The sequence below is a fragment of the Polypterus senegalus genome, chromosome 8, assembly GCF_016835505.1.
Source record: "Polypterus senegalus isolate Bchr_013 chromosome 8, ASM1683550v1, whole genome shotgun sequence".
Lineage (NCBI taxonomy): Eukaryota > Metazoa > Chordata > Cladistia > Polypteriformes > Polypteridae > Polypterus > Polypterus senegalus.
In genome coordinates this window covers 171,835,153-171,979,331 of record NC_053161.1, presented here as the reverse complement: position 1 = coordinate 171,979,331, position 144,179 = coordinate 171,835,153, and the positions used below count along the sequence as shown (strand labels likewise).

The window sequence follows — 144,179 nt, the reverse complement described above, 5'->3', positions numbered from 1 at the left end:
ACTGACATTGTTTCACTACATGTGATGGAGACAGTAATTGACAAATCTGTATAACTGCCTGTGCTCCTGTTATTTTAAGTACTTTAAATGCTGAAATAAGCTTACTTTAAATGTTGTTTTTCACACAACTTGGAATACAAAGTACACAACCAGTATGAATCTGACATGGGAAAAAGAAAATGTAATATGGCGCAAGTTATGAGTGATGAGCACAGCGCTAGAAGGTGGTTCACTCACGGCATTTGCACGGACAAGGCAGACTTGACAATGTATACAAAGGCAAGAAGAAACCGCCCGCTTACTTTGTTTGTGCTGCATGAAGATACTGACACACATCTAAGATTGTACTGTGCCGAATGTGGAAGGACTGCTACAATGTATTCATTAGTGAAGAATGGGTCTCTGTTTAAGGGGATAAAACGATATGACACGACTGCAGCTAAAATGTAATGCTGGTGCATGTACAGAATCGAATATGGTATGAAATTTGAAGGGAGATTTTTAGACTGTTTTTCTAAATGTTGCCCTCATAGGATACTGACAGGTTTGCTGCTGTATCAGACACTTTGTGCATACTGAGCTGTAGGCCAGGACAGAACACAACTGTTCAGCTTAATTTTAGCAGGGGAAATACTGAGTTGATGAGGAAAAATTTAGAAGGGAAAAACTAGGATGAGATTTTAAATATGAAGACAGTCGAACAGCAGTGGATCGTATCTGAAAGTGTTTTAAATCTCCTGTGATATTTATAAGGAGTAAGAAATTTAAAGATAAATCCACAATAGCTAAATAAAGAGATTAAAACAAAGCTGGAAAGAAGAAGAAAAACAAAAGACGAATAAGGTGTATAAGACAGATAACTCCATTACTAACCGTAAAATATTTTAGAGCATGAATGCAAGCATTAAAAAGAATATTCGCGAAACAAGAAGGCAGATCAAGGGAAATAATTGTAAAGTGCAAATGCATCTTTCTGCATTTTAGTAATAAAAAAATGAAACAAATAGCCAGGATCAGGTAACATTTATCCTCAAGTGTCTTAGGAATTTAGTGAGTGCATCTATAAACCCTTTATACATATTGCATTGGGGAAATTCCTAAAGAATGGAAGATAATGTTCTGTTATAAAAAACTAGCGACTGGGAGCCCGATCGAATCAGGCTACAAATTCTACATTTGTGAAATCCATACTTTCTCTGCAAAGAATTTTTTTTTTTTTAAGTCCTTGAAATGTTTTGTTATCATGGCACTGATTTGTGCTTTAAATAGACCTTTTCAGCCAATGTAATTAAGAGCTGCCTGTTTAAACGGGGCTGCAAGACGTGAACTCAGCTCTTCGGCGCACCTCATTTGATTTTTTCCGGCAAACAAATTTTCAAAACAAACCGTATTTTACGACTCTAATCAGATTCAGAGCAATAATTATGTTGCCGTGGTCATTTTAGATCGGAGATTGGCTAAAATTTAAACAATGACCATTGTCAATACTCGGCCGTCATTACTCAGTTTGCCAATAGATGTCAGAAGGACGGATGCCAAAACCGAACTGCCCAAAGATAGATTTCGATGTACCAAGCAAATGGTGATACGTTCTAAATTACTTACAGTTCCAGAGCTGTCGAAGGGTTTAAGTCGGTCGATGATGTTAGTCCTGGAAAGTACGCCCCACCAAACCAAAGTTTCAAAAACCAACCGAACTTACTGTTATCTGCTCGAACCAATACCGACTTACTATACTCGGCCCTCCAGCTGCGTCACTGAAGCATTCGAACATTCTTAGCCAATCATGCATTACTGCGTCCGTGTTTGCCAAGTTATGTTCTAACTACAGAGGCAGAGTCCCATTGCATGGTTCTAACTTGTATTGAGTCGAGGTATTGACACGAACACCATACATACGGATAGTATCAAATTATATATAAGGATGGGTGTTCAGAATGATTCAGGTCACTGTAGTCCAGTAAGTTTAACAAAACTGCTAGAAGAATGTCGCCTGGTATCCCAGGTCACCCAATTTAATACCCACTACTAGGTGGCAGTATTAGTGTGGTGTTGATTTTCTGGGTTGATGTGCTCATTAGTTCTGCAAGACGAAATTGTTCCAATATGAAGCTTTATTCTAATTTATTGAAAACAGTGCTGAAATTTTGTTTGAGATTTTAAAGAGTAGTCTGCAGACGTTCACTACGACTCAAATCCTTTAACTGATGTCCTCCCATCATTAAGCACATTTTTTTCTGTTTTATTTTTAAACCTTCTGTTTACAAGACCATCCATTTGTTTTAAAACAGTGATGAACATAAACACAAGCCATTCATTTTAATAATAATAATTGGATCGAGTAGGAGAGTATTACGTTAATAAATTCAAAGTCTACAGTGGCAAATGCCTTACTGTGTATGTTATTACACGTTCACTAAGCGGGATGCTGGATATTTTAGTTCTTAGATTTATGGAGGACTGTATTCATGAAGTCTATTTTTTTGTGTTATTAAATCATTTCACCTGTAAAAAGCTGCAGTTGGATGTTCAGTGAATCAGGATGCAAATCATTTGTGTCGAACATCTCAATAGAAAGCATTCAGGAGTAGAGCCCGGTGCTCATTTACTAATTCGCATGTCCCATTATTTGTATCTAATTATCTCAGGCTCCATAACCACAACACAATGCGGTGGCAGCAAACCCTCATGTAGCCGGCGAGCAGCCCTGCAAGTTACGTATCAACTTACCGGAGTACAATTATCAATACTGCACACTAATTGTTTTCAAAGTAAACTCATTTTATTGCATGCTTTATACATCTTTATGGTAGAATGCCTGTTTTTGTTGAATTATTTTGATTTGCTGCAACTGCACACATTGCACTCTTTTCCCCGAAAAGTGCCTTATTATGGTGCCTGCTCTCAGTGTTGCAATCTAAAATAAGATGTGCTGGATAGTCTCATTAAAAATCTGCTTGATTTTGTTTTACAGTGTAAATTTGCCTTAATATATCCCTTTATTCTACTAAGTTGTTGATTCATTATCACTTCTTACGTTAAAATAATTGGTGAAGCAAATCCACTGGCCTGCCATGTAGCACTTTTAAAGACGATACATGTAGGCCAAGTATTGAATACCGGAGGGCCTCCTCAAGCCTGTTGTCCTTTCACTCCACACTTGATATGAAGAGTGAGGATTTGCTGTAATGTGATTTCCTTGAACTGCCTGACTTGACATAAATTTTAACTGAGTTAGTGCTATAGTAAGAAATTGAAATGTCGCTTGACTTGAACTGGTGCAGTTATGAGGGAATTCAATTGTGTTCTTTTAACAGCAAGGAAGATGCAGTTGACATTAACTGTAACACCAAGATGGATGTGAAAGAGGAGACGTGTGAGGCTGACATAAAGACAATGGAGTTAATGGCTGTAAATATTAAGAAGGAGGACTGTGAATGGGAGCCTGTCCACCCTAACAAGGAGAGTCCCAGCATTAAGGAGAAGGATTATGAACTGGTAACTGTTGATATTAAAGAAGAGGCCAAGGAGACGTCTGTCAGCATTGAGCCGCACGGACAAAAAAGTATGGCGAGTACGGAGCTCAAGGTGACATCTGACAGAAAGGGGACTAAAGGAGAATCATCTGTTAGAACTCGGGGAGACCAGCCATCATCAGTACAGCAGTCTGGAAAAAGTAAGTGTGTGTGTGTGTGTGTGTGTGTGTGTGTGAAAGAGAAGTCTTGTGTGGTTTATGTGAAACTTTGCAGTGAGGTCTGATACTTTATGGTGAAAAGTGAGGAGACTGTTTCAAACACGTTTAAGAATGTGAGAATTTGAGTCTCCTATTAGACTGTCCAGCTTGTGATATTATTGTCTGGGTTTTAGGCGGGTGCATTGCTTTGTTTGTTAATGCTGGCCGTGGACTGGCCAGAATTATGTTCCCCTCCCCCCCTTCATTGTTCGCTGTTTTTTTTTTTTAATTTATTTATGCCTCTCTTTACTTTTCAACAGGTTGTATCTCTATTACCAGTAGTAAATGTGTGTAAGCACTAGGGATGGTCTGATCAGAATTTTTTTTTTTTTGATCTGATGCTGATCATTACTTTCATGTTACTAGAATTGACCAGTTCAGATTGGTTTTCCATTTATTTATTTCTTTACTGCTAAGCTCCTGCATAACCAGGCATGTAGAAACCTTATGTTATCTATTGAAGTGTTAATCTTGGTATTTTCACATGTGAACTGCAGACCAAATTATTACCTGGTAATTGTTTTATTAAGAAAATGACATTCTGCAGGCTTATCATTCAGTGATCATAACATATTAAAATAAATACAATTCCCATAAAATACATACTTTAACTAATAAAACATATGCACAACAAATTTACCCTTTATATATGCATATATAAAGTGCTTTTCAGAGGATGCGTCCTGTAGCTCCGTGTCCCCCATCTTGTATTTATTATTAATGTTCCTGTTTCCCACATGTAATTAAACTCCATTTTTCAAATGTCCATCCAGTTCAGAAGCTTGTCCAAAACTTTCTGAATTATTTTTGCTGCTACCTCGGTGTTTGTCTTTCTTCCAGTTTTATTTTTATCTGTGAATTTCACATACATACATACATACATACAGTTTAACTGTTCAAGTTCGGTCACATCGGATGGGGAGTGTTGGTGGTCTGCTATCTTCAAATCTTACCACAGATTTTCAGTGTGGTTAAGGTCTGGGCTCTGACTGGCCACACCTAGACAGTCACTTTTTTGTACTTCATGCACTATGTGATCAATTTTGCTGTGTGCTTCGGGTCATTGTCGTGTTGAAAGGTGAACATTCTGCCCATCTTCAACTTTCTGGCAGAGGGTAGCAGGTTTTCCTCAAGAATTTGATGGTGTTTTGCCCCATCCTTTTTTCCTTCTACCCTAACAAGAGCCCCAGGCCCCCCATAACAGGATGCTGCCCCTCCATGCTTTACTGTAGGTATGGTGTGTGAAAAGGATAAAGAGGAATATAGGCCAGTCAGTTAGTAAGACTGAGACAGGGTGAGAATAGCGAGTAAAGTAAAAGAGCAGGCAGGAGGCAGTCAGGTCGATGGTGGACTTCTTTTATTATATTGGAGGTGTCCAGTGGTCAGCGGCAGGGTACTGTTTATGTTGCGACATTCAGACAAAAAGCCAGTTGGCACTAGGAGACTCTAGATGGTTAGAGTTTCAAGTCCGCATCCATACAACAACCGGTGATATATTTTCTTCTTTATAGATGCTGCTATATGAAGATGGCTTCAATGCTTCCAATTAAATCTCATTGTTTGAGGCATTATGTGTGAAACCAGCACCAGGGTATGATGGAGACTAATTGTGGCACAAAGCATATCGCCTGACATGAGGCTCGTTAAAGCATTGTAATAACATTCAAATCATTTTTTTTTTTAATTTTTGATTTTTAAAATCAAAAGTTATTTTCCATTTGCTTTAATGACATGGTCTTAATGTTAAACAATTGATAGGGATTTCGGGTAAATGGGACAGAATCAGATGCAAAATTATATTTTTAGATCACCATAGAAGCTTTTAGAAAAACTACTCTAAGTACTCTTGTGGATCAAAGTGCAGAGTTGCACGGCAGAAAAAAAAAACTATGTTCTGAAAGGGTCTGGGTGTAATTTTTCATAAGCATATTCAAATAGTGACATTCACTCTGGCAACCCTATGATATACCGGGTTAAAACTGTAGCTATGCTAACATTCTTGGACTACAATGGGAATGGAGTTTATACAAAATTAGGGCACAGCACAAACGACTGACAGGTCACATAATCACCCCCACTGACTTATAACCTGGGCAGATGAGTGAAGAGTGTGCAGTGTCTTGGACAGGGGAAAAAAAGAGCTGCTGTTATATTTGGTGTGGAAAGTGAGGTGTCATATGAAAGGAGAAAGGTCGGTACAGCTCAAGAAATGCATACTTAGCAAGAGTGCAGTGGCTATGAGCTTAGGTGTTGCTTTGCTAGAAGGAAATAAGGAAGCGAAGAAGTAGTAGAAAAAGTGGTGTCCTCGGATCCAATACAGCTAGTAGCATGACTGAGTCCATCCCAAACACCTCCATAAACAATTGAAAATTGCACTGCAAACAATATGCTTTATCTTGGGTTTCTATATCTCTCCGTATCCATTACATAAACTCTAGCTCTTTAGTCCAAGCTTTTTGAAAACAGCAGACCAGCAATGCTGAATTTTCTGTGGTTGATTGTCTTTCTTTTACATCTCACTGTGCTGTCATAAATCGATTTCTTATATTGTAAGCAGTAAGCACACACATTTGCATCATGGCCGTTGGTGGGTTGTAAGACTACCAATAAGAAGCTGCAAGGTCAATTATCAAATAAATATATTTAATTAAACCAACCTGTAATGTTCTGTGTGAAATTCTGGGTTTTTAATGTATTGTATTGTGTTATGCCTCTCAGGCTCTCTGCTTTTAACTTTGCCCTTAATTAAATTTAATGTATTGGTCTAATGGGCACACCAGGATCGATTTACAAGCTGTGCCCTTTAAATAGGGGAAGGATCCATGTTTCTAGATTGCAGATGCTTCCCCTGAGATGTGTTTGAGAAGTTGCATTCTTTGGTAGATGACTCTTTTAATACCCTTTTCAGAGCCTGTAATTATATAGTGTTTTAAGATGTAAATTGTATGTATTTATTTTATGTATATTATCCCGAAACATGTCAGGCTGATGGACAACAAAATTAATTCAGTATTAGAAGTTTTAATTCTGGACACTATGGTTACTTCATCCCTTTGGATTGTTTCATTTATAAATATGGGGGTTCATGCCTGATCTGGTATATGTTTTTATGACATGTTTAAATTGTTGGAAGCCTTTGTGCTCAACTTGTAATTTTATATAAAATATCTTTGAATGTTGTAAACTTTAATATGTAATACAGGCTGGGTTAATTAAATATATTTATTTGATAATTGACCTTGCCACTTCTGATTGGTAGTCTGACAGAACGTATGTAGCTGGATTTATATATTTTGGTGGTTTTGTATTATCATGTGTGGATTCTTTCCAAATTTAATTTACAGGCACATACAAGAGGAATAACCAGCTCTATCCATGCATTACATGGCAATTGATTTATAGTGTTGCTGTCTTTAATGGATTTTTTTTTTTTTTTGGCCAGTCAGATGTATTTACGGAATTAGAACGAAGCTTCACTTTTACATATTGTCTGAAAATGTATGGATTGTTTGCAACACTACCCTCCATTATTTCTTCTTCTTCTTCTTCTCCTCCTCCTCCTCCTCCTCCTCCCATTAGGGGTTGCCACGGTGGATCATCTTCTTCCATATCTTCCTGTCCTCTTCATCTTGTTCTGTTACACCCATCACCTTCATGTCCTCTCTCACCAAATCCATAAACCTTCTCTTAGGCCTTCCTCTTTTCTTTTTCCTGGCAGCTCTATCCTTAGCATCCTTCTCCCAATATACTCACCATCTCTCCTCTGCACATGTCCAAACCAACGTAATCTCGCCTCTCTGACTTTGTCTCTGAACCGTCCAACCTGAGCTAACCCTCTAATGTCCTCACTTCTAATCCTGCCCATCCTCGTCACATCCAATGCAAATCTTATCATCTTTAACTCTGCCACCTCCAGATTTGTCTCCTGCTTTCTGGTCAGTGCCACTGTCTAGAACCCATATAACATAGCTGGTCTCACTACCGTCCTGTAGACCTTCCCTTTCACTCTTGCTGATACCCGTCTATCACAAATAATAATTATAATTCTTTGCATTTATATATAGCGCTTTTCTCACTATCACTCCTGACTCTCTTATCCACCCACTCCACCCTGCCTGCACTCTCTTTTTCACTGCTCTTCCACAATCCCCATTACTCTGTACTGTCTTCCAAAATTATTTACATATGCATTCACGTCTGCAGACTTTAAACTGGGACCACACACAACTGATGAAAAACACAAAAGCAAACACTTAAATAAATGTCATAAACACAAAAACTGTACACATTAATAATGATCTTTCTAATATATAAAACTTAAAATCTGTGTGTGCGCATGTGTGCGTGCGTATATATGTTGTGGAAACCAGGGTGCACGCCACTCCCCAAACCCCGACACAGTTTTGCCACACAACACCTTTATTCACGGCAGGGGTGGCGCTCATCACCCAACTCCAACCCCCCAATACACAGCACAGTTCCCAAGCACCAAAGCATACAAGTCCCTTTCTTCTTTCTTTCTTTCTTTCTTCTTCTCCATCCACCTTCACTTCTCCTGGCAAGCTTTGTCCTCTTCTACCCGACTCTGGCTCCTTGAATGGAGTGAGGCGGCTCCTTTTAAGCAGGTCCTGGGAGTGCTTCAGGTGGTTCATCAGCATTACCTGGAATCACTCCCAGGTGTGGAGGAAGTCCACTGTAGAGCTCTGCAGCTCCCCCTGGCGGCCCCCACGGATCCCAACAGGGCTGTGCCAAACTCCATCTCCCAGTGTGCCCTGTGGGAATCCAAGTGCCGACGGTTAGCCAGGAGGGCTGCCCTTTAGCGTCCTGAGTATGGTAATGCCCTGCCAATACTCTCTCTGCCCGTCACAATGTTCAATCTCATCAGTAATTATGGCACTTAAAACCTTTCTTCTTTTAATTTTCTACTAATAATTCTATTATTATTTCTATAATAATTCTATTAGTATTTTTCTCACTACTCAAGGTGCTGTAGTGAGTGTGGAGCCACTTTAACCACCACTAATATGTAGCATCCACCTGAATAATGCGACGGAAGACATTTATTTCACCAGTATGCTCACCACACATGAGCTATTAGGTGGTGAAGTGGTTACACCCTGTTCTTTATGAATGATGTTCAGGGATCTTTCATGACCACAGAGAATCAGAATCAACATTTTATGTCTCATCTGAAGGACGGTGCTATGTTTGCAGCACAGTGTCCTCATCACTGCACTGGGGCATTGGGGTCCACAATCTGACTTCAGGGTAAGAACTGCACAGTTGCACAGCTATTCGGCAGCTGTAGTCAGGGTATGCTGGACTAAAGTAGTGAGTCTTCAACCTCAGACTGAAGGGGGCACTTCTAATATTAGCAGGCAGATCATTCCAGAACTTTGGAGCACTGGAATTAAAAGCTCAACCTCCACTGTTATTTTATTAATCCTTGGAATCTTAAGTAGGTCCACATCTTGAGATCTTAATGTGCGCTCAGGTTTGTAAGTCATAAGTACAGGTAAGCTAGACCTTGGTCATTTGTGGCTTTATATGTTAAAAGTAGGATTATGAAATCAACCCTAAACTTAAGTAGAAGCCAGTGAAAGGACTTTTGAACTGGTGCTATGTGTTCATAATTTCCAGTTTATGCAATAATTGTGACATCAGCATTTTGAAAACAGTGCAAGCTGCATAAGAAGCGATTTCAACAGCCAATGAACACTGCATTGTAGTAGTCAGCTGTACCAGAAATAAATGCATAAATAAATCTCCTCCATGCGTTTGAGACCTTCTTACAGTGGCACGTATGGATGTGCCATCCTGGAGGAGGTGGACTACCTGTGCAACCTAAATCATCTGTAGGTACTGCGTCATGCTACTTGTAGTGACAAGGACATTAGCAAAATGCAAAACTAAAGAAGATGCAGCCAGGTAGGATAAGGAGAGAGCAATTGTGTGTGTCCATCATTCCCTTTTTGGGGGTTTTCTTGCTGTTGCCTCCCCTGTGCACTTGTTCTCACTTTCATTTGCACCAAAGCGGTGAAGTTGATCCACAATCGCTTATGCTTCCTAACTTGACAGACTGATATCCCGGAAGATTCATTGTCTGGGATGATTAAGTGTTCCCTTCACCTTTTTGAGCAGTAAATCTGTTTTGCAGTCAAGTGGTTTTAATCTAAATTTAGAGTAATATCAGGACACATTCTGATTATTAAAGCTGCATTTCGCATGCTTGACATGGCACTCTCTTTTCAATATTGTGATAACTAAAAATGATCACTTTTTTATCTCTATTAATCAAATAAAATAAGAACAAAATTTTCAATAGTATTAACTCTTTCGAGGCATATGTCGACTTATAATGACGATCAGCTGATGCTGGTGCTTTTGTTTTTGATCTCCAAATGCCTCACATCAAAATCTCAGTGCGATACGTCCAAGTCCAATTTAGCAATAATATGCAACACTTTATCTATGGAGTATTTTACTTTGCACATTTGCTTCGTGCTCTTGTCAGACCCGCCTTTAGCTCCACCAGCTGGCACCTGCACGAACACAGATGAAAAAATATTCAGCCCTCAAAGAGTTAATCGAACTATGATGATGCAGTTCTGTAATTTAGTTTTAGGATACGTTTAGTATTTTTCAAGTTAAAGTTATTACTTCACATTCATGGTATAGTGTATAATTAGCTTGCCACACGAATTGCATTGTTAAGTGAAGCATTTTTTATACATTTTAAAACATAACTGTCCTAATTTTGAATTTTTTGATACAGATGAAGAGTACTGGTGTCCCAATGTGAAAGCAAGTTTTTAAAAGACTAGGCTTATCCTTTACCAAAATGTGACCAATAATCTTGTCTCTCTTTTTTAGCATGTGATCTATTTAGTTTACTGTTTCACTTTCTCCATTTCAGTGATTATCCCCATGTGGTGAGTGGCTGTACAGAAGGTGAAGTTAACAAGCTATAACCGAAGTATTCTGATGTCTTATGGTTTTAAAAGGTTGTCCAGAATTGCAACCACCATTTACAGACTTTAATGTTGTGACTCAATATCAGTAATAAGACAGTGGATTGAAAAACAACACTCTTCTGCTTTTATTTTTAACTACAGGAAACAAACTTCACTGCTGTTCTGAATGTGGCAAACAATTCTCGCTTATGAGCAATCTCCAGAACCACAAAAACATTCACAGAGTAGAAAAGTCACTTTGTTGTTCTGTATGTGGTGAACAATTCTCTCAAAGGAGTGGTCTACAGAGACACATCAGAATTCACACTGGAGAGAAGCCACATTCCTGTTCTGAATGTGGCAAACAGTTCTCACAAATTAGCAATCTCCAGACCCATAAAAGGATTCACACAGGTGAAAAGCCATATTGCTGTTCTGAATGTGGCAAACAATTCTCTCACAGGAGCCATCTTCAGAGCCACACAAGAATTCACACAGGAGAGAAGTTGTATTTTTGTAATCACTGTGGGAAAGAATTCTATCACAGGAGTAATCTTCAGCGACACATCAGAATTCACACTGGAGAGAAGCCATATTACTGTAATGAATGTGGCAAACTATTCTGTCACAAAAGTACTCTTCAGAAACACAGCAGGATTCACACTGGAGAGAAGAAGTGACTTACTACAGGGACAACTTTCCTGCTCCCAAAATCTTTTACAATGAAGTCTACCATGTGAAAGTACTTATCAACACTTGAGTAGTAATTAGGGTGATTTTTTTTTTTTTACTTCTTTCTCCCTCCTTTCTGCTTCTTCACCTTTCAAATTTACTCCTTCAGTGCTCTAATGCTGAGAGAAGTAGTGGCTTACTACAGGGACAACGTTCCTCCTCCCAAAGCCCAAACAAACACATTTTCCAAAGAAATTGTGGTCCAATAGCTTGCCTCTCCACCATCTACAAACTATGCACAGCAATAGACGCAGAGTGAAATTAATGAAGTATACCATCTTGATGCCAAAAAAAAACAAAAAGGAAACAAAAGAAAGTTGTATGGAACTCAAGACCAGCTACTATTAGACAAAGTGATCAAGAAATGCTGTAAAAGCCAGAAACCATACAATGGCATGGGCTGATTACTAAAATGCAATGACCGTGTGACTCACTCTTACATCCTGAAATGTCCACAGCTATACAAAATCCACCCCTTTCTAGTAAGTTTTATCATAACCACCATGCCTCACTGGCAAATAGCCCTGCAACTTTACCATGACAAAGGACAGATCACTATGCCACACATAAAAATAACGAGTGTCTTTTTAAGCATTAAACTTTGTCACCCCTACTGTTCTGCCCAGTATTAAACCAATTAAGCACTGTCCTAAATAACCTCGGCCTTGGATTTATTATCAGCTGTTGCAATGAACCAGAACCTCACACAGTCACTCACCTCTAATTTATTGATAATTTGAAATTGTTCAGCTCCTGCAGCTACACTTAGCAAAAATGTTTTCAGATGACATCAGAATGGCATTTCAGCTTGACAAATCTGCCAAAGCAGTCCTCATTAATGGAACACTAATCTCCACTAAAAATGTCAACCTCAGTCATTAGTGTGCTATTAAAAATGTAAACCCAGACAAAACATACAAATACCTGGGCATTTATGAAATGGCAGACCTAAACTATAAGACACTAAGGCAGCTTGTGATCAAGGAATAGATCAGCAGAACAAAATGAACCCCTAGGAACTTCCTCACAACACGTAACAAATGACAAACTGCAAATCATTCTGCAATCTTGGTACTGTTCTGCAGTTTTGGTATAATCAACTGGCCACCAAATGAACTTCATAAACTGGACGTCAAAACATGAAAACTGATGCATGCATACCAACTTATATGCAAAATGCAGTGAAGCACAAGAGTCTATATCCCATGATTAGAAGGAGGTATGGGCCTAACTGAAGTGGACTGCACTTCTAGATCAGCAATAATTGTACTACAGACTTGCCTGATGAACGTAAAGGATCCAAAATGTACAAAAAGTATTTAATCATGAAGCTCAAAACAACATTCACAATCAGTTTGCTCAGCTGTTCCATACAAATGAGGAAATGACAGAAACCCCCCTGCCTTGTGCAGCGATGGACAGTACAATATGCTAGGAAGCAGAAGAGAAAATTATAAATATTAAAATTGTGAATACCACAAGTATAGTGGTAAGCTTGCTGCTCTCCACCAACGTCCTGTGTGTATCCTGAACCTACTCCTGCATGGTTCATAAGGAGTAAACTACAACCAAAAGATGAATGCCTAATCATGGCTGCAAAAGACAGAGGCTTGCACAGGAAGTGGTTCAGGACATCAATAGAGGAAAAAATCTGCATTACCATTAAGTGTCACTTCTCCCAAACACGACAAGAAACTGCCACCCATTTTCTTGCTAGTTATGAAGCACTGATGGCTGAAGGATTACTGTATATACAAAGTGGCCAGGCTCATTCACTGGAGAATCTGTAAGAAGTGCAACTCACTAGCACCAGAAGGATGCTGGGACCAATATACAGACCACATAATGGAAAATGAGGAGGTATTACTCCCTTGGGACACACCATGCCAGAAAACCAGATATAGTCATTGAAGAAAAACAGCGTAAGAAAGCCCGGATAACAGAGGTATCAGTTCCAAGTGATTACTCAATTCTGAGAATGAAAATAACAAAAATAACAAAATATCTTCAAATGTGGAACAAAAAAAAAAAAAATCAGAAATCATGCCCTTGTTCTGGGATCAACAGGACTAATACAGTGAAGCTTTCAGGCCCATCTTCACCATTACTCCATCTGAATTTCAAACAGCAGTGTTATTGGCATTAATGCAGGTGCTACACCAAACTCTTGCTGTGAACTTAAGGGGATAAAGAAATAAAGCAGAACAACCAACCGCACCATCTTGACTAAAGAGTGAGGTTCAGTCATGTTTTAATAGTGATCACACCAAGAAAACTTTGAGAAGTTAACCCACAGAAGTATTGTTGTAATGAATATTGTACGCTGTCAAGAAGCTGGACACCAAAACAGGAAAACTGCTTCCATCACATCAAGTATTATAGTAGAAATTGTGTATTCCAAGACTTTACATCCTTTAAGGTAGGTACATTGGCAACTCCAGATTGTCCCGGTGTGAGTCTGGATGGGCACGTGAGGGGTCAATGTGATAAACTTCCACCTGGTAACCCACAATCAAGGTTGGAAGATTTTTCACCCTAAATGATTCAATCACTGATTAGTAAATTAGCAGATTTCAAAAAATGATTGTTTTTAAGAATCTGCTTTTCTACGCTTTCAGTAATTTAGTTGCAGTCTAAAGTATTGCTGTATTTGAGGAATCACTGTTAAGCTAAAGTTTAAACGTTGTTGTTTAATATGTTTGAAGAAAAAAAGACAATTGATCTTGTGGATGTTTATTTAAATAAAGATTGAGCGTGAAGAGGATCAGAGACTGCTTCCGGAGATCAGTGGTCAGCGGACTGCTGCATGGAAGAGATGTTCAGTTGTTAAAAAAAGGCAATTGTGAACAAGAAAAAAGCATCATGGTGGAATTGGGAAACATAATGTGTTAGCTGATTTTGGAGACGTCACTGGTATGTTAAAAAAAAATCCCCCTTTTTAATGTGTTTCTGACTAGTGATGGCTGTTATTTATGTAAAAGATTAAGTTAATGTGCAATATCGTGCAAACGTGTTTATTTTTAGTAACTAGTGCATGTTTGAAATAATAAAGGAGTGTATGTGTATACAAAATTGTTATAATATGAATGAAAATATGAGTTTTCTTGCATTTTCTTTGTTTATTTAAGGTTATCAACCTACTCCTAACCCTACTCCTGTTCCTGTTGTTACTATCGCTCCTGCAACCAGTTTATTATTAAACAGCATCAAGGAACAAAAAGGAAGAGATGTTCCATGTGTCCTCTTTAATCAACTAAAGGCCTTTTTCAAGTTTGGGTAGACATTGATGTAGTAAACCTAAATAACTTGACAGTCATTTTGCCGACAAGCATCCTGTAAACAGACAGCTGACAGTCATACTTTAGGAGAGAGTGAAGATAGGACTATTGGCTTTTAGATTAAAGAAAGTGGAGAAAGAAACTGAGAAATGGGAATCTAAGGAGTGAACCAGTGCCTGGTGAGGAGTGGCAGAAGCAGACGTATATGATGTCCAGCTGATTTTGGTGTGGAAGAAAAGAGAAGCATATCTTTGACAGAAATTAAGAGAGAAGCTGCTTTAATGAGTTCAGACCTTTTCATTTAAAGAGACCCTTTGTCAGAGTGTGGATTGTGCCCAAGCTTGTGTTTAGTGTAACGGATCATATTTTAAAGGATTAAAAAGAAGTAGATAAGGAAGAATTTGCTCTTGCTGTTTAGTAAATAATAGGCTTTAACCTAAGAGGCAATTTTTGTTTTGCTTGTAAACATGTTAAGAATATTTATCTTGTATATTTTTGAAAAACATGTAAAGGATGTTTCTTTAAAGTTTCAAGCAAACTAAAACACCAAACCAAATCAGTTACATTCTCTGAAACCCTTTTAGCACCAGGGAAAAATCACACAAGAATAGAACTTCATACTCAGTCATCATGCAGTGATGAAGGCCTTGTGAAAGGTGGTCTTATTTTTCTCAGCCATTGGAATGTCTTCTGCTCTAAAAAAATATCCTTTCCAAACAAGATGGACTACATCTACAAGAGAAAGGAACCAATGTTGTAGGAGATGGAATATTCAGGGAAGTCTACAAGTATATACATAGATTCTGTAGGGTGTAGAGAAACTAAGGTTGACACACACACACACACACACAAACACACGAAAAGCCATCCCTACCTAAAACAAAAACATGAATACTTTGGAAAGTGATAGAAAATGAATGAACAAGAAACTACAGTATTGACCTGGAACTCTGATGTTGTTGGAATTACAGGGATGTGGCTACTTGAGAGTGATGGAGAGGAATACGATATTAGTTGCTACACAAGCTTCAGGGGAGACCAAGAAGAATGTAAAATTTTACATGATTAACCCTTAAACCGCCACAACCGGCTATAGTCTGTTCCCAATGCAATTTGCCTGCATGCCGCAGCCAAGTATCTTCAGCGGCATACATTCGTTGAACGCCACAACCAGCTATAGTCGGTTCCCAGTGCAATGTGCCAGCACACTGGAGCTGATCAGCGAGTGCCATACAAAAAGTATTTGGTGTCCGGGGGTGCATTAACCACCCAAGTATGTGGCAATTTAAGGGTTGATAATCAATAAGACACCCACCCCAGGATGACAAATTAATGCAGATAATGGGGTGTAGGGCCTCTGTTTCACGTTCTGGTCAGTACAGCAGAAATATGAAGAGATCTGTAAAATTTATGAAGAATACTCAAAAATTGGTGGAAGTCTACGTTAACACTTTCTCTGTTGTGGTTTGAAAAGTGTCTGAGACCTTGCTTTCGCAAATAACCCAGACACACTTGTTGAAATAAACAAAATAAATACAATTTATTTATAAGGATAGTAGAAGACGGATATATGGTGTCACACATTTCACATAGAGCCAAAGCAAGGTTTGGGGCAGCCACCCGTATATTATTTTCCTGGCTGCAAATTGCAAATAAAGGAGAGCACTGATGTGCACAAACTGGAGTCCAAAACAGAACTAAGGGACTATGGAAAAGGTGGGGGTTTTTAATGGTCAGGGTAGGAAGTAACTTCAAAGGGGCCGGGATCGGAAAGGTCTTCAGCCATAGGCTCGTGAGAACAAGGGGGCCGGAGCCGGCAAGGCCTTCCTCTATACAGTGTGGTCCAGATCTAATTATGCAGATCCAGATTGTCTGGATGACTTTGATTTATGCGGGGATGATTCCAGTTCAGCGCAAAGAAGATTCTTCATGTCGTCAGTTCACACACTTCTCGATGGTCCGGGACTTTTCGGGTGATTTTCTATGTAATAAACTTAATAAGTTGTAGTGTAATGAAAATTGCATAATTAGATCTGGACCACCCTATAGGTCAGGATCCGGAAGTGATGTCAACTGGGCCAGGTGGAACTTCCTGTGAATGGTCTGCAGGAAAGCAAGAAAAAGAGTTGGTGCACTCTGCCACATCCCGGTCAGATTCAGAATTGCCTTACTCAAGCCTTTTAGCTGCCTCCCATGTGCACGTGTCTGACAATGGAAATATGCAAATCAGTATATACTAAATGTATATAGATATTTACAGTTGAAGTCAGACGTTTCCATTCACTTAGGATGAATTCTTCAAAACTCACTTTATAACCCCTCCACGGATTTTATACTAACAAACAGTAAATTTGGCATAGTGTTTAAGACATCGACTTTGTGCCGGGCAAAAGTAATTTTTTTCAACAATGTTCACAAAGCTCTGAAGATTTCACTTTTTGTTGACTATATCACTATTCCAGTGGGTCACAAGTTTACATACGCTGTTAATATTTGGTAGCATTGCCTTTAAATTGTTTAACTTGAGCCAAATGTTTTGCGTCACCTTCCACAAGCTTCTTGCAATCAGTTCCTCAATTTAAGGCCCATTCCTTCAGACTGAACTTTTGTAACTAGGACAGAGATGTAGGCCTCCTTGCTCACACACGCTTTCTCAGTTCTGCCCACAAATTTTCAATTGGATTGAGGTCAGGGCTTTATGATGGCCACTCCAGTCCCTTGACCTTGTTGTCCTTAAAGCCATTTTACCACAACTTTGTAGGTCTGCTTGGGGTTATTGTCTATTTGGAAGACCTCTTTGTAACTGAGCTAAAACTACCTTGCTGAGCTCTTGAAATGCTGCTGCCATATATCTACATTATTTTCCTTCTTCATGATGCCCTCTATTTTGTGAAGTGCACCGGTCTATCCTGCAGCAAAGCACCCTGACAACATGATGCTCCCACCCCATGCTTAATGGTTGGGATGGTGTTCTATGACTTTCAAGCCTTACCTTTTATCCTCAGCAATGATCATTATTGCCAAACAGTTTGATCTTGGATTCATCAGACCAGAGGACATTTCTCCAAAAAGTAAGATCTTTGTCCCCATGCACCATTACACGCTGCAGTCTGGCATTTTTTAGCAGCTTTGAAGCAGTGACTACTTCCTTGCTGAGGTGCCTTTCAGGTGATGTCCATTAACTACTTGTTTTAAGGTGGATGTCGATACTTGTCTACCTGTTTCCACCAGCACATTCACAAGGTCCTTTACTGTTGTTCTGGAATTGATTTGCACTTTTTGTGCCAAAGTACGTTCTCCTCTAGAAGACAGAATGTGTCTCCTTCCCAAGCGGTATGATGGCTGGGTGGTCCCATGGTGTTTATACTTACATATTATTGCTTGTGAAGATGAAAGTGGAATCCACATGTTTTTTCTCTGAGGTCTTGGCTGATTTCTTTTGATTTTCCCATTATGTCAAACAAAAAGGGAGTAGGTTTAATGGTAGGCCTTGACATACATCCACATATTGACTCCAGTAAGGCTAATTGGCTATCAAAAGCTAATTTTATAATTGCCTAAAGGCTTGGCAGCATTTTTTGGGAATTTACCAAACCGTTTAAAGGCACAGTTAACAAAGTGAATGTAAACTTGTGACACAATGGAATTGTGATATGGTCAATAAAAAGTGAAATAATCTGTCTGTGAAAATTGTCCTACACAAATTAGATGTCTTACACAAGTCAAGTCAAGTTGGGGAGCATGCACTGGTACAGCACGTTGCCGCACCCACTACATGACGAAACAACTGGTTGGCAACCCCTCAGGCAGACACGCGGTCCAGTCCCACCCTCTGGAAATGACCCTCTATCTGCCACAGCCAGGTGTGTTACGTGGGCAACCCCTTGGCCTGGTCCAGCCACTTGGGTCCCCAACAATGAGGATCTTATGAGCTGGATCACCCTTGAGGAAACACGCCACATGGCCATAGTGCTGTAACTCACGCTCCCTCAATATTCAGGACATGTGCCTCATTTAAGACCCCATGAGCAACACAAAGTCAAACCAAAGGTACCCAAGGATTATTCGAAGAGACACAGTACCAAAGGAGTCCAGTCTTCGTCTCAGGTCACTGGATAGCATCCATGTCTCGCAACCATATAGCTAGACATGAAGCTCCAGGACTCTAAAGACTTGGACCTTAGTCCTTTTGCATAGATATCAGGAGCACCATGCATCCCTTTCCGTGACCTCAAGAAATGCTCTCCCACCCATGCTCTCCCAATCCGTCTACTGACTTCATAGGAAGAGTCACCAGAGACATGAATGTCACTGCTAAGGTAAGTAAACCTCTCAACAAGGTCAACACTCTCTCTGCAGACAGACACACTGCTGATAGTCATGCCTAAGAGGTCATTATAAGCCTGGATGTTGGTTTTTATCCAGGACAGTATGCCGAATATATACTTTATCATATAAAATCTGTGGAGGGATTATAAAGTGAGTTTTAACACATTTGGTACATTTTGAATGAATAATAAACACATTGCACACATGGAAACAATGACCACAGATGTAAAAAAAGCACAATAAGTAGGTAATGTAGATGTGTACCATATAAAGTTTACTTAAAGAAAATAATCACAGATTTAACAGAATATGAAGTCGGCAAATCATTTATTAAATATTAAAAAAATTGGTACTTGTGTACTAAACGGACGGACGGAGCCCAACACTAGAATGGGTAGGGGGAAAATTTCTATATATTTTTTTTTCATCCCAATAAATATGTTATTAATTCGTGAAAACAATTGTATATATGTATTTCTATGATATTCCAATTTCTTTTTATCCCAATAAATATGTTATGAATTTGTCATGCCATCCGTCTGTTTAGTACACAAGTACCAAAAAATCACACAGCCTCTGATATTCAGTTCTTTGAATTGGTTACTCCAAAGCACTGCCCATAGTGCCCTAAAGAACACTTTGTTCTTCTTGCAGTTTCCTCCCTACAGTATGTTGTTCAGATAGGTGGTTTAAATCGAGCACTTTGTTAGTGGAAAGGTGGTAATGTAAGTCTGTGTTGTTTTCAGCAAGAAAACAAAGAAGTTCCAAATAATTGCCTCTATTTCTGGATCCTGTGTTTTTGTCGTGTCCCCGAAATAAGAGTTCCCATTTACCCAAAAATATGACACATCCTATCAGTCTTATCAATATCTCCCTATTTTTCTTCGCATATTCATTGTGGAGGTCCGTTTCCCTGAACACTTGTTTGTTGATCTGTAGATCCACTTGGGTTTCCCCAAATGTTTGCAAAAGCACCCTTTCTTGTAAATATCCGTCTGTGCTCTGATGTCTCGCTACTGCCTTGGCTAGACAACTCAAGTTTGCAAGTTCAGTATGGCTCCAGTCACCAAGTCGATCTGTTGCAAATAGCTGCCATTCCCAGCAATATAATTTTCAGTGCTCCTCGGGAGCTGCAAGCCCCTTACCGCTCGTCACTATCCGATCTGCGGACAACCTGAGCCACGCGCCCATGTACATGCATGCACAGAGCTTTACTATTACAACCATAGACATAGAATTACTAGACGCCGCATGACCAGCAGCATCGTATGTCAACGTTGCTGCCATATTGCGAGTGGCACTGCTGTGGAGTGAAGTAATGAATAAAGATGCCTCACGCATGTGCTGCTTGGGATTCTACAAACCGCTGTACACTCCAAACCAGATCCCGGGGGATTACATTTCATAGGTAAGGCTGTTATATTTGGCCATCAGAAAATCCCGTTTTACAATTATCCCTCGCTATATCACGCTTCGACTTTCGTGGCTTCACTCCATCGTGGATTTTAAATGTAAGCATATCTAAATATATATCACAGATTTTTTGCTGGTTTGCGGATTTCTGCGGACAATGGGTCTTTTAATTTATGGTACATGCTTCCTCAGTTTGTATGCCTAGTTGATTTCATACATGGGACACTATTGGCGGATGGCTGAGAAGCTACCCAATCAGAGCACGTATTAGGTATTAAATAAAACTCCTCAATGATATATGATATGCTTCCTGCGTGGTGCTTCGCACATTTAAAAGCTCTAACAGCCCGTATTGATTTTTGATTGTTTACTTTTCTCTCTCTCTCTAAAATTCCACGCACTCCTTTGAAGATAAGATATGTTTGCATTCTTTTAATTGTGAGAAAGAACTGTCATCTCTGTCTTGTCATGGAGCACAGTTTAAACTTTTGACTAAGGGGTGTTACTTCATGTCTAGAGGGCTCTAATAATGTTATAAAACGTATTTAGAAGGTCGTAAACAGGTATTCAATGCTCTAACTGCGAAAATATTAGATTTATAAATAAAGAATCCTACTTCGTGGGAATTCATTTATCTGTCTGGAGCGGATTAACCATAATAAACTAGGGTTTACTGTATAACTATGCGGAGAATATTCATAAAACAGTGTGGGAGAGTTTCTAAGGGCTGTAAAAGGCGCTATATAGCGCCCGACCCGGCACAGACTTACGCAGAGGCACGTGTAAAACAAACAGGCTTTTATTAAAGAGTTTGACAAATTACATCATTAAACCAAGTTTCATAAGAAGCAGTGGTGGAGCCACATTATCTTGATCCACCAAGCGAGGTCTGGTGATGCTTTTTTGTCACTAGCTGGCCGTTCCTTCTGAACCCAATGTCAGTTCTTAGCTCTACTGTCCCACTCACACGTGGGAATTTTGCCTGCCTGGACACAAAGAACTTCCAGGTCCCTATGTATGAACCACCGTAGCTCTATATGCAGCTGTAGTTCATTTTCTTATAAAGATTTTCAAATTTCTCGTTGGTTTCTTTCAAATACACAGAATGAGCAACAAGTAATGGTGTCCTATTTCTTACTTTCAGAATGCACACTATTTTACAGCACTTGTAGCACATACAGGTGTGGCTGAGTCAGTTTTATTTATGTGAACATTCTCAAAACTATGGACTTTTTAATACTGAAATGCTACTGTTTAATATATTGTGAATTTTGTTTAATATGAATGCAATCAGTGTATCTTTTGTATAATAGTTCCTGTTCGCCTGTTGTAGCAGTGGGGGCTTTAATTAATGAAACACCCATAGGGAGCACATGTAGTGTAAAAGCAGACTCCCGGCAAAAGCTGGATGACGATGTTACAGGTAAGATGCTTCTCAATGCTCTCTGTCTCTCGTGTAAGCTAGCAAGTTTTAAAATGGTGTTATCCTGTCTCAATCTGCATGGAAACATCACGTCACATAGCTGTTGATGTATCACAAGGTTCTGCCATCACTTTTGGTTGGCAGAAATGAACTTTAGAAGTGTTTAATTTTAGCACATTGTTTGGCTTGCTACTGGAGACTGAGAGAGCGCCTGTCACTGTGTGTGTCGACTGTGCCTCTTACTGCTTGTCTTATAGGTATGTTACAACGTTAATTATACTTTGTTCTCCATTGTTATGGTTAATATGCATTTGTTAAATTTGTATGGTTTTGAGAAGGTTAATTTGGATAACAAAAAGTATTTATTTTCATGGAAACATGCACTTTGGTTAGAGGGAGATATTTTGCACTTGTTTTGATCAGGATTTGATTTTTGTTGAAATGTATTTGTTTCATTTGGTGTGAATGTCATTATTCATTTTGTGTAATTTTGTTTTCATTGTATTTATATATACATATATATATATATATATATATATATATATATATATATATATATAAAAGCTGGACGATGCTGTTGCAGGAGACTGAGAGAGAGCCTGTCGCTGCGTGTGTTGACTGTGCCCCTTATTGCTTGTTATAGATGGAAGATGTTGTTGCAGAACAAATGACAGAATCTGGATATTGGTGTGTCCGTCTTCCTTCAAAGCATCAGCAACCATTTTAAAGCCGCTACACAGGCATAGCGAGGCAGTTACAGAGAACTTCTTTTTTCTTGACATTATTTTACACCCTTTAATGACTGTTTCTTGCTTTACATCATATAGTGCAGGGGTCGCCAACTCCTGTCCTGGAGGACTACCATGGTTGCAGGTTTTCATTCTAACCCTTTTTTTTTTTAATGAGTGCCCTGTTTGTGAATTCATTTTAATTGAATTGCTTCTTTAAGATTCATTCCTCTGAATTGCTTCATTTCTTTCCTTAAATGGCACCCAAACAGAAATCAAATGTAAGTGAGTGAGCCGAGAGAAGACAAACTCAGTCAGGGTCTCAAAATCCAATCAATTTCAACACGGAGTGTTCAGAACTTTGATAAATCATCGTTATAAGTGTTTAATTACGCCGTCCATTCAGGGTTGCGCCTATCCCAGCAAGCATCGTGCGTGAGGCAGGAGCAAATACTGAATGGGGTGACAGGTCATCACAGGATGAACACGAGCAACACATACACTAGCAGGGGCAATTTAGCATAACAAAAGCGCACATCCTACATGACTCTGAAAGGGGGTGTGAACACAGCAGAGCTGGCCAAGAAGGCTCAGCAGAGACTTTATTTATTGAGAGTCCTCAGGAGAAATAACATCACCCACAAACTCCTTCTATCACTGCTCTATTGAGAGTATCCAGTGCTACTGCCTCTGCGTGAGGTTTTCCAGCTGCACAACAGCGCAGAGAAGAACACTTCAGCGCATCGTAAAGACTGCCCAGGAGATCATCGGCTGCACTTTACCCTTTCTTGATGAACTGCACAGATCTCACTGCCTCAGGAAAGCAGAAAACATCTTAGATGACTCCTCACACCCCGCTCATGACATGTTCCAACTGTTGCATCACAACAAAGACTAATAGACTGAATAACAGTTTCTACCCTGTTGCTATTAGGGCAGTGAATGCCACCTAATCACCTCCAATGCAGCAGTGCAATAGATACCATCTTGTGCAACAGTGTTTCATGTGCAATAAGGTCTTATGTGGAATGTTTGTGTTCTACCTCTTGTCTTCTTATCCTTTCCAATCCTTTTGTAATTATATTTATTTATATTGTGACACCGCAGGGACTGCTCCTAATTTAATTGAATTTGTTACAGTGACAATAAAGAGATTCTGATTAATTAGACTCTTGATTTAGTGGGCCTCTCTTGAAGTGATGTTACCAGCCCAGCACATCACAGCGTAGAAAATTATGCTGGCCATCAAAGAGTTCTAGAAGAAGTGAATGCACTACTCACATTAAATGAGCACAGTTTCCTAATGACAAAGAGCTTGCTCTGCCCTTTCTTCTATTGTGCCAATGTGTTCATTGACCAGTCCAACCTGTCATTGATGTGGACCCCCAAGCTCCAGTAGGAGTGCCCCACCTCTACATCCACTCCTTTAATAGTGACTGGACATACAAGTTCTTTGGTGCAGTTAAAGTCAATAAGCAGTTCCTTGGTTTTGCTGATGTTAAGTGATGTCTAATAATGTATAGTATGAAAGACACCATGTTAAAAAAAGAAAGAAACAGCAGTCACTAATGGTGTATAGCAGTGGCTCCCAAACTGTGGGGCGGGCCCCCCTAGGGAGGCATGAAGTAACAAAAAGGGGGGCACAAAGATATGAAAAAAAGAAAACAAGAATCGAAAATATGAAAAATTCATCTGTTGAAACCAAAACAAATTAACTTAAACTACATTCTGGTAATAGAAAAATAAATCAAGAGTTAGATAAATGTCGATAAAAGTTAAGTAGGTATAATAAAATATGCATTTATGATATATCATTAATCATAAAAGAACAAATTGGTATTAGTGGGCTCCTTTCAAAAAAACCTTATGTGGGTGCGATTAAAACTGTTATGAAAACTCGGGTCGCAAATATTTAAGGTTTGAGAAATGCTGATGTATAGTAATGTCCAGTATAAAAGGACATATAAGAACAAAATAAAGGAAGAAATTATAGTCATTGAGTGTTGAGGTGTTAATACTGAAGAAAAGAAACAATAATCATTAAGTGGTATAATAATGAACATTATTAAATGCTCTATATAATATAAAGCCAGAACAGTCATTGAGGGGTGTAAAATAATGTCAAGAAATAAAGAAAAAAGAACAGATGATAAGCAGACGTGAAAATTGACTTTGGTGCCCTTTTGTGGTGTTAATTTAAATGTGCAACTTTATTTAGAGCAGGGGTCACCAAGTTCCGTCCTGGAGGACCACCATGACTGCAGGTTTTCATTCTAACCTTTTTTTTTTAATTGAGTGCCCTGTTTGTGCGAGTAGCATCCACTTGCAGAGCCACAGCACCATACGTCACCGCAGTTACAGACCCGGAAGTGACGTCTCTGTCGTTTCGGGACTGACTTTGTAAAATCACTTTTGGAAGGTTTCGGCAGGTCTCGGCAAAGCCCGGTAGAGGGGCGGCTCTAGGCTCGTGGTGGCCCCTTCGCCCATCAATGTCAATATGGTATCTTATGCACGGCGGATGGTCACGTGCATTGCGAACAGATATTCAATATGACTATTGCGCGAACATTAGTACTTTATTAAAACTAGGTGAAACATTAACTTGTAAGACGACTCTCCCACTTGCAATAGCTTCGCTTCTATATGCGCATGTCCGTAACTTGAAAACCAAGTGGCAGCCCATTATATTCTCATTACGGCAGAACGTTATAATACCACATATAGCTTACTACCCCAACTCTAGCGACATTAGTAAATACAGCGTACTAATTAACAAGAAACATAATGTTTTTCGCCCACATTGCCATCACCTGTGTCATTATTTTCTCTTTCTGTTTTATATTCAATATATATTGGCGTGGCGGCCTCTGGGATTTGGCGGCCCTGTGCAGGTACGCAGTTTGCACAAGTCTAAGGCCTCCCCTGCCCAGAAAAATAACGTCGGGTGAAGGACCCGTTCAGAAATTAAGTGATGCAAATGAAAAGGAAAAAAAGTACTTCTAACCAAATAATACGCATCATTGTGAAGTTCAGAGGGTTTCTGCCATCACGTCGTGTGACACATCAAACTAAACAATACGGATCGTGTCTATGACATACATCATTAACATTTACATTGTGTTTGAGTCTGTGGGAACAATTTAACATGTCGACAAAATTAAAATCATCAAGATCTGTGTTAATTGAAAATGGTTTCTTGTTTACATTCATAAAACGAAATTTACAATACAATTACAATGTTTGCACCATGTTAGAGTTTAGTAAAACGTTGATAGCGAAAGTGATTACGTTTTTTTTAAAACGTAATATGCACGTGTGCAATATTTTTCTAAACCAATTTAGAATAAACATTTAATCCAATTTAATATTTTTAAATATGCATGTGAAGAAAGCGGCAATAGATATTCTACACTGAATTATGCTATATATTAATTGCCTTATATAGAACTGCTCTAGTTTTTGTCACTTATTAATATAAACAATGGGCCATCAAAAGGAAAAAAAAAAAATAAAAATACTAATAAGAAAACAATTTATTTAAATAGCACCCTTCCTATGCCAAAAATTCAGAAAGAACAACAGGACCTATATAACACTCACTAAATAAAGATAAATACAAGATATACAAAACATTCAAATAGAATAAAAGACAATAATTCAGACTAAAATACAACATATAATACTACAACAAATTCTTGAACAAATAGCATAAATTGTGATAAAAAATGCAAACCCTGAGTACCTGAACAGACAGAGGGGGTAAACTGAATGAAGGGGCAGAATGTCAGGTCTGTTTAATGTCTTCCTAAACAAATGAGTTAAAAATAAATGCAGAAAATGTCAGAGAGAGAGCGCGAGAGAAAAGCAAACAATCAAAAAATCAATACGTGCTTTTAAGTATGCAGAAGCACTGCAATAAAGCGGCATTTTGTAGAGGAGCGTCCGTATCTTCTAGGCAAACAGCCTTTGTGCAAACAGCCCCTCTGCTCACACCCCCTCCGTCAGACAGAGAGAGTGAGAAAGATAATTGAAAATAGTTTGTTTACATTCATGAAACAAAAATTACAATATAATTAAAATGTTTGAACCACATTAGAGTTTAGTAAAACATTAATAACGAAAGTGATTACATTTTTAAAATGTACTATGCATGTGTGCAATATTGTTCTAAACCAATTTAGAATAAACATTTAAGCCAATCTAATATTTTTAAATATGAATGTGAACAAAAATGGCAATACATATTCTACACTGAATTATGCTATAAATTAATTGCCTTATATAGAACTGCTCTATTTTTTGTCACTTATTATTATAAACGATGAGCCATCAAAAGAAAAAAAAAAGAAAATACTAATAAGAACACAATTTATTTATATAACACCCTTCCCTATGCCCAAAATTCATAAAGAACAACAGGACCTACAGTATATAACGTTGGCTACAAATAATATCTTCACTAAATATAGATAAATACAGGATATACAAAACATTCAAATAGAAAAAAATACAATAATTCAGACTAAAATACAACATATAATACTACAAAAAAATCTTGAACAAATAACATAATTTGTGATAAAAATGCAAACCCTGAGTACCTGAACAGACAGAGGGGGTAAACTGAATGAAGGGGCAGAACGTCAGGTCTGTTTAATGTCTTCCTAAACAAAAGAGTTAAAACAATGAAGTGAGTCAGCTGATGTCATTCATTTCAGGAGGTCAGTCCACAGTCAGGGCGCTATATACAGCTGAAGGCCCTGCTGTCACCCACAGAGTGCAGGTTAGTGAGGGGCACAGAATCAGAGGACCTTAGTGGGCAGGTCAAGAACAGAATTTGATATTCAGTCCCTGCGGTGGGCTGGCGCTCTGCCCAGGGTTTGTTTCCTGCCTTGCGTCCTTTGTTGGCTGGGATTGGCTCCAGAAGACCCCCGTGACCCTGTTGATGGGATATAGTGCGTTGGATAATGGATAGATCGATATTCAGACCTGTAAGACACAGGGAGCAGTGAAGGTGTAGCAGGATGGCTGGGATGTGCTCGCTGTTGCCAGTCTGTGTCAGGACTGTTACAGTTGAGTTTTGAATCAGCTGGAGCTGTGATATAAGATTATCTATATATTGTATATAAAATTCTTTTCGCGCTTGAAACGGAAATTACGTTTGACCACAGAACATATTATAATACAGGAACTAAACACTTCGTTTTGTGGACGCCATTTTTATATCGTCTTTATAAATTGTTATTATTTGTGTGAGTTATTTTACTGATATTAAAAAGAAGTAAACACAAACACGCCGATCTATCCCACAGAAGTGCACTCCGCGTCGCCCTCTCCCAGTCCTTCTCTCTGGACTCCAGCGCTGAGCTGGAGGCGCGGAATGTCGGGCTGCTCTGCCGGGTCGAGAGCTTTGCAGTTTCGGGTAGCGTCCTCTCTTCTCGCGCTGTTTGTGTCACCTCGAGTGCCCCGTCGGCTCCTAGGGGAGTGGAAATCATAGGGAATGAGCGTGATCGGCGCCATCGAAGCAAAACTCTCTTTGTAAATTGCGCTTCACGACTACTTACTGCCCTTAAGGTGAGTTCAGGTCACTAAAACCCCGAAACATTCAAGGTAACTTTTGTGATGAATTATTTTAAGAAGATGGAGGGTTTACATCTGAGAAAATGTACCGACCTCTTCATGTTAAGTTTTGGACTTGGGAATTGTTTGGACCTTCTGCCCGTTAAGCACGGAAGGGCAGCGTCCATATTTCTCAGAATAATTTTTCTTTTAAATCACAGGCACGTAGTGCAAGATTGTCAGGCAGAAATTTGCAGGATCGCATAGAAAATGTAATTTCTATACCACAGCGGTCATGTAGCGCCTTTCACAAGGGATCTGCTACTGAGACATGATCCAAATACGTTTAAGCTGCTGTTAGTGCTGCTTACTTGTTGTGTTACTGCGCCTTTAAAATGTACTTTACCCGAAAGCACTCCAGTATTGCTCAGTGTATCTTTACTTCTTACATGTCAATGTTTTACTGTTTAATAATTTATATACTACATTTAATTTTTTCCCTTGCACTCAGCGAGCGAAGCCACTGAATAATCAGCTAGTATTATAAAATTAAGATAACCTAATTATTATATTATAAATTAAGGCATGAGGGTTGCCCTGGACATGACATAAGCTACATAGTGTCTGACGAAGTGTCCAAGGATTTCATCCCGATACCTAATGACAATCAAGGTGCCCACTGTTGTCTAGCTTGTAGAGGTCTTGTGTCCCTCCATGGATATGCCTCCCCAGTCTGACCACCACTGACCCACCACCAAACTGGTCATGCTGAACGATGTTACAGGCAGCATAACGTTCTCCGCGGCTTCTCCAGACCCTTTCACATCTGTCAGATGTGCTCACGGTGAATCTGCTCTCATCTGTGAAAAGCACAGGGCACCAGTGGTGGACCTGCCAATTCTGGTATTCTATGGCAAATGCCAATCAAGCTCCATGGGACCCACTGCAGAACATCAGTCAATGGGTCTTTTAATTTATGGTACATGCTTCCTCAGTTTGTTTGCCCAGTTGATTTCATACAAGGGACGCTATTGGCGGATGGCTTAGAAGCTACCCAATCAGAGCATGTATTACATATTAACAAAAACTCCTCAATGATATAAGATATGCTTCCCGCACGGTGCTTGATTGTTTGCTTCTCTCCATCTCTCTCACTCTCTCTGCGACTGACGGAGGGGGTGTGAGCAGAGGGGCTGTTTGCACAAAGGCTGTTTGCCTAGAAGATATGGACGCTCCTCTACAAAATGCCACTTTATCGCGGTGCTTCTGCATACTTAAAAGCACGTATTGATTTTTTGATTGTTTGCTTTTCTCTCTCTCTCTGACATTCTCTGCTCCTGACGGAGGAGATGTGAGCAGAGGGGCTGTTTGCACAGAGGCTGTTTGTTTAGAAGATACGAAGGCTACTCTAAAAATGCTGAAAGACTACCTTCACATTGCTCCCTTCTTTGCGGCTGCTTTTTCGCGGTGCTCATACTTAAAAGCCCAACAGCACATATTGATTTTTTGATTGTTTGTTTTTCTGTCACGCTCTCTCTCCCTCTCTGACATTCTCTGCTCCTGACAGCGCTCGTTTGAAGAGAAGATATGTTTGCATTCTTGTAATTGTGAGAAAGAACTGCCATCTCAGTTTTGTCATGGAGCACAGTTTAAACGTTTGACTAAAGGGTGTTATTTCATGTCTAGAGGGCTCTAATAATGTTAACAGTGTGGGAGAGTTTATAAGGGCTTAAAATATATAAAAATGACCATACAAACATTTGGTTTCTACTTCGCGGATTTTCACCTATCTGGAACGCAACCCCCGCGATCGAGGAGGGATTACTGTAGTGTATTTCATAGACATGATCCATATTGTTTGATGTGTGACACAACGTGATTCCAGAACCCCTCTAAACTTCACAATGATGCGTATTATTTGGTTTGATGAACTTTTTTTCCGTCTTATTTTTATCACTTAATTTCTGAAAGGGTCCTTCACCCGACGTTACTTTGCAGGCTTTGCCGAGACCTGTTGAAACCTTCCAAAAGTAATTATACAAAGTCAGTCCTGAAACGACAGAGACATCACTTCTGGGTCTGTAACTGCGGTGACGTATGGTGCTGTGGCTCTGCAAGTGGATAGTATTGGTTTGTGCTGCTAATTAACTTCTTTTGAATTCATTTTAATTGAATTGCTTTTTTAAGATTCGTTCTCCTGAATTCCTTCATAGTTCTTCTGCATTGTTTCACTTCTTTCCTTAAATGGCACCAAAATAAAAATGAAATGTGAAGTGAGGGAGCCAACAGAAGACCAACTAAGTGAGGATCTCAAACTCCAACCAATTTCACTCCAACCAGTTGCTTAATGAGGCGCAGAGTCTTGTTGTTAATTAAATTCATTCTTTAATTGCATGGCTTGTTTCTGCTCTTGTAATGCATTAACAGACATTTCTGAAACTGTTGATTTTCTCTTTTCTGAAAGCTCAGTTAAAATGTTTTGGGGACCTGAGCAGATCGTCATTCCTGAGACCTTCATCGTTCTTTATTTTAAGATATTGTATGATTTCCACCAGTTTTTTTGGATCATTTTGTATCTCATTATTGTTTGGCTGCTAATTAAGGAAAAAGAAACAATTAAGGGGTCTGAGTCTTCAAGAGCAAGTGAATTAAAATGAATTCAAAAGAAGTTAATTTGTAGCAAAAACAGGTCACTCATTAAGAAAAGACAGAATGAAAACCTGCAGCCATGGTGGTCTTCCAGGACCGGAATTGGCAACCCCTGGATTTGAAAATGCACCCTGGTCAAAAAAATAAAGAAAGTAACAAAATGGCAACAGCCTCGCCTTTCCTGCATGTGCTACAAGTAAGAAATAGGACAAAATTAGTTGCTAATTCTGTGCATTTGAACTAAACCGATGAGAACTTTCAAAATCTTCATGAAAAAATTAACTTCAACTACAGTGGTTCATATTTGGGGTCCTAAAAGTCCTGTTTATCTTCCTGGGTCAGCAGTCAAGGCAGGCCAAATCCCCATGTGTGAGTGGGACAGCAGCGTTCAGAAGGAATGGCCAGCTAGAAAAAAACTGGGTGGCAAAAACGCATCAGCAGGCCTGTCTTGATGGATCCAGAGAAGGCGCCGCTACCCCTGCCTCATATGAAATTTGGTTTAATGATGTCATTTGTCAGAGTCCTATCACAAGATGGAGCCTGTCTGATGGATCTGCGCCGAAAGACTCCGTTTTTCTATGAGGCTAAACTGAAAGAAGATCATTTTTGCTGAGCCTGATATTGGAAATCTGATTTCTAATGCGATTTTATTAGTGGAATGAATGACATGAAACAAAAGGCTTTTCTATCATTCAGAGACGTTATTTCTATGATTGTAGGTATATAAAGAAAAAAATTATGAAGACTTTATAAACAACTCACTTGTTAAGCTTAATGGAATTAAGTTGCAACGTGAGTCTCAAAGTCTGCATTTGGACTTTTCCCCATGAAAGTTTTGGAGTGGTCATTGAAGAGCAGGGTGAAAGATTCCATCAGGACATCAAGGACATGGAAAGAAGGGGACAGGGACTTTGGGGTGTCAGTATGATGGTGGACTACTGCTGGATGATGAAAATGTGGAGCCAGCAAACATAAATCTAAGAAGTGACAACAACTCGAAGTTATTTGTACACCAGTGATGTATAACGTTTAACTAATTTAGAACAATATGGTATGCATTAATTAATAGCATTATGATGGAAACAATAATTTTTATTGTGTTCATGAATGCAAATAAAAACAACTGTTTACAATTAAAATAGTTTGTTATGAGTTTTAATTTTTCAGACCTTTGGATTAAGTAGCCGGAAAATCTAGAAATGCAGAATGAATCTCAGGGTGCTGCTGCTGTTGTATTTCCTAAAAACACTCAGTTATCCCTATTTTAACACATATAAACACTTGGTAATAATAAAAACATATTAGACTTAGTTATATAATTTCTACATTGAACAAAACAAAAACTGGGAAGTTACAGATTGATGAATTAGGCTTGGGGTCCAATTAAAATAAGACCTTTTGTGGAATAAAAACTTGCAGCCACACGACATGCCCCGAGTCTGAGTAAAAAAAAAGTTATTTGCATTTATATAGCGCTTTATCTCACTACTCAAAGCGCTCAGCAATTGCAGGTTACAGGCCTTGCTCAAGGGCACAACAGAGCAGAGTCCCTATGGGCATTTATTGGATTCAAAGCACTGATCTGCTACATTTGACAGTGTCGCCCTCCTCCGTCCTCCTAATGGGTGACCTTTCACGTAAGCCTACAATCCGTCATTGCATGCCAGTCCTCACGCTGGGTCTGGTAAACCAAACAGAGCGAACTCGCGTGCACGCGAGTGCCTGGTGTGACGTCATCAAGTAGCGACGACTAATTGAGGTGCACGAGCGTCTCGAATCTTGTGATCAGTTACCTGGAGAACTATCGGGATGGGAGCCTGTTGCCGCAGAGTGAGCCGACTTTAAAACGTATCACACTGAGGCAGAAAGTAAGTGGGATTTTCTTTTTCGCTTCTGGCAGTGCTGCGGTACCCGTTTTGAAGGACAGGTCGATCTTTACAAAGGACTCTCCTCGTGTGCCGCCTGGCTTGGCTTCCGTCTTTGGCTCACTTTTTTATTTCACCTTCTCCTTTTACATTTATGTTTATATCCATTGTTAATCTTTATTCTTTATCATTTATTGATACAGTCGGTGCCCTAGCAATCGATCTCAGGGTGTGTGTTTTTTTTTTTTTTTAATTTACGAGTTTAAACTCCCGGCAGTGACTCGCAGTCTGGTCAATGATACACTCGCGAAAGCAGTACGGCGGCAGAGGCTTTGTGTACCAAATATCCGTCAAATAAAACAGAAAGCACACAACCTCCTCCTTCTACGAAGATCTGAGCGCAAAATGAAGAAAAAATAGATCGGCGCGTTTACTTTTGTCCGTTAAAACAGCAGCACGAGTCCAGCGAACACCCGGCAAGCTGTTTTACGATGACTTCAATTCACTTTTGCCGCAGAAAGAATTCCGTTATTTCAGTTTAAGACAGGACGTCATTTTCCCATCGAGTTATGATAGGTGGAAGCCAGCCCTGGATATAGAGAGACACTGAAACATCTACAAAAAGCACACGTATATTCATATCAAGGCCATACAGCACCCGGTGCCCCTGCACCACACACCCTGTCTCGTCTCCCGACTGGACTGCAACTGAAGACTGGAGGGAGGCGGCCAATTTTATCTCCACCCGGACGTGCTCCAGGTGCTTCCGAAGCACTTCCTGGTGTGGCGGAAATGACAATGCCGCACTCCCGGTGTCCTCGGTATTCCGAAGCGCTAACGTCCGAAGCTCCACAATCATCTGGGCTCCCCCTGGCGGTGGCCACGGCCCCTCACAGGGTTGTGCTTCCATGCTCAAACCCCGTGGCCCCCAAACCAGGCACAGCCTCCAGCCGACCACCACAGCGGATTATTCCAGTGGAATGAGAGGCTTATTTGTGCGATCACAAAGTTGAAAATTAAAAAAGTTGAAAGGCCTTAACAAAGGAATAGAAATAGATTCATATTACTCCTTCCATCCGTTATCCAACCTGCTATATCCTAACTAAAGGGTCACGGGGGTCTGGTGGAGCCAATCCCAGCCAACACAGGGCGCAAGGCAGGAAACAAACCCCGGACGCGCAGACCCGCACCAAACACACAGTAGGGACAATTTAGGATCGCCAATGCACCTAATCTGCATGTCTTTGGACTGTGGGAGGAAACCCACGCAGACATGGGGAGAACATGCAAAATCCGTGCAGGGATGACCATGGAAGTGAACCCAGGTCTCCTAACTGTGAGACAGCAGCACTACCACTGCGCCACCCTAATTCATAATATTATTATTATTATTTATTTTTTTACTGACTTTTTAGAGTATTTGAGTAATTTCATTAATTGAGTAAATCATTGCATACAGACAATATAAATGATTGTATGCTTCTGGAAAGCCTCATCTTCAGTGCATAAACATGTATTATAATTTATTTTATAGTGCTTATCTGAGCTAAAGGAGGGGTTATCAAAATGGAACAGTATGCAGCACATTTAAAGAGAGATCTACCTACCAGTTTCTTTATCCACTTTTATAACAAACATCTCTCCAAAATGAGGTGAGAAATTTACAATGAAGAAAATGATCAGTCAGCAGATTCTGTAGCCCCTTTGCAGACACACAAGCATCACTTACATCAGTGGACCCACTGGCATGGTGTTTTATTAATCGAGTATTAACTATTGTTAAACACCAGTATGAAGGTCCAGGTTGAGTTCACCAATGAAATGTCACAGAAGGATCAGTTTTCTGAATTAATATTCACCTTATATACTTCTTATTATATTCATTGTCCAATATGTTAACTCCACTTATACAGCAGATATTAAACTATCTAATGAAAAAGTGTCTACAGGGGTGTGATTGCTTAGACATCGGGGGTAAGGTCAAATACAATTTCATGTTCCCTTACTGAAGAAAACGTTCCTATTTTTATCAATCAGAACAGTCAGTCACATGGTGATTCTAATCAATTCAAAGGTGAACAAATAAAACGTTTGCTTACATATTAATAGCATTTTCTCGTCATTATTGGTAAAATTTGCATTGTTATAGAGAGTGAGATAAAGCTGTGGGGAGAATAATTCTGTTTATACAGTAAACGCCAATTCATCAAAACTTGTTCATGAAAGGCAACCAAATTTTAACTTCTCTTTGAAGGGCACAACAGAAGAAACTGACCCCCTAAATTTGCTAAAGTGAAATTGTGTTTGTAATTCAAATCACTAGAAGAATTTTTAACTAATCTAACACGGCTAATTATAACTGTGGTTTAGTGTGGAGAAGTCAAGGACATTAAGTCTTCCATATCATATTGTTTTTTTTAACACATCCTTTTTTTAAAATTTGACTCCTGTTGTTTCATATGCAATAAAAAAGAATCTTCTCTAACCTCACAGAAAAACAATTATTAGCTTCTAATGGCAAACAGACCTCTGCTGTTCTTCATAACCCCACCGCTACACTGGGTGGGACTCTGACTTGAATAGACGGACCTCTGGTTAGCCAAGTAGTACGTCTCTTCAGGACTTTAGTGGTCCTTCACTTGTAGCTTGAAATAATATTATTTTTCATGTTGTTATGAATTTTCTTGCCAAGATAAGACACAATGTCAGGTTCAGTATGTTCAACTAACATGAGCTTTTCTTAAGGTAAAGAGCTCACATTTTATGATATAACTTAATATCATTTAACTGTAGTTCTGAGAAGTCTGAAAAAGATCAGATCAGTGTCAATTAGTTTAAGAGATTCCGAAACTTTGAAGATATTTTTAAAAAATAAAGTTATATCAATAAGCTAATTGTACAGTTTAGATTTCACTAACCTTTTTAAAGAAGCTTTTGTTCAATCAAAATTTTAAGACTTTGAACACATAAGAGGAGAGCAACAGAGATGTCGGGTTTCCACGACGGACGCCTCCTTTAACATTCAATCTGTGCGACATCCAATTGGCAAAGTGAACTGAACTATTGGTACTTCTAGAGAAAGTGTTTTAATGATCTTGAGACAAAAGTACTTAAATAGATAAGGTAAGAATAAATGAAAAATGAAAGTATGAGTAAATAGTGTCAAATGCTTTGTAAAAATGAAGACACACATTTAGTGGGTCATCATCTTAACAATTATGATCAAAGATAAAGTCCATTGTGAGACTAATACAGTAATTTACTCTTTTTTTATAAAGTTATTATATTATTTTAGAGTTATTTATTCTCTATTAATGTCGTCTAAGGCTGCTTAATGCCATCTAGCCAAGACTGAAGCAGTAATTTTAAAATAAGGTTTAAGCAGGGTGACTGGGCACCAGTTAGCAGTTATCTGAGTTTCTTTGCCAGACATCTCATTTTGTGCTTTGATATCTCGTCAGGTTTCTTTTCACAGCTAAATTCTAGTATTTGTTTATCAATAAATTCAATAAAAATGTGCATGTTCTTTACCATTTCAATAATCTGTTCTTCGGTTTCCACTATCTTCTACGTGTTATTTTTTTAAATTTTACTTTTATTTAAACATATATTCAGAAATTTACTATTGGCTTAGAGGAAAGCCCGAGTGGAGTCACTGAGAACACCGTCACAGTAGGACTGATCTGAAAATCTCAAACGCTCATTTCCATCATATGTACAATCCGTCTACCCAAAACTACCAATGCTCTTCTCACAATGTTCCCCATCACCTCTTCATAAACTAATAACTGAATACTCAGTAGGATGTCTTTATTATTAATCCTGTACATTAAAAGCAAGTTTAATCAAACAACACTTTAAAGACAGTTGTTCCATTTCAACAGGTACAGCTGAAATACGTGAAAATTTAATATCCTAACAGCATCATTTTAAAGCCTGTTGTTAAGTAACATCTAATTTTATGAGTCTAGCGATTGAAGCTGATCTATAAATTACAGTCATACATCTATTTCGGCTCCATTTGGGACCAGCCATTTTGTTACATGTCAGATTGGCCGTATGTCCGTCACAAAGTGTACAGGTCATTGGAACTGAGGGTCTTTGGGTCTGGTGTGGGTCTCTTTTACACAAACGTTAACTGCCAGTATGTAGCTGCACAATCAAGTCTTTGCATCTCGGTGTGCACTTGTCAGTTTTGTTTACCAGTCACAACAAACCTTTGTGGACGGATGAAAGAACAGAGGAAGATTCTATGAAGTGTTGGGGTGCCAGCCAGGTTGCCGTTTTTAATTGTAGTGGCCTTGAGCACTGATTTTGGTTTCTAACAAATAGCTAATGATAGGCTGCTCCTTACTGACGTGTCCATACTAGGGATGTGCAGTGAACATACAAACTAGTTATGTTGTACTTGTCTTGGTCTCTGAGTGCACATACTGGTTCTCTGACGTTACAGAATGAATTATTTCATGGCCTGCAAAATGTGTGCTAAGTTTTATATTGCAGTCCGGAGCGGTCATCTTAACTTCACTTAAATGGCTGCAGTCTTCTGAAAATAGCCTATCAGTAAACTGTTTCAGCAAAATAGTCATGACGACAACTAGCCAATGACTGACTTGGCAGATGACATCAAGCACCTCCCATTGGTCGGTTCTCTCTGACTGAGTGACTATGACTGTCACAGTACAGTGAATGATTGAATGAACCAGTGTGGCCCCTACTAATACAGAGCACCAGTACAAGTTCATTCATGAAATGCAGACAAGAGACTCGCAGTACAGAACACTGAATTAGTTCATTGAAAGGTTCAGGTTATGAACTGAACTTCAGACAGGAGACTCTGCGTACATTGAATCGCAGTTCATTTCACGGATGCTATATACGTATGGCAGATTGCATCAGAATGGACAGGATATAAAAAAAGGAAGCTGCGGGAGATTTTATTTAGTCATATTTCAATGTTCTCACAGTTTTATCGTGATGTGTGCACTATTCTAAGTTTCTAGTTGTATGTTTGTTCTTTTATTCTATTGTTGGAAATTTATTGTCAGAATTCAATAAGGATGATTATTATTATTACTAGGGGACTTTGCCCCCTGCTCGCTTCGCTTGCCAACCACCGTATAGGCTCTATGGCATTAGTCATTTCCCAGATCTGCCGCTTGCGATGAATCGTGCTGTGCTTTTGGATAAACATGAATATCAAATCTGTCTTTGATATCTCTGTCTTTCAAAACTATTACTACTGACAATTCGTAACCTGTTGGTTTATTATATATGTGAGCGTGATCTTTTGGATTCATATAGAAATCCAAGAAAACTTCTTTGTCTGTGTTTTTCAGATAAATTTCATGTAACGTGCGATACTTTTGGACATATGGTTTTGTATCCATTATTGGCTGTAGAATTTCTAATACGTCCGATCGTTTAACTCTTTCAATTCTTGGTTGCATTGCTTCTTCATGATCATAAATATAAACCTGACCGAATTGTAGTTTCTTTGAAATTAAACTTGTCATAGCTTTAATTGGTACGGGACCACAGATTCTCATAGTGTATGGTCCTGAATCGTGTAAATCTAAGTTTTGAGCATTGAATGATGCAAACGCAAACAGATTATTATAGATTTGGATATTTTGCCTGTAGTGTTTGTGGATTTCACTTTCACCAAATAACAAATCTTTTATTGCTCAAGCATACACCTCTTCATTGGGAACAAACACTACTTTTCCCTGATGGCAACATGAATTAGACGGTCTACAAGTCTCTGACTTAAAGTTTAAACCCAAACAATTTCTACTTACTTCTGTCATATCACCTATGTCCATATATTCGCTCTCTTTTCGCTGTTCTGTTGTTTCACCGAGTAATAATTTCCGTTTGTTAGCGCTAAGGTGATCTTTACTATCAGTCTTTTGAGATTTTCAGATTTTAGTACTTTCATAATCTCTAACCTGCTCTGCATGTGTAATGTGCCAACTGTTTTGAACCTCTTAACGACATTCTACTTTGTCTTCCACTCTTTGTCTTTTATCAAATATTAAATTAATCGGTTTGAAATTGTTCTTACTTTGATTGATAATGGGAGGGTACACAATAAATGTGTTGGTGACTGAGATTGTGCTTCTGTAACTGGAAGATTCGTTAGGAATGATAGGGACAGGAGAACTATTAATTTAATTTAATTAAGGAAATGTTTTATTCTTATACTGTGCTGTGATTTAGACAACTTACTGATCCATGTGTTCACGAGGGAGGGATGTTGCTAGTAAAGTCAGATGCTTTTTTTGAAAGCAGGTCCAGATGTGTTTTCCTGCTGCTCCATTTTGCCACAGCACTCTAGTGGATCTTTAATGCCAAGTTCCGTAAAAATTGCTGGGTTCTCTTTTCACCACAAAGATGTCTACAGTGATGTTCATGGCTCTGTTTCTGGATGAATGACAGCTGTAATTAGTTGTGCAGCACATATTTTATTCATTAGAACAATCTAGACGAGAACAGGACATTCAGCCCAACAAAGCTTGCCAGTCCTATCCACTTATTTCTTCCAAAAAACCATCAAGTCAAATTTTGAAAGTCCCTAACGTCTTACCGTCTACCACACTACTTGGTCACTTATTCCAAGTGTCTGTCGTTCTTTGTAAAGTAAAACTTCCTAATGTTTGTGCGAAAATTTACTCTTAAGTTTCTAACTGTGTCCACGTGTTCTTGATGAACTCATTTTAAAATAACAGTTTTGATCCACTGTACCGATTCCTTTCATAATTTTAAACACTTCAATCATGTCACCTCTAACTGTTCCTTTGCTTAAACTGTAAAGGCTCAGCTCTTTTAATCTTTCCTCATAACTCATCCCCTGTAGCCCTGAATCAGCCTAGTTGCTCTTCTCTGGACCTTTTCATGTGCTTCTATATCCTTTTTGTAGCCTGGAGACTAAAACTGCACACAAGACTCCAGATGAGACCTCACCAGTGTGTTATAAAGGTTGAGCAGCACCTCCTGTGACTTGTACTCCACACAGCAAGGCGCTATATAACCTGGCATTCTGTTAGCCTTCTTAATGGCTTCTGAACACTGCCGGGAAGTATAGCTTAGAGTCCACTATGACTCCTAAATCCTTCTCATAAGGTCTCATATTACACTTTACATATACAGTACAGTAGACTTCAACTGCAGAGTGGCCATCACTTAATACTTACAATGCTCATCTTGGAGTGTCCTGTGTGTTTCTGTGTGCCAGTGTGTTGATGATTGATGTGCACTGTGTCTCCCAGCCTCTCTGATGTGCTCCAGGTTCATGCCTTTGAATTTAGGAACAGCAGAGCGAATTCAGCCTGATCTACTACAGTAATTCAGGCAATATATTGGTTAAAGAATATGGATTTTTATGTTAGTTTTTTTTATGAGGGGTCAAAGGAAACAAGATAGTTGATGATTTGGAAAAACATTGCCACTAAACATCCTTTTATTGAATTAGAACTAATAATGCCAATATCAATTTAATGTTAATGTCAATTTATTTATATAGCACATTTAAAACAACATAGGAATGCTGTGGCCAAAGTGCTTTACAATAATGGAATAAAAGAAAACAAACAAATAACATAAATAACAAATAGAAATAAAATATATGAAAATAAAATACATAATAAATAGAAGTAACGTTATATAATCACAAAGAGGAAACCATCAGTATTACTGAAAGTCATGGAATGCAAGTGAATAGAAATGTCTTTAATCTCATTTTGAACAGTTCAGTTGTAGACGACTCCTTTATATGACGAGGTAAAGAGTTCCACAGGCGAGGGGCAGCAGCTGCAAAAGCTCTGTCCCCCTTAGTTTTACAATTAGTACGAGGGACAACAAAAGACAACTGACCAGAAGATCTAAGCACTCCTGATGGCTGGTGTAAAACACACAATTCATGTAAATAGGCAGGAGCAAACCCATGTAAAGATTTAAAAACTAGCAACAAGATTTTTAAATCAATTCGAAAACTGACAGGCAGCCAGTATAAAGAACCTAAAGTAGGAGAAACAGAGTCATAGTTTCTTGCCCCAACCAGAAAGTGAGTGGCAGCATTCTGGACCAACTGTAACCTGTGTATCAGGGATTTGTTAATCCCAGAATACAGCGAGTTGCAGTAATCGAGGCGAGAAAAAATAAAAGCATGAGTAGCTTTCTCAAGATCCCTAGAAGATAAAAAAGGCTTAACCTTCCCTAATAGACAAAGCTGGAAAAAGCAACTATAGGCTACAGAATTTACTTGTTTCTCAAAAGAGAGGTTACTGTCAAAGATAACACCAAGATTGTGGACTTGAGGTTTGCAAAAGACAGAGAGAGAGCTGAGCAGTCCAAGGCCAATTTGGGCTTTAGCTGATGGACCCACTATAAGCACCTCCGTTTTATTTTGATTCAGATCAAGAAAATTATTAGCAATCCAGGATCTTAGTTCAGAAAGACAGTTGTGTAGTTAATTTATTACAGAGTTGAAGACGGGAATATAAACCTGAGTATCATCAGCATAGCAGTGAAAAGAAATGTTAAATTTCCTAAAAATAGCTCCAATAGGGTGAAGGTATATAGAGAATAAAATAGGACCCAAAATGGATCCCTGAGGAACACCATATTTAAGAGGAGCAGTAGACAAAAAAGAGGAATTTAAGTCACTGAAAAGTGTCTACCAGTTAAATATGACCTGAACCAGTTAAGAGTAGCCCCTTTAAGCCCAGCAAGATGTTCAAGTCACATCAGCAATATCTCATGGTCAATAGTGTCAAAGGCAGCGGACAGGTCAAGGAGGAGAAGGACTGCTGCGTCACCTGAGTCAGTAATAACAGAGATGTCATTGATTACTTTAAGGACGGCTGTCTCAACACCATGATAACGCCTAAAGCCAGATTGGTAGATCTCAAATAAATTATTGGAGTTAAGGTGATCAACCAATTGATTATAAATAATTCTTTCTAGAATTTTAGCCAGAAGTGGCAATTGGGAAATTGGGCGAAAATTGGCTAAAACTCCAGAATCTAATTCTGCCTTTTTTAGATGGGGACGGGCTGCAGCATGTTTAAAAAATGAGGGCACAACTCCTTCACTAATAGAACCATTGATAATGGCTAGTAAAGATGGGCCCAAAGCATCAAAGGCTTCCACTAGGAGGCGTGGTGGTACAGTATCAAGAGGACTGAGAGCTGGTTTAAGGGTGTCAATGGTACTTTTTAACTGTAAAAGTGAGACAAGATCAAAAGATTCCAAGACAATCCCATGATTAACAGTAGGAAGTTCATAGCTAGTTGGAACAATACCACAGCGGATTGTATCAATTTTACTGACAAAGAATGAAAGAAATTGCTCACATGAAATAACAGTACTATTTAATCCCATCACTAAATGTGAGTGAATGGCCACATTAATTGAATTGAATTAAGACCCTAGAATTCTTAGAATGACAGGATACTAAATCAGCGAAGAAATCATGTTTAGCTTTCTTAATTTCAGCCTGGAAATAGAAAAGAGAAGTCCTAAAAATCTGTTTAGAGACAATCAGTCCATCTTTTTTCCAGCGCCGTTCAGCAGTTGGACAGGCGCGGCGCAGCGATCAGCGTAGTTTCATTTAGCCAGGGAGCAGGTCTTCCCTTATTACAGCATATCTTGGGCGGAGCAATTGAGTCTAAAACCGTTTTACAGGAAGAATTACATTTTAAGACAGAATCATCAATAACATTATTTTGGACATGCACATCAAGACTAGAGAAAATGGTTTTAAAATCTGATAGAAGAATTTAAAAAACGCAAGCACCGTGGGGGACAGCTATTATTCGGGACATCAACAGTAATATTCAAATCCATCATTATAGAAAAGTGATCAGTGAAAGAAACATCGCATAAATCAATATTATTAACTGAAATATCACGAGTAAGAACGAAATCAAGGGTGTGAAGAGTGAGTTGGCACATTAATATGCTGGATAAAATCAAATGAGTCCAATAGTAATTGTTTTGATTTGGGAAAATGGTTCAAGGGGTTCTTTAGAATAAGTGGGCAAAAATCAGAGAGAAGAGGTCCGATACTTCAATAAAATTTACTTATTCAATTATAACATATAAATACATATGAATAGTATAATGCAGTAACAATAGGTTATAGAAATAAATATATATGCTTAAAGAGACAAACTTATACTTACAGTAACATACATACAGTAACATACATCAAAAGACCCAGAGCCATCATCCTAGGCACACCCCGTGTGCCTTTTATCAGATACCGGGCGGTGTGCGCCTTTCCCCACGGTTGAGCATCCAAAGAAACTGAGGGCGGAACCTTCCCTTATATACTAATTAGGTGTCCTTGCCCAAAAGCGGCCTACGTGGAAGCAGTGTATGCAGAAGTGATCAGTTTCAGCATACCCCCTCCTTCCACGGGACACGGCTCTATTTTTCTTCTACTCGGCCTTGAGACTAGTGCCTGATACCAGAAGACACAGTAATATGCTTACATGTGAAAAAAGCCTCTCGAAGTGAAAAACAACTCCTTACATAGCCTTGGCTGTATCTTTAGAACATTCCCGGCTGTTTTTCCCAAAACATTAGTCTCTGTAGCTGATTCTGCGCTGAAGCGAGCAACGCGCATCTGCTCTCCTGATTCCCCCTCCCTCTCTTTATTTCACCTTTGCTTTTTACAGAGAAAATTCCTTCCATTACAGTAATGAAAAGTCATTAACCAAAGGTTTCGATTGACAACAAACGTGAATGTTAAAAGCACCAACAATACTTTTTCATGGGAGAGGGTAATATCAGCCAGGAGATCAGAGGATTCAGAAATGAAAGTATCAATAATTACAGGAGGTCTATAAACAACGGCAAACAGCAAAGAAGGGGAGCTGCACACTTCGAAAAGTTGCAGTTCAAAGCTGCTAAACTGACCCTTTGTAAGGCTCCGAAACAAGAACATACTTTTAAAAACAGTGGCAATGACCCCACCACGTTGAGTCAGACGAGGAGAGTTTAAAAATAAATAACCTGATGATACCAAGTCAATAAAACATGAAGAGTCTCCATTTAAAATCCAAGTCTCAGTGATGAAGAAGAAATCCAGATTATTTGAGGTAATAAAGTTTTGCAGAATAAAACTTTTATTAGACACTGATCTCACGTTCAGGAGAGCAGCCTTGATAGGAGTAGAAGAGCTCATAGCAGGATGAGCATGGGTGAGCGTGTGAAGATTTGCAGCGTTTACTGCCCAATTGCACACCGAGGAAAAGTGATACCGCCTTGAAGTGGAGAAATTAAATCTGGTATCCTGCGCCCATGGACCATTGGAAATGAAAAGTCTGATGAGACTGAAAATCGATGAGGTGTGACAAAACGTGGGACACTGACAGTACAAAGCAGAGCTGGATCAGGGCAAAACAAGAAGAGAAGAAATAATATTAACATGCCTCAGGATTGGGCATATTAGGTTAAATTATACACAATTTAAGACAGGACAGCATCAGTCTGCAGTGTGTAGATCGCATAATCAGCTAGAGACAGTAGAGCTTGTATTATTAGTGTGCGTGGCATATAAATTACATCGAGTTCAACATTTTAAATCCCTGGGAATGGGCACACTGACATTAGAACAATTATTAAAGTATGGAAATCGGTGTAAACTGATTCATAGATCCATATTCTGTTATTTAAACTTTATAAGGTTATTTGAGAGTGCAATGTTTTGCTGAAAAGTCTTTACATTAATAATTTGAACACAAGGAGACAAACAAAGGTAAGTGCTCAGGGTTTGGAGATACCGTTTTATGAATGTGATGTGTAAGTTCTCATTCGGTCTACTGAGAGTTACTGCACACGGCTTAAGTGAGGGGTGAGCAGCGCGACCTCCAGCCCACCACCGAACTTTGCTTGAGTGAATCTCTCTGTGGTTGCCTGGGTGTTTCCTTTTCAATCATCAGTGTATGTGTCTCCTTTTCACTTCGCATTTTCGAGTCCATTTTCTACTTCACATCGTCCAGACCCTCCGTCGCCACCTCCTACTCTACATTTTCATTACTTACTGTGTATTCGTACAGTCGTGTCATTCTCACACACATTGATTTCTGCCTTCCCTTCTCCCTTCAGTCCACGGCGTCTCTTTAAAAAGACAATCGAGGAGTTGGTGACCAGCAGGCTCTTGAAAGAGCAGTCAGGAATCAGTCGGGGTTTACACTTCTGATAAGAAGAGAAAAACCAAACTGAGCAAAACTTGAGTCCGTGACCGTGGCGGACAAAATACGAGATGAGAACGAATACATATATACAGAGTGGGAGATAAGTGTAGTTCCTCATAGTTATTTCTCTATTAACTTTCTTGTAGACGTTAATAACTGGCAAAGGTTTGTGTGGAAGAAGGTCTCAGAGGAAGACAGGAGTAGTTCAATCAATCAGCTTTTGTTCAGTCACAGATGAGTACATGGATTCATACTTTGCAAAGCAGAAAAGTCTCTTTCCCTTTTCGGTCAGCTTTTTTATATCATTTCCTCCCTACCCCTTCCCCTTACTTATAAATCAGCATAATATCATTTATTTAAGCATTTCATGTTATATTGTGTAAATCGGCCATCTGTTTCTTTGCACGTTTCCTAAAGAAGGAAAAGTCATTTATCTCTTCCTCATTTTTTCCTGTCTCTAACGGACACGCTCCTAAAAAAGAAGTTCCCCTTAGTCAGCTTACTTCACCCTGTCTTATGACAGGGGCCTGTACAAATGACCTTTAACTATAGCAAAAACAGCTTTGCCAGCTTTTAACACTTACATACAAGTAGTTAATGCTGATGGCCAACATGAAAGAAAAATTATTTTGCATGTATATACAGTGGATTCAGAAATTATTCAGACCCCTTCAACTTTCTGTACACTTTATTGTGTTTGTAGATTTCATTTTAAATGACTAAGTTTACCAGTTTTGCCCATCGATCTACACTCAATAACCTGTAATGACAAAATGAAAACATGTTTTCATAAAAGTTTACAAATTTAATGAAAATCAAAAACTGAAACCTCACATTTATATAAGTATTTACACGCATTACTTTGCAGAAGCCCCCTTGGCAAGAATCCCAGCATCAAGTATCCCTAAGTAAGGCTCCATAAGCTGCACACCTGGATATGGGCAGTTTATTGCATTCTTCTTGGCAGATCTTCTCAATCTCTTTTAGTCTGTATGGGAAGTGTCTGTAAATCTGCCATCTTCAAGTCTCTCCAGAGTTGTTCTATGGGGTTTAAATGTGGTTTTTGGCAGGGCCGCTCAAGGACACTCAGAAATGTGGCCTGAAGTCAGCCAACTATTGTCTTGGCTGTGTGCTTTGGCTCATTACTATAGTGAAAGGTAGAACATCACCTCAGACAGAGGCTTTGTGTATTCTGGAATAGGTTTTCCTCAAGGTCCTCTCTGTATTTGACTTCATTAATCCTTTCTTTAATATTTCATGCTACACTGGAGGGATGATACTAGGCAGATGATAAGCAGTGCCTGTTTTCTTCAGATACAGTGCTTGGAGTTCCGTCTGAAGACTTTAAATTTTGTCTCATTTGACCAGAGAATCTTTTTAAACATTCTCCTGAGTCCTTCAAATGTCAGTTGGCAAACTGAAAGTGGCCTGTTATATAGCCAGTTACTCAAGAGTGACTTCCTTCTAACCACTCTACCATAAATGACTCACTGATGGAATGCTGCCTAGATAGTTGTCCTTCTGACAGGTTCTGTTATCATCTGAAGCTCAGTTACAGGAACCATTAAGTTCTTGGTCACATTCATGACCATGGCCTGCTTTGGCCAATTACTCTGTTTGCCTGGACTACACGTTCTAGGGCAGGGGTGTCAAACTCTGGTCCTGGAGGGCCACAGTGACTACAGGTTTTCATTCTAACCCTTTTTCTAATTAGCGAGCAGTTTTCACTACTAATGAACTCCTTTTCCCTTTATTTTAATAGCCCTGTTTTTAAGGATTCAGTCCTTATGAATTGATTTGTTTCTTCATGAAATGGCAGCCAAACAGAAATGAGATGTGAAACGAGCCAATGGATGACCAGCTAAATCGGTGGATCAAACTCCAACCAAATTCTCTCCAACCCGTTTCTTAATGAGAAGCAAATTCTTGCTGTTATTCCATTCCGTGGCTTCTTGTAGCACTCATTCTGCCAAAGCAGACATTTCCAAAACTGTTGATTTTTTTGTTCTTTTTTCTAAGAACACTGTCATGATGTTTTGGTGACCTGAGAGATCAACCTTAGTGAGGCCTTCAGCTTTCTTTATTTTCAGATATTGTGTAATGGGCACAGCTGAGCTGATCATGTGGTGGCTTGTTTTGTGTCTCATTATGGTTTGGCTGGTAATTAAGGAAAAAGACACAACTAAGGGGTCAGAGTCAAGTTAATTAAAACTAAGGGAAAAGGACTTAATTAGCAACATAAACAGGTCACTAATTAAGAAGATGGTTAGGATGAAAACCTGCAGCCACTGCAACCCTCCAGGACCGGAGTTTGAAACCTGTGTTCTAGGAGGAATCCTGGTGCTGCCAGACTTCTTCCGTTTCACAACTATTGTGGCCAATGTGCAATGTGTTCCTGGAAACATCCAGAGCATTAGAAATGTTTTTATCCTCTTGCCTTGATCTGGACCACACCACAGTTTGATTTTAGAGGTCGACAGAGAGTTCCTTGGACATCATGGCTTAGATTTTATCCTGATGTGCAGTGTGAATTGTGGGACCTTATATAAACCGGTACACACGGGCCTTTCAAAATGATGACCATTCAAGTCAGTTTGTCACAGGTGGACTCCATGTTCTCGACACGTCTCAAGGAGAATGAAAGCAAACCGGATGCACCAGAGCACACAAAGCTTCCAAATACTTCTACTGTAGAAATAAAAGATTTCAGTTTTATTGAGTGTAGACTGATGGGCTAAAATGTTAAATGTATCCATTTAAAAATAAACCTACAACACAATAAAGTGGGCAGAAGGGGAAAGGCTCTGAATACTTGATGAAGCCACCATACAGTTTATACAAACTGCTTAATCCAATTTAAACAGCATACATTAATGCCAGTTAATGAGTATTAATGAAGTTAGTAACAATTTAAGGTTGGTGTTACCGCCTCACAGCTCCAGCAGTGTGAATTTGAACCTCAGTCTGTTTACATGTCCTGTGCAGTTTTCACGTGTGCCCCCTTGCTATGTTTTTTGTTTGGTTTTTTTTTTTTCTCCCATATTATAAAGATGCACTGACAAATCTAACTGAGGTAATGTTGGATCAGTACAACATTTTTGATTTTGGTATCAACACCAGGTTTCAGACAACAGTGCTGGTAACAAATTAGTTCAAAGCAAATAAGGGTCACCCCTACGTACCACTGGACACTCTTAGCTGATCAACTGGCCTCTCTCCTCAAGTCAAGATCTTCTTTGATTCATTAGAATATTCATGAGGATTAGTAATAATTGGTTGTTACTTGTCTGGCTCCTCCTCTTAGGGTTACCCACAGCAGACTGGTCACTGTGGTACACAAATCTCCAAACGGAGGAGCTCTAAGGCTGACGGAGACACACAAGGTCTCCACCACAGCAAGGTCACGATACTGGGAGCAGTTCGGATTTAGTACTGGGGTATACATGAAACTATTCATGTTTTTTTGCTTTTGCATTTACTTCTACAAGATGAAACCGATGAACATGAAAGTTTGTCTTGAGATGTTAAAAACAGAGTTGACATTAAGTTTTAGACATTTTAAAATAAATTCTGCAGACATTCATTAAGACTCACACTATGTAGCTACTGTCCTCCATTACTAAGTCCCTTTTTCCAGACAGTTTTATTTGTAAACCATCTACGCTCGCCCAGTACCTCTGTTATATGTCACTCTCCATGAGTCTTTAAACAGTGGAGTCAGAACTGCTTGAATGGCGACAGAAGTGGTTTGTGTTATAAATTAATTAAGGGAGTTGGAGAACATTGCATGAAGTACTTTAAAGTGCACCGTGGTGCTGGTTTACTGGGTATTTTACTACACATTTACTAAGATTTTACAGTTCTCTTTGATTAAGGGAGGAAAACATTTCAGATTTTTTTTAATGTATCTTTTTTATTATTATGAATTCCTTTTGCTGGAGTCAGACTGTTCAGTGAGGCAGGACCCTCGCATACTTAATGTTTAAGCTGAAACAGCTCAGTTAAATGCAGACTGACGTCTGTCCACTAAAGTGCTTAGCTCATTAGTTATGGGATACGTCCGTTTCCATTACAGTAATGAATCAAAGTGAACATCAAAATTATACAGATAATAAAGTATATGTATTTCTCAATATAAATGCAAAAAAAAAAAAAAATTATTTGTGGTGTGAAATACATATGAAGAGCAACAAAAATGGTGCAGACTTTTAGATTTAAGTTTCCAAGGGTAAAGCACAACAGATTTAAGAATTCTATTCCCAGAGCTATAAGCATTTTAAATTCTTTTATTTGTAGGAATGCTGCTAAATGCTCTATTTTGAGTCATTTTTTGCAATGTTGAAGATAATTATTAATCTTTGACCTAATCTTGAATGTGTGTTCTTGTGCGGATGCTGGTCATCAGCTGTTGTGTCATTTCTTATTTCATTCTATTTGTGTAAAGGTGTTAAATGTTTATGTACTGTCTTGCTGAAACAAGTGTCACTCCAGGATTGTAAAGTATAGATAAACAACCTGCAGACCTCATTTGACAAAGTGGTGCAGATTGATTCACAACTCCAAATGCCACCTTCAGCTGATGGGCAGAAAGCTGGTTAATACATTATCCATCCATCCTCTTCCGCTTATCCGAGATTGGGTCACGGGGGCAGCAGCTTAAGCAGAGATACCCAGACTTCCCTCTTCCCGGCCACTTCTTCTAGCTCTTCTGGGGGAATTCCGAGGCATTCCCAGGCCAGCCGAGAGACATAGTCCCTCCAGTGTGTCCTGGGTTTTCCCTGGGGCCTCCTCCCAGTTAGACATGCCCGGAACACCTCACCAGGGAGGCATCCAGGAGGTATCCTGATCAGATACCCGAGCTACCTCATCTGACTCCCCTCGATGCAGAGGAGCAGCGGCTCTACTTTGAGCCCCTCCTGGATGACTGAGCTTCTCACCCTATCTTTAAGGAAAAGCTCAGAAACCCTGCGGAGGAAACTCATTTCAGCTGCTTGTATTCGCGATCTTGTTCTTTCTGTCACTACCCACAGTTCATGACCATAGTGATGGTAGGAACGTAGATCAACCGGTAAATTGAGAGCATACGGCTCAGCTCCTTTTTCACCACGACAGACCGATGCGGAGCCCACATCGCTGCGGACACCGCACCAATCCGCCTCTTGATCTCTTACTCCATTCTTCCCTCACTCGTGAACAAGACCCTGAGATACTTCAACTCCTCCACTTGGGACAGGATCTCGCTCCCAACCCTGAGAGGGCATTTCCTACATTGAAGGAATGCAGTCTCCTAAGTAAAAAAGAGCCAGCTCTGCCCTTATGGAGTTAAAACACTTTTTCCTTTAAACACGACCCACATCTATTCTTGCTATGGCAGTGCAGTTAAGGAGCTTAAGTCAGGTCAATCAGCTATTTACTAATGGAGAAGGGATAGTCACAGTTTAACAGAACAGTGCACTTTAAAACCTTTAGTGAGAACAAGGGGTTTTATTAAATTTAATAATACAATCAAAAGTTATTATTGACTCTGTGGGTAACAGAGGACTGGTGACTTTTAATAAATTGATTCATTTGGTTACCCAGGAAGGTCTGTCAAACATACTGGCAAAAATAGAAGTTACGCACCATCAGTTACACCTGTCAGCCTAAGCTAACAAACCCCTTATTCCACTTGCTTGTCTTCTCCTGTTGCTTCTGCATATTTCAGCAAAGTTAAGATCCTCTTTCATCTTCTCCCTTCTGACCTTTCTGTTTCTTAACAATGTCCTGTGCCCCTACTTATATAAACCTGTATCACCATAAACTGATAAGACAATTCTGGAACCCCAGCAGCACTGTATGTTTAATTCAAGTATTGAATACTGCTGACCCACAACTGTGTAAGATGGTCTTCATGTTTCAGCCTGTTAGACCTTCACTCCACTCCCAAGACTGTTTCACATCTGATAATATGAAATGAAGAGCAATAATTTACTGTCAACATGCTATGAACTGTCTAACTTTTAGAAACCTTAACAGAGAGGGACTTGTAAAATGATATTGAAGTGTCTTTAGATATAAATGATGAAGTTTTAATGAAGCTGGTTGCTGTTCTTTCTACAGAGAAATAGAAAAAGCTGCTGTTTACTGGAACATCTTAATGGATGTGAAGCAGGAGAGCTGTGATGTGGACATGAATATCATGGTTATTAAGGAGGAGGACTGTGAGTGGGAGTCCATCTATTCTAAACAAGAAAGTCTGAACATCAAGAAAGAGAATAGTGAACTGTGGTCAGTGGGCATTCAAGAAGAAGGTGAAGAGAAGTCTGTCAGTTTTGAGACACATAACCATACAACTCTAAAGAGTATTGAGAAAGACGACTTTAATGATGGGTGTCAAGATGGAGTGGTGACCAGATTAGACTCTTCTCAAAGCAGACACTCTTCATCTCCAGAGCCTTCCATCAATGCGAAGTCTGAATCATTACAGTCTGGACCAAAGAGGGCTGAGGAAACTACATCTGTTACAACTCCGGAAAATCAGCCATCACCTACGACAAAGTCTGGGAAAAGTAAGTGTTAAATAAATTTGTGTGAGTTTTAGGTTTGGGGTTTATGGACATGAAAGGTTGGGTCTTGTGGTTATTATAAGAAATGTAAAAATGGAGTGAAAAGACTGCATTTTACTGTGTGTTTAAATGTAAGTTTGGGATTTCATCTATTGTAGCGTAAGGTTTAGCAGTTTGCTATTCTTCCATTATAGTGGCATTTAAGCATTTAGAGTCAACTCCATGACCCTTGTGTATTTACCAATTGGTTGACCCTTTTTTAGCAGTAATGATTTCCACCAGACTTTTTTGTAGCTGCTGATAAGCCTCGAACTTTATCCCATTCCTTGTCCAAACCTCTTCAGTTCCCTTATCCCTGGGACCTCTTTTCTGAATAGTCATCAACATCTTATGTCTCTTATTCGCCATTCCAGAACACCAGTTTCCTTATGTTGGATCAGTACTAATTCCATATTCCAGCCTTTCTCTTTTTGATTTCTTCATGTGTTTTTGCTCATTGTCCTGTGTCATCACTCAACTTTTGATAAGCTTCCACTATCCTGATATTTTTCTGTCAGATTTCTTCATAATATTTTGAATTCAGTGTTCCCATGATCATCTCAAGCTTTTCAAGCCCTGAAGGAGCAAAGCAGCATAAACCATGATGCTGTCTTCACCTTGAGTTTTTGGTTTGGATATGCAGTTCTCTCTTACCTCCAAACATAATGTTTTGACCAAAAAGTTCAACTTTTGTCTTATTCATTCATAGAACATTGTCTTTTCTAAAACATCAAGGTTATCTTTTACAAGTTCTGAGATGTGCAGTGATGCGTTTGTTAGATAGCATTAATTGAATTGGTGCTGCCCTTCCATAAACACCATTCTTATGCCAATCTTCACATGAGAAAAGACTTTGTAAAGTTCTGGAGATTTCTGCATGCCCTTTGCTCTGCCTCTGTGAGTTCCTTTTCACATTTGCTTTCATGTTGTGATCTTTCCAGAATGACCACTCCAATGCTGAATCCCCTCCATTTTAGTATAGAGTTTGGCTTTCTATAGATTGATGGACACCCAGGGCTTCCAAAATGCTTCTTTTTCACAATTTCCAGCTTTATACAGCTCTTCAGTTCTTCTGTGGTTCTTGTGACATCCACTAAGAAATATCTAGATGAAACATCAAACCTTTGGATTACACATTGAAGCATTGGATTGGAGAAACAACTTAGATGGACATGCTCACATCATTCTTGTACTATAATGTGAAAAAAGCTGTGTTTTCTGTCCTACTTCTGTGTAAGAGTGAATTAAATAAGACTTTTGCTCCTAAAAACAAGCAAAGGTAGTTGAGCTTTACTCAGACCTTTAGGTTTGTACGGCAGAGGGTGGAGAAAGCTTTTGCAGTAGTCACCAAGTCAGTGTCTTGGCTAAAAACAGGCAAGAGTAACTGTGATTCCTTACTAGAAAGAAGTTACACATTTTACATGTGATGCAGGATGGATTCAAAGAAATTATTAAAAACTCTGCAGTGGGTAAGTAAGAAGATAACAAAAGATGCTGCAAAGGGTGAAAAAAAAAACCAACTGAATAAGTCATATTAGACAAATAGCCCCAATGCTCACAAACATTTGAGAGCAACCATTAAGAAAAATATTAGGGTCTCTAAAAGACAGTTAGAGAGAAATATTGCAGATAAGGCAAAGATGAGCCAAAGAGATTCTTTCAATATTTTAGGAGTAAAAGAACAGTCATTACATGTATCTCTGTGCCATCTTAAGTATACCATCTCATACAGATGACATGACTTGGCTCAGGGTGACTGAGAGATTCCTCATCGGTCAGGCAATTCACACTGAAAAGCCGCCATCGCCGAATAACCCACAACTGTTAAGACCTGTAAGAGAACTGAGATTGTGTGATTTCTGCATGATGGTCTCTGTAATGAAGGCACATGTTCAGCACACACGTCAAAGAGGATGACAGTAGGGAGTCTAAATCAGCTTAGAATTCAGTCACCATCATGAGCCAGAAAATCAGTGTGATCCCTGAAAATTCACTTCTTGTGTAGCCTTATTAACATCAGAGTGCAAAATGTGCAATAAAATGAGATTTTCTGTTCAATTTGTTTTTCCACCTGGAGTTGCTAAAATGACAACACCAAAAATGTCTACATAGGACTTACAAATGCTCAAAACATGTCATAAATTTAAACTAATTTCCATGGCAAATTCTGATTTTATAAATCTAATCTTTGCATAAGAAATGGCTTACGCATGTTTCAAAGCAAAAGGAGGTTTTATACATGCAGCCCTGGTGAGTAGCTGTAATAGAGAATGTAAAATTAAATTAAGTGGCTTTCCATGTACAACTACTACGGTGGGCTGGCACCATGCCCGGGGTTTGTTTCCTGCCTTGCCCCAGGTGTTGGCTGGGATTGGCTCCAGCAGACCCCTGTGACCTTATATTTAGGATATAGCGGGTTGGATAATGGATGGATGGATGTACAACTAAGGTTTTAATATTGTTTATGCTTTTCAAAGGTTGTCTCTAATTTCAACCATCATGTATTTAATGTGAGTTAATTTTAATAATAGGGCAGTGGATTGATAATAAGCTGTTTGTTTGTTTTTTTTCTTTTAAACTTTATACAGGAAACAAACATCACTGCTGTCTGGAATGTGGCAAAGGATTCTCAGGCAGGAGTGCTCTTCAGATCCACACTAGAGTTCACACCGGAGAGAAGCCATATTGCTGTAATGAATGTGGCAGACAGTTCTCTTACAGGAACAGTTTTCAAATCCACACAAGAATTCACACTGGAGAAAAGCCATATTGCTGTGTGGAATGTGGCAAAAAATTCTGTCACACGACTTCGCTGCAAAGACACACAACAATTCACACCGGAGAGAAGCCATATTGCTGTAGTGAATGTGGTAAACAGTTTTCACAAATCGGCAATCTTCAGACACACGCTAGAGTTCACAGTGGAGAGAAGCCCTTTCACTGTAATGAATGTGGGAAACAATTTTCAGGAAGGGGCCACCTTCAGAGACACAGTAGAGTTCACAGTGGAGAGAAGCCGTATTGCTGTAATGAATGTGGTAAACAGTTTTCACAAAACAGCAGTCTTCAGAGACACAGTAGAATTCACACCGGAGAGAAGCCGTATCGTTGTAATGAATGTGGGAAACAGTTTTCACAAATAGGCAATCTTCAGACACACACTAGAGTTCACACCGGAATAAAAACAGTAAGAGCTTAAAAATCAGTTCAGAAAAACAAGCACGCTTCAGGACTCATGAGTGAAGTTCACTCCTGTTCTGAAAAATAAGGAAACCAAACTATTGGTGAGAAATTAATCCCAGAGAGAAACCATGTTGGTGTCTAGAATGTGGGAAACAATTCTGTCAGAGCAGTACTCTTCAGAGATGCACCGGAACTCCCACAGGAGAGAAGTACAACTGAAAAGTCCTGACTAAAGAGTGAGGTTCACTCCTGCCTGGACAGTAAGCACATGTAACCGACTGGAATCCATCCTACTCTGTGTTCTGTTAGAAAGAAGTCAACGTAGAGCAGGGGTTCCCAAACCCCAGTCCGCGGCCCGACAGCTGGGCCGCAAGATTCACTCAGTGAAGGGCTACAACAAAAGGCTGCCCCATTCACTGAGGACACTTTTCAGAACGCTAGGCGGGCGGGGCTTTTCAGCGGCACAGAGAGAGGAGAGAGACCGAGGTGAGAGAGTATTACACCAAAGTATTTTTATGTTTCTGACAGATTCCCCATATGACACAAGTCTATAGAAATCTCGTTACTGTGAAGTACATTCAGCAGCAGATACTTTCATTACAACGACGTGACCTTGAAATGCTTGAATGAATCATCCACAGAGCAATTAGTTCTGTGGTTGCAGCTCAGTTGTGCACATTTGCACAACGATCCCCAAACAGAAACATTGTAAAAAAAAATTTCTTTCTTCGAACTTTCCTCATGCTGTGTTTTTGCTGTTTTTGTTTTCTGTGGTTTTCAGTGATAACTTTTGCTTATTGCTGGTCAAGATTTGAAAAACATCCATTGGAATTTAACTCATTGTCAACCTTCTATAGTAATGGCAGACACAAAAAAACAATAACATTGTTAATGTTTGTGATGTGCAATCTGTTGGAATGACAAATGCAATGCATATTCTTTGTTATATGCAAAAAAGAAGAAAAATCTTGGGTAGCAAACGTATGCAAACTGCTGCATTTGAAGATGCTGAAAAAGCTGTTTTTATGTGGTTCAGTGATGCTCGTTCAAGAAACATTCCTATTAATGCGGCACTCATTCAAGAAAATGTGAGGTTTGTAAACTCTCTTGGGACCTCTGTCAACGGGTCAACACGTTGTGAGCCTGCTGTTTCCCTGCCCCGGCAACGGACAAACAATCTTACACAGACGCTGCAATCGCGCTTCGGGGTGCAATTCAGTGTGACGTTCCTGTTGGGTGGGGGGGATCCCAAAAGAGTTCAGAAACCTCACAATATGAAGAAGAAGAAGAGGATTATTCGGCTTCTGATTGATAACTGTGCTGCCCACAACATACTTCTACATTTAGATAATGTTCGCGTTGAATTCCTCCCACTCAATTGCACAGCATTGCTTCAGCCATTGGGTTTGGGCATCATTCGCACCCTGAAAGTGTATTATTGCAAGGAAATGCTGAGAAAAATTCTCGTCAGCATAACTTGTAGACAGGAGAAGATTAAAATAATGCAAAAGAAACTATTGAAGCTGCTTCCATTTCCAACATCCTATCTTTGTGAGGCAGCGTTTTCTTTGGTGACAGCAACCACAGAGTAGACGGAGTAGATTGAACATAAGCAACACACTTCGCGTGTCACTGTCTTCCATTGTCACCAGATGGGATCGTCTGGTTGCAGGAAAACAAGCTCAGGGCTCCTACTGATTCTGCATTATGGTAAGCTGTATAATTTCTATTATGATATTATAACTTAATGATAATAGAAATGTAATATAAATTGTGTATAAAACAGCCCTACGAACCCGCCCCTAAAAATCCACGTGGACGTAGAGAAGAAACAGAAGTTTATTACCTTTTCCCTTTCCTGAAACCAAAACAAAAAACAGCCGTCATACAAAGAGCTTCTCGCTAATGCCAATTAAATAATAAAGTCAATTACTAATAATTAAAAATGCAAATCTTGTAATACAAAAATAAATAAAATTAACGTCCAGAATATACACATGGCCAAAGCTGTGACCATGCCCAATTATGTTTAAATGCTGTGGCAGCATGCAAATAGAATAAATGCTATTTTTTTGTTGTTGTTACTTAAACATACAAAAACTGCATATAAGAACTCAAATAACACTGCTTATTTGATGCTTGAGCATTTCCAAATACTATACATGTCAAATAAAATAAAATTAGAACAGGCTTGGGATAAGCTGAAAATACGACTTACCCCTACAGCATCCACCAAGCCTCTGTGGAGTGTAACATTAAATGGCATCCGTACTACAACATACAGTCAATATGCTACTGACTTTTTGGGAAGTTCAAAACTAAAAGCATCAAAAAATGACAAAAGACAGAATAAGCTTTGTTACACACACACACACACACACACACACACCAAGGAAATTTGGAGAAATGAATCTCAACAGAAGCCATATTGCAGTTCTGACTCTCCCTAACCAAAATCTCCTGGGCCACGAAAGAATTCCAATCTGGTTGCCACCTCCTGACACCTCGATGAGTACGTTGGAAGAGACAGAAGTCAAAACACACTGGCCTGAATACTTAAGTTTTTGTGCACCTTAAAATGGTGGGCCTAGTTGGATAAAATCTATACTCGGGGGGGGCTACCAGCCTTGGTGTACTACCTTGAAGATTTTAATTGTTCCGAGGTGCCTTCATTTTATTATAGTCTTAAATTGTTAATTACTGAACTGTTATTGGGTAAAACTAAAGGTGACATTTCTTTTCTCACCCAAAAAAGTTTTTCAGAGAGCTTTTTAAAAGTACTAGCAAAGTTAACCTGTCAAAGACATGCTTTAGAATGAATTTCATATGTTAGGACTGATAGGCAGTGACAGTGTGTCACACTGGGGAAGTCACTTCACCTGCCTGTGCTAATAGTGGAAAAACAAAAGAAATGTAAGCAATTGTGTCTCAAATGTTGTAAGTCACCTTGGAATCAGTCAAATAATTATAATAATAATAATTGTCATGAAGTTTATTAATAAAGTAGGGGTTTCCTGTTCCCGAGAGCCTTTGCATTCCGCTCTCTTCATTTACTTACAGGGTACTTTCTTGGTTGTTGTTATAAATTGTTTGTTGCTTTGAATAAATTACAAAATGCTGGAATTCATCAGTCTGTCAACTCCAGTCATCTGACTGTGACTCCTGCACTCGGCTTTCTGTTTTTTGAACCCTGTGAATTAGCACATTTTTCGGAGGTTTCCTGAAACCCCTCTTTTACGTGGTCCTTCAAGCCGGAAGCTAAACCGACCAACCTGAGAATAAAGTGGACAAAACAGTGACTATGGAGCAGCTTAACATCGTCTCTAGTGAACTGAGCATCAATGCAGAAGAGAACACCTGGCCTGACATCCCCACATTCGGCCAAACCCCATCTCACACACCATAGACAACCCATCAGCGGGCGATGCTAAATCCTTTCGATCAAGGCCAGTAAGAGACGGCAGGCCACGAGAGCACAAATGTTATATGGTAGTCTGATAGCAGTCACGGGATATTTTATCTTTGCTGTTACAACAAATAATTCTGAGCAGACGTCAGCCTCAGCACCAACTGTGGTCATCGCTGCTCTTGTGAAAAGAATGGAGAGAAATGCCATCAACTCAGAGAGGGAGAGGCAAGTTTGTTTTGCCATGTGAACGTCACTGAGAGAATAAAACTGAATAATAAAAAAAAAAAAATAGCGCCAACTTTTACAAGTAGCCACAATTTACACCGGGTTAGGGTTACAGACTCAAATCAAATGTTTGTTTTTATTATATCTCTCTATTATAAAAGAAAATGTTGAGACATGACTATTGCCAAGAGATTTTTTCAAGTCTCGCCCTCCTCTCAACCATTTACAGTTAACGTCCCCCGGTCCTCTCACCTCTCATTCGTGTGAATGCTTTTGTCAGACACAGTTCCTACTCTCTCAGCTCTTATAAATTTTTTACGTTTCCCTCACTTTAAGTTCCCAATTAAAGAAGACTTATGTCCAAATGTAACTGAAGAATTTCATCATGAAGGGTTATCAACAGAAAAAAATTAGTATACGGGCAATCCTAGCACTGAGAAACTATGAAGTCACGGTTACACGGCAAATTGGTTAAATGCGTATCAATAGACTATGCTGAAACAGTTGGTGGTGATGTTGCAGAAGATGAAAACATCAACTTACAGCATCCTGTAGAATATCTACAACCATTAACACTGTCAGGTTTTCCACCGGCCGAATTACTGTTGAGAGAAGGATGTATTTTAATGTTATTGTGTAATTTATGACTGAGTGATGGGCTATGCAATAGCAGCAGATTAGTTTCTATTCAAAATTGGTCGAACAATTCTGACATGTAAAATTTTAACAGGCAACAAGGAAGGTAATGTAGTACATATTCTGCGGATAACATTAGACACCAAAGGAGATCTTGATATGCCATTCATATTAAAACGTTTACAGTTTCCTGTTAGAATAGCTTTTACTATGACAATTAAGAATCACAGGGACAAACATTCGAAAAAGTTGATTTATTAGAGGGAAAGAAATATGATATTCACTCACGGGCAGTTATAAATTCCATTGTCACGATGTAATTCCAAACACGGAATCAAAATTCAATGTGATACTGACGAAAAGTTAATTCCAAATATTGTTTTACTGAAGTTTTACAGTAAAAGTTTAAAAGGTATTTACATATTAATTTCAAAGCCAAACAGAATTAAAACGTATAACGCAACAAATAACTCTTAACACAACATGAAACATAAGTTTCTTTCAATTTATTACATTTTACTATTTTTTACTATGGTTAATTATTCACTGTAATGTAAGATAGTTAGGTCTATTATGCATATGTAAGAATTCCCATGATAATAAAAAAATCTGTTTAAATTGTACATCCGCTTCCCCATACACAAGTGGCAGATACGCGAAGTGGCTAGCATGGAGCGTCCGACCAGGGGTTGGCGAGTGAAGCGAGCAGGAGGCAGAGCCACCTATTTATAGTAATAATAATAGCAGCAGCTCAATATTCAGAGCGCCAAGACTCACACGGTACTTTTTGGTTATAAAGCAGCAGTTCTTACCTCTGCACCATTCAAGAATACACATTAACTTCCTGTCAATTGACATTTGAGCTTGGGCTTTTAACTCATTGACCGCAACATATAAATCAAATAATTTTGTTTTCTTTGGTTATATTCTTGAATAAAAGTGCATATGTTCATTTAACATTTGGACTAAAGTCTTCACGCATTATACACTTCACGTCACTATTAGTATAACATGGAAAAAGTTTCTGCTTTAGGTATGAGTTCAGCATTTCTTACCTCACATTTCCTTTCATCCTACACTTACCCAAATCTTTAAAGTCACAGAACACACATGAAGTGCATGTATTCCAAATAACGATATTGTGAGCTGGGGGACTGATCGGGTTCAATATCTAGTTTGGGCTCGAGCACTTCCCCAACAGCCACTTCGGGTTCAATATTTAAATAGGGCTCGAGTTCTTCCCCAACAGCCAGGTAGTCCTTTTCCCCCACGCTAAGCTTGACACGAGGCTCACTGACTGGTGTCCGACATTTGGTTATGAGTCTAGAAAAAAAGGCATTCCTCCTGCCGATCAGTAAGGGCCAGGGGCAGGAGTCCAAAATGGCAGACTAAACTTTAAAATGTCGACCATTATATGTTAAAGGAAGAAGCAATGTCTGATTGTCTTTAGAAGAAGCAATGTCTGATTGTCTTTAACATCTCCATGTACACAACGTATGTTTACAGTTGCAGTATTACACAGATACCTGTAATCACGACAGTCCCGTCTGACACTGCAAAGGTCATTTCCTGAGTCAAATAATGCCAAGATCTCGTGGTCCCCCAACTTCACCAAGACCATTAAGCCATTCTTTTTATCTGAAGAATAAGGAACACAGGAGCAACAAACCTGGTACCACTTGTCACGCTTGGGTCACAGATTTGCATAGAAACACAGGAGGTTGTAGAGACAGGAACTTTATTCAAACACTGCAAACAAACATCTCTCTTTTACAAAAGTTTAAACATGCTCCTTGACAAGACAGAGATGACAGTTCCGTCTCACAATTAAAAGAATGCAAACATATCTTCCTCTTGAAAGGAGTGCGCGTCAGAAGCAGGGAAGGACAGAGAGAGAGAAAGGCAAACAATCAATCAAAAATTGACGGGAGCTGTTCGAACTTTTAAGTCTGCAAAGTACCGCGCGGATTGAGCAATGAGCAATGTGAAGTTAGTCTTTAAGCGTCTTTTTTTAGCCAGTAGGGGTGCAATCAGCCCCCCCAGCTCACAATATACTGTATTATTTACCCTATACAACTCCAGACAGCTCACACACAGATAAGAAGCCTTGGCTTAAGCTGGGAGAACTTCTTGCCCGAGTTGAGCTACATCAAGGGGGTGGGATAGCAGGCTGCTTGCTGCTTGTGCTGATCGACACATTTGCAAAACAAAAGACACTAATGGAGAGGTGTGAAGGGATTTAAGGTGTGCTGGGATTATGAGTTTTTTTTGTAGGTGTCAGGTATTCTAGTGTTAATAAGAAAGATCATTTTTTGTAATTTCATATGGAAAACTCTGCCGATGAAATCACATCTGTCCTGAGGAACACTGTTGGAAAGTAAGTTTGCTTTCTTTTCAGGCCACAGACAGTTACAGATAAATGTAATAAAAAGCACAGGTCTTCCGAAATTTAGAACATAAGTAATGGAGTCTTGCGTATGCTCATACATATATCAGGGCCCGACTGTGAATGAAGATGGCAGGATGACCGATTGTCCAACATCCGAAATGTTCTCGTCTCCTCGCAATGCATCCTGTAAGTGGATGTACAGTCAAAGTAAAAAGTATGGGAACCTTTGGAATGATCTGGTTTACTGTATGAATTGGTCATATAAAGTGATCTGATCTTCATCTAAGTCACAGGTACTGATATACACAATAAGCTTAAGCCAATTGCACAACAAATTCTACTCTTTCATGTCTTTATTTTACAAATGCATTCAACGTTCACAGTGGTAGTGGAAAAAGTAAGTGAACCTTGGGATTTAATAACTGGTTGACCCTCCTTTGACTGCAATGACCTTAACCAGGCGCTTCTTGTAACTGCAGATCAGACCTGCACATCATGTGGGGGGAATTTGAGCCCATTCTTCCCTGCAGAACTGCCTTAACTCTTCCATATTCTTTGGTGGTTTTCTGTGTATGACTCTCTTCAAGTCATTAAATAGGATTGAGACCTGGACTCTGACTGGGCCACTCCAAAAGGCGCAGTTTGCTCTTCTGAAGCCATTGTGCTGTAGGTTTGCTGCGATGTTTGGGGTCATTGTCCTCTTGCATCACCCAAGTTGACGGACAGACACCCTAACATTATCCTGGAGAATTTATTGATAAACTTGTGAATTCATTTTCACCTCAATGATGGCAAGCGCTCCAGACCCTGATGCAGCAAAGCATGCCCAAATCATGATGTTCCCTCCACCATACTTTACTGTAGGGATGATGTTTTGATGTTGATATGCAGTGCCCTTATTACGCCAAATCAAGTTCTGCTTGTTCCTCCCAAATAGCTCAATTTTGGTTTCATCACTACACAGAATATTTTCCCAGTACCGTTGTGGAGTGTCCAAGTGCTCTTTCACAAACTTCAGGCGTTCACCAATGTTCTTTTTTGATAGCAGTGGCTTCCTTCTTGGTGTCCTTTCATGGACTCCTTTCTTGTTCAATGTTTTGCGTGTACTTGACTCATGAACAGAGATGTTAGCCAGTTCTAATGACTTCTTCAAGTCCATTGTTGTCACTCTAGGGTTCTTCTTTACCTCATTGCTGACTTTGTGTTGTGCTCTTGGGGTCATCTTGGCAGGGAGCCCACTTTTAGGCAGATTAGCCACAATACCAATTTCCTCCATTTATAGACAACTTACCTAACAGTAGACTGATGAATATCTAAAATCTCTGAGATGACTTTGTAACCCTTTCCAGCTTTATGTAGATTAACAGTTCTCAATCATAGCTCTTCAGGCAGCTCTTTTGTGCGAGGCACGATTCCCATCTGAATATGCTTCTTGTCAAAAGCTCAAACTCAAACTTTATAGTGTTTGTTATCAATCAAAGTCATTCTAGTCCACACCTCTGAACTAATTTCATTAAAAGGACTCCAGGTGTGCTAAATGTGGACTGCAATTAGCTTTTTAAAAAGTCATTAGCTTAGGGTTTACTTACTTTTTCCAACTTTCAGTTTCAAAGTTTGAATTATTTATTCAATATGGTCAAAAATTCTCTGTAAATCTGTGTATCTTCAGTTATATGAGACTGTGTTTGTTCATTATTGTTACTGACATGAAGATACAACCTTGTTTTATATGGGAATTAGACATAAATATAGAGAATTCCTAGGGGTTCACATACTTTTTACTTTGACTGTAAGTTTCTGCCCACAGTTTTGTTTGGTTTTGTCTAACAAATGACAGTCTCTCAGATTTGACTTTTGCGTACATATCCACACATAACTGACTGGTTAACGTAATTTAACAAAGAACTATGTTGAAATTTTCACTATGCACCATCATCCGGTATGCATAAGAATTCATGGAGGAGACGGTATTCTGAAGTGGTTCACCTGTGGTAGGATTTCTCTGCAGAATCGAAATTGAATATGTATCTTCACCCTGAAGAAAATCAATGAATACTGCAAAGCGTCATACCCCCGGTGAAGTTTGGATATTCTCTTCTTTGAGTCTACCAACCCAGACTGTATAATATCTCTAGGCCCAACTTCTTATCCAGCAAATACTAAAGTGACTTTATTGATCGTGGGCGCCATTGCAGACTTACGTGACAAAATATAAGAGTTATGTTCGTGCAATAAATCTTGCAGCTAGCAAAGCAACACTCTATTTAAATTGCTCACATTGAGGCAACATGCAGTCACTTGAGAATCATAATCATCAATGAAGTACATCTGAAGGAATGCGTGTTCACTTTTGGACAGTGGGAGGACACTTCTGATAAAATGGTAAATCTGTCCTTGGACTTTGAAAGTGAGTATATATCTAGCTTCCACTACTTGATTTGCTCCAAAAGATATCATATGGAACACATTGTTATAACAGCGAATATTTTTTAAGAAATCCTTAGAAAAGGGGTGCTGGCCAGATAACAACAACTGGAGAGGTTTTGGGGGCACTTGGATTAACGGTAATATTTTACAAAGACCAGTAGGTTAAATCTTAAGGCAGACCAAAACTGACAGGTGTGATTCATTTCACCAAGAGAGACTGATCTTTCATTTGTATAATCAATGTTGAATCAGTTGAAGGTTCAGTACTGCTTATTGGTCCATTTAAAGAAAACAACATCTGCAGCAGTATCGTTGCTGTGATCGAGGAGTATGTTGAAGCCAATCTTATTGGAGCCATGTCAATCGTTTTTGTGGTAGTTCGTTCTCTCTTAAAGCTGCATGGCGAGATATGTCAGCTGAAATGCAAGCTTGTCTTTAAGGCAAGGACCCTCTCTGACAAGGAAGAACATGTCTCACCTGATCAGCTCTCAGGCGAGCTGAATGATCATCAATCATCTCACGTTCTTTGTTAGAGGCTTGCCGCTGTTGATCCACCCTGAGGGACGATGCATGCCCTTCAGTTGACTCGAACTCTTGCCGAGATGCGTACCATTATTGATCTGCTTAAAGGCGAGCAGTTTGCTCTTCTGAGTTTTATCTTTGTCTAGATAAATGCTTTCTCTTTGCATCAGCAGTTGAACATTCAATTGAAAAACTGTGAAGGTTCGGGCATATTTTTTCTTCATAATTGAATAAGTATCAATGTAGATGTGATCTCTTTGCCAAAAATGTAAAAAGTTGGTAAGGTATCTCTGGCCATGCTGCAATGTCAAATGTTGGTACTGTATCTGATCGTGTTCAGCTCTGGGGAAAAGAGCACGTGGCCATGATATCTCTGGCAATCAGCAGCTACCCTGTAAAACACACATAGCTCCAATCTCTCTCTCAAAAACATCAAACGTTACTCCTTAACAATCTCTAGATGATAATGTGTGGTGAACAAAGAGGTATTGCTAGCTAAGCGGAGGCAGGGTATGCTTAAACATGTGGCAAGAAGTAGACTGACCCGAACAGAGGCTGGCGCATGAGTTTGGAGGGCCCCGCCTGGCTTCATTCCTAACTTAACGCTTCTCCCTCCCCTTGGCCCACAGCCTCTCTCTTGGATTTGTGCAAATAAATCAATGCCAGAACTGAACTATGATATTTAGCCTGATGAGAGAAGTCGCAAAATCAACTGGAATATTCAGCCAAATTATTGAAAAAAAATCTGATCTACAGTAAATCCTCGAGAAAAGTGGACAGACATACATACTATGCAGACAGACACTGCATTTTATATATATAAAATCCCTGTAACATGGAGGGGCCCAGAATTCCAGCAGGGCATCATGAAACTTGGAGTCTTTCATCACAGCCCTGCTGGATACCGTGGGGGCTGCCAGGGAATGCTGCAGGGCGGCTCAAGGACTTGTATTTTCCGTATAACTCGGAAGTACGTCCTAGTCACGGGGACAGAAAAAATGACGTACTTCCGGGCTGAAGAAAAAAGAGTTTTCACCCGACCCGGAAGTGTTAGAAAGTCAAATGGACCGAGGGACAGAAACACTTCCGGGTCAAGGACTTTAAAAGGATTGTGGGAGATCCTAGCAGTGAGCCGAGTTGGGAGGAAGGGTGACTGAGCTGCTGGGAGGTGTGGAGGAGTATTGATTGTGATTATTGTTATTATTGTTGTGTTTATTGAAAGTACAGTGGAGGTGCTTTGTGCACATTATTATTATAACTAGCAAAATACCCGCGCTTCGCAGCAGCGAAGTACTGCCTTAAAATTTTTAAGAAGAAAATAAAACCTTTTTAAACTAAGGGAAAATATACCTATAATTATTTGATAAGGATCTCTTTGTATACCACATTGTCAGTTCGGCCCTCCGGTTGTAATATGACCAAGCTGTGCGCTGAGCTTACTCTTGAGCATGCAACGTACAGTTGGCCATGTGAACAGTAATCTTGTCTCAAATCTCACAGCTTGGATTGTTGCTGTCATAATCGGCTTGAGTTTCATGGTTTGTTTCAATTACAACAGCATTTGCAGGACTTGTGTTGAAGTGACATTTGGCATCTGTCAAGCATTGTAAGCACACAACTGGTTTCATCGATAACTTCACATCCAGCTTTTGAGAGTTTAAACATTCATAAACATCAAAGTATCCACTACTGAAATCATCACCTGTCAATCTAAGATGTTTAAGAGGCATTGGCGGTTGTCGAAAGGTGTAAAATATTTGGCCATTTCGGTACACTTGAAAGCGACAAACGAACAATTCAGCGGCAGCCATCAACTCACATGCAGAACCATAGGTGAAGGGCTTAAGCATTTCACTCTTACAGTGCTACTGTGTATTATTAAATATCTTCTGTACCGTCATCAGTCCACACCTTGAACCTGTCCCAGTCATTCAATACATAAGACACAATGTTCCTCCGGATATCAAGAGTGAGCCTGATATGGCCGTGCAATATGTAACAAAGAGAATGGAAAAGGCAGGTGCCATCTCTGGGCATGGAAACCACTCGGTAAGTGACAGTTCTTTGATTGATGGTGATCACCTCGATAAACATGTTAATGGGGGTATGATTGGAACGATAAAGGAAATAGGTACCTGAACAATGTAAAGTAAGTCTAAAATACCTACACAATAACTATAATCGTAATAAACGAACAATAAAACTGCAGATAAGCCGTGGATTAAATAAAAAGGCTGTAGTTATCAGCTGGGAGACGTGAATCCCGTGGCGAAGCAAGGAAGGGAATTTAGAGACTGGAGCGACGGACGGCTTTATATAGGCAGGCAGCCAACAACGTGGGAGGCGTTGGAATGGGGGACCCAATGCCCCCTCACACGGTGACCGAGCTGCAGGCTATGGACGTATATATGTAGTAAGTAGGATTCAGTTAGCGTTGGGAACCCCCGTACCAAATTTCTTAAAGATGGGCCCATAACTAACAAAGACCTTTGGAAAGTTCAATATGGCGGCCAACATTGTATCATACCACCAAAATAAGTATGTACATCGGTTTCAGTTAGCGCAGGGGAGCCGCCTACCAAATTTCGTGAAGATGGGGCCATAAATAAGAAAGTTCAACATAGCAGACGTTGTCGACCGTTATGACCGTTACGTGTAGAATTTCGAAATGAAACCTGCTTAACTGTTGTAGGTAAGCTGTAAGGAATGAGCCTGCCAAATTTCAGCCTTCTACCTACACGGGAAGTTGGAGAATTAGTGATGAGTCAGTGAGTGAGTGAGTGAGTCAGTGAGGGCTTTGCTTTTTATTAGTATAGATAAATCCATTATTGGGACTTTTACCTGGTGTTTGTCGTGTGGTCTCAGGGTGCAAGGGGACGACAGCGCCCCTTATCTGTCACAGTGGCATAGCCGGCAGGATTCTCTGGCCGTCGGTTTGGCAGAGGACCTGGGAAAAAATTTCTGTGGACAGAATACCCCAAGAAGACAGCGTCACGACACGCAGAAACAAATCGCCACAACCCACATTTACTATGTCCGTCATGGGGAAAAAGAAGGTTAAGCAGAGTTGCAGCCCAAGCGGAGGTCCTATGTTCGTCAAGCCCGACACTCAGGATGAGCTACGGAGCGGCTACACAGGTCGGGAAAGGCCTCCAGAGGAAGATGGCTACCACGTGGTATGTGCCGGGGATTTAATTGATAACATCTTTAAAATAACACATTTTGTCTCGTGCACATACCTCGGAGAACATCATCTGGATGCTCTGTGGGAGGCAGGAGAAACTTCAGATGACGGTGGTGAGCTCTTGTTAGAGCAGACAAGCAAAAAGGAGGACTTCCGCAATTCGGGTGCTGGCAAGTTTCACGTGACCTGCCCCGGGGAATTATGGGAAGGAGAAGGTCCGTGTACTGCTGGACGACTTCGCCCAAAAGAAGACAGACTTGGTCTTTCCAAAGGGGAAGAGGGAGGCGAGTGAAGTACCGCTCACCCCACAAAAAGATACGGAGGTCCAGGAAATGATTGATCAGTCCGCCGTTAAATTGTTACAGGTGGATCGCAGTCAGCCAAAGGTGGCACCGCGGACCTCTGAGAAGAACACTAATTCTCAAATGCCTGTGCGCAGCCCAACCGAGCACATGCCAGGAGCGGGCGTGCTCATTGGCTCCTGACCAGAAGTTAAAGCTATTGATGGTTTGAGATTGCTGATTTTTGGGACTTTTACCTGTTGTCTGGCATGTGGTATGAGGGTTCAAGGGGATGACAGCGCCCCTATCTATCACTATATATATATATATATATATATATATATATATATAGATATATATATATATATATATATATAGATATATATATATATAGATCTATATATAGATATAGATATATATATAGATAGATATATATATATAGATATATATAGATAGATATATATAGATATATATATATAATTCACTAAGGAAAGACAACCATGGAAAGCACGCCGGAAGGGGTGTGGATTCACTAAGCCGCCGACAAGTAAGACACCTATGGCGCACACAGGAAGGAGCCACGCCCACCAACTCCAAGACCATTGGATACGACGACAACTCACAGAGCCACGCCCACCAACTCGGACGCGACGACACAGAAAAACTGCCGTCATTTATATTCGTCTGTCGTAGAGGTCACATACAACTCCGACCCACGTTGACTGTTAATAGAGGCATGTTCCTCGCGGAGGTAAATCGCCATATGCGGCGTGTAAAACTGTTTGCGAGGGGTATCCCATGGGATCCTTAAAACGTTCCTTTACAACTGAGGTTAAAACACAATGAAGTGAGCAGTCTTTAAAAAACGAGTTTTCGGTTACAATGCACGACCGCGTGCACTGTAGCAAACTGTTTTTTATATGCTACATACAGCAATTGCATCCACGACAAACATGCATCTTCTTAGATGCTCCTGCACTTTGTACACACCCCCCTCCGACCGTGGTTGGTTGTATTGGTGGATTATATATAGAAAGGCAGCCAAAACCGCACAGAGCAATGAAAAGTCTACGTGAGTCACAGGTGCATCTGGACTGTACAAAGACTCGAGTGACGAGTTGGAGGTGGGCACATGAGCAGGCAGTGTATACTGAATGAGAAACCAGCAGACTAGCATGACGGAGGGAGCGGAATGGATGTCCTTCTCCTCTCCTCCCGTTCCACCCTGAGCGCCGCACGGACAATTGTGTGTTGGTTCGTTCCATGCATTGGTTAAAACCCAATGAAGGAATCAGTCTTTAAAAACCAATAAGCCCTGTGCCTCTGTTTCATTACCGTCTCACCTGCTTCAACAATGCAGGCCCCGCAACAGGCAGCCAACCGGGTAACCAAAGTCTTTGAGTTCATGGGGGAGTATGGTTACAAAGCTGAAACTTAAAGGAACTGACGGAAGGGCACCACCAGGTGTGGAGCCTTTCGCTTCATTTGACTCAACACAGGAAACCTTGCCCGGACACGGACAGGATTGACAGATTGATAGCTCTTTCTCGATTCTGTGGGTGGTGGTGCATGGCAGGTCTTAGATGGTGGAGCGATTTGGCTAGTTATTTCCGAAAACGAATGAGACTACCGCCTGCTAAATAGTTACATGACCCAACAGCGGTAACAGGTCTGTGATGCACTTGTATGTCCGGTACTGCACGCACGCTACACTGAATGGATCAACGCGTGTCTACCCGGCGTGGGTAAGCCGTTGAACCCCATTCGTGATGGAGACCGTGGCTTCCAATTGTTCCCCACGAACGAGAAATTCCCAGTACGTGCAGGTCATACACTCGCGCTGATTACGTCCCTGCCCTTTGTAAAGCCCCCCATGGTCGGGTGACTTGGTGGATCATATATAAAAAAAAGCAGCCGGGACTGTAAAGAACAATGAAAAATCAACGTGGAAACCGACTGAGGCGGTGTTTGGAAAATTAACAGTCAACGTGACTCACAGGTGCGTGTGGACTGTACACAGACGAAAGCGACTCAGGTAGGGAGTTGGGGCGGGCACATAAGCGGGCAGTGCGTACTCAACGAGCGCCGTTCAACCCCGTCCTTCACTTTGGAAGGAGAAAGCGTGACGGTGCTCCTCCGGTTTTCAGTCACGGACAATTGTATGTTGGTTCGTAGTGTGCATTGTTGCAATGTTACTTTTCTTTGTGGTTTATTAAATTACGGATTTTTCAAATGTTTATTTTTTCCTCTGTGCTTAAAAATCATTTAAAAAGCGGCCTGATTATGTGGCGTATGCTACGCCGCGGGTTGGCTAGTATATATATACTAGCAGAATACCCGCGCTTTGCAGCAGAGAAGTAGTGTGTTAAAGAAGTTATGAAAAAGAAAAGGAAAAATTTTAAAAATAACGTAACATGATTGTTTATGTAATTGTTTTGTCTTTGATATGAGTGTTGTTGTCATATTTATATATATATATATATATATATATATATATATATATATATATATATATATATATATATATATATATATATATACATACATGTGTACATATATACACACACACACATGTACTATGGGGTGCCAAACAGGCAAATAAATTGATTTTGTGAATATATAAAGTCGGCGTCAGAATATATAAAGTCAAAACTTGAATATATAAAGTCAGCGTCGGTATACATAAAGTCAATACTTTTTTCTGAATATATAAAGTCAAAACTTGAATATATAAAGTCATCGCTGGAATATATAAAGTCAAAACTTGAATATATAAAGTCAGCGTCGGAATTTATAAAGTCATTCCCGATTATATAAAGTCAACATCGGAGTATATAAACTCACTCCTGAATATATAAAGTGAAAGTCAAAATCTATTGATTGAAACGACTCTGAACTGAACTAAGTTAACAAAAGCGTATTCAGAAAAATAAATTAAAAAAACACTGTTCGGTTAATGTTTGGAAAATGATGCATGTGCCCTGCCCAGGACTGGTTCCTGCCTTGCGCCCAGTGTTGGCTGGGATTGTCTCCAGCAGACCCCCGTGACCCTTTGGTGGGATTCAACGTGTTGGGAAATAGATGGATATTCCAGGGCTGACTTTGTATATTCCGACGCTGACTTTATATATTGAAGTTTTGACTTTATATATTCCAGCGCTTACTTTATATATTCCGAAATATTCCAACGCTGTCTTTATATACTCAGGTTTTGACTTTATATATTTGGGATTGACTTTAGGCTATATATTCAAGTTTTGACTTTATATATTCAGAAACAAGTATTGACTTTATATATACCGATGCTGACTTTATATAATCAAGTTTTGACTTCATATATTCGCAAATGACTTTATATATACAAGTTTTGACTTTATATAGTTAAATGTAGTCATCATTGCATAACTTTTTCTTTATCATAGAAATTCAAAGACTAAATTCAACTTCCATTCCTAACAAAGATATTTCTGGCGACTAAATAGAAGCTACTTATATCCAAATTCGAGCTATTGAGCTGTCGCCTGCCTGCATGAATAAATCACCCTCGCTTCGCTCTTACTTTTTTACCGTTCATTTAATCATGGCCAGTGGCGGAAAAATTATAAAATGGAAGGAGGACTACACTGAGTATGACTTTACCAAAACAATTATTGATGGCGAATCGATTATTCATAAAGCTTCAATTGGTGATCTGTTTTTCTGTGTTAACCTCATATTTTTTCATACTTCTTCTCAAACCAAGGGGGTGCGAGGCTTAAATGAATCGGGAAGTGATGATCAATGTAATCGGTGTACCAGGAAATCATGCATTGACAGAAGTTCCCCTTTGCTTGTAATTAAATGCATGATTTTTAACGTGTTATGGAGCACATGCATCGAAGCTTCTCAGCTGTGCTTGTGCTAAGAAAATGAAACATTTTAAAAATAACACGATTGTCAATGTAACCTTTTGTAAGTAGTGCCTGGAGGATTCAGTGTGAAGAAACTCTAGAGACAGCGTGTGTATTAACTTGTGGATTTTTCTGTGAGTATTTGGTGGCAGCGTCACAAAGTCGTAACACTGCGTTAGCTGCGGAGCGCAGCTCAGAGCGAAATGAGGTGAATGGGAGGGGAGTTGATGATGTGACTCCCCCACCCGCCTTAACTGTCAATCCCCCACAAACACAGTCTCTCGGAATTTGCATAAGCACAGCCCTTCACCTACAATTCTAACTTAGTTACAAAGTGATCAAAACTCTCGTTTATATCCTGCGTCCTCTCATTAAACTTGTATCCCGCATTACCCGTGGGCATGACAAACACCAGCGGCAGCCTGTCTATGAACTTAATTTAAACATTAGCTTTTCACTCGCTCGCTTCTTATTGTTTCACTGCCTTCTGAATTATATACAGTAATCCCTCCTCGATCGCGGGGTTGCGTTCCAGATCCCCCCGCGATAGGTGAAAATCCAGAAAACCATATGTTTGTATGGTTATTTTTATATATTTTAAGCCCTTATAAACTCTCCCACACTGTTAACATTATTAGAGCCCTCTAGACATGAAATAACACCCTTTAGTCAAACGTTTAAACTGTGCTCCATTACAAGACAGAGATGACAGTTCTTTCTCACAATTAAAAGAAAGCAAATATATCTTATCTTTAAAGGAGCGCCGTCAGGAGCAGAAAATGTCAGAGAGAGCGCTCGCAAAGAAAAGCAAACAATCAAAAAATCAATACATGCTTTTAAGTATACAGAAGCACCGCGATAAAGCGGCATTTTGTAGAAGAGCGTCCGTGTCCTCTGTTCAAACAGCCCCTCTGCTCACACCCCCTCCGTCAGGCAGAGAGTGAGAAAGATAGAGAGAAGCAAACAAGCGCCATGCGGGAAGCATATCTTATAGCATTGAGGAGTTTTAGTTAATATGTAATACATGCTCTGATTGGGTAGCTTTTAAGCCAACCGCCAATAGCATCCCTTGTATGAAATCAACTGGGCAATCAAACTGAGGAAGCATGTAACCTAAATTAAAAGACCCATTGTCCAGAAAGCGGCGAACCAGCGAAAAATCCATGATATATATTTAGATATGCTTACATTTAAAATCCACGATAGAGTGAAACGGCGAAAGTCAAAGCGCGATATAGCGAGGGATTACTGTAATGCATGTTTTCTTCAGCGCTTTTTGGAGCTCTTCCTGGTTTTCTACGTACTGCGTTGACAGTCAGTTCACGTGATTATGTGGGAGGCGTGATGATGTCACACGAAACTCCACCCCCCACGGCTTTCGAGCTCAACTCCATTACAGTATATGTAGAAAAACAGCTTCCAGTTATGACCATTACACGTAGAATTTTGAAATGAAACCTGCCCAACTTTTGTAAGTAAGCTGTTAGGAATGTGCCTGCCAAATTTCTGCCTTCTACCTACACAGGAAGTTGGAGAATTAGTGAGTCAGTCAGTGAGTCAGTGAGTGAGTCAGTGAGGGATTTGCTTTTTATTAGTATATATATATATATATATACATGCAGTATCTCACAAAAGTGAGTACACCACTCACATTTTTGTAAATATCTTATTATATCTTTTCATGGGACAACACTGAAGATGTGACACAATGTGATACAATGTAATGTAGTCAGTGTACAACTTATATAACAGTGTACGTAACCCTATGTTTCTCCCTCTTCTTAAAATACAGTATGTATTCACCACAGCCATGTCCATCCTTTTGGCAAAATCCACTATCATCTGACCTTCTTCATCCCTCTCCTTGACACCTTACCTACCCATCACCTCCCCGTCTCCTTAATTACCTTCACCAACATGTCCACTGAAATCCGCTCCAATCACCACTTTCTGTCCCTTGGGTACACTGTTCATCACTTCATCCAACTCACTCCAGAAATCTTCTTTCTCATCCATCGCACACGCAACTTGCGGTGTATATGCACTGACAACATTCATCATCACACCTCCAATTTCCAGCTTCGTAATCATTACTCTGTCTGACACTCTTTTCACCTCCGAAACACTCTTGACATACTGTTCCTTCAGAATAACCCCTACTCCATTTTTCCTCCTATCCACACCATGATAGAACAATTTGAATCCACCTCCAATCCACCAGGCCTTACTCCTCTTCTATTTAGTCTCTTGTACACATAATATATCAACCTTCCTTCTCTCCATCATATCTGTTAACTCTCTCCCCTTACCAGTCATACTGCCAACATTCAAAGTTCCTACCCTCAGTTCCACTCTCTTTACTTTCCTCCTCTCCTCCTGCCTCTGGACATGTCTCCCCCCTCTTCTTCTCCTTCTTCGGCCAACAGTAGCCCAATTTCCGCCAGCACACTGTTGGTAAACAGTACTGGTGGCGGTCATTGTTAACCCGGGGCTCGACTGATCCGGTATGGAAATTTGTATTGTTGTCCGCATTTTGATTTGGCAAAATTTTACACCGGATGCCCTTCCTGACGTAACCATCCCCATTTATCTGGAATTGGGACCGGCACGAAGAAACACACTGGTTTATGCCACCCCTGCGACTGGGTTAACATTGCTCTTCCTGAATACTCTATAATAATCTTCAATAAGGGCAGTCATGGAAGAGATAAGCAGTCTACCGGTCATTTGGCATCTAATATTTTATTGGGAGGAGATCATATTTGATAGGAAATGTTGCAGTAATTATATCAGAAATATATATTCAGTATTTTATAATACACTTTCAAAAACCTACTTAACTTTTTAGCAATTAGCAAATATTAACAAAATATTTGGATAATGTCAATTATGTATTGTCTGACCAATAAAATTAAGGAAGTCTCATACAAAATATTAAAAATAAGATGCTAAAAGAACTATTGATCTGTTAAATTATATTAAATTGTTTATATAAATTAGTTTAATAACCCAGATTTTTTATTATTTGTTCTGTAAGTCTTATATGTTTAAATTATAGATTTTTTATAATCGTTAATTATTTGCTTAATGTATTTTTAGTGATTATGAATAAAGCATTAAAGAAACAAAAGTTTCAGTGCTTTGTGAGGCTTCACTCCACCATGACGACCTTACAGAGTGCGACGATGATCACCTCGGTAAATGCGAGAGTTCCGTGAGGCAGGGACAGCACAGCCTGAGCAGAGTCACTGTGTGCTCCCTGATTGGGTGCTGCAATCCCCCTTCGACATATTAAACAAAGGATTGGACCCGGTGGGGTGCAGGGGTGGATCTACAGTAGGGCCATATTTCTAACATAATTCTGTGACACCTCATTTGCCCCTCATGTAAATATAATAGAAATCACAAAAACGGCAATTGATACCTAAGTTTCATAAAAATACTTTTGACATAAAGCATGTGCTTAATATTTCATGTAAACCTTCCCTTCAGAGTACACAGTGGCGTGCACAGGCTAGAAGATGCCCAGGGCAAACTCCTTGTTTGTATGTCCCCTAAGGTGAGGTGCTGTCAAAGTGAATGGTAAAGAAGGCATATGAATATGATAAAGAATGGTATATTAAATAAGAAATAAACACTTTATTCAAATTAAATATTAATTTAAATGTTTCCCCAAATTAGATCTCCTCTCTGAAAACAATTACTTCATTTTTTTACATTATCTGTGAGGATTTCTTTTTCAATACTGATTAAAGCCAGGTCGGTCAGACATTCTTGTGACATGGAAGATCTCAGATGAGTTTTTATTACTTTCAATTTTGAAAATCACAACTTGCGATTGAAAATACAATGGTATGCACTAATCTGTACGCAATGCAAATCGTGGGAAAGACATCCCTTCCAAACTGTACCAACCACTGGAGAGCATCTTTAGGATCAGGAGGAACTGTAACAGCATTCCTCCCAGCTCGGAGGAGCTTCACAAAGTCAGTAATTTCGTCATATAATTGTATTGCTGTCACATCATTACTAATATAGTATTCTACAAAGGCTGAACATTCCTTTTTTAATCTCTTTTTTTTCGTCTTCAATTGTGACTGAATGCAAATCCAGAAGAAATGAAAATCGGTTTCAAAGGACTTTTAAGTCGGTTCATAATCTCTACTATAACTCTATTCATTTCTTGCTGTGCCGTCAGTCCACTATCTCCTGCTGATTCTCCCGGCATTATTCTCCTTCTCCTTGTTTGGGTGATTGGTATCTTCCATTTTTCACAAAATTCATGTAAGCACTTCTAGCGCTTAATTAAAAGTTATAGTGCTTCTCTGAGAATGAGCTATAATAATTTAAATTTGCTTATTTTAAATTTAAACTATTTTCGAAACCGGGCACTCCTAGAAAGCAACACTCTTTGGATTGGATAACCCAGATATAGATGCCCGAGGCCATTGCCCCCTTGCCCTCCCACCCTGCACACCACTGAGAGTACAATACTTTGTTTCACACACACTTGCATCTCCTCATTCATTTTTTCTCTCCCACTATGAATTTAACGGAACACAGTTTGTGAGATTAAAATTGTCTGTCTCTAATGAATTCATGTGGTAATGTTAAAAATAACTGGTAAATTCTCTCTTTTTTGGGGGGTCTTTGTGGTGTGTGTGATTTGCAGCTAGGTATTTAGCTGATATTAACATTAAAGACAGTTGTATATTCAAAAAAGAACTACATCCAAAGTCAAAACAGCACCTAAGTAACACCAGCCCCATGTTATATTTCTTTTTACATGTTATAATTCCATGTTTCATGTGTACAGCATTTTATTCTTTGTTCTATTTATTATTATTATTTTATACTCATGGTTTGAGAACTTCATTTTACCCTAATACTTAGAAATACTTGTCACTGCACACTACTGTTCTATACATTTGCTGTTATTGGTGTCGATATATATATATATATATATATATATATATATATATATATATATATATATATATATATATATATATATATATATATATATATATATATAATGAGGTGCCAAACAGGCAAATACAATGATTTTCTGAATATATAAAGTCAGTGATCTGAATATAAAACGTCAAAGCCTCATTATATAAAGTCAGCGTCAGAATATTTAAAGTTATTGTCGGATTATATAAAGTCATTCCCAAATATAAGTCAAACCTTGAATATATAAAGTCAGCGCTGGAATATATAAAGTCAAAGTCAAAATATATTGATTGAAATGAGTAAACTAAAAAAAACTGAAATAAGTTAAGAAAAACGTATTCAGAAAAATATATTTAAAAAAAACACTGTTCGGTTAATGTTTTGAAAATGATGCATGTGCCCTGCCCAGGATTGGTTCCTGCCTTGCGCCCAGTGTTGGCTGGGATTGGCTCCAGCAGACCCCCATGTCCCTGTGGCCAGATTCAACGGGTTGGGAAATGGATGGATATTCCAGCGTTGACTTTGTATATTCCAACACTGACTTTATATACTCGGGTTTTGACTTTATATATTCAAGGTTTAACTTTATATATTCCGACGATGACTTTATATATTCAAGTTTTGACTTTATATATTGTGACGCCGACTTTATATATATATTTTATTTATATATTTTATATATATATATATATAAAACTAACGCTGACCAGCACAATGCACTATACGATAGCAAGAGTTAAACAAAATAAGACGCCTCACTCGTGGATCCCCGGCTGTTTCAATGAATATTTACTTTTGTATTGTATCATTATAATCGCTCCTGTTATTAGTATTATAATTAACCCTCATGTTTTCTTGAGATCAGATTTAATAGCCTTAAATATTTTCTTTGTTCTGACTTAATTAAAACAGAGTAGACGGAAAATAAAGGTTTATTCCTGTACTTTGCCATGATCTAGGTAAACACTCCTTGAACAACGATCAGACATACAAGTTCTTTGGTGCAGTGAAAGTCAATAAGCAGTTTCTTGGTTTTGCTGATGTTAAGCGATGTCTAATAATGTACAGTATGAAAGACACCATGTTAAAAAAGAAACAGCAGTCACTAATGGTGTATAGTAATGTCCAGTATAAAAGGACATATAAGAACGAAATAAAGGAAGAAATTATAGTCATTGAGTGCTGTAGTGTTGAAACAATAATCATTAAGCGGTATAATAATGAAAATTATTAAATGCTCTATATAATATAAAGCAAGAACAATCATTGAGGGGTGTATAATAATGTCAAGAAATAAAGAAAAAAGAACAGATGATAAGCAGACAGGAATATTGACTTTTTTAAATGTGCAACTTTTGATTAGAGCACGAGTCGCCAACTTCCGTCCTGGAGGACCATCGTGGCAGCAGGTTTTCATTCTAACCTTTTTTTTTAATTGAATGCCCTGTTTGTGCTGCTAATTAACTTCTTGTGAATTCATTTTAATTGATTTCTTCTCCTGAATTCCTTCATGGTTCTTCTGCATTGTTTCACTTCTTTCCTTAAATGGCACCAGAATAGAAATGAAATGTGACGTGCGGGAGCCAACAGAAGACCAACTAAGTGAGGACCTCAAACTCCAACCAGTTGCTTAATGAGGCGCCGAGTCTTGTTGTTAATTAAATTCGTTCTTTAATTGCATGGCTTGTTTCTGCTCTCGTGATGCATTAGCAGACATTTCTGAAACTGTTGATTTTCTCTTTTCTGAGAGCTCAGTTAAAATGTTTTGGGGACCTGAGCAGATCGACATTCCTGAGACCTTCATTTTCCTTTATTTTCAGATATTGTATGATTTCCACCAGTTTGTTTTTTGTTTTTTTTTTGGCTCATTTTATATCTCATTATTGTTTGGCTGGTAATTAAGGAAAAAGAAACAATTAAGGGGTCTGAGTCTTCAAGAGCAAGTCAAATACAATTAGTTCAAAAGGAGTTAATTAGCAGCAAATACAGGTCCCTCATTAAGAAAAGGGTTAGAATGAAAACCTGCAGCCACTGTGGAGCTGCCATTCCCTGGATTAGATAAAGCAAAAAGAAAAAACAAAATTGCAACAGCCTTGCCTTTCCTGTGTGTGATACAAGTGCTACAAGTAACAAAACCGACAAGAACTTTGAAAATCATGAGAAAATTAACTACAACTATGGTGGTTTATATGTGCGGTCCTGAAAGTCCAGTCAGGGAAGGCCAAATCCCCACGTGTGAGTGGGACAGCAGCGTTCAGAAGGAATGGCCAGCTAGAAAAAACCTGGGTGGCAAAAACGCATCAGCAGGCCTGTCTTGATGGATCCAGAGAAGGCACCGCTACCCCTGCCTCATATGAAATTTGGTTTAATGATGTCATTTGTCAGAGTCCTATCACAAGATGGAGCCTGTCTGATGGATCTGCGCCGAAAGACTCCGTTTTTCTATGAGGCTAAACTGAAAGAAGATCATTTTTGCTGAGCCTGATATTGGAAATCTGATTTCTAATGTGATTTTATTAGTGGAATGAATGAAATGAAACAAAAGGCTTTTCTATCATTCAGAGACGTTAGTTCTGTGTTTTTAGGTATATAAAGAAAAAATTATGAAGACTTTGTGAACAACTCATTTGTTAAGTTTAATGGAATTAAGTTGCAACGAGAAGAAGGGGACAGGGACTTTGGGGTGACAGTATGATGGTGGACTACTGCTCGATGATGAAAAAGAGAACAAAGGACAAGCCAGCAAACAAAAATCTAAGAAGTGACAAAAACTCGAGAAGTTATATGGACACCAATGATGTACAGTGTAATGTTTAACTAATTTAGAACAATGTGGTATGCATGAATAAATTGCATTATGATACAAGCAATATACTTTTTTATTGTGTTCATTAATGTAAATAAAAATAACTATTTGCAACTAAAATAGATTTTTTATGAGTTTTAATTTTTCAGACTTTTGAGTTAAGTAGCCGGAAAATCTAGAAATGCAGAATTAATCTCATGGTGCTGCTGTATTTCTTAAAAAAACACTCAGTTATCCCCATGTTAACACATATAAATACTTGGTAATAATAAAAAATATATCAGACTTAGTTATATAATTTCTACATTGACCAAAACATACAAACTGGGAAGTTACAGATTGATGAATTAGGTCTGGGATCCAATTAAAAGAAGAGCTTGTGAGGAATAAAAACCTGCATCCACACGGCGTCCCCCAGTCTGAGTCTGAGAAGCACTGATCTACTACATTTGACAGTGTCGCCCTCCTCTGTCCTCCTAATGGGTCACCTTTCATGTAAGCCCACAATACATTATTGCATGCCAGCTAAAGTCAGTCCTCACGCAGGGTCTGGTAAACCGAATAGAGCGAACACGCGTGCACGTGAGGGGCTGGTGTGTCGTTGCTCTGACGTCATCAAGTAACGACGACTAAACAGAGGTGCACGAGCGCATCGAATCTTGAGAACTATCGGGATGGGAGCCTGTTGCTGCAGAGTGAGCTGACTTTAAAACGTATCACACAGAGGCAGAAAGTAAGTGGTCCGTGTTCGGAGCCGTCACTTTGTGTGATTTTATTTTTCGCCTCTTGCAGTGCTACAGTACGCGTTTGGAAGGACAGGTCGATCTTTACAATGGACTCTCCTCGTGTGCCGCCTCACTTGGCTTCTGTCTTTGGCTCATTTTTTCGCTCGCGAAAGAAGTACGGCGGCAGAGGCTTTGTGCACAAAATATCCGTCAAATAAAAAACAGAAAGTACACAACCTCATCCTTCTACAAAGATCGGCGCGTTTACTTTTATACATTAAAACAGGAGCACGAGTCGCCCCGAGGCGTGACCACGGGGGTGGGGGGTATGCTTTTTGCATTATCTAATCCAGGGATTGCTTGGCGCCCCCCAAGCCGTGCCCACCCTGCGAAATGCTCTGTCTGTCCAATGAAAACAATATATGATTTTCAAAACTGAGTTGCTTTCCAATTGGTCCGTTTGAATTTGGGGCGTATCCGTCAGTGCCTCCTCTAGTGATGGACGGAGTGAAGCCTCACAAAGCATCGAAACGTTTGAAGCAATTCTGACGGGAATCGTATCGAAGCTTCGAAACGTTTGACACTCGTCTCTCTAGTGACACTTCCTGGCCATTTTCATTTATGTTTCACAAACTCATGATCCACTTCAATGACGTCTGTTTATAACTCTTATTGCTTTTATTTTATCGCTGCTACAGACTGACAACAAAGAGAAGGGCTCGTCAGCAACTTCTAGTGACTGATATGTGTGTGTATATATATACTGCTCAAAAGAATTAAAGGAACACTTTTTAATCAGAGTATAGCATAAAGTCAATGAAACTTATGGGATATTAATCTGGTCAGTTAAGTAGCAGAGGGGTTGTTAATCAGTTTCAGCTGCTGTGGTGTTAATGAAATTAACAACAGATGCACTAGAGGGGCAACAATGAGATGACCCCCAAAACAGGAATGGTTTAACAGGTGGAGGCCACTGACATTTTTCCCTCCTCATCTTTTCTGTCTGTTTCTTCACTAGTTTTGCATTTGGCTACAGTCAGTGTCACTACTGGTAGCATGAGGCGATACCTGGACCCTACAGAGGTTGCACAGGTAGTCCAACTTCTCCAGGATGGCACATCAATACGTGTCATTGCCAGAAGGTTTGCTGTGTCTCCCTGCACAGTCTCAAGGGCATGGAGGAGATTCTAGGAGACAAGCAGTTACTCTAGGAGAGCTGGAGAGGGCCATAGAAGGTCCATAACCCATCAGCAAGACCAGTATCTGCTCCTTTGGGCAAGGAGGAACAGGATGAGCACTGCCAGAGCCCTACAAAATGACCTCCAGTAGGCCACTGACCAAACAATCAGAAACAGACTTCATGAGGGTTGCCTGAGGGCCCAAATGTCTACTGCGCCCTGTGCTCACTGCACAGCACCGGGGAGCTCAATTGGCATTTGCCATAGAATACCAGAATTGGCAGGTCCACCACTGGCATCCTGTGCTTTTCACAGATGAGAGCAGGTTCACCCTGAGTATATGTGAAAGACGTGAAAGGGTCAGGAGAAGCCGTGGAGAATATTATGCTGCCTGTAACATCGCTTAGCATGACTGGTTTGGTGGTGGGTCAGTGATGATCTTGGAGGCATATCCATGGAGCGACTCACAGACCTCTACAGGCTAGACAACGGCATCTTGACTGCCATTAGGTATCAGGATGAAATCCTTGGACCCATTGTCAGACCCTACGCTGGTGCAGTAGATCCTGGTTTCCTCCTAATGCACGACAATGCCCGGCCTCATGTGGCAAGAGTATGCAGGCAGTACCTGGAGGATGAAGGAATTGAAACAATTGAATGGCCTTCACGATCCCCTGACTTAAACCCAATAGAAAATCTGTGGGACATTATGTTTCGGTCCATTAGGCGCCGCCATGTTGCTCCTCAGACTGTACAACAGCTCAGGGATGCCCTCATACAGATCTGGGAGGAAATGCCACAAGACACCATCCGTCGTCTCATTAGGAGCATGCCCCGACGTTGTCAAGCATGCATGCAAGCTCGTGGGGCCACACAAGATACTGAAAAGCATTTTGAGTAGCAGAAATTAAGTTTTTGAAAAATGGACTAGCCTGTCACATCTTCATTTCACTCTGATTTTAGGGTGTCTACACAATTGAGCCCTCTGTAGGCAGAAAACTTTTATTTCCATTAAAAGACTTGGCATCCTTTTGTTCCTAAGACATTGCCCTGTCGTTATTTGTATAGATATCCAACTTCATATTGAGATCTGATGTATCTAATGTGTTTCTTTAAAGTGTTCCTTTAATTTTTGTGAGCAGTGTATATATATATATATATATATATATATATATATATATATATATATATATAAGACGCTTATGGATTCCCGGCTCTTTCAATTAATATTTACTTTTGCACTGTATCGTTATTATCGCTCCTGTTATTAGTATTATTAACCCTCATCTTTTCTTGAGATCACATTTAATAGCCTTAAATGTTTTCTTTGTTCTGACTTAATTAAGACGGAGTAGACGGAAATAAAGGTTTATCCTTGTTCTTTGACATGATATAGGTAGGCACATTTGAGAAAGAAAAGGTGAAATCCTTAAATTACAGATGTTGTTATTCGATCAAGTATTGAAATATTTCATTTATTAATATTTTACAATATTTTGTGGAGCACAAAAGTAACGAGTTCACCACGAAGAAAAGACGCCGTCAGTAGCTTAACTAACTAAGGTGGTTGCATTTCGAATTCTGCGCGTAGCACAAACCCCGAGTTCGATCCGAATTAAAGACTCATCAAAATTAAGAATAATTTAAAACAATGATCTGGAGTGAAATCTTTATAACCAATTTGAAGTAAATAATTTTGAGAGATACTGTGGAAGGATCGTATAAGAGATCTGTTCGGGAATCACCCCCACTCAAAATCGCCATCAAAATGCGATGACTAATTGCAGACGGCAGCTCACGTATTTCAATTAATCCATCTTCTATTCATTGCCATTTGACGTCCATGAACCCCTCCATTGAATAAGGTGATAACAAACCCACTGTGGTAGATCAGGTTGAATTTGCTCTGCTGCACCAAACATTCAAAGGTGTCAATCCGGAGCACATCAGAGAGGCTGAGAGACATGGCGTAGATCAGTCACCGGCACACTGACACACACTTTTACTGCTGACATTGGTTGCACAACCATTTGCTCTGCTCTTTGCACACGAACTTGTTGCACTTATTACAGATGAATTTGGTTTTCTTGACCTTTGTTCTTGGACAAATGGAGCGTCTCTTGCGCTGTCCTGAATGGCGCTGGTGAGGGTGCCACTGGTAAAATGACCTGTTTGACATTTTGTGGTGTTTGCTACATATATTCCATGGAAGGTACTATGGGCTACTATCAGGTGACCAAAAGTGCAAATAAACATAAATACAAAATAAAAAGTAAGACACATAAACTAATTAATATGTGTCACATTGTTAGTAAGGTCTTACAAAAAAAAATACTTGAAAGGCAAGGTCATTAATCGTGATAGATTAAAAAAAAACATGGGTCAAAGAGGAGTGGAGTCACAGAGACCCCATGGTACCACAGCAGGGTTAAAGAGAGATCTACCTACCAGTTTCTTTATCCACTTTTATAACAAACATCTCTCCAAAATGAGTTGAGAAATTTACAATGAAAAAAATGATCAGTCAGCAGATTCTGTAGCCCCTTTGCAGACACACAAGCATCACTTACATCAGTGGACCCACTGGCATGGTGTTTTATTAATCGAGTATTAACTATTGTTAAACACAAGCATGAAGGTCCAGGTTGAGTTCACCAATGAAATGTCACAGAAGGATCAGTTTTCTGAATTAATAATCACCTTATAAACTTCTTATTATATTCATTGTCCAATATGTTAACTCCACTTATACAGCAGATATTAAACTAATCTAATGAAAAAGTGTCTACAGGGGTGTGATTGCTTAGACATCGGGGGTAAGGTCAAATACAATTTCATATTCCCTTACTGAAGAAAACTTTCCTATTTTTATCAATCAGAACAGTCAGTCACATGGTGATTCTAATCAATTCAAAGCTGAACAAATAAAACGTTTGCTTACATATTAATAGCATTTTATCTTCTTTATTGGTAAAATTTGTATTGTTATAGAGAGTGAGATAAAGCTGTGGGGAGAATAATTCTGTTTATACAGTAAACGCCAATTCATCAAAACTTGTTTATGAAAGGCAACCAAATTTTTACTTTTCTTTGAAGGGCACAAAAGAAGAAACTGACCCCCTAAATTTGCTAAAGTGAAATTGTGTTTGTAATTCAAATCACTAGAAGAATTTTTAACTAATCTAACACGGCTAATTATAACTGTGGTTTAGTGTGGAGAAGTCAAGGACATTAAGTCACCCATATCATATTGTTTTTTTAACACATCCTTTTTTTAAACTTTGACTCCTGTTGTTTCATATGCAATAAAAAAGGAATCTTCTCTAACCTCACAGAAAAATAATTATTAGCTTCTAATGACAAACAGACATCTGCTGTTTTTCATAACCCCACCGCTACACTGGGTGGGACTCTGACTTGAATAGACGGACCTCTGGTTAGCCAAGTAGTACGTCTCTTCAGGACTTTAGTGGTCCTTGACTTGTAGCTTGAAATAATATTATTTTTCATGTTGTTATGAATTTTATTGCCAAGATAAGACACAATGTCAGGTTCAGTACGTTCAACTAACATGACCTTTTCTCAAGGTAAAGAGCTCACATTTTATGATATAATTTAAGAGATTCTGAAACTTTGAAGATATTTTTCAAAAATAAAATTATATCAATAAGCTAATTGTACAGTTTAGATTTCACTAACCTTTTTAAAGAAGCTTTTGTTCAATCAAAATTTTAAGACTTTGAACACATAAGAGGAGAGCAACAGAGATGTCGGGTTTCCTTGACGGACGCCTCCTTTAACATTCAATCTGTGCGACATCCCATTGGCAAAGTGAACTGAACTATTGGTACTTGTAGAGAACGTGTTTTAATGATCTTGAGACAAAAGTACTTAAATAGATAAGGTAAGAATGAACAAAAAATTAAAGTGACTAGTGTCAAATGCAGTATAAAAATTAAAACATGTAGTGGGTCATCATCTTAACAATTATTATCAAAGATAAAGTCCATTGTGAGACTAATACAGTATATTTACTCTTTTTTTATAAAGTTATTATATTATTTTAGAGTTATTTATTCTCTATTAATGTCGTCTAAGGCTGCTTAATGCCATCTAGCCAAGACTGAAGCAGTAATTTTACAATAAGGTTTAAGCAGGGTGACTGGGCACCAGTTAGCAGTTATCTGAGTTTCTTTGCCAGACATCTCATTTTGTGCTTTGATATCTCGTCAGGTTTCTTTTCACAGCTAAATTCTAGTATTTGTTTATCAATAAATTCAATAAAAATGTGCACGTTCTTTACCATGTCAATAATCTGTTCTTCAGTTTCCACTATCTGCTACATCTTATTTTTAAAATTGTACTTTTATTTAAACATAATATTTGAAAATGTATTACTGGCTTGGAGAAAAGCCCGAGTGGAGTCACTGAGAACACCGTCACAGTAGGACTGATCTGAAAATCTCAAACACTCATTTCCATCATGTGTACAATCCGTCTACCCAAAACTAACAATACTCTTCTCATGATGTTCCCTATCGCCCCTTCATAAACTAAATAGGATGTCTTTATTATTAATCCTGTACATTAAAAGCAAGTTTAATCAAACAACGCTTTAAAGACAGTTGTTCCGTTTCAACATGTGTAGCTGAAATATGTGAAGATTTAATATCCTAACAGCATCATTTTAAAGCCTGTTGTTAAGTATCATCTAATTTTATGAGTCTACGGACTGAAGCTGTTCCATAAATTACAGTCATACATCTATTTCGGCTCCATTTGGGACCAGCCATTTTGTTACTTGTCAAATGGGCTGTATGTCTGTCACAAAGTGTACAGGTCATTGGAACTGAGGGTCTGTGGGTCTGGTGTGGGTCTCTTTTACACAAACGTTAACTGCTGGTATGTAGCTGCACAATCCCGTCTTTGCATCTCGGTGTACACTTGTTAGTTTCATTTGCTGATCATAACAAACCTTTGTGGATGGGTGAAAGACCAGAGGAAGATTCTATAAAGTGTTGGGGTGCCAGCCAGGTCTCCCCTTTCAATTGAAGTGGCAAATAGAGTTTAAGGCCTTGGGTGCTTATTTTGTTTTCTAACATAAATAGCCAGATATAGGCTGCTCCATACTGACGTGTCCATATTAGTGTTGTGCAGTGAACAAACAAACTACTTATGTTGTACTTGTCTTGGTATGGCCATGGCCTGCTTTGGCCATTTACTCTGTTTGGCTGGACTACACATTCTAGGGCAGGGGTGTCAAACGCTGGTCCTGAAGGGCCAGAGTGGTTGCAGGTTTTCATTCGAACCCTTTTTCTAATCAGCGAGCAGTTTTCACTACTAATGAACTCCTTTTCCCTTTATTTTAATAGCCCTGTTTTCAAGGATTCAGTCCTTTTGAATTGATTTGTTTCTTCATGAAATGGCAGCCAAACAGAAATGAGATGTGAAACGAGCCAACGGATGACCAGCTAAATCGATGCATCAAACTCCAGCCAAATTCACTCCAACCAGTTTCTTAATGAGAAGCAAATTTTGGCTGTTAATTACGCTCGTTATTTCATTCTATGGCTTCTTGTTGCACTCCTTCTGCCAAAGCAGATATTTCCAAAACTGTTGATTTTTTTTGTTCTTTTTTCTAAGAACACTGTCATGATGTTTTGGTGACCTGAGAGATCAACCTTAGTGAGGCCTTCACCTTTCTTTATTTTCAGATATTGTGTAATGGACACAGCTGAGCTGATCATGTGGTGGCTCGTTTTGTGTCTCATTATGGTTTGGCTGGTAATTAAGGAAAAAGACACAACTAAGGGGTCTGAGTCAAGTTAATTAAAACTAAGGGAAAAGGACTTAATTAGCAACATAAACAGGTCACTAATTAAGAAGATGGTTAGGATGAAAACCTGCAGCCACTGCAGCCCTCTGGGACCAAAATTTTGAAACCCGTGTTCTAGGGGGAATCCTGGCGGTGCCAGACTTCTTCCATTTCACAACTTTTGTGGCCAATCTGTTCCTGGAAACATCCAGAGCATTAGAAATGTTTTCATCCCCTTGCCTTGATCTGGACCACACCACAGTTTGATTGTAGAGGTCGACAGAGAGCTCCTTGGACATCATGGCTTAGATTTTGTCCTGACGTTCAGTGTGAATTGCGTGACCTTATATAAACAGGTACACACGGGCCTTTCTAAATGATGACCGTTCAAGTCAGTTTGTCACAGGTGGACTCCAATCACGTTCTCTACACGTCTCAAGGAGAATGAAAGCAAACCGGATGCACCAGAGCACACAAAGCAAATACTTCTACTGTAGAAATAAAAGATTTCAGTTTGTGAGTAATGAATTTGCAAACCTATTTGAAAATGCATTTTTACATTGTCATTGTGGTGTATTGAGTGTAGACTGATGGTCAAGGATGTCAAATGTATCAATTTAAAAATAAACATACAACACAATAAAGTGGGTAGAAGGGGAAAGACTCTGAATACTTGATGAAGCCACCATACAGTTTATACAAACTGCTTAATCCAATTTAAACAGCATACATTGAAGCCAGTTAATGAGTATTAATGAAGTTATTAACAATTTGAGGTTGTTGTTACCGCCTCACAGCTCCAGCAGTGTGAATTTGAACCTCAGTCTGTTTACATGTCCTTTGCAGTTTTCACTTGTGCCCCCTTGCTGTGTTTGTTTTGTTTGTTTTTTATTCTCCTATATTATAAAGATACACTGACAAATCTAACTGAGGTAATGTTGGATCAGTACAACATTTTTTATTTTGGTACCAATACCAGGTTTCAGACAACAGTGCTGGTACCAAATAAGGGTCACCCCTTACATACCACCGGACACTCTTAGCTAATCACCTGGCCTCTCTCCTCAAGTCAAAATCTTCTTTGATTCATTAGAATATTCATGAGGGTTGTTAATAATTGGTTGTTACTTGACTGGCTCCTCCTCTCAGGGTTACCCACAGCAGACTGGTCACTGTGGCACAAAAATCTCCAAATGGTGGAGCTCTAAGGGTAACAGAGACAGACAAGGTATCCACCACAGCAAGGTCACAATACTGGGAGCAGTTGGGATTTAGTACTGGGGTATGCATGAAACTATTCATGTTTTTTTTGCGTTTGTGGGCAACATTTACTTCTACAAGATGAAACCAGTGAACATGAAAGTTTGTCTTGAGATGTTAAAAACAGAGATGAAATTTATTTTTAATCATTTTAAAATAAATTCTGCAGACATTCATTAATACTCGCACTATGTAGCTACTGTCCTTCATCACTAAATCCCTTTTTCTAGACAGTTTTATTTGTAAACCATCTACAGTCGCCCAGTGCCTCTGTTATGTGTCAATCTTCATGAGTCTTTAACACTAGAATTACCAGAGTTTACGAAAAAACGTGTAGATCCGTCCCACCTTAAAACCGTTCTCACCTCTCCGCCAGTGTCCTTTGTCCTCTAAATGTGCCGATAAAGACAAGCTGCAAGCAACCGGCTATTCCATCCCCCACCGACTTAGAACGTGCACAAACTTCTCCCAGCTCATGCCTTGATTGATTATCTGGGACTGATGTGGAGTTTTAGAGTGGAAATAACAGATCGTTATTTGGAATACACGCATTTCATGTGTGTTCTGTTTCTACAGTAATCTGTGTAAACACATTGTTTAAACAGAAACTTTTTCATATTTTAGTAAGAAATGTTACAAAATGTAGGCATAAACTATAGAATGTGTGAAGCATGAAGTCCAAACATCAAATAAACCCTTTTAGAAAAGGTTCAAGAACGATATAACAGCTTCCATGGCTTAGCAGTAAGATTTGCTGACTCACAGCGGAGCAGGCCTGCTGTGCCTCAGAGATCTAAGTTTGATTCCCCACTGGGGAGATAGTGTTTATTTCTTTTTTTTTTTTTTTCTTTTTACCCTCTAACCGACATAAACTTTATAAATTGGTATGCACTGTCAGTTAATGAGATCGTTATATTTTCATGTCAGATGCTCCTTTTAAAATATTTTTTAACATTTCAGACTGCAATGAACAAGTGTCCTTATAAATGTTATTTTGAAGAGCCATAACACACAGACAGACAGAGCACTCCCTGCGTAACAGAGAGACAGACAGGCAAAGCAGTCACTAGATATATAAACAAACAGGGAAGGCACATGTACTGAAAGAAAAAAAGATCAACATGTGCGTTGATCCTGCTGCACTGAAGAAGCTCACACGCTGTTAACCCCCCCATCTGACTTTAAGTAACCACGCAAGAGCTAAGATTTACCTCTTCAGTGTTCACCAAGACAATCACAGCACCAGCTTTTAATCTCAATCAGCGAGATCTACCTCCTGAAACAAAGTAAACCCAAGATCATAAAATCAATTTAAAAACCACCACCACCACAAATGTTTACGTCTCCTGCCCCCTCAGTCAGTCCACACGGTCGGTGTCTTTCTCACAGCACAGTAATCCCCTCACACACTAAATGCTGCCCTCTTAAGTAATACCAGGAGAAGTCTCACCTCCACTCTGCGATGTCACCTGTGTGTCCACCTGCAACCAAACTCCCTAATTATTAAGCTGACCACCACGACCTCCCTCACTAACTGGCTCAAGTGACACACGTGTTGTACCAAAGTCACTCGTCAGAAAACATGTGCACCAATTTAAACAAACAGATTAAGCTAATCCAGTGTCTAGCAATAGATAGAATGGATTTTGTAGAACTTTATTTGTCCCAAGGTAGAAATTGGCTTTGTACAGAAGCTGTTTACAAAAATTAAAAATAGGTAGATCAATAAGTAAATAAACATACACACACACTTTGGTCTGAACACACACCGGAATGACTATGAAGCAAGAAAATACAAGAGAAAGAAAAGTTCTAAATTCACTGTCAGTCAGAATGAGACATTAGCAAACGTACTGCTGTTGGTATAAAGGAGCCCCCATAGTGTTTCTTAACACACTTATGAGGAATGGTTTGAAAGAACTCAATTTTTGTGTGTCAGAGAGAGTATGTGTAGCATTGTTCATAATGACCCTCTGTTTTCTTTTAATTCTCTTCTTAGCTTTGAACTCCAGGAGGTCCACGGTGCATCCCATAACTTAGCTTGCCCTTTTACCTTGTTCATTCAGTCGGCCTCTCCTGACTTTTCTGTTTCTTAACACAGTCCTGTGCCTCTACTTGTATAAACCTTCATCAACATAAACTGATAAGACAATTCTGGGATCCCAGCAGCACTGTTTGTTTAATTCAAGTAGTGAATACTGCTGACCCACAACTGTGTAAGATGGTCTTCTTGTTTCAGCCTGTTGGACCTTCAGTCCACTCCCTAGATTGTTTCACATCTGATAATTTGAAATGAAGAGCAATGATTTACTGTCAGCATGCTATGAACTGTCTGACTTTTAGAAACCTTAACAGAGAGGGTCTTGTAAAAGGACATTGAAGTGTCTTTAGGTATAAGTGATGAAGTTTTAATGAAGCTGGTTGCTGTTCTTTCTACAGAGACAAAGAAAAAGCTGCTGTTTTACTGGAACATCTCCATGGACGTGAAACAGGAGACCAGTGATGTGGACATGAAAATCATGGTTATTAAGGAGGAGGACTGTGAGTGGGAGTCCATCTATCCTAAACAGGAAAGTCTGAGCATCAAGAAGGAGAATAGTGAACTGCAGTCAGTGGGCATTCAAGAAGAAGGTGAAGAGAAGTCTCTCAATATTGAGACACATAACCATACAAATCTGAAGAGTATTGAGGAAGACAATTTTCATGATGGGTTTCGAGATGGAGTGTTGACCAGGTTAGACTCTTCTCAAAGTAGACACTGTTCATCTCCAGAGCCTTCTATCAATATGAAGTCTAAATCATTACATTCTGAACCAAAGAGGGCTGAGCAAACTACATGTGTTACAACTCCGGAAAATCAGCCACTGCCTACGACAAAGTCTGGGAAAAGTAAGTGTTAAATAAATTTTTGTGAGTTTGAGGTTTGGGATTTATGGACATTAAAGGTTGGGTCTTGTGGTTATTATAAGAAATGTTGAAATGGAGTAAAAAGACTGCATTTTGCTGTGTGTTTAAATGTAAGTTTGAGATTTCATCTATTGTAGTGTAAGGTTTAGCAATTTGCTATTCTTCCATTATTGTGACATTTAAGCATTCACAGTCCACTCCATGACCCTCCTGTCTTTGTCAATTGGTTGACCCTTTATTAGCAGTAATGATCTCCACCAGGCTTTTTTTTTGTAACTTTTTTATCCCATTCCTTCTGTCCAAACCTCTTCAGTTCCTTCATCCCTGGTACCTTCTTTCTGAGTAACCCTCAGCATCTTGTGTCTCCTATTGGCCATTCCAGAAAACCAGTTTCCTTATGTTGGATCAGTACTAATTCCAGATTCCAGCCTTTCTTTTAGATTTCTTCATGTGTTTTTGCTTATTGTTCTGTGTCATCACTCAACTTTTGATAAGCTTCTACTATCCTGATATTTTTCTGTCAGATTTCTTCATAATATTTTGAATTCAGTGTTCCCATGATCATCTCAAGCTTTTCAAGCCCAGAAGGAGCAAAGCAGCGTAAACAGTGATGCTGTCTTCAGCTCTTCACCTTGAGGTTTTAGTATCGATATCAAGTTCTCTCTTACCTCCAAAATAGTGTTTTGACCAAAAAGTTCAACTTTTGTCTTATTCATTTACAGAACATTGTCTTTTTTAGAACATTAAGGTGATCTTTTACAAGTTTTGAGATGTACAGTGATGCATTTGTTAGATAGCATTGATTTCATTGGTGCTACCCTTTCATAAACATCATTCTTATGCTTTCCTTCACATGGTCACATGAAAAATGACTTTGTAAAGTTCTGGAGATTTCTGCAGGCCCTTTGCTCTGCCTCTGTAAGTTCCTTTTCACATTTGCTGTCATGTTGTGATCTTTCCAGAATGCTCACTCCAGTGCTGAATATCCTCCATTTTAGTAGACAGTTTTACTTTCTATAGATTGATGGACTCCCAGGTCTTCCAAAATGCTTCTTTTTCATATTTTCCAGCTTTACACAGCTCTTCAGTTCTTCTAAGGTTCTTGTGACATCCGTTAAGAAGTATCTGGATGAAACATCAAACCTTTGGATTACACATTGAAGCACTGGATTGGAGAAACAACTTAGACGGACATGCTCACATCATTTTTGTATTAAAAAGTGAAAAAAAGTTGAGTTTTCTGTGCTGCTTCTGTGTAAGAGTGAATTAAATAAGACCTTTGCTCCTAAAAATAAGCAAAGGTAATTGAGCCTTACTCGGACCTTTTAGGTTTGTGGGGCTGAGGGTGGATAAAGCTTTTGCAGTAGCCACCAAGTCAGTGTCTTGGCGAAAAACAGGCAAGAGCAACTGTGATTCCTTACTAGAAAGAAGTTACACATTTTACATGTGATGCAGGATGGATTCAAAGAAATTAATAAAAACTCTGCAGTGGGTAAATAAGAAGGTAACAAAAGATGCTGCAAGGGGGGAAAAAAAACAACTGAATAAGTCATATTAGACGAATAACCCCAATGCTCACGAACATTTGAGAGCAACCATTAAGAAAAATATTAGTATCTCTAAAAGACAGAGAGAAATATTGCAGATAAGGCAAAGTCAAGAGTAAAAGAACAGTCATTACATGTATCTCTGTACCATCTTGGGTATACCATCTCATACAGATGGGATGACGTGGCTCAGGGTGACTGAGAGATTCTTTACCAGTCAGACAGTTCACACTGAAAAGCCGCCATCGCCAAATAACTCACAGCTGTTAAGACTTGTAAGAGATCAGAGATCGTGTGATTTCTGCATGATGGTCTCTGTAATGAAGGCTGCAGTTCAGCACACAATTCAAAGAGGATGACAGTAGAGAGTCTCAATCAGCTTAGAATTCAGTCATAATCATGAGCCAAAATGTCATTGAGATGCATCAACACTCACTCATCGTGTAGCCTGTCAAACATCAGAATGTGAAATGTGCAGTGAAATGAGATTTTCTATTCAGTTCTTCTTTTTGCCACCTGGAGTTGCTAAAATGCCAACACCACAAATGTCTGCATAGGACTTATGAATGCTTAAACCTTGCAATAACTTTCAGCCAATTTTCACGGCAAGTTCCTGTTTTATAAATCCTGTCTTTTGGATAAGAAATGGCTTACTTGCAGATTGTGTGATTTCTGTGTCTCTGTAATGAAGGCACATGTTCAGCGCACACTTGAAAGAGGATGACAGTAGGGAGTCTAAATCAGCTTAGAATTCAGTCACGATCATGAGCCAGAAAATCAATGTGATCCCTGAAAATTCACTTCTTGATTAGCCTTATTAACATCAGAGTGCAAAATGTGAATAAAATGAGATTTTCTTTTCAGTTTGTTTTTCCACATAGAGGTGCTAAAATGCCAACACCAAAAATGTCTGCAAAGGACTTAGAAATGCTCAAAACTTGCCATAACTTTAAACTAATTTTTTGGTTTTATAAATCCTAACTTTAACGCAAGAAACGGCTTGCACGTTTCCAAGCAAAAGGAAGTTTTATACATGCAGCCCTGGTGAGTAGCAGTAATAGTGGATGCAAAATTAAATTAAATGTCTTTCCATGTACAACTAAGGTTTTATAATTGCTTATCAAAGATTTTTCTCTAATTTCAACTATCATGCATTTAATGTGAGTTAATGTTAATAATAGGGCAGTGGATTGATAATAAGCTGTTTGTTTTTTTCTTTTAAACTTTATACAGGAAACAAACGTCACTTCTGTTTGGAATGTGGCAAAGGATTCTCTGGCAGGAGTGCTCTTCAGATCCACACTAGAGTTCACACCGGAGAGAAGCCATATTGCTGTAATGAATGTGGCAGACAGTTCTCTTACAGGAACAGTTTTCAAATCCACACAAGAATTCACACTGGAGAAAAGCCATATTGCTGTGTGGAATGTGGCAAAAAATTCTGTCACACGACTTCGCTGCAGAGACATACAACAATTCACACTGGAGAGAAGCCATATTCCTGTAATGAATGTGGGAAACAGTTTTCAGGAAGAGGCCACCTTCAGAAACACGCTAGAGTTCACAATGGAGAGAAGCCGTATTGCTGTAATGAATGTGGTAAACTGTTTTCACAAATAGGCAATCTTCAGAGACACACTAGAGTTCACACGAGAGAGAAACCGTATATCTGTAATGAATGTGGTAAACAGTTTTCACAAAATAGCAATCTTCAGAACCACACTAGAGTTCACACAGGAGAGAAGCCGTATTGTTGTAATGAGTGTGGGAAACTGTTTTCACAAATAGGAAATCTTCAGTCACACACTAGAGTTCACACCGGAATGAAAACAGTAAGAGTTCAAAAATCAGTTCAGAAAAACAAGCACGCTGCAGGACTTATGAGTGAAGTTCACTCCTGGTCTGAAAAAACAGGAAACCAAACTATTGGTGAGAAATTAATCCCAGAGAGAAACCATGTTGGTGTCTAGAATGTGGGAAACAATTCTGTCAGAGCAGTACTCTTCAGAGATGCACCGGAACTCCCACAGAAGAGAAGTACAAATGAACAGTCCTGACTAAAGAGTGAGGTTCACTCCTGCCTGGACAGTAAACACATGTAACTGACTGGAATCCATCCTACTTTGGGATGTGTCAGAAACAAGTCAATATAGAGGAGAAACGGAAGTTTATTTCCTTTTCCCTTTCCCAAAAACTATGACTTACCCCCCACAGCATCCACCAAACCTCTGTAGAGTGTAACATTCATTCCGTACTACAACATATAGTTGATATGCTACTGACTTTTTGGGAAGTTCATAACTAAATGCTTCAAAAAATGACAAAAGACAGAATAAGCTTTGTTACACGCACACACCAAGAAAATTTGGAGAAATTAATCTCAACAGAAGCCATATTGCAGTTCTGGCTCTCCCAAACCAAAATCTCCTGGGCCACAAAATAATTCCAATCTGGGTGCCACCTCCTGACACCTCGATGAGTACGTTAGAAGACACAGAAGTCAAAACAGACTGGCATGAATACTTAAGTCTTTGTGCGCTGAACTCTTATTGGGTAAAACTAAAGGATACATTTCTTTTCCCACCCAAAAAAGTTTTTCAGAGAGCTTTTTAAATGTACTAGCAAAGTTAACCTGTCAAAGACATGCTTTAGAATGAATTTCATATGTCAAGACTGATAGGCACTGACAGTGTGTCACCATGAAGAAGTCACTTCACCTGCCTGTGCTAATAGTGGAAAAACGAAAGAAATGTAAGAAATTGTGTCTCAAATGTTGTAAGTCACCTTGGCATCAGTCAAATAATTCTAATAATAATTGTCATGAAGATTAATAAAGTCATGCCCTTGACCAGTAGGGGTTTACTTACAGTGTACTTTCTTGGTGGTTGTTGTAAATTGTTTGTTGCTTTGAATAAATTACAAAATACTGGAATTCACCAGTTTGTCATCTCCAGTCATCTGACTGTGACTTTTGCATTCAGCTTTCTGTTTTTTGAACCCTGTGAATTAGCACATTTTTCAGAGGTCCCTGAAACCTCTCTTTTACGTGGTCCTTTGAGACAGAAGCTAAACCGACCAACCTGAAAATAAAGTGGACAAAGCAGTGAGTATGGAGCAGCCTAACCTCATCTCTAGTGAACTGAGCATCAATGCGAAAGAGATCACCTGGCCTGACATCCCCACATTCAGTCAAACCCCATCTCACACAACATAGACAACCCGTCAGCAGGTGATACTAAATTCTTTCGGCAAAAGCCACTAAGAGACAACAGGCCACTGAGAGCACAAATGTTATATGGTAATCTGATAGCAGTCACTGGATATCGTATCTTTGATTGCTGGTACAACAAATAGTTCTGAGCAGACGTCAGCCTCAGCACCAACTGTGGTCATCGCTGCTCTTGTGAAAAGAATGTAGATAAATGCCACCTAAACGTCACTGAGAGATTAAAACTGAATACTAATAAAATAAAACAAGCTCTAACTTTTACAAGTAGCCATAATTTACACCAGGTGTTACAGATTCAAATTAAATGTACAGTATGTTTTTATTGTATCTCTCTATTATAGAAGAAAATGTTGACACATGACTATTGCCAAGAGATTTCTTCAAGCCCTCCTCTCAACCATTTACAGTTAACATAACCCGGTCCTCTCACCTCTGATTCGTATGAATTCTTTTGTCAGACACAGTTCCTAGTTAACTCTATTATGCATATGTAACAATTCACATGAAAATAAAAATCTCTTTAAATTGTACATCCACTTCCCCATACGCGAGTGGCAGATACGTGAAGTGGCTAGCGTGGAGTGTCCGCCCAGGGCTTGACAAGCGAACAGGGGTCAGAGCCCCCTAGTTATGGTAATAATAATAGCAGCAGCTCAATATTTGGAGCGCCGATACTCAAGCACGCTACTTTTGATAATAAGGCAGCAGTTCTTACCTCTGCACCATTCAAGAATACACATTAATTTCCTATCAAATGACATTTGAGCTTGGGCTTTTAACTCATTGACTGCAACATGTAAATCAATTTTTTTTTTTGTTTAAATTCTTGAATAAAAGCGCATGTGTTCATTTGATATTTGGACTAAAGTCTTCACACATTATACACTTCACGTCTTTATTAGTATAACATGGGAAAACGTTTCTGCTTTAGGTATGAGTTCAGCATTTATTACCTCACATTTCCTTTCATCCTACACTTACCCAAATCTTTATAGACACGGAACACACATGAAGTGCATGTATTCCACCTAACGATATACTGTATTATTTACCCTATACAACTCCAGACAGCTCACACACACAGATAAGAAGCCTTGGCTTAAGCTGGCAGAACTTCTTTCCAGAGTTGAGCTTTGTCAAGGGGGTTGGGATAATAGGCTGCATGCTGCTTGTGCTGATCGACACATTTGCAAAACAAAAGACAATGATGGAGAGGTGTGAAGGGATTTAAGATGGGCCAGGATTATGAGTTTTTTCGTAGGTGTCAGGTATTCTTGTGTTAGTAAGAAGGATAATTTTTTGTAATTTCAGATGGAAAACTATTGATGAAATCGCATATGTCCTGAGGAACACCGTTGGGAAATAGGTTTGCTTTTATGTCAGGCCACAGAGGGTTACAGATAAATCTTATAATAAGGTCAGGTCTTCTGAATTTCAAATAATTCTTGCGTACACTCATACATATATCAGGGCCTTACTGTGAATGAAGAAAGCAGGATGACCGATTGTCCAACATCCGATGAACAGTCAAAGTAAAAAGATATGTGAACCCTTTGGAATGATCTGTTTTACTGTATGAATTGGTCATATAAAGTGATCTGATCTTCATCTAACTCACAGGTACTGACACAATGAGCTTAATTAAGCCAGTGACACACAAACAATTGTACTCTTCCATGTCTTTTATTTTACAAACCCATTCAACATTCACAGTGGTAGTGGAAAAAGTAAGTGAACCTTGGGATTTAATAACTGGTTGACCCTCCTTTGGCAGTAATGACCTTAACCAGGCGCTTCATGTAACTGCAGATCAGGCCTGCACATCGTGCGGGGGGAAATTGTAGCCTATTCTTCCCTGCAGAACTGCCTTAACTCTTCCATATTCTTTGGTGGTCTTCTGTGTATGGCTCTGTTCAAGTCATTCAATTGGATTGAGATCTGGGTTCTATCTGGGCCACTCCAAAAGGCCAACTTTGTTCTTCTGAAGCCATTGTGCCGTGGATTTGCTGCGATGTTTGGGGTCATTGTCCTGTTGCATCACCCAGCCTCTTCTGAGCTTAAATTGGCGGACAAACACCCTCACATTATCCTGGAGAATGTGTTGATAAACTTTTGAATTCATTTTCTCCTCAATGATGGTAAGCTGTCCAGGCACTGATGCAGCAAAGCAGGCCCAAATCATGATGTTCCTTCCACCATACTTTACTGTAGGGATGATGTTTTTATGTTGATCTCTCTAAAATACTAGAAAAAGTAGTCGCCAGTCAGCTTCAGTCACACCTTACGCATTACAATTTATTTGAGAAATTCCAGTCTGGCTTTCGCACTGGTCATAGTACAGAAACTGCACTAACACGGGTTGTAAATGACATTCTGATATCCTCTGATGAAGGAAACTCCACTGTAATTATGTTGTTGGACTTAAGTGCAGCATTTGACACCATTGACCATTCTATTTTACTGCACAGGCTAGAAAACGATGTTGGGCTTACAGGCCCCGTGCTCGCTTGGTTCAGTTCTTATTTATCAAATCGATTCCAATATGTACAGAAATGTGCTGACAGTACTCCATCATTATACACAGAAGTTCAATATGGTGTCCCGCAGGGCTCAGTACTGGGACCTTTACTGTTTTCACTTTACATGCTTCCACTGGGATCTCTCATTAGGAAACATAATGTTAATTTTCACTCGTATGCAGATGACACCCAGTTATACCTTTCATTTAAATCAAATGAAGTTTCTCCAATGTTGTCTTTAATTAGTTGTGTTAGTGAATTAAAGGAATGGATGAATGAGAACTACTTGTCTTTAAATACAGATAAAACAGAGATGTTAATTGTTGGAGGGAATGACGCTGATCACAGCAATATTTTGTTGTCATTTAACTCAGTTGGAATCCCAATTAATTTTACTGAATCAGCCCGCAATCTAGGAGTTATCTTTGATTCTAGCATGTCATTTAAAGCACATATTACAAAGTTGTCCAAAACATGTTTCTTCCATCTTAAAAATGTTAGGAAATTAAGGCACTTTCTAAATAAACAGGATTGTGAGAAATTAATTCATGCATTTATCTCTAGTAGGATTGACTACTGCAATGCGGTGTTCACTGGCTGTTCAAACTGTTCTCTATACAGCCTCCAGTTAATCCAAAATGCGGCTGCAAGAATTATTACAAGAACAAGAAAATATGAACACATAACTCCAGTTCTTAAATCCTTACACTGGCTCCCAGTTAAGTTTAGGGCAGATTTCAAAATCCTCCTTTTAACATATAAAGCATTAAATGGCCAAGGTCCGGCTTACTTGTCTGAACTTATCATGACTTACAAACCTGAGTGCACATTAAGATCTCAAGATGCCGGTCTGCTTAGGATTCCAAGGATTAATAAAATAACAGTGGGAGGTCGAGCTTTTAGTTACAGGGCCCCTAAACTGTGGAATGGTCTTCCTGCTTCTATAAGAGATGCCCCTTCAGTCTCAGCCTTTAAATCCCGGCTGAAGACTCACTACTTCAGTTTAGCATATCCTGACTAGAGCTGCTGATTAACTGTACAGACTGCATCTCTGTTGTTAGTTATTAGCACTAAAACATAAGTAACATGATAGAATTGAATACTAACCCTCACCTATTCTGTTTCTGTTCTCGGTACCCAAATGTGGCAATTGGTGCCACGGCCCACCTGCCAAGTTGTTTGCCTGCCTATGGTAAAATCATCCCTGATGGAGGATCACAGGAATCATGGGAAAGAGGGGTCCTTTCATCGGAGCAACGTTTCAGCCGTGGAATGGCCAAATGGGGAGGTAGTTTGATGGATGAGGTCTCCAGGACTCTTATTATGTGATATCATCTACTGTTAAATTCTGCTCCGTACTTCTAAAATTTTTATTATTATGCTGTATTAAGGATTTGTTCTGTTCTGTGTATTGTATTGACCCCCTTCTTTTGACACCCACTGCACGCCCAACCTACCTGGAAAGGGGTCTCTTTGAACTGCCTTTCCCAAGGTTTCTTCCATTTTCCCTACAAGGTTTTTTGGGAGTTTTTCCTTGTCTTCTCAGAGAGTCAAGGCTGGGGGGCTGTCAAGAGGCAGGGCCTGTTGATTTTGGGCTATACAAAAATAAACTGTATTGTATTGTATTGTATTGATATGCAGTGCCCATATTATGGCAAATGAAATTCTGCTTGTTCCTCCCAAATAGTTCAATTTTGGTTTCATCACTCCACAGAATATTTTCCCTGTACCGGTGCGGAGTGTCCAAGTGCTCTTTTGCAAACTTCAGGGGCCTCATGTATAACGCCGTGCGTAGAATTTGCACTATAACATGGCGTAAGCACAAAAGCCGAAATGTGCTTATGCACAGAAAAATCCAGATGCAGGAATCTCCAACTTCCACGTTCCTCCGCTACATAAATCCCGGTCAGCGTAAAAAGTAACGATCGTGCACGCGCCTTATGTCGGGCCCCAAATCCTCCGAGAATTATGCCATTTGAATATGCAAATCAATATAAATAGCCCTTAAGCTCAGCCTTCTGTGAAAAGACAATGGGGAAAAGCACGGGGGAAAATATAAGAATTTCAGCGAATACTAAGTGTAGGCAAATGAAAAACATACTATTTGTTTAATTAAACAGTGGTATAATCAACAAAAGGAAGCTGATCAAGTGACATAGCGTGTCGGAGAAACTCGAAAGCTCAGATATCAGTCACCGTGAAAAGGCGAGTTGTACCCCACTGTCTGAGTTTCATAGAACACAGAGCAAAAAAAAGGCACACAGTTGGGAAAAAAGCACGAAATGTTAACTTCAATCTCGAAATTTCCACTTTAATCACGTAGTTTATTTTGTCATTAAAGTAGAACATCATAAACGTCATTTTAAAATCGTTTAATTAACCAGTTTCTCAAATCGCATCTTAATTAAAGTAGCACTTTAAATGCTTTGTTTTGTATTTGATCTTCTATGTGCTCCATGTGTGTGAATCACTAATTGCTTCTTAAACCGGCTCTCTTCCTCCAACTGGACACAGAATACATTACATTCGTGATATTACAGCTCTCTGAATAACTAAAATACTGAGATGTATACGCGATATCATTTTCATGATGATAGGAGTTAAAGCACGTTATTAAACATGGGTTTCGCAGCGCAGTGATTGTGCGTGATCTTTGATGAAATTATTTATTGCAGCAGTACTCATGGGCGGCCCTGGGCAGAGAAAGAATTGGTGGCTCCTTCGCCCGCCAATGTCAATATGGTATCTTATGCACGGTGGATGGCCACGTCCGTTGCGGACACTGCATAGCCGCCTTGTGCTCATGACACAAGCGTTTAACTTTTGTCGAAATTTGCCACTGCATTTTTAGCTGTGTCGTTATTTTCTCTTTCTGTTTTATATTCAATATATATTGGTGTGACCACCCCTGCAGTCCTTGCTTTTCTTTCCCCAAGTAACCGATCGCCACACAATCAGCTCTGTAATAGATGTTAAGCCATCTGTAAGCTTAGATTATCGATTCTTCAAAACATTTAAGGAACATTGAACTATCTTCGTCGTACATGTTTAATTATTCTATCCTTCACGCCAGTCCCAGTGAAGAATATAGATTATTTAAATGAAGTTAAAGTTTTATCTGTATAACATAATAAACATATTAGGCTGCATTTCATCTTAAAAATGATATTGTCATCATATGTAAATACACGCTTTATAAAGTGGCTCAGGTTGTGCAATATTATAACTGTGGTGCAGGTTTACAGTGGGGTGATTGTACTTATAAGTACAGATAGTTCTACAAGGAGCAATTGATTGAGTGCGTTTAAAGTTCATAGGATGAAACTGTTTCTGATCCGCGAGGTCCGTACAGGAAAGGCTTTGAAACGTTTTGCCGTGGCTGAGGTAGTGTGTGCTTGAAGCTGTATCCCGATAATTCTCTTTCCGATCAGCTGCTGCTGTGATTCTCCACTCAGATACAGTAATATAAATACTCAGAGTGGTGCAGTGAGAGTAATACGGAAAAAGATGATCTGCTGTGGCAACCATAGCGGGAGCAGCTGAAAGAAGAAGAAGGTGCAGTGAGAGTAACAACGCTAAAGCAGTTATGGTATTTGGAATACTATGGCTGTTCCCTGGACCATTATATTGTTACAAGTTAATTACAATCATATGCATTACACTAATAAACAATATGCAGTTATTTTCAGTGTATTTATAAAGCTGCACCAGGAAAATAAAACTAACCACACAGGAACAGTAGTGCTGCTTCAACGCTGGGTGCCGCCAGTCTGCAAAACCGTGTGGAGAACTTGTGTACAACAAGGTATGAGGTACTGTGGAAGGTTTTATACATCGCGATTTGAACGTGGAAAAGTATTACGCAACATTTCTGTACGTACACACCGTTTATACATTAGGCATTCAGCAATGTTCTTTTTTGATAGCAGTGGCTTCCTTCTTGGTGTCCTTCCATGCACTCTTTTCTTGTTCAATGTTTTGCATGTAGTTGACTCATGAACAGAGATATTAGTCAGTTCTAATTACTTCTTCAAGTCCTTTGCTGTCACTCTAGGGTTCTTCATTACCTCATTGCTGACTTTGCGTTGTGCTGTTGGAGTCATCTTGGCAGGGTTCCCACTTCTAGGCAGAGTAGCCAGAATACCAAATTGTCTCCATTTATAGACAACTTGCCTAACAGTAGACTGATGAATATCTCAAATCTATGAGAAAACTTTGTAACCCTTTCCAGCCTCATGTTGATGAACAATTCTCGATCGTAGCTCTTCAGACAGCTCTTTTGTGTGAGGCATGATTCCTATCTGGATATGCTTCTTGTCAAAAGCTCAAACTCAAACTTTATAGTGTTTTTGATTAATCAAAGTCATTCTTGGCCACACCTCTGAACTCGTTCCATTAAATGGACTCCAGGTGTACTAAATTCTGACTGTAATGAGCTTTTTAAAAAGTCATTAGCTTAGGGTTCACTTACATTTTCTAACCTTCAGTTTCAAATTTTGAATGATTTATTCAATATGGTCAAAAATTCTCTGAAAATCTGTGTATCTTCATTTATATGAGACTGTGCTTGTTCATTATTGTTACTGACATAAAGATACGACCTTGTTTTATATGGGAATTAGACATAAATATAGAGAATTCCAAGGGGTTCATATACTTTTTACTTTGACTGTAAGTTTCTGCCTAGTTTTGTTTGATTTTGTCTAACAAATGATAGTCTCTCAGATTTGACTTTTGCATACATATCCACACTGAACTGACCGGTTAACGTTTTTTAACAAAGAACTATGTTGAAATTTTCACTATGCACCATCATCCGGTATGCGTAAAAATTCATGGAGGAGATGGTCTTCTGAAGTGGTTCACCTGTGGTAGTATTTCTCTGCGGAATCAAAATTGAATATGTATCTTCACCCCTGAAGAAAATCAATGGATACTGCCAAGCGTCATATCCCTGGTGAAGTTTGGATATTCTATTCTTTGAGTCGACCAACCCAGACAGTGTAATATATCTAGGCCCAACTTCTTGTCCAGCAAATACTACAGCGACTTCATTGATTGTGGGCGCCATTGCAGACTTAAATGACAAAATATAAGAGTTATCTTTGTGCAATAAATCCTGCAGCTAGAGAAGCAACACTCTATTTAAATTGCTCACATTGCAGCAACGTGCAGTCACTTGAGAATCATAATCATCAATGAAGTACATCTGAAGGAATGTGTGTTCACTTTTGGACAGTGGGAGGACACTTCTGATAAAATGGTAAATCTGTCCTTGGACTTTGAAAATGGGCATATATCCAGCTTCCACTATGTGATTTGCTCCAAAAGATGTCATATGGAACGCATTTTTATAACTGCGAATGTTTTATAAGAAATCCTTAGAAAGGGGGTGCAGGCCAGATAGCAGCGACATGAGAGGTTCCGGGTGCACTTCGATTAACGGTAATTTTAGTTTACCGTGTTGACCACAAAGACCGGTAGTTTCATCTTTAAATCTTAAGGCAGACCAGAACTGACAGGTGTGATTCGTTTCCTCAAGAGACTGATCTTTCGTTTGTATAATCAATGTTGAATCAGTTTAAGGTTGAGTACTGCTTATTGGTCCATTTAAAGAAAACAACATCTGCAGCAGTATCGTTTCTGGGATTGAGGAGTATGTTGAAGCTAATCTTGTTGGAGCCATGTCGATCGTCTTTGTGGTAGTTCGTTCTCTCTTAAAGCTGCATGGTGAGATATGTCTTTTAGGCAAGCAGTCTCTCTGACGTGGAAGAACATGTCTGGCCTGATCAGATCTCAGGCAAGCTGAACGATCATCAGTCATCTCACATTATTTGTGAGAGGCTTTCCGCTGTTAATCCAGCCTGAGGCATGATGCATGCTCTCGCTGAGATGCGTACAGTTGTTGATCTGCTCAAAGGCGAGCAGTTTGCTGTTCTGAGTTTTATCTTTGTCTAGATAAACGCTTTCTCTTTGCATCAGCAGTCGATCATTCAGTTGAAAAACTGTGAAGATTGGGGCATATTTTTTTCTTGATAATTGAATAGGTATCAATTTAGCTGTGATCTCTTTGCCAAAAATGTAAAAAGTTGGTAAGGTATCTCTGGCCATGCTCCAATGTCAAATGTTGGCACTGTATCTGATCGTGTTCAGCTCTGGGGAAAAGAGCACGTGGCCGTGATATCTCTGGCAATCAGCAGCTACCTTGTAAAACACACGTAGCTCCAATCTCTCTCTCAAAAACATCAAACGTTACTCCTTAACAATCTCTAGATGATTATGTGTGGTAAACAAAGAGGTATTGCTAGCTAAGCGGAGGCAGGGTATGCTTAAACATGTGGCAAGAAGTTGACGGACTCGAACAGAGTCTGGTGCATGAGTGTGGAGGGTCCCACCTGGCTTCGTTCCTAATGTCACGCTTTTCCTTCCCCTCGGCCCACAGCCTCTCTCTTGGATTTGTGGAAATAAATCGATGCTGGAACCAAACTATGATATTTAGCTCAATGAGAGTTGCAAAATCAACAGGAATATTCAAGAAAATAATAGAAAAAAGCCTGATCTACAGTAAATCTGTTAAGTACTTTTCTCGAGAAAAGTGGACAGACATACATACATACATACAGACAGACACTACATTTTATATATATATATAATATATATAAATATATATATATATATATATATATATATATATATATATATAGTATCTCACAAAAGTTAGTACATCCCTCACATTTTTGTAAATATCTTATACCTTTTCATGGGACAACACTGAACATGTGACATTTTGATACAGTCAGTGTACAGCTTGTATAACAGTGTATGTAACCCTATGTTCCTCCCTTAAAATATGTATTCACCACAGCCATGTCCAATCTTTTGGCAAAATCCCCTATCCTCTGACCTTCTTCATTCCTCTCCTTGACACCATACCTACACATCACCTCCTCATATCCACTGTTCCCTTCACCAACATGCCCATTGAAATCCACTCCAATCACCACTTTCTGTCCTTTGGGTACACTGTTCATCACTTCATCCAACTCACTCCAGAAAACTTCTTTCTCATCCATCGCACACCCAACTTGCGGTGTATATGCACTAACAACATTCATCATCACACCTTCAGTTTCCAGCTTCATAATCATTAGTCTGTCTGACACTCTTTCATCTCAAAAACACTCTTGACATACTGTTCTTTCAGAATAACTCCTACCCCATTTCTCCTCCCATCCACACATTCCATCCATCCATTTTCCAACCCGCTGAATCTGAACACAGGGTCACAGGGGTCTGCTGGAGCCAATCCCAGCCAACACAGGGCACAAGGCAGGAACCAATCCTGGGCAGGGTGCCAACCCACCTCAGTACACACACCCACACACCAAGCACACACTAGGGCCAATTTAGAATCACCAATCCACCTAACCTGCATGTCTTTGGACTGTGGGAGGAAACCAGAGCGCTCGGAGGAAACCCACGCTGACACGGGGAGAACATGCAAGCTCCACGCAGGGAGGACCCGGGAGGTGAACCTGGGTCTCCTAACTGCGAGGCAGCAGCGCTACCACTGCGCCACCGTGCCGCCCTCCATCCACACCATGATAGAACAATTTCAATCCACCTCCAATCCACCTGGCCTTACTCCCCTTCCATTTGGTCTCTTGTACACACAATATATCAACCTTCCTTCTCTCCATCATATCTGCTAACTCTCTCCCCTGACCAGTCATACTGCCAACATTCAAAGTTCCAACCCTCAGTTCCACTCTCTTTACTTTCCTCCTCTCCTCCTGCCTCTGGACATGTCTCCCCCCTCTTCTTCTCCTTCTTCTGCCAACAGTAGCCCAATTTCCGCCAGCACCCTGTTGGCTAACAGTACTGGTGGCGGTCATTGTTAAGCCGGTGCTTGACCTATCCGGTTTGAAAATTTGTAGTGTTGTCCGCATTTTGATTTGGCAAAATTTTACACTGGATGCCCTTCCTGACGTAACCCTCCCCATTTATCCAGGCTTGGAACCTTCATGAAGAAACATGCTGGTTTGTGCATCCCCTGTGGCTGGGTTAACATTGCTCTTCCTGAATACTGTATAATAATCTTCCAGTTTTATATTTAATTAGTTATGTTCATATATGTATTCCATTTGCATTTGTGTACTTATTGTGTTAATTTATGTCTGTTTAGATACCACACATACATTTATGTATACACATCTATTAAAGTACTTAAAGCAAGCTTGAAAAACTGTGGTATCTACACTCTGGTGTAGCTGCGGTTCTTTCTAGCCAAATTATTAGGCCAGCAGGTGTACAATCAGCACAGTAACATACAACAGTCCCACAAAACAATATAAAAATAAATCAATCGTTTTTCAAAAATGGTTTGACAACAATATTGTACTGGTGAGACAATTACTGAATAAAAATAGTATTTTATTATCTTATACAGAGTTTTTGTAAACATTTCAGACATTTGAAGAATACACAGTAGTGTTTGACGCCAATCTCAGAGGGGTTTTGACTTTGCTGAAGGGCAGTCATGGAAGAGATAAGCAGTTGGCATCTAATATTTTATTGGGAGGAGATCATATTTGATAAGAAATGTTGCAATAATTATATCAGAAACATGTATTTAATATTTTATACTCCACTTTCAAAAACCTACTTAACTTTTAATTATCAAATATTAATGAACAAAATATTTGGATAGTGTCAATTATGTATTGTCTGACCAATAAAATTAAGGAAGTCTCATACAAAATATTAAAAATAAGATGCTAAAAGAACTCCTTCCTGTGTTGGCTGGGATTTGCTCCAGCAGACCCCCATGACCCTGTAGTTTGGATATAGCGGGTTGGATAATGGATGTATGTATATATATATATATATATATATATTTTATATATATATATTTTTTTTTTATTAAGTTTTGTTAACTTTTTTCATTAAGTTGTATTAGGAACTCATTGAGTTTACTAAAAATGTGCCTGAGTCGTTTCAATCAATAACTTTATATATACAGTAATCTGACTTTATATATTCAGGAATGAGTATATACACTTCCATGCTGACTTTATATAATCAGGCATTGACGTTAAATATAATCAGGAATAATTTTATATATTCTGACATTGACTTTATATATTTGGGAATGATTTTTTATATATTCAGGAATTACTTTATATATTTGGACGCTGACTTTATATATTCAGGTTTTGACTATATATTCAGAAAATCATTGTATTTGCCTGTTTAGTACCCCATAATATATATATTCCATTACAACAAACTCCTAGGGACCTAAAAAAATTTTCATTTTAATGAGATTCTGTATTTGTTACTATAGTGCTTTCTTTAACTTGCGTCCAGGCAATCATTTCAAAAGCTTCTTTCACGTTAATTTTAATCTCCTCCTGCCTACAAGTTATGCTGACAAGAATTTTTCTCAGCATTTCCTTGCGATAATACACTTTCAGGGTGTGAATGATGCCCAAATCCAATGGTTGAAGCACTGCCGTGCAATTGGGTGGGAGGAATTCAATGCAAACATTATCTAAATGTTGTGGGCAGCACAGTTATCAATCAGGAGCCGAATCATCCTTCTTCATATTGTAAGGTTTCTGAACTCTTTTGAGACCCCTAAAACGGGAACGATACGCTGAAGTGTGTCCTGAAGCGCGTTTGCAGCGTCTGTAGAAGATTGTTGGTCTGTTGCTGGGGCCGGGCAATAGGAGGCTCACATAATTTGAGCTGTTATAGTTTTTTCGTGTCTGCCTTTCTATAGGAGGATGACAATGAGTTAAATTCCAATGGATGTTTTTCAAATTTTGATGAAAACTGAAAACAGCAGGAAACAAAAAAGCCAAAAAAAAAAAAAATACAGTACAAGTAAAGATGGAAAAAAGAAAAATAAATTACAATGTTTCTATTTGCGGATTGTTGTGCACAACAGAGCTGCGATCACAGAACTAACTGCTCTGTGGACGATTCATTCAGGCATTTCAAGGTCTTTTGTGCACTTCGTTATAATGAAAGTACCTGCTGAATGTACTTGATAGTAATGAGATTTCTATAGACTCGTGTAATATGGGGAAGCTTCCGGGACCATAAAAATACTTCGTTGTAATGAAGATTTCGTTGTAAAGATATTCATTGTAATAGAATTTTACCTGTATATATTGTCACGCACGTGCGCATAGGGAGCCGCGTAAAGACCCAAACTGCAGCGTGAAAACTCATGCCAAGAGGGAAAGCGGGGTACTAATATCTCTCTCTTTGTTCCTACAGAAAGAAAGAAGCAGCGCCGCCATGAATATATACAGACTTCCTGTCCACATACTGCAACTTCCGTGTTCTTTCCTTTCCTTCTGTCAACCTCTGATGACATCATAGCTCCCAGCATCCACCACGGTTCCTTCCCAGCATTCCTCTCTGTCAATTCCAGTCCCACTCCATACATGTTCCCCACTCCGCCATCTTGTCTGTCTGATATATATGGAATATTGTGTGACCAAAAATTTCAAAACTGTACAGTATACGGGCCGGAAAAACCCCAAACCTTTATGCTGTGTTGTACTTTATTTTACTATATATATATATATATTATATAAGACACAATGAATAGACAAGTTTAACAATAATTTCCAGACTTTATAAACACATTACAATCACACACATACACCTTTGCTGTTTTTATTTAGAACATTAAGTCTTTAACACGTTTTCAAAGATGATACACTTCAGACAAGCCGTGTGCATGCAATGGGCGTACACTTTGATTCTGCCTCCTCTTGCTTAGTTCGGTAATTTGCATAGTTTTCTATAATCTCGTTCCTCTGTTTGCTTTAACTGTATACATTGCTTTATATATGATGTGATCACTAGGTACTTTTCCTTCGATGCACGGTTGCAAAAAGATGTCTTTTCTAGCTGTAGTAAACTGCTGCCTTTAGCCCTGGATGGCTCGTCCTTACAAATAAGCTAAATTCCAAATATGCTGTATAACTCGTATACCTCTTATTTATGTTTCAGGTACATTTGAAAAGTTGTGTAGTCTGCTTTGTAAAATGAAGGGAAATGATGACATCATGGATTTGTGTGTTAAAATTATTGGATGTTAGGAGAGGAATGGTTTGTAGGTCAGGGATATGATGGAGCAGCAATTACAAGTGTGGTACATTCAGGTGTCCAAGTTAGCATAAAAGAGATTGACAAATTTGCATCTATGTCGACTGCAGTGCACGTTGCTTAAACCTGGTGATAGCTTATACGGTCTGAAATGTACCTGATGCTGGGATATTTTTTGCTAAAAAATTTTAAATTTGGAAAAATTGTACACATTCATGTCAGGACCCTGTGTCCATCAGAAATGGTTGGATGTGCAATGTGAGATGTTTATGGGGTACCAAAGGAGATACAGCGCCTTAGTGATACACACTGGGCTTTCAGACATGTGGCACATCGCACTGTAATGGACAGACTGCCTGCTATTCTTAAAGTCCATCCATCTATCCATTATCCAACCCCTTATATCCTAACTACAGAGTCACAAGGGTCTGCTGTATTCAATTCAAGCCAACACAGGGCGCAAGGCAGGAAACAAACCCTGGGCAGGACGCCACCCCACTGCAGGGCACACACACACACCCACCAAGCACACACTAGGGACAATGTAGGATCACCAATGCACCTAACATGCATGTCTTTGAACTGTGGGAGGAAACCCACGCAGACACGGGGAGAACTTGTAAACTCCACGCGTGTGGAGTGCTTGAGGAAATTCAATATGAGAACAATCCACAGCTTGAGTAATACTGGGTCAGACTGATTGGAATATTGTAGACTGTCTTGCCATGTTCAGAAAGGTTTCAGGTGATTTTCAGTTTTAGTCAGACATGCTGCAATCAACAAAACTCAATCTTTCTAAGGCTTTTGATTTAATTCAGTCACTTAAAGACACAATGACACTTTATGGTAGCGAAGCCTATTGTGATGTGATAGAAGTGGTATTTCTACAGCCCAGTACCTCTCAAAGCGGTCAATGAAGGGAACAGGAAAACTCCAAGATTGTGTTGTCACCACCAGCCTTAGATATCAAATATGTGTTTCAAGTCAAAGTGTGCTACCCATTTATTGCGAGCATGATTGGAGAAATGGAAAGGCATTTTTCTAACACCAACTGCCATATCATAAATCCATCTAGTTCGAGCTTTCTAAGAGAGGAGGATGTCCTTCTCTTGGCAAACACTTTTGAGTCAAAAATAGTGAAGATGTAAAGAATGAACTTCACCACATAAGGAGAATCTTAGAAAGACGTAAAAAGAACAGTGGAGAAAATCCTGCCACTCTGTTGGCTCTTGTAAACTTTTTGGACGCATAGCGGGATGTGTTCTTTGAGCTGTTATGGTTGTGTGAGATAACTGTAGTGTTACCATACAGCAGTGTTTCACATGAATTACGTTTTTCAGGCCTAAAGCTTGTACAATGACAGAAAGTAGCTACTGTAAAAAGCATTGAGTCTGAACACAGGAAATCTTTGTATTTGGATGACTTTGCGATACGATTTGCTGGACAACATGGTAATCATCGTATTCAGCTCTTATAGTTGAATTTTCTGTAGTTGTAATTGTCAGATGTTTTTGGGACAGGTCCTTTGCTGCAGATACTTTATATCTGAATAATTTCAAAAACAACCTGAACATTCCTTTTACAAATGTACATCAACACTGTTGAACAGATTTATAAACTGTAAAATATGCTAATCAAACAATAAAGTGCTGATTGCTACTCTGAGGCTGGACTTATCTTTGTACTTATTAATTTTATTTACTTCATAAATACGCTTACCTGGAACATGTATGCCATATATAGAATGTGCTGCTGGAAGAATAATGTTTTCGTGTGGCTACCCTCTTAAAAATCCTCCTGCCACCTCATCTAAATTCTCCCCATCCACCCCTGACGGGTGCGCACCCCTCCGCGTCGACAAAGAAAAGAAAATCTTTTACCTCCAGTGGCCGATTATTTAAAAGACTGCAGGAGGCGCCGCTGGATCTCTCAATGACAAAAATAGAAACAGAAGTAAGGAAACTTCATAAATCATTTAGCCAGAAGTGACTGCGACAAATGCAAGACAGGTTTATTCTTCTGCAAAAGATGCTTTCGGTTTCACGGGGTGTCTCAGCCCTAAAAAGGGCAAGAATTCCAAGGAATGTGGCCGACCAGTAGTGTGAAGCTAAACACTGCCATCTAGCGTCCACGAGGTCTCCTCATGTCGGGTCTTCTAGAGCTCTTCCCCCATCATCTTCTCAGCGACACAGATAGCAAGTATTTTAACTCAGAATTGATTGAAACGACCTCCTCCCATCACCTCAAACCGCTTTAATATTTACTATCAGTTTGGGTGCGTATTCTACTGGTTTCATTCATATCAACTATATTCTATCGATTTGTGTGAGAGCTGTATCGGATGGGATATGTATACAACCGGTTTGCATATGAACTATTGTATATTGATTTGCGCGTGTGTTGCGCCGGTTCCAGTGCGTTTGTTACTGGTTTGTGAGTGAACTGCATCGGTTTACACTCGCATGCTATCGGGTTGCGTATTAACGGCTTGCGTTCATATACTGGTGTGCTGGTCTAGCAATGGTTTTATGTATGGACTACTGGTTTCATGTGGGTAATATATCGGTCTCGTGTATGAACTCAATTGGTTTTATGTAGCCTAAGCACCAGATCGATTACTTGTGAGAACTGTACCGGTTTTATGTGTGTGCCATGTCCTTTTCGCAAGCATACATGCTGGTTTTATGTGTGTACTCTATCTGTTCTGGTAGCTTTGTGTATGAACTCTATCGGTTCTGCGGGCGAACTTTATTGGCTGTTCAAGTGATCTTCAGCAGCAATGGGAGGGACAAGAAACAGGAACTCGGGGGCAGGTAGAGTCACTTGTGAAGAGAAGCGGGACGGAGTCATGCGTTAAAAGTGTTCGATGCTTATGTTTTGGGACAGGGCTTAATGGTATTCTTTTTAACAGTTATGTCCACTGATTCTGAAATGAGCACATGGCTGAATTAGGAAAGCATTCGGCTGGCATTTTATTCACTTCATGCTACACATGCATGCAGTCAAATACTTATTTACACTGCTTTTGCAAACCAGTTTCTTAAAAGGCAAAATATTATACAGCATGTACATTATTTGGTATCATTACAAACTGATTATTATTTTTTAAGAAATTGCACATTTTACGCCCTGCCCGGGGTTTGTTTCCTGCCTTACGCCCTCTGTTGGCTGGGATTGGCTCCAGCAGACTACCGTGACCCTGTTTTAGGATATAATGGATTGGATAATGACTGGAGGACCTGGGTTCGCTTCCCGGGTCCCTGCGTGGAGTTTGCATGTTTTCTCGTAATTTTCTTATCGCACTGCACCTTCGGAAATCACAGTGCTCGGTAGCTGTCCACCCACATGACCCTCTTAGTCTCCAGCTGGATCATTACAGTTCTCTTCAGTCAGTTACAGCGTAAGACTTAAATCGCTTTAAGCGGAACATTAAGGACTCTGCTCGGCTGATCTTTTTTAATGTATCCCGCAGTACTCGCAATAATATTGTAGCGACCCGGCAGTCAGCGCTGCCGGAGTGATGCATTGTGGGAAGGTTGTACGTTCACTGCTTTTTATAATGTTTTCCTGTTGTATTTATTAATGTCTTAACTTGTAAATAATTGTTGTGTTTGTGTTCAATTAGTTGGGTGGGTTTGGGTCATCGCCGTCCGGGGTTATTTATTTTGTAAAAAGTACGGTTTGCATATGAACTATTGTATATTGATTTGCGCGTGTGTTGCGCCGGTTCCAGTGCGTTTGTTACTGGTTTGTGAGTGAACTGCATCGGTTTACACTCGCATGCTATCGGGTTGCGTATTAACGGCTTGCGTTCATATACTGGTGTGCTGGTCTAGCAATGGTTTTATGTATGCACTACTATACTGCTCAAAAAATTAAAGGAACACTTTTTAATCAGAGTATAGCATAAAGTCAATGAAACTTATGGGATATTAATCTGGTCAGTTAAGTAGCAGCGGGGCTGTTAATCAGTTTCAGCTGCTGTGGTGTTAATGAAATTAACAACAGATGCACTAGAGGGGCAACAATGAGATGACCCCAAAACAGGAATGGTTTAACAGGTGGAGGCCACTGACATTTTCCCTCCTCATCTTTTCTGACTGTTTCTTCACTAGTTTTGCATTTGGCTACAGTCAGTGTCACTACTGGTAGCATGAGGCGATACCTGGACCCTACAGAGGTTGCACAGGTAGTCCAACTTCTCCAGGATGGCACATCAATACGTGTCATTGCCAGAAGGTTTGCTGTGTCTCCTGCACAGTCTCAAGGGCATGGAGGAGATTCTAGGAGACAAACAGTTACTCTAGGAGAGCTGGAGAGGGCCATAGAAGGTCCATAACCCATCAGCAGGACCAGTATCTGCTCCTTTGGGCAAGGAGGAACAGGATGAGCACTGCCAGAGCCCAACAAAATGACCTCCAGCAGGCCACTGGTGTGAATGTCTCTGACCAAACAACCAGAAAGACTTCATGAGGGTGACCCAAGGGCCCCATGTCCTCTAATGGGCCCTGAGCTCACTGCCCAGCAGCACGCAGCTCGATTGGCATTTGCCATAGAATACCAGAATTGGCAGATGCACCACTGGTGCCCTGTGCTTTTTACAGATGAGAGCAGGTTCACCCTGAGCACGTGACAGAAGTGAAAGGGTCTGAAGAAGCCATGGAGAACATTATGCTGCCTGTAACATCATTCAACATGAGCAGTTTGGTGGTGGGTTAATGATTGTCTGGGGAGGCATATCCATGGGGGTCACACAGATCGCTACAGGCTTGACAAAGGGACCTTGGCTGCCATTAGGTATCAGGATGAAATCCTTGGACCCATTGTCAGACCCTATGCTGGTACAGTGGCTCCTGGTGCACGACAATTCCTGGCCTCATGTGGTGAGAGGATGAAGGAATTGATACCATTGACTGGCCACCACACTTTCCTGACCTAAATCCAATAGAACACCTCTGGGACATTATGTTTTGGTCCATCCAATGCCACCAGGTTGCACCTCAGACTGTCCAGGAGCTCAGTGATGCCCTGGTCCAGATCTGGGAGGAGATCCCCACAACACCATCTGTCATCTCATTAGAAGCATGCACCGATGTTGTCAGGCATGTATACAAGAACACAGGGGCCATACAAAGTGCTGCATACAATTTTGAGTTGCTGCAATTAAATTTTGGCAAAATGGACTAGCCTGCCACATAATTTTTCACTCTGATTTTTGGGGCGTCTTTGAATTCAGGGCTCTGTAGGTTGATCATTTTCATTTCCATCAAACGATGTGGCATCCTTTCGTTCCTAACACATTGCCCAGTCTATATCAGTATAGATATCCAGGAGGATTTCTTTTTCCCATTGAGATCTGATGTGTTTTCAAAGTGTTCCTTTAATTTTTGAGCAGTTTAGTTTCATGTGGGTAATATATCGGTCTCGCGTATGAACTCAATTGGTTTTATGTAGCCTAAGCACCTGATCGATTACTTGTGAGAACTGTACCGGTTTTATGTGTGTGCCATGTCCTTTTCGCAAGCATACATGCTGGTTTTATGTGTGTACTCTATCTGTTCTGGTAGCTTTGTGTATGAACTCTATCGGTTCTGCGGGCGAACTTTATTGGTTGTTCAAGTGATCTTCAGCAGCAATGGGAGGGACAAGAAACAGGAACTCGGGGCAGGTAGAGTCACTTGTGAAGAGAAGCGGGACGGAGTCATGCGTTAAAAGTGTTCGATGCTTATGTTTTGGGACAGGGCTTAATGGTATTCTTTTTAACAGTTATGTCCACTGATTCTGAAATGAGCACATGGCTGAATTAGGAAAGCATTCGGCTGGCATTTTATTCACTTCATGCTACACATGCATGCAGTCAAATACTTATTTACACTGCTTTTGCAAACCAGTTTCTTAAAAGGCAAAATATTATACAGCATGTACATTATTTGGTATCATTACAAACTGATTATTTTTAAGAAATTGCACATTTTACGCCCTGCGGTGGGCCGGCGCCCTGCCCGGGGTTGTTTCCTGCCTTACGCCCTCTGTTGGTTTGGCTTGGCTCCTGCAGACCCCCGTGACCCTGTTTTAGGATATAATGGGTTGATAATGACTGGAGGACCTGGGTTCGCTTCCCGGGTCCTCCCTGCGTGGAGTTTGCATGTTTTCTCGTAATTTTCTTATCGCACTGCACCTTCGGAAATCACAGTGCTCGGTAGCTGTCCACCCACATGACCCTCTTAGTCTCCGGCTGGATCATTACAGTTCTCTTCAGTCAGTTACAGCGTAAGACTTAAATCACTTTAAGCGGAACATTAAGGACTCTGCTCGGCTGATCTTTTTAATGTATCCCGCAGTACTCGCTATAATATGTATCCGGCTCACTTAATTTCCTTTTTCGAGTCCCGCTTGTAGCAATGGGACGCTCGATACTATCGTCTCGAGTGTGCGAAGTGCTGCTTCAAGTAGTGATACTGAAGTGTCGACAACACCGTGCCGAGCTTTCGATGCACCGCTCGAGGCTTGTTTCAAATACCCCGTCACGTGACCCTGAGGCTTACTAGCGTCATGACGTCATTGACATCTACCCATTCAGAAGCCGATCTGGCCCACAAGTCGTGTGCGGACTTGTCTCAATAGTAAAAGCGGTTGGCCCTTCGTCTGTGCTTTGTACTGACATGAGTTCGAACCCTGCGGCATTTTATGCAGTAGCGGGACTCGCCAATGGAGCAGCGTCTACTAGACAAAAACATTGTGAAGATACTTTGCAGATTGATATAGAGGTGGAAATTTGTAGCAGGTTATACATGGTGTCAGAAGTGATGAAATCCAAGTCTCGGCAATATTTCTTGGCTCAATAGTTCAGTCAGCGCAACGTTTAAACGCAGATTAACTGTAAATGTCAACGAGGAAAAGCTGAAAGCACATATACATGGTGGCTCTATAGAGTGAAAAAAGAAAAAAGATGGCAACGACTATTGAGCAAATATCACATCTGGAGCTGTTTGACTTTGCCAGTCCATCAGAGTGGCCATGTTGGATTAGAAGGTTTGAAAGATTTTGAGTAGCATCTGCGCTCAATACAAAATAGGTAAAAACTCTCTTACATGCTATTGGGGATGCAGTTGAAGACATCATAGCAATTTTACAATTGACCGATGCAGAGCAGGACATACTGTATACGAGGCTGTTAAAACAGAATTCAAAGAGCACTTGATTGGAGAACATAAGGTGATTTTCGAGAGAGAACAGTTTAATTTAGGAGTCTAGAATCATTCATCACAGCTGTACACAAAATGGCAGAACAGTACAGCGTTGGAGTACTAAAAAAAGGAGCTCGTTAGGTAGGGACAGAATTGTAGTGAGAATAAGAGAGGGGAGACTGTGAACAAATACAAATGGACTCTGTGTTAACATTCTCAAAAGCTATTCAAGTAGTGAGGCAAACTGAAAGTGTGAAGAAACAGCAAAAGATGACTACATAGCAATACATATGGTGACAACACATCAAATCTGGTTGCTATAAAGACAAAGTTTGGTTGCTATAAAGACAAAGGTAGGTCCAAAGATACCTATGAGGCAAAAACCAGACAAAACAGGCAGGACGGTATTGTTGAGGATGAAAACACACATGGAGGAACTGCCCAGCTGGAGAGGTTAAGTGAAGAAAGTGCCAATTAAAGTGACATTATGCTGTAGGTTATCATGTAGGTGGAACAGTACATACAGTCACAGAAGCCCACTATGACAAAGACACCCAGGATTTTGTCTTTCTAGGAACAGTGGATTGGAGACATCAGTGCCATGGATGGAGTAGGTCCACCTAAATGGAGACAAGGTCAGCTTTAAACTTGATACAGGTGCAGATGATACATCCATACCTACTTGGTTATACAAACCAGAGAGAGATAGCAAATTGAAGAAAGCACAGAAGACCGTGTCTGGACCAGATAAACACCCAAGTTACAAAAAAGTGATAAAGAACTGCCACACAGAATGGCCAGAAAAACACAAAGTTGACCCAGCGCTTAAACCATACTGGCAAATAAAGCATATCTCCACATTGTTGGGGGCCTTCTAATGAAAGGAGGAAGACTTGTAATTCCACCACCTTTAAGGGCTGAAATACTACAGAAACTACATGAAGGACATTGGAGAATTTCAAAATACAGAGCCAGAGTCCATGAATCAATTTAGAGGCCTGGTATAATTGGTAACCACAGAGGGACTAGAAGAAGGCTGAAGCTGATCCAGAGGCAGGGATGGCACTCCGACAGACTGACACAAATCGTGGCCACTTAGAAAGGTAAGTGATATTTTGCAGTATATTGGCTGTGTTAGTTTCACAGATATTCTGCCCCTCCAATGGAGAAGCAATAAAGGAAGCCTTTGTAGTTCACCAACTTAATAGTGTCGAGAGGATTGATGGGCAGTCAGAATTGAAGTGAGAAAAGCTGGCAGTGTGGCAGTGCGATTGTGTGTGTGTGTGTATGTGAATGTGAGTGAAGAAGGAAAAGTGGACACTTTATTTTCCACTCTGGTGTGTACCGCAGGAGCAACACAGGCCAGTTGGGGTGGAATCCTGTTGTATCTCTCTCATTTGTGACTAGGACTGTTTTCCTAGTGGACGGTTTAGGACAGTTGAGCAGGAGACTGCATGGAGTTGTAGGAGGGGAATGAATCAGTAAGAAGTAGGCTGGAATTATTAGTGCACAGGGTCAGGCTCTCCCTTCTTACCGCGTCCTATAAAAAGTCTACAGGTGAGGGGGATAACAAGAAGGGTGTAAGTCCTGTGGTTACCGCCTTGGATTAGAGTATGGTGTCAAGGAGAGGAATGAAGAAGGTCAGAGGATAGTGGATTTTGCCAAAAGGATAGATATGGCTGTGGTGAATACATATTTTAAGAAGAGGGAGGAAAATACGGTGACATGCAAGAGTGGAGGAAGATGCACACAGATAGATTATATCTTACGTAGAAGAGTCAATCTGAAGGAGACTGAAGACTGCAAAGTGGTGGCAGGGGAAAGTGTAGTTAAGCAGCACAGGATGGTGGTCTGTAGGATGACGTTGGAGATCAAGAAGAGGAAGAGAGTGAGGGCAGAGCCAAGGATCAAATGGTGGAAGTTGAAAAAGGAACATTGCAAGGTTGAGTTTAGGGAGGAGGTGAGACAGGCACTGGGTGGCAGCAAAGAGTTACCAGACAGATTGGAAACTACAGCAGATGTGGGTGAGGGTGACAGCAAGAAGGGTGCTTGGCGTGACATCTGGAATGAGGAAAGAGGAAAAGGAAACCTGGTGGTGGAATGAGGAAATACAGGAGGGTATACATAGAAAGAGGATGGCAAAGAAGAAGTGGGATAGTCAAAAAGATACAGAAAGTAGACAAGAGTACAAGGATATAAAGCACAAGGTTAGGAGAGAAGTGGCAAAGACGTGTATGATGAGTTGTATGAGAGGTTGGACACTAAGGAGGGAGAAAAGGACCTGTACCAATTGGCTAGACAGAGGGACCGAGCTGGGAAAGATGTGCAGCAGGTTAGGGTGATAAAGGATAAAGATTGAAACATACTCACAAGTGAGGAGAGTGGAGAAGATGGAAAGAGTACTTTAAGAGGCAGATGAATAAAGAGAATGAGACAGAGAGAAGGTTGGATGATATGGTGATAGTGAATCAAGGAAGTGCAATTGGATTAGCAAGGAGGAAGTAAGGACAGCTATGAAGAGGATGAAGAATGGAAAGGCAGTTGGTCCAGATGACATACCTGTGGGAGCATGGATGTGTTTAGGAGAGATGGCAGTGGAGTTTTTAATCATATCTTTTAATGAAATCTTGGATAGTGAGAGGTTGCCTGAGGAGTGAAGAACAAGTGTACTGGTGCCGATATTTAAGAATAAGGAGGATGTGCAGGACTGTAGTAATTACAAAGGGTTAAAATTAATGAGCCACAGCATAAAGTAATTGGAAAGAGTAGTGGAAGCTCGGTTAAGAAGTGACGTGATGATTAGTGAGCAGCAGGATTGTTTCATGCCAAGAAAGAGCACCACAGATGTGATGTTTGCTCCGGGTGTTGATGGAGAAGTATAGAGAAGGTCAGAGGAGTTGCATTGTGTCTTTGTGGACCTGGAGAAAGCATACAACAGGGTGCCTTGAGAGGAGCTGTGGTATTGTATGAGGAATTCGGGAGTGGCAGAGAAGAACAGAAAGTTGAACAGGATATATAAGAGTAAAGTGTGACTGTGGTGAGGTCTGCGGTAGGAGTGACTCATGCATTCAAGGTGGAGGTGGGATTACATCAGGGATCAGCTCTGAGTTCCTTTTTGCAATGGTGATGGACAGGTTGACAGACGAGATTTGACAGGAGTCCCTGTGGACTAGAATGTTTGCTAATGACATTATGATCTGTAGTGATAGTAAGCAGCAGGTTGAGGAGACCCTGGAGAGGTGGAGATATGCTCTAGAGAGGAGAGGAATGAAGGTCAGTAGGAACAACAGAGAATACATGTGTGTAAATGAGAGGAAGGTCAGTGGAATGGTGAGGATGCAGGGAGTAGAGTTGGCAAAGGAGTTAAGTTTAAATACTTGGGATCAACAGTACAGAGTAATGGGGATTGTGGAAGAGAGGTGAAAAAGAGAATGCAGGCAGGGTGGAATGGGTGGTGAAGAGTGTCAGGAGTGTTTTGTGACAGACGGATATCAGCAAGACTGAAAGGGAAGGTCTGCAGTACGGTAGTGAGACCAGCTATGTTATATGGGCTGGAGATAGTGGTACTGACCAGAAAACAGGAGACAGAGCTGGAGGTAGCAGAGTTAAAGATGCTAAGATTTGCACTGGGTGTGACAAGGATGGATAGGATTAGAAATGAGGACATTAGAGGGTCAGCTCAAGTTGGACAGTTGGGAGACAAAGTCAGAGAGACGAGTTTGCTTTGGTTTGGTCATGTGCAGAGGAGAGATGCTGAGAATATTGGGAGAATGATGTTAAGGATAGAGCTGCCAGGGAAGAGGAAGGTTTATGGATGTGGTGAGAGAAGACATGAAGGTGATGGTTGTAACAGAACAAGATGAAGAGGACAGGAAGACATGGAAAAAGATGATCCGCAGTGGCAACCCTTAGTGGGAACAGTGGAAAGAAGAAGAAGAAGATATAGACATCAGACACTGGAAGCCGCTGTCGAACTGTACCAGCGAAAAATAAAAGCTTAAGAGATGTAATTCAACTTGATCATGAGTTTGCATTTTAGTTAATATTAACTCAAATAATCAGGAGATGTCACTAGAGCTGCGGATTGGCTGGCGACCTGCCTGGGGTTTGTTTCCTGCCTTGCGCCCTGTGTTGGCTGGGATTAGCTCCAGCAGACCCCCGTGACCCTTTATTTAGGATATAGTGGGTTGGAAAATGGATGGATGGATGGATGTCACTAGAGAGGTTAGTGTGAAATGCTTTGAAGCTTCAACACAATTTTCAAAACAATTGATTCAAATGTTTCAACAACAACATTTATTTCTATGGCACATTTTCATACAAATGATGTAGCTTAAAGTGCTTTACAAGATGAAGAAGGAAAAAAGAAAAAATATAAAAATACTAGATAACAAAGACTAAAGTAAGGTCCGATGGCCAAAAAAAAAACAAAACTCCAGAAGACTAGAGAAAAACAAAATCTGCAGGGGTTCCCAGACCACAAGACCACCCGACCCCTCACTGCACATTCTAACCTAAATAAATTATCTTAATCAGTCCTCATGGTTTTCGGGCTTCACATGGATGAATTAGACAATGATGGTCATGTGGACCTCTGGCCTTCCATCCATCAATGTAGACCCTGCATGGTGCTTTAATCAGATGGTGGTGGCACAGATCAGCACCACAGAATACCAGATAAAGAGCAGCAGAGAAAGTAGGGGACAGTACACATTCCAGAGCCTTGATAAAAATGATAATTAAATGCATATAAAGAATATCAGGGTTACACCAAAATGAAGCTATGAGAAAGCCATGTTAAAGTAATGTGTTTTTAGCAGTTTTTTTAAAGTGCTCCAACATATTAGCCTGGCGAATTTCTGTCAGTAAGCTATTCCAGATTTTAGGTGCATAACAGCAGATGGTTGCCTCACCACTTCTTTTAAGTTTAGCTCTTGGAATTATAAGCAGACTCTCATTTGAAGATCAAGATTATGATTTGGATGGTAAGGTGTCAGACATTCTGAAATACAGGACGGAGTAAGATTATTTAAAGCTTTGTAAACCATAAGAACTATTTTAAAGTCAATTCTAAATGACACAGGTAACCAATGTAGTGACTTCTACATTACTAGGGTGATGTTCTCAGATTTTATTTTCCTAGTTAAGATTCTAGTAGCTACATTCTACAACACTTGCAATCGATTTATGTCTTTTTTGGGTGGTCCTGAGAGGAGTGCATTACAGTAATCTAGCCGACTGAACACAAATGCATGAACTAATTTCTCAGTATCTTGCAAAGTTTTAAGAGATCTAACTTTTGCTATATTTCTTAAGTGAAAAAATGCTGTCCTCATAATCTGATTAATATGTGATTTAAAATTCAGGTCAGAGTCAAAAATCATCCCTAAAGTCTTTACCTCTGTCTTTACTTCTAAGCCTAATAGTTCAATTTCATTTCTAATACCCTCATTATATCCATTTTTGCCAATCACTAAGATTTCTGTTTTCTCCATATTTAGCTTGAAAAAATTACTACTCGTCCACTCAGAAACACAAGTAAGACATTGTGTCAGTGAACTAAGAGATTCGGGGTCATCAGGCGCTATTGATAAGTAAAGTTGTATGTCGTCAGCATTGCTGTGCTAACTCACATTATGCCTTGAGATAATCTGACCTAATGGAAGCATGGAGATTGAAAAGAGCAGAAGACCCAGGATAGAGCTTTGTGGAACACGATATAGAAAATCAGGGGTCTTTGAAGTATATTTACCACAACTAACAAAGAATTTTCAACCGGCCAGGTAGTACTCAAACCAATTTAAGAAGACACTGCCAGAGAGGGCCACCGACAGACTAAGGTGATTTCTAAGAATATTGTGATCAATTATATCAAATGCGGCCCTCAGATCTAAGAGGATGAGAACAGATAAATGGCCTCTGTCTGCATTTACCCGCAAGTCGTTTACTACTTTAATGAGTGCAGTTTCTGTACTGTGATTTGTTCTTTACCCTGACTTAACTTGTCAAGAACATAATGTTTATTCTGGTGGTCATTTAGCTACATAATGACTGTAATAAGTAGGATTTTACATAAGAAAAGCAGGTTACAAATAGGTCTAAAATTTTCAAAAACAGAGGAGTCACGTTTATTTTTCTTGAGCAGGGGTTTAACTACAGCAGTCCTAAGACAGTCTGGGAAGACCCCCATATCTAATGATGAGTTTACTATGTCAAGAATATTCTCAATTAGCAGATTGAAACTTGTTGGTATTGGTTCAAAGACACGGGTGATCATTCTCAGTTGACAAATTATTTTATATAAATCGGGTAAATCTATTCTGGTGAAAAAATTTAATTTGCATAAAATGGAATACCGGGGTTTAAGAGGATGAGTATTGGGGGGATGTACTATATTATTTACAATGTCATTAATTTCGTGATTAAAAAATATAGCAAAAACCTCACAAGATTCATTGGATGTTTTTTGGGAGGCACTCATTGAATGACCTGGGTTTCGATCCTTCATGAGGCTTCACTCCACCCATCACTACTCCTGCCTCTCTTCTTTTCACTTTAACCTTCATCCTTTGTTCCTTTTTTTTCAGTCTTGTGCTCCCCTTTTATATGTTGCGATTGCAGGTGCGATTGCCTGATTGCTGCCCCGGGCTGATAATGAGACAATCAGGCCACCTGTTTGTACTTATAATTACAATTACCACACTGTAAACTTGCACTACAACTGTAAAAGTGCACAACCTGACCCAGTTTATGAACCATTTACACTATCTGCACTGTATGTACATGTATATTGTAGTTATTCTTTCATATTGAATATTTTTCATTGTTTCATTATTCTTGTTATTTTATCATTTTATAAGAAATTAAGTTTATGGAGGATTTGCATGTTGAATTTCAAAGAAAATAAAGGAATTCAATTTAATTCAATAGAAGAGAGCACGTATTTACAGGTGACGATGACTGGATTGGAAGTCGATTTAAATTTCTAAGAGCTATCCTCTTGGTGTTGTGTGCTGTTAGAATAATGCTTAATATAATTTTTATAATTAAATACATTAAGTATGTATATTACATTTTACAGATAAATTGTTACGTTCTTTTAAATAATGTGGTGGCATGGTGAATAAATACTGCAACACGCCAACAGGAGCACACAGGCAGTGATCGCCACACAGAATACATGATGTTACAGCTCTATTTTAGAATATTAATTTTGTGATAAAATTCATTAAAGCACATATTAAACAATTTGGAGGCACAGCGGCAGCGAATACGAAGACATTCATTGTGTGGCGATTGGTTACATGGAGAAAGAAAATGGAAGTATAGGAATTGGGGGTTGGTATGTTTGGCAGGGACAATTCTACTAAAGTAAAGAATAAGCAGTAAGGGGTCCCCAGGTGTACGTTCAGTGTAAAGAACCTTTATGGTAGGTGTGACAAGGCTCCAAAAAGCTGGGTGTATGAATTGGTATCGCATTGGTTTAACTGAACTATTGTGTAAATGTCGGGTTTGTGAGCTGGTGGTCGGAGAAACGAACACAGAATTCAATGGATGTTCTTCTGAGCGGGCTTTCCTTATTGCATGAATGCTGTATCTATCTAGCATAACAATCCCCCAGTTCCTATCCTTCCTTTTTATTTCTCCATACAACTAATCACCACACAAGAAATGTCTTTGTGAAAGTAAAACTAGCTATAAACCTAGGACACAGAGTGTTCGGAACTGGATTATACATGTTTAAATCCATTCAGGGTTGCACCCATCACAGCATGATGATGTGCGTGAGGCAGGATCAAATCCTGAATGGGGTGCCAAGCTCATTGCAGGGTGAATACGAGCAACACATACACTAGCAGGGGCAATTTAGCATAACAAAACCGCACATCCAACATGACTCTGAAAGGAAATTTAAGCACGCCGAGCAAACCCACCAGAAAAAGCTGCAAACTCAAGGCAGGGAACACCCGGAACGTCCTTGCTACGAGGCAGCTGCACAACCTTCACCCCACTGTGCCCCCACATGTTTAATACATCACGAAAATTATATCAAGTATTATTTTTAGGAAGACACTGTGCACTGGAGAGATTCATGAGGACTGGAAAATGGCAAATATCATCCCATTATATAAAAAGGGTGACAGGGCAGCTCCAAGTAACTATAGGCCAGTAAGCTTAACAAGCATCACAGGAAAATTAATGGAAGGAATTATTAAGGATAACATTGGGTAACAAATGACAAGGATAGGAGTGGTAGAGAACAGTCAGCATGGGTTCAGGAGAGGGAGGTCGTGTTTTACTAACATGTTGGAATTCTATGAGGAGGCAACAAAAGCATACGATCAAAGTGGAGCTTATGATATTATTTATCTGGACTTTTAGAAAGCATTTGATAAGGTGCCACATAAGAGGTTGGGCATCAAATTAGAAGAAGTGGGAGTTCAGGGTGATGTTTTTAGATGGGTGCAGAATTGCTTCAGACACAGGAAGCAGAGGGTGATGGTGCGAGGAACCTCATCAGAATCAGCTGATGTTAAGAGTGGTGTTCCAGCAGGAGTCCGTGCTGGGGCCATAGCTATTTTTAATATATATAAATGATTTAGATAGGAATATGAATAACAAGCTGGTTATGTTTGCAGATGATACCAAGATAGGTGGATTATCAGATAATTTGGAATCCGTTATATCATTACAGAAGGACTTGGATAGCATACAGGCTTGGGCAGATGAAATTTAATGTCAGTAAATGTAAAGTATTACACAGAGGAAGTAAAAATGTTAGGTTTGAATACACAATGGATGGTTGGAAAATTGAGAGTACATCTTATGAGAAAGATTTAGGAGTCATAGTGGATTCTAAGCTATCGACTTCCCGACAGTGTTCAGAAGCCATTAAGAAGTCTAACAAAATGTCAGGTTATATAGCGCCTTGATATGTGGAGTACAAGTCACAGGAGGTTCTGCTCAAGCTTTATAACACACTGGTGAGGCCTCATCTGGAGTACTGGGTGCAGTTTTGGTCTCCAGGCTACAAAAAGGACATAGCAGCGCTAGAAAAGGTCCAGAGAAGACCGACGAGGCTGATTTAGGACTACAGGTGATAAGTTATGAGGAAAGATTAAAAGAGCTGAGCCTTTACAGCTTAAGCAAAAGAAGATTAAGAGGTGACATGATTGAAGTGTTTAAAATTATGAAGAAAATGAGTCCAGTGGATCGAGACTGTTATTTTAAAATGAGTTCATCAAGAACACAGGGACACAGTTAGAAACTTGTTAAGGGTAAATTTCACACAAACATTAGGAGGTTTTTCTTTACACAAAGAACCACAGGCACTTGGAATAAGCAACCAAGCAGTGTGGTAGACAATACAACTTTAGGGACTTTCAAAACTCAGCTTGATGTTTCTTTGGAAGAAATAAGTGGGTAGGACTGGTGAGCTTTGTTGGGCTCAATGGCCTGTTCTCGTCTAGAGTGTCCTAATGTATTTATCTTAGCATTCTAAATGTTCAGAGAGCAGTAATATTGTGAAGTGAATGTATGCTGTGTGGCGATCACTGCCTGTGGCTCCTCTCGGTGCAAGAGGAAGTCAGTTTAAGAAGACCTAGCAGTTAACATGGCTCTGGGGAAAAAATTAATAGGAAGCATTTACATGGTACTGCGCTCCTCTAGGAAGCAAGAGAAAAACTCTTCTCCTTGTAAATAACACGTGTGTGTGCTGGACTTGTGTCTCTGCCTGTCTGTGTCAGGTTTGGGCTGCGGAGCGCCCCTGGTTTCCACAAGGTCAATAAATAAATAAATATACATACACGTTTTGGTCTGATGAAGAAAATTAAAAAGAAAGAAAACTTCTAACCTGGTTGTCCCAGTGAAATGCTATACATGCATATTGCTGCTGGTATAAAGGAGCCCCTGTCATGTTTCTTGACACATCTGCTGAATAATTTGTTGTCTGAAAGTCATCAGTGTTGGCATGTCTCAGAGAGGATGTGCAGCATAGTCCATAATGGCACTCAATTTTGTTTTCATTCTCTCCTTTACTAGGACCTCCAGGTGGTCCACAGTACGGTTGATAATTGACATTGCCCTAGGAAGGCAGCAGGTCCCGACAGTGTCCCTGGACGTGTGTTGAAGAGCTGCGCAGAGCCACTGGCTGGGGTCTTTGCAAAGATCTTTACCTGTCATTGTCCCAGGCCTCAGTTCCTTCCTGTCTGAAATCCTCCATCTTACTCCCTTTACCAAAAAAAAAAATCACCCATAACCTGCCTGAATGACTATTGGCCAGTAGCGCTCACCCCAGTGTTGATGTAGTATTTTGAGAGACTGGTCCAGAGTCATATCATGTCCTTCATCCCTCCCACCTTTGATGCACACCGATTTGCTTACAGGGCTAACAGGTCTACTGAGGACGCTGTTGCTGCTGCTCTCTGTGCTGCCCTGTCCCATCTGGAGCACCAGGGGAGCTACACACGTCTCCTCTTTATTGACTTTTGCTCTGCTTTTAACACCGTCCCCCCTCACAGATTGGTGTGCAAGCTGCTAGCCCTGGGACTCCCATATTCCACCTGTCTATGGATTAAAGACTTCCTGACAGACCGCACACAAAGGGTTAGGGTGGGCCCTCACATCTTCCTGGGTCAGCAGTCAGGGCAGGCAAACTCCCAATGTGTGAGTGGGAGAGCAGCATTCAGAAGGAATGGCCAGCTAGAAAAAACTTGGTTGGCAAAAACGCATCAGCAGACCTTTCTTGTTGGATCCAGATAAGGCGCCACTACCCCTGCCTCATATGAAATTTGGTTTAATGAGGTCACTTGTCAGAGTCCTATCACAAGATGGATCTGCGGCAAAACACTCCGTTTTTGTCTGAGGCTAAACTGAAAGAAGATCTTTTTTGAGCGACCCGACATTTGCGCGATAGACATATGAGCGCCGACAAAATAGCGCCCATTAAAACGCGGCGTCAAAATCATGCAGACAAAATCGCGAAAGTTTCATTAAATATGAATTACTAGTTTAAAGCATATATAATAATGTTTATTTTAGAAGTCAATATTATGAGACACGGCACACAGATAGTCCTTAAGATCACGCCCTGCATATGTACGAAGAATTGCAGCAAGACGTCTTGATAGTTGAACGTATTTAGACTTGCTGGCTGCCTGACTGCTGGTAATTCTGCTTTGTATACGACACGTTATGCCAACCCTCAACTGAGTTATTTGTTCGCGGCATGCCATCAGCAGTTATAACCTAGCACATAATGTGTACATAATGCGCGTCGCGTCCCACTCTCTTGGCCTCTCTCGCGATTTTGTTGTGGCGATTTCGTCGCCGCGCATTTTTCGAAAACCATTTAGCGGGTTTGTGTGACGATGTGGGTTCTGGCTCCACACTCCCATCTGATTTTGGGAACCCTTGAACCCAACACCGTCGATAATGTTACCGAGTGAGCTAGTCAGTGGAGGCAAATTACTGAGCAAGGGGAAGGTAGAAAGTGCAACAGTGCTTTTATTAAAAACCAACAAAAACAGTGTTCCATAAATAGTGCAGTTTTTCAATAAATAAATCCATAAAATGAAAAAAACGTGGAGGTTAAAACAACAATAAGAAAAGACAATCCTTTAAAACGAGAGGTTAAATCTTCTTATGGAAGCAGTCTTAAAACACTAACAAATTTGTTGCTTTTCTGGTAGCGTCTCTGTTAGCGTCTCACCTGCTTATCCCGTTTGGGCCAAGCAGCAGGCAAGACACTCTCTGCAGCTGCCCTCCTACATCACACATTCGAGACTGGAGACCTCCCGATCCCTGGCTCCGGTATGGCACTCATCCCAGTCCCGGAGAACTTGTTTTCCCACAACGGCCAGGTCGCTCACGTTGGGGATTCCCACCACCAAGTCTCCCGACTTCCGCTGCCTTTCAATGGCCTCTCTGCGGCCAGTCGCCTTCCCTGGTCACTCCCGCTACCTGATCGCTCAGCGGGAGCGACATCAACACAAACGCCTGGGTGTCGGCCTAACACCTAGCTTCCACGCAGCTGACCACGAGCGCTCGATCGCGCTCGATCGCGCGCTCACCACACTCACACACCGCCTGCTTCCTCTCCTGCTCCCGGTAACCTCCGTCCTCTCCTTTCCTTTTTTTCTCTATTTCTTTTTTCCTCTCTCCATTTTTTTTTTTACACCGAACGTTTCTTTCTTCCCCCCACAACCGACTCGCGCTTCTTTTTAAAACGTGAGGGGCCACCACAGCTGTAGCATTAGCCACGGGAGCAATCACGAATGTGGGCAGTTCCTCACCTGTGCACACGGTGAGAAACGCCCACATCGACGACCGCCCCGCGGCTCGCTACAACAACGCCCCCCTCACGAAGCCGCATTGGGTGCGGTGATTATTTATTTAAAATGAATGGCCTTTTGCTCAACGAGCTGTGGACCCATAACACCACCGTTTGTCGGCGGCCGCGTTTTGTCGGCTCTCATATGTTTATCGTGCTTTTGTCGGTGAACCAATTTTTGCTGAGCCTGATATTGGAAATCTGATTTCTAATGTGATTTTATTAGTGGAATGAATTAAATGAAACAAAAGGCTTTTCTATCATTCAGAGACGCTATTTCTATGTTTGTAGGCATATAAAGAAAGAATTATGAAGACTTTGTGAACAACTAATTTGTTAAGCTTAATGGAATTAAGTTGCAACATGAGTCTCAAAATCTGCAGCTGGACTTTTCCCCATGAAAGTCTTGGAGCGGTCATTGAAGAGCAGGGTGAAAGATTCCATCAGGACATCAAGGACATGGAAAGAAGGAGACATGGATTTTGGGGTGTCAGTATGATGGTGGACTACTGCTGGATGATGAAAATGTGGACAAAGGACAAGCCAGCAAACAAAAATCTAAGAAGTGACAACAACTCGAGAGGTTATTTGTACACCAATGATGTATAATGTTTAATTTAGAACAATGTGGCATGAATGAATAAATTGCATTATGATGGAAACAATATACTTTTCATTGTGTTCATGAATGTAAATAAAAACAACTATTTACAATTAAAATAGTTTTTTATGAGTTTTAATTTTTCAGACCTTAGAGTTAAGTAACCGGAAAATCTAGAAATGCAGAATGAATCTCATGGTGCTGCTGCTGCTGTATTTCTTAAAAACACTCAGTTATCCCCATGTTAACACATATGAATACTTGGTAATAATAAAAATATATCAGACTTAGTTATATAATTTCTACATTGACCAAAACATACAAACTGGGAAGTTACAGATTGATGAATTAGGTTTGGGGTCCAATTAAAAGAAGAGCTTGTGGGGAATAAAAACCTGCAGCCACACGGCGTCCCCCAGTCTGAGTCTGAGAAGCACTGATCTACTACATTTGAAAGTGTCGCCCTCCTCTGTCCTCCTAACGGGTCACCTTTCAACGTAAGCCTACAATGCGTCATTGCATGCCAGCTAAAGCCAGTCCTCACGCAGGGTCTGGTAAACCAAACGCGCGTGCATGCGAGTGCCTCGTGTGGCGTTGCTCTGACGTCATCAAACAGCGACGACTAAACAGAGGTGCACGAGCGTCTCGAATCTTGTGATCAGTAAAGTGGAGAACTATCGGGATGGGATCCTGTTGCTGCGGAGTGAGCCGACTTTAAAATGTATCACACAGAGGCAGAAAGTAAGTGGTCCGTGTTCGGAGCCGTCACTTTGCGTGTGTGGGATTTTCTTTTTCGCTTCTAGCTGTGCTACAGTACGCGTTTTGAAGGACAGGTCGATCTTTACAAAGGACTCTCCTCGTGTGCCGCCTCACTTGACTTCTGTCTTTGGCTCATTTTTTATTTCACCTTCTCCTTTTACATTTCTGTTTATACCCCTTGTTAATCTTTATTCGTTATCATTTATTGCTGTAGTTGGTGTCCTAGCGAGCGATCTCAGGGTGTTTTTTTTTTTTAATTTACGAGTTTAAACTCCAGGCAGTGACTCGCAGTCTGGTCAATGATACGCTCGAGAAAGAAGTACGGAGGCAGAGGCTTTGTGCACAAAATATCCGTCAAATAAAAAACAGAAAGTACACAACCTCATCCTTCAACAAAGATCAGAGCGCAAAATGAAGAAAAAAAGAGATCGGCGCGTTTACTTTTATCCGTTAAAACAGCAGCACGAGTCCGGCAAGCTGTTTCTCGAATACGATTTTACTCTCCGGGTGTCCTCCAGGTGTGGCGGAAGCGCTAACGTCCGAGTCTCTGCATTCGTTTGGTCGCCCCCTGGCGGTGGCCACGGGCCCTTACAGGGTTGAGCTTCCATGCCCCCAAACCAGGCAGGGCGGCTCACCCCTCTCGTGGTCCTGGGGAGGCACAGTCCCTCCCTTGGTCCGTCCAGGTGTCGCGACTGGGCACAGCCCCCAGCCGACCAGCACAGCGGATTATTCCAGTGGAATGAGAAGCTTATTTGTGCGATCACGTAATGTAAATAAGATATGAAGTTTAATTAATTTTCATTAAATGCTTTTCATAAATGTATAAGACGAACATTGATATAACCAATACCGGGTCTAAAACGGTCCGAATTATTTATTTTTTTGTTTATTTAGTACGCAATCTAAAAAACATAAGCATTTGGCCCCAAATACTAATGAAAATTAAATTAAAATTGATTAAAGTTGAAAGGCCCTAACAAAGGAATAGAAATAGATTCATATTATTCCATCCATTTTCCAACCCGCTATGTCCTAACTACAGGGTTCCAGGGGTCTGCTGGAGCCAATCCCAGCCAGCACAAGGCAGGAAACAAACCCCAGGCAGGGCGCCAGCCCACCGCAGGGCACACACACCAAGCACAATTTAGGATCACCAATGCACCTAACCTGCAGGTCTTTGGACTGTGGGAGGAAACCCACGCAGACCCGAGGAGAACATGCAAACTCAATGCAGGGAAGACCCGGGAAGCGAACCCGTGTCTCCTAACTGTGAGGCAGCAGCGCTACCACTGTGCCACCATGCTGCCCTATTATTATTATTATTATTATTATTATTATTATGTTTTGTTGGGAATACAGACTTTTTAGAGTATTTGAGTAATTTCATTAATTGAGTAAATCATTGCATACAGACAATATAAATGATTGTATGCTTCTGGTAAGCCTCATCTTAAGTGCATAAGCATGTACAGTATTATAATTAATTTTATAGTGCTTATCTGAGCTAAAGGAGGCGTTATCAAAATGGAACAGTATGCAACATGTTTATCCTTATTCTGGTACATTGAAAAAAAGTTACATTATCAGTACCACAGGGTCAATTTGACCCTATAGTAAAAAAACTTTCTATATTACCAGAATAAAAACACTGTTTATTACAATACTTTGGTTTTCTTCAAATAATATTATACAACAAACGTTTGTACTTAAATATTGACAAATTGAGGTGTATTTGTTTTAGGGACATTTAAATAGCTTATACAGGAATACATACAGAAACTGTATTACAAAATTCAAATAATATTGCTCAACATGTGTGAGTTTCTGATTATTTTACATCACTGCTGGCATTGATTGCACATCCATTTGCTCTGCTCTTTGCACACAAACTTGTTGCACTTATTACAGATGAATTTGGTTTTCTTGGACAAATGGAGCATCTCTTGCGCTGTCCTGAATGGAGCTGGTGAGGGTGCCACTGGTAAAATGACCTGTTTGACATCTTGTGGTGTTTGCTACATATATTCCATGGAAGGTACTATCGGGTGACCCCAAGTGCAAATAAACATAAATACAAAATAAAAAGTAAGACACAAAAACTAATGAACATGTGTGACATTGTTAGTAAGGTCTTACAAAAAAAAAATACTTGAAAGGCAAGGTCACTAATCGTGATAGATTAAAAAAAAAACATGGGTCAAAGAGGAGTGGAGTCACAGAGACCCCATGGTACCACAGCAGGGTTAAAGAGAGATCTACCTACCAGTTTCTTTATCCACTTTTATAACAAACATCTCTCCAAAATGAGTTGAGAAATTTACAATGAAAAAAATGAGCAGTCAGCAGATTCTGTAGCCCCTTTGCAGACACACAAGCATCACTTACATCAGTGGACCCACTGGCATGGTGTTTTATTAATCGAGTATTAACTATGCAATGTTTTCAACAACAGTTTTCTCCTTTTAGTTATTGTTAAACACCAGTATGAAGGTCCAGGTTGAGTTCACCAATGAAATGTCACAGAAGGATCAGTTTTCTGAATTAATAATCACCTTATAAACTTCTTATTATATTCATTGTCCAATATGTTAACTCCACTTATACAGCAGATATTAAACTAATCTAATGAAAAAGTGTCTACAGGGGTGTGATTGCTTAGACATCGGGGGTAAGGTCAAATAAAATTTCATATTCCCTTACTGAAGAAAACGTTCCTATTTTTATCAATCAGAACAGTCAGTCACATGGTGATTCTAATCAATTCAAAGCTGAACAAATAAAACGTTTGCTTACATATTAATAGCATTTTCTCGTCATTATTGGGAAAATTTGTATTGTTATAGAGAGTGAGATAAAGCTGTGGGGAGAATAATTCTCTTTATACAGTAAACGCCAATTCATCAAAACTTGTTCATGAAAGGCAACCAATTTTTTACTTTTCTTTGAAGGGCACAACAGAAGAAACTGACCCCCTAAATTTGCTAAAGTGAAATTGTGTTTGTAATTCAAATCACTAGAAGAATTTTTAACTAATCTAACACGGCTAATTATAACTGTGGTTTAGTGTGGAGAAGTCAAGGACATTAAGTCACCCATATCATATTGTTTTTTTAACACATCCTTTTTTTAAACTTTGACTCCTGTTGTTTCATATGCAATAAAAAAGGAATCTTCTCTAACCTCACAGAAAAATAATTATTAGCTTCTAATGGCAAACAGACCTCTGCTGTTCTTCATAACCCCACCGCTACACTGGGTGGGACTCTGACTTGAATAGACGGACCTCTGGTTAGCCAAGTAGTACGTCTCTTCAGGACTTTAGTGGTCCTTGACTTGTAGCTTGAAATAATATTATTTTTCATGTTGTTATGAATTTTATTGCCAAGATAAGACACAATGTCAGGTTCAGTACGTTCAACTAACATGACCTTTTCTCAAGGTAAAGAGCTCACATTTTATGATATAATTTAAGAGATTCTGAAACTTTGAAGATATTTTTTAAAAATAATATTATATCAATAAGCTAATTGTACAATTTTAATTTTGCTAACCTTTTAAAGAAGCTTTTGTTCAATCAAAATTTTAAGACTTTGAACACATAATAGAAGAGCAAAGGAGATGTCGGGTTTCCACGACGGACGCCTCCTTTAACATTTAATCTGTGCGACATCCAATTGGCAAAGTGAACTGAACTATTGGTACTTCTAGAGAAAGTGTTTTAATGATCTTGAGACAAAAGTACTTAAATATATAAGGTAAGAATGAAAGAAAAATTAAAGTATGACTAAATAGCGTCAAATGCTTTGTAAAAATGAAGACAAACATTTAGTGGGTCATCTTATTATGATCAAAGAAAGTCCATTGTGAGACTAATACAGTATATTTACTCTTTTTTTTTATAGAGTTATATTATTTTAGAGTTAGTTATTCTCTATTAATGTCATCTAAGGCTGCTTAATGCCATCTAGCCAAGACTGAAGTAGTAATTTTACAATAAAGTTTAAGCAGGGTGACTGGGCACCAGTTAGCAGTTATCTGAGTTTCTTTGCCAGACATCTCATTTTGTGCTTTTATATCTCGTCAGGTTTCTTTTCACAGCTACATTCTAGTATTATTTTTCAATAAATTCAATAAAAATGTGCATGTTCTTTACCTTGTCAATAATCTGTTCTTCAGTTTCCACTAATTCTCCAACTTCCTGTGTAGATAGAAGGCTGAAATTTGGCAGGCTCATTCCTCACAGCTTACAAAAGTTAAGCAGGTTTCATTTCGAAATTCTACGCGTAACAGTCATAACTGAATCCTACTTACGTACATATGTATGGCCATAGCCTGCAGCTCGGTTGCCGTGTGAGGCGGAGTTGCGTCATCCATCACCACGCCTCCCACATAGTTGGCTGCCTGCCTATATTGCGTCCCCCTTACCCACACCTCCCACGTAATTGAGTACCAGCCCTTATAAGGCCATCTGTCACCAGCAATCCATTAGACACGCTGCCGCTATGAGGCGTTTGTCATGCCTAAGACGAATACAATTTTCGCGAGATGCAAGTTTAGTGAGAAGATGCAAGGTATAAACGAGAATTTTGATGACTTTAAAACAAGAGTTAAAATTGCTGGTGAAGGACTGTGCTTATGCAAATGAAGATGAGATGGTCAAGGATAGAATAGTGTTTGGCACAAACTCAGCAAAAGTGCGAGAGAATCTTTTAAATGTCGGGACTGAGCTAATATTAAATAAAGCCGTGGACATCGCAAGATCACACGAGATAGCACAAGCTGAGAACCTTGTGTATGTACTCGGAGCGGCTCACGTGAACTGACTGTGAATGCAGTATGCACAGAAAAAGCAAGAGCTCCAATGAGCGTTGAGCAAAAAAGCATTACACAATTGAGAAGGCAGCAAAAGAATATGAAGCGAGTGATGCATAAAAGCATATTTATAAGTGCAGCTACTGCGGAAACAAAGCACAAAGTGGAAAAAGTCAATGTCCAGCTAAAGGAAGACAGAGTAAAAAATGTGGTAAATTGAACCACGTCGCTAAAGTTTGCAGGACTGGGAAAGGTAAACCCGTGCATGCAGTGTGTGATGTCTCAGATAAAGAGGAAGACGAGCTGTTACTATTATGGCAGTGCAGTTAAGGTGCTTAAGTCAGGTCAATCAGCTATTTACTAATGAAGAAGGGATGTTCACAGTTTAACAGAACAATGCACATTAAAACCTTTAGTGAGAACAAGGGGGTTTTATTCAATCTGATAGCACAATCAAAAGTTATGATTGATTCAGTGGGTAAAGAGGGGACTGGTGGCTTTTAATGAATTCAAAAGGTTTGTCAAACCTAATGACAAAAATAGAAGTTACACACCATCAGTTACACCTGTCAGCCTAAGCTAACAAACCCCTCATTTATTTCTCTTGCTTGCTGAAATGTGCAGAAGCAATAGGAGAAGACAAAGTTAAGTTCCTCTTTCATCTTCTCCCGCCTTACGTTTCTGTTTCTTAACACAATCCTGTGCCCCTACTTGTATAAACCTTCATCAACATAAACAGATAAGACAATTCTGCGACCCTAACAGCACTGTATGTTTTAATTCAAGTAGTTAATACTGCTGACCCACAACTGTGTAAGATGGTCTTCTTGTTTCAGATTCTGTTGGACCTTCACTCCACTCCCAAGACTGTTTGTTTCACATCTGATAATTTGAAATGAAGAGCAGTGAGTTACTGTCAGCATGCTATGAACTGTCTAACTTTTAGAAACCTTAACAGAGAGGGTCTTGTAGAATGACATTGAAGTGTCTTTAGACAAAAGTGATAAAGTTTTAATGAAGCTGGTTGCTGTTCTTTCTACAGAGAAAAAGAAAAAGCTGCTGTTTACTGGAAAATCTCAATGGATGTGAAACAGGACACCTGTGATTTGGACATGAATATCACAGTTATTAAGGAGGAGGAGGACTGTGAGTGGGAATCCATCTATCCTAAACAGGAAAGTCTGAGCATCAAGGAGGAGAATAGTGAACTGCGGTCAGTGGGCATTCAAGAAGAAGGCGAAGAGAAGTCTGTTAGTATTGAGACACATAACCATACACATCTGAAGAGTATTGAGGAAGACGACTTTCATGATGGGTGTCAAGATGGAGTGGAGACAGGGTTAGACTCTTCTCAAAGCAGACACTCTTCATCTAGAGAGCCTTCTATCAGTGTGAAGTCTGAATCATTACAGTCTGAACCAAAGAGGACTAAGAAAACTACATCTGTTACAGCTCCGGAAAATCAGCCAACACTTACAACGAAGTCTGGGAAAAGTAAGTGTTAAATAAATTTGTGTGAGTTTTAGGTTTGGGGTTTATGCACGTGAAAGGTTGGGCCTTGTGGTTATTATAAGAAATGTAGAAATTGAGTAAAAAGACTGCATTTTATTGTGAAAAATATTAGGGTCTCTAACAGACAGAGAGAAATATTGCAGATAAGGCAAAGATGAGCCAAAGAGATTCTTTCAGTATTTTAGGAGATAAAGAACAGTCATTGCATGTATCTCTGTACCATCTTAAGTGTACCACACCATACAGAAGGCATTACGTGCCTCAGGATAACTGAGAGATTCCTCACCGGTCAGGCAGTTCACACTGAAAAGCCGCCATCACCAAATAACCCACAGCTGTCAAGACCTGTAAGAGAACTAGGATTGTGTGATTTCTGCATGATGGTCTCTGTAATGAAGGCTGCAGTTCAGCACACAATTCAAAGAGGATGACAGTAGGGAGTCTAAATAAGCTTAGAATCAGTCATCATCATGAGCCAGAAAATCAATGTGATCCCTGAAAATTCAATTCTTCTGTAGCCTTATAAACATCAGAGTGCAAAATGTGCAATAAAATAAGATTTTCTGTTCAGTTAATTTTTCTACCTGAAGGTGCTAAAATGCCAACACCAAAAATTTCTGCATAGGACTTACAAATGCACAAAACTTGTCATAAATTTAAACTAATTTCCATGGCAAGTTCTGATTTTATAAATCTTAATCTTTGCATAAGAAATTGCTTACGCACGTTTCCATGCAAAAGGAGGTTTTATACATGCAGCCTTGGTGAGTAGATGTAATGGAGAGTGTAAAATTAAATGAAGTGTCTTTCCATGTACAACTAAGATTTTAAAATTGTTTATGCTTATCAAAGGTTGTCTCTAATTTCAACCATCATGTATTTAATGTAAGTTAATGTTAATAATAGGGCAGTGGATTGATAATAAGCTGTTTGTTTGTTTTTCTTTTACACTTTATACAGAAAACAAACATCACTGCTGTTTGGAATGTGGCAAAGGATTCTCTGGCAGGAGTGCTCTTCAGAGACACATTAGAGTTCACACCAGAGAGAAGCCATATTGCTGTAATGAATGTGGCAAACAATTCTCTTACAGGAACAGTTTTCAAGTCCACAGAAGAATTCACACTGGAGAAAAGCCATATTGCTGTGTGGAATGTGGTAAAATGTTCTGTCACATGACTTCGCTGCAAAGACACACAACAATTCACACCGGAGAGAAGCCATATTGCTGTAATGAATGTGGTAAACAGTTTTCAGGAAGAGGTCACCTTCAGAAACACACTAGAGTTCACACTGGAGAGAAGTCATATTGTTGTAATGAATGTGGTAAACAGTTTTCTGTACTGGCCAGTCTACTAAAACACACTAGAGTTCACAGCGGAGAGAAGCCGTATATCTGTAATGAATGTGGTAAACAGTTTTCACAAAACAGCAGTCTTCAGAAACATACTAGAGTTCACAGCGGAGAGAAGCCATATTGCTGTAATGAATGTGGTAAACAGTTTTCACTAAACAGCACTCTTCAGAAACATACTAGAGTTCACACCGGAGAGAAGCCTTATTGCTGCAATGAATGTGGTAAACAGTTTTCAGGAAGAGGCAATCTTCAGAGACACAGTAGAATTCACACCGGAATAAAAACAGTAAGGGTTAAAAAATCAGTCCAGAAAAGCAGTTCTGACTCTCCCAAACCAAAATCTCCTGCATCACAAAAGAATTCCAATCTGGGTGCCACCTCCTGACACCTCGACGAGTATGTTAAAAGAGACAGAATTCAAAACACACTGGCCTGAATACTTAACACTAGAATTACCAGAGTCTACGAAAAAACTCGTAGATCTGGTCTACCTTATAACCGTTTGCACATCTCCGCCAGCGTCTTTTGTCATCTAAATGTGCCAATAAAGACAAGCTGCAAACAGCCGGCTATTCCATCCCCCACCGACTTAGAATGTGCATGAACTTCTCCCAGCTCATGCGTTGATTGATTATCTGGGAGTGAAGTGGAGTTTTAGAGTGGAAATAATAGATCGTTATTTGGAACACACGTATTTCATGTGTGTTCCGTTTCTACAGTAATCTGTGTAAACACATTGTTAAAACAGAAATTTTTTTATATTTTAGTAATAAATGTTACAATATGTAGGTATAAACTATGGAATGTGTGAAGCCTGATTTCTAAAGATCAAATAAAAACTTTCACAAAAGGTTCAAGACCGATACAACAGCTTCCGTGGCGTAGCGCTAAGATTTGCTTTCTTGGAGCGCACCAGACCTGCTGTGCATCAGAGACCCAAGTTTGATTCCCCGCTGGGGAGAAAATGTTATTTTTTTTTTCTTTTTAACCTTCGCCGCTCTGCCTGCCTGCAAGCATCTGATTTTTGCATGCTGGGGCATTTTTCTTTTTTTTTTAATTTTTCTTAAGTAAATCGTTAAGTTTAAAATGTTGATCGCGGTTATTTCTGTAGATTAATTCATGCTTTCATGAAGGGAGAGTGGAGATAGATGTGAAAGACGATAGATTGTTTACAACAGGAAAAAACAGCGACCACATGATAACAGTATTAGCTATAATCATTGACAGCATGAATTAATCAACAGAAATAAATGCGATCAACATTTTAAACTTAACGATGTATATAAATAACATTTTCTCCCCAGCGGGTAAATCGAACTCTGGTCTCTGAGGCATGGCAGGGCTGCTGTGCTCTGAGACAGCAAATCTTAGCGCTACACCATGGAAGTTGTTGTATCGTTCTTGAACCTTTTGTGAAAGTGTTTATTTGATCTTTGGAAATCAGGCTTCACACATTCTATAGTTTATACCAACATATTGTAACATTTATTACTAAAATATGAAAAAGTTTCTGTTTTAACAATGTGTTTACACAGATTACTGTTGAAAAGGAACACACATGAAATGCGTGTGTTCCAAATAACGATCTATTATTTCCACTCTAAAACTCCACTTCACTCCCAGATAATCAATCAAGGCATGAGCTGGGAGAAGTTTGTGCACGTTCTATGTTGGTGGGGGGTTGGAATAGCCGGCTGCTTGCAGCTTGTCTTTTTCAGCACGTTTAGATGACAAAAGACGCTGACGGAGGGGGGACAAACGGTTTTAAGGTGGGCTGAACCTATGAGTTTTTTCGTAGACTCTGGTAATTCAGGTGTTAAGTCTTTGTGAACCTGAAAATGGTGGGCGTAGTTGGATAAGGTCTATACTTGGGGGCTACCATCCCTCTGCCTTGGTGTACCACCCTGAAGATTTTAATTGTTCCGAGGTCCCTTCATTTTATTTTAGTCTTAAATAAGTTAATTACTGAACTGTTATTGGGTAAAACTAAAGGTGACATTTCTTTTCCCACCCAAAAAAAGTTTTTCAGAGAGCTTTTATAAGGTACTAGCAATGTTAACCTGTCAAAGACATGTTTTAGAATGAATTTCAAAACTATTTCATATGTTAGGACTAATAGACAATGACACTGTGTCACCATGAGGAAGTTACTTCACCTGCCTGTGCTAATAGTGGAAAAACAAGAAAAATGTAGGCAATTGTGTCTCAAATGTAAGTCACCTTAGCATCAGTCAAATAATTATAGTAATAATAATTGGCATGAAGTGACGCCCTTGACCAGTAGGGGTTTCCTGTTCCTCAGAGACTTTGCATTCCGCTCTCTTGATTTACTTACAGTGTACTTTATTGGTTGGTGTTGTAAATTGTTTGTTGCTTTGAATAAATTACAAAATACTGGAATTCACCAATCTGTCATCTCCAGTCATCTGACTATGACTCCTGCATTCGGCTTTCTATTTTTTTTTGAACACTGTGAATTAGCACATTTTTCAGAGGTCCCTGAAACCCCTCTTTTATATGGTGCTTTGAGCTGCAAGCTAAACCGACCAACCTGAGAATATCGTGGCCTTAGCAGTGAGTATGGAGCATCAATGCAGAAGAGAACACCTAACCTGACATCCCCACATTCAGCCAAACCCCATCTCGCACACCATAGACAACCCGCCAGCGGGCAATGCTAAATCCTTTCGGCCATAGCCACTAAGACACGAAAGAGAAAGAGAGCACAAATGTTATATGGTAGTCTGATAGCAGTCACTGGATATCGTATCTTTGATTGCTGGTACAACAAATAGTTTTGAGCAGATGTCAGCCTCAGCACCAACTGTGGTTATCACTGCTCTTGTGAAAAGAATGTAGAGAAATGCCATCAACTCAGAGGGAGAGGCAAGTTTGTTTTGCCACCTAAACATCACTGAGAATACTTTTGTGTGAGAAAACTTTTACAAATAGCCACAATTTACACCGGGTGTTACAGACTCAAATTAAATGTATGTTTTTTTGTATCTGCCGCCGGTCTTCTCACGTCTCACTGAATGCTTTTGTCAGAAACAGTTCCTGCTCTCTCAGCTCATAAATTTTTACATTTTCCTCACTTTAAGTTCCCAATAAAAGAAGACTTATTATTTCCAAATGTTGTTGAAGAATTTCATCCCGAAGGGTTATCAACAGAAGAAATGAGTACATGGGCAATCCTAGCACCGAGACACCATTAAGTCAAATGAATTAATGCGAAAATTGTCAATTGGTTACATGGCAAATTGGTTAAATGCATATCAATAGTCTATGTTGAAACAGTTGGTGGTTATGTTGCGGAAGATGAAAACAACTTACAATATCACACAGAATCTCTACAACCGTTAAAACCGTCCGGTCTTTCAATGGCCAAATTACTGTTGAAAGACGGATGTATCGTAACGTTATTGTGTAATTTATGACAGAATGATGGGCTGTGCAATGGGACAAGATGAGTTGTATTCATTATTGGTCGAACAATTCTGATATGTAAAATTTTAACAGGCAACAAGAAAGGTAATGTAGTAGATCTTACGCGAATAATATTAGACACCAAAAGGAGATCTTGATATGCCGTTCATATTAAAACGTTTACAGTTTCCTGTTAGAATAGCTTTTACTATGACGATTAACAATCACAGGGACAAATATTTCAAAACAGTTGATTTATTACTGGGAAAGAAACAATATTCACTCACAGGCAGTTATAAATTGTGTTGTCACGATAACTCCAAACATGGAATCAAAATTCAATGTTTTAATGATGGAAAGTGAATTCCAAATATTGTTTTACTGAAGTTTTACAGTAAGTTTAAAAAGTATTTGCGTGTTAATTTCAAAGCCAAACAGAATGAAAACGGATAACGCAACGAATAACTCTTAACGCAACATGAAACATACGTTTCTTTCAATTTATTACGTTTTACTATTTTTTACTATGGTTAATTATTTGCTGTAATGTAAAATATTTCAGTCTATTGTGCAAATGTAACATTTCCCATGAAAATAAAATTATGTTTAAGTTTATACATCTGCTTCCCCATATGCGAGTGGCAGATAGGCAAAGAGGCTAGTGTGGAGTGTCCGCCCAGGGGTTGACAAGCGAACAGGGGTCAGAGCCCCCTAGTTATAGTAATAATAATAGCAGCAGCTCAATAATTGGAGCGCCGAGACTCAAACACTGTACTTTTTGGTTATAAGGCAGCAGTTCTTACCTCTGCACCATTCAAGAATACACATTAACTTCCTGTCAATTGACATTTGAGCTTGGGCTTTTAACTCATTGACCGCAACATATAAATCAAATGATTTTTTTCTTTAGTTATGTTCTTGAATAAAAGCGCATATGTTCATTTAATATTTGGACTAAACTCTTCCCACATTATACATTTCACGTCATTATTAGTATAACATGGAAAAAGTGTCTGCTTTAGGTATGAGTTCAGAATTTTTTACCTCACATTTCCTTTCATCCAACACTTACCCAAATCTTTATAGACAAAGAACACACATGAAGTGCATGTATTTCAAATAATGATATACTGTATTATTTACCCTATACAGTACAACTCCAGACAGCTCACACACAGATAAGAAGCCTTGGCTTAAGCTGGGAGAACTTTTTCCCCCCGAGTTGAGCTTCATCAAGGGGGTTGGGATAACAGGCTGCATGCTGCTTGTGCTGATCGACACATTTGCAAAACAAAAGACACTGAAGGAGAGGTGTGAAGGGATTTAAGATGGGCTGGGATTATGAGTTTTTTTTGTAGGTGTCAGGTATTCAAGTGTTAATAAGAAGGATCATTTTTTGTAATTTTCAGATGGAAAACTCTACTGATGAAATTGCATCTGTCCTGAGGAACACCGTTGGGAAATAAGTTCACTTTTATTTCAGGCCACAGAGGGTTACAGATAAATGTAATGAAAAAGGTCAGGTCTTCCGAAATTTCGAACATACAGTAAGTTATGGAGTCATACATATATTGGGGCCTGACTGTAATGAAGATAGCAGGATGACCAAATGTCCAACATCTGAAGTGTTCTCGTCTCCTCGCATTCTGTAGGTGAATGTACAGTCAAAGTAAAAAGTATGTGAACCCTTTGGAATGATCTGGTTTACTGTATGAATTGGTCATAAAAAGTGACCTGAGCTTCACCTAAGTCACGGGTACCGATATACACAATGAGCTTAAGCCAGTGACACACAAAAAATGTGCTCTTTCATGTCTTTATTTTACAAATGCATTCAAAGTTCACAGTGGTAGTGGAAAAAGTAAGTGAACCTTGGGATTTAATAAGTGGTTGACCCTCCTTTGGCACCAATGACCTTAACCAGGTGCTTCCTGTAGCTGCAGATCAGACCTGCACATTGTGTGGGGGAGTTTGAGCCCATTCTTCCCTGCAGAACTGCCTTAACTCTTCCATATTCTTTGGTTGTCTTCTGTGTATGTCTCTCTTTAAGTCATTCAATAGGATTGAGATCTGGGCTCTGAGTGGGACACTCCAAAAGGCGCAGTTTGTTCTTCTGAAGCCATTGTGCAGTGGATTTGCTGCGATGTTTGGGGTCATTGTCCTGTTGCATCACCCAGCCTCTTCTGAGCTTAAGTTGATGGACAGACACCCTCACATTATCCTGGAGAATTTGTTGATAAACTTGTAAATTCATTTTCCCCTCAATAATGGCAAGCTATCCAGGCCCTGATGTAGCAAAGCAGGCCCAAATTATGATGTTCCCTCCCAGTGCCCTTATTACGCCAAATGAAGTTCTGTTTCTCCCTCCCAAATTGTTTCATTTTGGTTTCGTCACTCCACAGAATAAATTCCCTGTACCGGTGTAGAGTGTCCAAGTGCTCTTTTGCAAACTTCAGGTGTTCAGCAATGTTCTTTTTTGATAGCAGTGGCTTCCTTCTTGGTGTCCTGCCATGGACTCCTTTCTTGT

At 39.7% G+C, this 144,179-nt stretch overlaps 3 protein-coding genes across 5 annotated transcripts in view; all 3 read left to right on the top strand.

Annotated features, from left to right (window-relative positions):
- LOC120533463 (gastrula zinc finger protein XlCGF7.1-like) overlaps window positions 1-15,074 on the top strand; it is an 18,933-nt gene extending 3,859 nt beyond the window's left edge. Inside the window, exons 2-4 of one of the 3 annotated variants that reach the window (XR_005634496.1) lie at window positions 3,318-3,676; window positions 10,849-13,837; window positions 14,166-15,074. Coding sequence is in view for 1 of the 3 variants with exons in the window: in XM_039760379.1 (XP_039616313.1) it covers window positions 3,355-3,676; window positions 10,849-11,366 (840 nt within the window). In the remaining 2 variants the exon portion in view is untranslated. Of the gene's footprint in view, window positions 1-3,317; window positions 3,677-10,848 lie in introns of all 3 variants that reach the window. The other 2 variants (XR_005634495.1, XM_039760379.1) reach the window with 2 other exon arrangements.
- A 17,457-nt stretch (window positions 15,075-32,531) lies between these two features.
- LOC120533460 (gastrula zinc finger protein XlCGF7.1-like) lies at window positions 32,532-55,088 on the top strand. Its single transcript, XM_039760373.1, has 4 exons — window positions 32,532-32,665; window positions 50,968-51,416; window positions 54,041-54,431; window positions 54,516-55,088. Exons 2-4 carry the CDS (start codon window positions 51,005-51,007, stop codon window positions 54,649-54,651), a joined length of 939 nt encoding a protein of 312 aa, XP_039616307.1. The 5' UTR covers window positions 32,532-32,665; window positions 50,968-51,004; the 3' UTR covers window positions 54,652-55,088.
- A 24,845-nt stretch (window positions 55,089-79,933) lies between these two features.
- LOC120533477 (zinc finger protein OZF-like) lies at window positions 79,934-138,752 on the top strand. The gene is made up of 4 exons (XM_039760393.1): window positions 79,934-80,093; window positions 90,778-91,227; window positions 94,026-94,590; window positions 137,879-138,752. The coding sequence occupies exons 2-4, from the start codon at window positions 90,816-90,818 to the stop codon at window positions 138,609-138,611; spliced, it is 1,710 nt and encodes a 569-aa protein (XP_039616327.1). The 5' UTR covers window positions 79,934-80,093; window positions 90,778-90,815; the 3' UTR covers window positions 138,612-138,752.
- The last annotated feature ends 5,427 nt before the right edge of the window (window positions 138,753-144,179 follow it).

Excerpts from the sequence above, each read along its gene's own strand:
- LOC120533477 (XM_039760393.1), top strand. The coding sequence starts at position 90,816 with ATGGACGTGAAACAGGAGACCAGTGATGTGGACATGAAAATCATGGTT. Across the intron at positions 91,228-94,025 it reads TACGACAAAGTCTGGGAAAA|GAAACAAACGTCACTTCTGT; the intron begins GTAAGTGTTAAA and ends AACTTTATACAG. Across the intron at positions 94,591-137,878 it reads TCACAAATAGGAAATCTTCA|GAGTGCTCTTCAGAGACACA; the intron begins GTCACACACTAG and ends ATTCTCTGGCAG.
- LOC120533460 (XM_039760373.1), top strand. The coding sequence starts at position 51,005 with ATGGATGTGAAGCAGGAGAGCTGTGATGTGGACATGAATATCATGGTT. Across the intron at positions 51,417-54,040 it reads TACGACAAAGTCTGGGAAAA|GAAACAAACATCACTGCTGT; the intron begins GTAAGTGTTAAA and ends AACTTTATACAG. Across the intron at positions 54,432-54,515 it reads CAATTTTCAGGAAGGGGCCA|TCTTCAGAGACACAGTAGAA; the intron begins CCTTCAGAGACA and ends ACAAAACAGCAG.